Source organism: Halichoeres trimaculatus, unplaced genomic scaffold (genome assembly GCF_033239565.1).
Source record: "Halichoeres trimaculatus isolate MK-OKI-2021-1 unplaced genomic scaffold, fHalTri1.1 fHalTri1_scaffold_2, whole genome shotgun sequence".
Taxonomy (NCBI): Eukaryota; Metazoa; Chordata; class Actinopteri; order Labriformes; family Labridae; genus Halichoeres; species Halichoeres trimaculatus.
In genome coordinates this window covers 5,471,499-5,615,677 of record NW_027437180.1, presented here as the reverse complement: position 1 = coordinate 5,615,677, position 144,179 = coordinate 5,471,499, and the positions used below count along the sequence as shown (strand labels likewise).

Sequence of the window (144,179 nt, the reverse complement as noted above, 5' to 3'; positions counted from 1 at the left end):
CTATGCATTGCCATGCATTTTGCCTGCGGTTGGCCGCTGCTACCGTGTTCCCCCTTACCGAGTTATTGCTTCTCTCTTCCTTGTATTGCTGCATTTTCAGCCGCTGCTCTTCAGCGGTGGCGTACGGAGCTTTCTTAGTCGCTCTTGATTGTGATTGGTCAGCTGCCTCTGAGCCCTCCTCTTTTACGTGCACGTTCACGGCTCTTGATGAGACAATCCTGGGTTGAGTTACCGTGTTGATAACTCGCGTCGTGCTATTGATTATCCTGATTGCCATTGTTACGGTTACTCAATCCTGGATAGGTGTGAGTTACCGCGGATAAGTTGACTGCGCTTCGTGATATAGGCCTCTGGTGTCAGTTTTGTCAGTTTTGTCTGTTTTGCAAGGAAGAGCTAAAAAATCATGATGGAAGAAAACTGCAGATGGTAGCTTTCAATAAGTGTAAGTTTAATTTCTCACCTACTGAGGTTCACTTGTAAATTGTGATTCCTGTTGGTATTGGAGATTTTTACTCACCCATTCACACATTATTAGTCCCATAAAATAGAAAAACAGTCTGTTTATAAATCATCATTCATATTTTTTTCATTTTGGTTCACAAAGTCAGAAAACACCTGAAGTTACAGAAACATAATTCTCTGTCTCACCCTTGGGATAAGAAATAGAGATTTATAGTCAAATTAATATTAGTATCGGTTTAGATTTGTATCGGTATCAGCCTATACCAAAGCCAGGGTATTAGATTTAGTACTTAGTCTTAAAAAGTTGGACCAGTGCACCCTACAGCTGGCATATCAAGTTTTACAAAAAAAAAAAAAAAAAAGTTTAGGAAGAGTTTTAGATCATGCTGAAATAGGGGGACAGTGAGAGGCTCCAAAAAATGAAAGGTGGAGAGATGCATTATTGTTATTCTGAAAACCAGTTCAAACACATTCAAGTCCTTGCATTACTCAAATTACTATCCCACTTTTTTATTTAATTACTGAATTTTCAGTGCATCACCTGCTGATTTTTATAACACAAAAAAAAAGAAAAAAGAAACATGAATTGTTTGACTTTTCCACAGCAATGTGAAAGTATATAATCACAAATACTGCTGTTATACTCTTCATCATAGAAATGATCATCTCAAGGTCATCACTAGGCTCATCATTAACACATCCTCTTCTGATTGGTGCTTGAACTGGAAAGGGAGATGACTACATGGGTTGGAGTAAACAATACACAAACACAAAAAACAAACAGTCGTACTGATGTTTGAAACTTCCATAGCTGGGCTGTTTTAAATTAATTTCATTTCTGTTTTGTTCAGAGCTCATCAGTATTAAATAAGGTTCTCTGGACCTCCGTGAGTTTGACATTAGAGAGGATATGGTATGTCTGTGTCTTGTTAAAACCATCCTTTCTACATGCCCTTGAGAAGCTTCCGGCACTTTCTTTACTTTAGCTCGTCATTATCTTCAAGTGACATCATCAGTACTCCTGCATACCTTTGTTGTGTTTTCCTCCACGCTTTAATTCCAAGCCACAAAAGATAAGAGGAGCCCGCAGCACCGCAGCCTGTGAGAGAAAGAGAGCCGAAGAAAGAGCATCGCAAAGGCAAAGTAAACAGATTTCAAAGCACTTTTATACCGAGACATCAAACGTCCCATGCGATGAAACAACACGCTGTGGCTTGTTTTAATTGACACATTGACAACCTCAAACTTATGATGAGAAGAGGAGAGAGGGGGCAAAGACGGAGGGAAGAAAGGAGGGAGAGAGGAGCTGAGGAATGAAAGAAAGATCAGCCTAAACCAACAACAATAATGAAATGATAGAAGGGCTTAATTTCGCCTGACAGACGGCGCTTTCATCAGATTATGAGCCTTGAACTGCACCTTGATTAATTATTAAATAACGCAGCCAGCACTCCAGCTCTGGACCTCATTTGATGCTCCCTCAAATGTGTTTGTGCTGACAGATAGAGGTCCACTACTGGCCCCTGTTTACACACCAGGAAAGAGCAGCAGGCGAGTCCTCACACTCTTTACAGCTGGGCTAAGGCTTTGATGCTAATGCAGATGACTTAGAGAGGCTTTAACTCTGCAAAGTTAAAATTGTGTAATTAATTTGTTAATTATTATTATTATTTTCTTTCTTTTTTATTATTTATATATATATATATATATATATATATATATATATATATATATATATATATATATATATATATATATATATATATATATATATATTCTTTCCTATATATATCCTTTCTATACTCTTTCTTAATTTTGTTTTCTGAAATGCTGCAGTGACTCCTGAATTTCCCCTTGGGGATAAAAAAAAGTATTTTCTATTCTATTCTATTCTATATATATATATATATATATATATATATATATATATATATATATATATATATATATATATATATATATATATATATAATTTTATTTTTTTTAGAAAAACTGAATAACGGAAGATCTGATTGGTTAAGTTGTTTCCAACATTAGCAGTGACTGCAGCAGTAACTCCATCTGGAAACAACTGGATGAGTTATACAAGCTCAGCTGAAAAAAAAAGAACACAAGAAGTAAAAAAGAAAAAAAAAAATCATGCTAACTATCAGGAACAGAGATTGCACAGTCAGTGAACACTCCTAATGGTTAAACAGATCCTGAAGCCCTAATTCTCTCTTCTGACAGGCGGCACATGCAAAGTCACCTTTTGACCACAGCTTGGACTATGACACAAATCAGGGTCAATCAAATCTGCTGCATGTCATGATCTCTTGTGCTGCAGCTCAGTGAATAACAAGTTAATTCAAAAACCTCTTCTACTACTGCTTCAAAGCAGCATTTCTTAAGGTCACTGGGCCTCAGTCACTAATAAATTCTTAAACATGTTCTTACTCTGCCCATTCTGACCACTTTGCTTAGATTAGCGAACCAGAATAATTCCAAACTGACAGGGGTGTGGTCAAAATGTGACATTTCATTCATGCTAAAGTTCAACCCATCCAACATTACCTTTTTCCATAGACTGTATAAAACATTAACATAGTCTCTGCAACATGACCTGTCTGTTCCTGATACAGAGAAACAAAGCCAATCCATGGACGCAGCCACATTGGATGTGACGCTGGCTTTCGTCAGCTTCCTTTCTTAAAGGCTGCTAATCAGTTATGTGAGCTGAGCTGTGTCTCTGATTAGGAAATCAAATGATCCTCATAACTTCTAATGCCGAGTTAGAAAAAAAATCACCGCACAGTGTGTCCAGATAGCGAAATTAGTGTTTAACACTCAAGCCATTTTTTGAACCAGGCTGTAAATATGCTTTTTAAAGGGCAACTCCAGTTTTTTTGACACCTGGACCTTATTCATAGGTGTGTGCATGCTCATATACTCACTCAGACAAACATCGTGCAGCTCGGAGTCCTTCAGAAGTTATTTAGATCCAGCTGATTTTAGCAGCACTTAGCGGGGGCCACGGCAAGGGAGCTTCAGCGCGGGACATAATCTCTGTAAAATCGCTCATTTCGGCTATATTTTTTCATCCATCGCTATCCATCGTTATCACAAACACAGTCCTCTTCTGTTGTCATAGGCGAACACTGTCCACAAGCGCACCACCAGTTCACATTGAGTCGTGGACATGCTCCTGTTTGTTGTTCTCGAGCCAGCTCTTCGTCTCTGTCCCTCTGCATCCTTCTTTCATGGAGCTCCTCGTCCGTGATCTCAGGCTCAAACCGGTAAGGACAACCGTCAAACTCGAAGTCATAGTCTGAAGACAGTAGACGAGCTGACTATATGATAACACTGGCGATGGATGAAAAAATATAGCCAAAATGAGCGATTTTGCAGAGATTATGTCCCGCGCTGAAGCTCCCTTGCTGTGGCCCCCGCTAGGTGCGGCTAAAATGGGTTGGATCTAAATAACTTCTGAAGGACTCGAGCACAATGTTTGTCTGAGTGAGTATATGAGCATGCACACACCTATAAATAAGGTCCAGGTGTCAAAAAACCGGAGTTGCCCTTTAATGCTGTAAAAGTCTGTTTTTTGGCTGGTTGTGTACGTGACGTCTGGACTTTCGGCTCCTCGATGAACAGCAACTTTTAGCTCTGTTGCATAGGCGTCAATTCCTGCAATCCGGATGCTGACCCTTGCTTTTTTTTCCATGTGCAGTTTCTTTTGCTTCTTTGGTCTCAATTTCATGCAAAAAAAATTCAGCAGAGGTTTTATTTCCTAAGAGGATCTTCTTTTTTGGCATTTTTGGACAAAGCCAGCTCTTTTCTGTGCTTTTTTCTTTATTCACGAGCTTCCTTGATATAAAATATGAATAATGACCACATGTTGGCTGAAAGAGAAACAGCTCTTTAGCCCATCTTTTTAAGGTGGCATATGGACTGGAAAGGTCAAGGGTTAAATGTGACTGTAACATGTCAGGTAATAACTGTACGTCCCAAACCTAACAGTAAAAAAAACCACACTGTAAACCCAAAAGTTCAAATGACTCAATTGCATTAAGCTATAAAAACTCAAAATGTGTCGGTAAGTTCAATTTGCTCAATGTTGAGTTTTCAGTGTTGAAACTTACAATTTCTGAATAGATTTACCTTTTGTTACTGTTTACGTAAGCACAACTTAAAATCATTAGTTTGTGACTGTGTTTTGTAACTGTGAGTGAGGAGGGGATGCAGTGGATATAAGACCCTGTTGTACATCTGGACATGCAGCAGTGACACAGGTTGTCTGTGCTCCACATGTCATGGACTGTTTTTCTGTGCGTCATAGCATGTTACAGCTGTCTGTGCTCTTCATGGCATTGATTAGCTGTCCATGCACTATGTGGTGTGGACTTGCTGTCTGTGTCAAAAATAAATATATCTTTTTACATTTTCAAAATGGGCCCAAATGGCATGATAGTCCAGTCAAAAGTTTAATTTATAGATATATTAACCATTAGACACACACTGCAAAAGTCAATAGGTGCAAGACCCTGTGCCATGGAGCACAGACCACCAGTCAGTGCTGTGGGGCTCAGACAACCTGTGCCCCATGAAGAACAATATTTTAATGTCCAGCAGGTTCTTATATCCACTGCCTTCCCGCCTCACTCATGGTTACTAAAGATATGAAATTAGAGCTGATTTTTGTTGTGCTGGCGTTTGTAACCATGAGTGAGGAGGGAACGCTGTGGATATGACACCCAGCTGTACTTTAAAATGTTATTTGATTTAGTTGTTTAGATCTGCTGCAATTTTTTATGATTACATTTACTTAATTCATAAGACAAATTTACTGTTATCACATCTTTCAGTTTTGAGTCAGGTTAACTTATTATGTTTTACAGTGATATAAAACATTTTTTTAACATTACTTAATGTTTTAATTTGTAACAAATAAGCATCAGGTTCATTTGATTAAAGACATTCAGTTGAATGATTTTCCATAATCATCACAACTGAAGATGTTGAGTTAAATCAACTATAGTTTTCATATTTCATTACTTAGTTTTTTTTTAAGGTGACCAGTTTACAAGCATTTTTTAGGTAAAATCAACTTGTCTGGATTTACTGTGCAAAAGTCTTATTTATGTTTTTAGTTTGTGTAGGAACGTATCAAACGTGGCAGTCCTCCATTTAGGAGGAGTAATTTGAACTAACTCTGTAGTTGTGTTGTTCAAAGTGACAGTTGTGAATCAGTAACATGTGTTGGATAAGAGTTTACAGTTTCTACTTTTCTGCTATAAACTCCCCTCGTCTGATTTAAACATTGCCAGCAGCAGCTGTCAGGACTGTCACACACTGAGACCAGATGCAGTAACGTATACATGCTGCCTTTAAATCAGCCCGCTTCAAACCCTGAGGTCGGGCTCTGCTGGACCATGTGCTGTACCACAGGCCTTTAAAAATGGAGCCAGAAGATGCCTGTTCATAAATAACATCCCACTGCTAACAGATACAACAGCTTTTTCCCGCAAGAAATCAATAAGATATGGGAAACAACAGCCCACCTCATCATTCAATAAGTCATAGCCTCATGACTTTCCCTGAAATGGTCACAGCTTTTTCAGCGCTCTGAAGCCTGTGCTGCTGGCCCTGATCTGACACCAGATTAGAGGAATAATGGGGAAATCTGCGTCTACCTTTCCTTTTCATCTTCCTCTGCTCTTTATTTGGGAGCTCTCTGTGTGCGGCCTGCACTTTTTCATCTCCTCTTGTTTGGTTTGGGCATATCTGGCATAGCTGTGGTCTTGTTAATGCTTCCACTAAACCCGTGCATCTGGAGAGCCTTCTGTACACCTCTGTGGCTGTACGGGTACACATATACCCACAAAAACTCTTATACTCTTCAAACATATTCAACAAAAGCTTGAGCTTCTGCAGGTTGTCCTCAGATACACTCTCAAGTTCCCAGTATCTTGCTCTTAATAACAGGTCTGGGGGGACACCTCCTGACAATACACTCACACTTCTTCTCAGAGGAAAGGAAAAGGGAGAAATTAGTGCACATAAACAAGTTTCCTCAGAGGGAGAAGGCGTAGTATTCAGTGAAGCCTTTGATCCAGCCTTAACTAGATCGTTTTGACATGTCCAACTTACAGCTGCCTCTCCTCACAATAGCTCATTGTGTGGAGCGCTGCAGATGATCTAATCACCACTGAGCTCTCAGAAGTCTCCAAGAGGAGATGAGGAGGAAACATAGTGGAAACATTGTCGTCCATCACTTTTGATGTGAAAACACATGATGGCTGTGCCTTATCTGATTCTTCTTCCAAATTAGCTGGACCAAATGAAATGGAGCAGATCAAACAAGATGAAGGAGTCATTTAATTGCATTACACACCCACACTGGGCTTAACGCGGTAAACTGTCCCCTTCATCTGCAGGAACGGACAATGCGAGGGAGAGACGGGGAACAATGCTGCTGCACATGACGGTTTTATTGAAAGATTCACGTGGTTTTATCGGTTCCTCACTCCTTCTTCACACAGCTACAGACAGACAGCCATTCACAAACACAAGATCTCAAACACACACACAGGCTTCAGATAAAACCTGGGTACCAAAAGACAATCAATGGTCCCTTATCGTCAGCAATCCTGCAAAAACTCCCTTCGCTCTGTTCCGAGTTCAGATGTCAGCTTCACACCCAAAGACAAAGACGAGCACAGATACCGACTCATGCCATCCACTATCTGTGGCAGCAAAAAAACGAGGCCGATTCTGAAATGTCACCTCGTGACTGTTCGGAGGAGCTAATCTATTCTATTTAATGTAGTTCAGAGGGGCCCCGGCTCTGCACTGAAGACACAAGGCAGGATTAGTCCTCATACAGCGGTGGCAAGATGAAAGGCGATAAACCACTTAGCCCGCTTCTTGGATGACTTTATATATTTATTTCCCTCAAGTCTCTTCCCAACGTTTGAACAGGGATTTAGCAGCGAAGACACTTAAGTCTCTGGAAGTTAATCTTTTCTCCTCTTTCAAATAAGTTGTGGATTTTTTTTTTGCTTTTTTGTGCGCTGTTGAGTTTTATGAACTTTCGACAGTAGTTCAGGGAGGGTTGAGGAACAGAATTCCCCGTGCTAACCACCGCCTTTGTAAGAATAAAAAAGATTTTAAAGAATTGCTTTAAAACTGTCATGAGAGCAAGTGTTTCCGCTGTTCAATCACAAACATTTCTTGATGCGCGCTGCTTTGACATTTGAATGTGTTTAATAGGTCACTGAGTGTGTTTTTCTCTCTGAATCACACTTCTAAATAAATTCCCTTGAATCTGCCTCAAAGTTTGGATACAGATTTCCCCTGACCCCGAAATATGTTGCACAGCCTTCATGTCTGGCTGAGAGTCTGACCCGTCTGCTCCTCAGTATCTTCCCACTCCTTTATTGACTCTGCAGACCCCGCGCTCCGAGCCCAGCCTGCTGAGGGGTGCCGACCCCGGGCTCTGGCCCCTGCACATCAAAGGCTCCTTATGGAGGATGTTAATATTTGCTCAGGTGCATCTCGTGGGTCTCCCTCTCCGAGCACAGACTGCTCCGAGCATATAAATATATCAGAGGCCAAAGGGACGTCTGGTCACGCTGTCCCTGTGTGTGTGAGAACAGGGGAGGGGGTGACAGTGTGTGCTGTCACAAAACACACACATACACACAGACTCCACCCCTCCTTCAGACTCCTTTGGTCTGTAGCCTGTATTTGAACCCCCTCTTCTTTCTCTTTCCTTTCTTCTCCATGACCTCCTGACCCGGGACTGCCCTTTGGTCAGGACCGACATGAGACAGGACAGCTGGGGACAACAAGAGTCCTGTCCCAACCAAATCCCCTCCTGCCTCCTGCCTCCTCCATCCCATGACCCCAGAATTGCCTTTGAACTTCTGCAGCCTGATGCGGACTCCCTCCTGAGAAACCAACTGTTTACCCAACAATGTCTCAAATAGGATAGTGGCAAGATAAAAAATAACTTTCTACAACCCTTTTGTTTTAAAGCGCAAGACCTCCATCTCACATCTGGACCGTCCCGTCCCAGTGTCAGTGATTACAGCATCTCACTGCGAGCCCGGCCCGTCTCCCACTCCTGTCCTTTGGATGTCGAGTTAACTTGGCTCACTGCAGCCAGCTTGTTTACGCTGAGCTCCGCAAATATGATCTAACCTTTGGCAGCCTCCGCCCTCAGCCAATACAGATAGGAAGACGTGGAATCTAGAAAACCCCGGCGTCACATCAAAGGAGCTGGAAGCCAGTCAGCCCCACATCTGTGGAACAATCTGATGCAAGACTGATGTGTTTCGTAAGCGGTTCACTGACAGACTGTGGAGAGTTTGCAGAACTCACAGTGCCACAACTTGTATAAACATTTAATGTCTGAATCATACCAATATATTTGTGGAGGTTAGGATCCTGGGCAGACATGGAGCAACAATAAATAACCTAAAGGCAGACTTCATTGATTGTTATTTTGACCAGTTGGCTCTGGCTCTTTGATCTGTAAACACTGATAATATTTTGTTAAAAAGCTTAAACTGTTCCAGGAGGGGCAGATTAAGGAGGTCAAAGGAAGTGAGGAATGAAACAATTTTTTAAGCTGTATAAATCAATCATCCAATCAACCAAACCATCTTTCAATGAAAATTTTTTGTCAACTTGCCCATTTAAGTTGTAGGTAGCAATATGGTACGGCGAGTGGGTGGATATGCATATCTGATTGAAAAAAAAAACAAAAAAAACAAAAAGAAACAGTACTGTGCTCCTTTCAAACTATGTTCTAGCTTTAGATGATTTACAGCTAAAAAAAAATCATAGTAATAAAAATAAAATGAAAAATATAAAACTAAAACAAACAAATCAAAATACATTTATGTACATACATATTAATCAGTTGATCAAAATGTATTTGTATAGCACTTTTCAAACAGGACTTTGTAATACAGAGTGCTTCACATGGGGAAAAAAAATCAAAATTATAAAAAATGAAATTAAAAAGTATATAAAATCAAATAAAAATGAATATATATAAATATATATATATATATATATATATATATATATATAAATATATATATATATATATATATATAAATATATATATATATATATATATATATATATATATATATATATATATATATATATATATATATATATATATAAACAAACCAAAATAAAATTTTGTTTATACATATAAATCAATTAATCAAACTTTATTTGTATAGCACTTTTCATACAGGACTTTGTAATACAAAGTGCTTCACATGAGGAAGAAAAAAAAAAAATTAAATGAAATAACAAAAAGTGGAATAAAAAGCAGAAAATTGCAATTTGCATAAAATGACAACATAAGACCCCGCATTCCCCCCCTTCCCCAAACCACATTCAATATACACACCCACTTACTTAAACACACAAAGACATAAAAGGAAATTCTGACAGAAAACAGAATAAGAGGACTGAGGAAACGCAATCTTGAATTTAATGAGTAAACACAGGAGCTAAACCTAAAACAATAATTATTTATAATCAAAAAAATACTTGAAAATACTTGAGGGTAAGTCAAGTAAATGTGTAAATACACAAATAAATAAAATAATATAACAATATAGAATAAAAGTTGGATAAATAATATGGTAAAATGAGAAAGTGTAACATCAGGTGCATAGTAAAACCAGTTAAAATATCTTTTATTTATTTTATTTAACCTTTATTTAACCAGAAGAGCCTCATTGAGATCAAAAATCTCTTTTTCAAGAGTGTCCTGGCCAAGATAGGCAGCAGCACATTTACAAAGTTACAGACATGAGACAATTTCAAACACAGATACAAACATTTCAATCAGAATATATGATAATTAAAGGAAAAGTATTAAATAAAGAATAAAATTCAAATAATAAAATCTGAACTGAAATGTAGGGAAAAAAAATAAAAGGGTTGAAATAAGTTAAAATAGAACATAAAATAATAATAAATACAATCAGCTAAAAGCCAGATTAAATAAATTATCACACTGGTCTTTTAGATAAAACTTATTTTATTCATAGCTGCTGTCTCTCCGCTCTACAAACCCCCTTCCCTCTCATGGTCAGCTCTCTGAGGCACTCTGGAGGCAGGTCCACCCAGTCAGCATGTCATTAACCAGTCAGGAGAGCCTCATGTGATGACCTCATCATTTCAGGAAGTCTCAAACAGATCTGTGCTATTGTAAGAACAGTCTTTTTTTGTCTAGTTTACCGACACATTGGGGTCTTCTCCAACATATGAATATGTCATTGTTCTCAATATCCAGTCTGAACATCCAGTATTGTTATTTTATGTCTGTGTTAAAAATTTAGGGATTCCTCCTCTTAAAGTTGAGACAATACCTTCAGACTTCTTGTTCGAGTCTTGCTCTGATCCTGTACTCAGAGTTCTGTTTTGCTGTAAATGTTCAGTCGAACAGAGGGATCATGATAACGTACCAGAGGATCAGATCAGACTGCACTTTTTTTAAATGAAACTAGCTAATCAGGTGTTAAACAGACTGAAAACTAGATAACCTGTGTTAAAAGTTTAGCTCAAACGAGGTCAATAAACATGTTCCAGGAGGAAATGACCTTTGAGCAGCTTTAGTATGGCAGATATGCTCTTCATATCGTTTCTCGATGCCAGTGGCAGAAAATCCATCAGACTGTCGCTTCATCGCTGATGAATACGCGTTAAAAAGTCTTTCACAATGACTTTGTCGACTACTTCAAACTCTGCGTCTGTACAAGGACGCGTGCAGGAAGAGATGTCATTCTTTGATGGCATTTTGCTGTCTTGCCTGCAAATGATGATAACATTTCTGAAGGATAATCAGCAGGAGAGTCATATTCTATAATATTGATCACCTGTCCTTATCAGACAAACCCAGGGCCCATTCCTCCTCACTTTGCCTGCTATGTTGGTTCTCATTATTACAGTCTCCTTGTTAAAGAATATGGAGAATATCTCAGACTGAAAGTTAACGTTCAGAAAAAATCAAAACAGCCAACAATGTCCTAAAACTGAAGGCTGTGTCTCAGAAAGGTTTTATAAATGACTCTGTGTTACCCTTGGTTGGCATCATTTTAAAGAATAATTTATGGTATCAATTCAAGTGACGAATAATTCATTTTCTCTCCATTGGAGTGAAGGATTTTTATAGGCTGATATAAATTGAAAAAATTGTTCATTATATCTTTAAAGTAGTTCTCTTCGATCTTAATCATCATGTTTTACCACACTGGGTTAAGAACATTCTGTGTTTAAACAAAGCTGCCCTGAAAATGTATCACTTTACTAAGTACTGTAAAACATTTTCATGGTGCTTCACTCACTTCACTCCCTTCAAACCATCATCACACATTCCCTTTTACAAACCAACTGGAGGAGTTTGGGGATTTCTTTGGATTTAACCCTTTACTCCCTGAGATACAGTCAATGAGAACATGATACTAGAATAAGATATCTAAATGGTGCTGCCTTGCTAAGCGCCGCCCTGTTGGTTATGGCTGCCTGTTGCAGTGGCTCTGTCTTTCTTGTCTGGTTCTTGTGTTTTTTTTTCGTCTCTTTTTCGTAATCTTTGTATTTGAAGTGGATCATTACCTTGTATGGTTCATTTGTTGGTCACGGACACCAAACCTTTTTCGGCTTCAGTGATATTTTTACTATTTTTGCTCCTGTGTTTGTCTGGAGATCCTACATGTAACCAAAGCTGCATTGTTTACATGTGAAATCAGCTTTTAGCAGCCTGTAGCATGTCAATGCTAACTGGTGCAAGGCCTGATGTTTCCCCACAAAGTGAGGAGAAGGAGGTGAGGACAATGTACTGGTTCTCAGGTGTGAGCTAAGAAGTGACGACATGGACCTGTCCTTCTATCAATCGTTATTGGGAACGCAAGATCTATCTCCAATAAGATGGGCAAGCTAACTGTGCTAACCCAGCAACAGAGGGTATACCAGAGGGCAGAGTAGCATCATGCTATTCACAGACATGGCTAACTCTAGCTGTCTGGCAGTCCTGCAATGAGCCAGTCTGAACATGTAACCATTGTGAGTAGACACAGAGTGGAGCTGTACTGTCGATGCATTTGTTGTATTCCTGGTGTTAAGCCACAGTTTAATGCATCCTGATGCACTGAGAGATCCACTGGGTAAATCAGTTTATTTAACTGTCATGCCACATCCACAGTAAATATCAAACATGTCCTTCTTACCCAAGTGCCTGATGTCTTTTAAATGTCCGAAAGTGTTTCAGTGCTTTCTCGACAGTAAGTAACAAACCGCAGCTTCTCCTGGTTCAGCACTGAAAGCATCCTGACGGACAGTAATGAATAAAGTGAGGATGAGGAAGTCAGTGTTGAAATCATTATGTGAAGGTGCAGTCTGACCTTGTCAGTGTGATGGGGCACCGTGTGAGGACAAACATATTGACTTGACTGGAATTAACACCAACTCCCAGAAGGAAATGAGTGAAGTCTGACCTCCATCTGTCCAGCAATATGGAGGCAATCGACCACGTAAATATGAAGCTGATAAATTTACAGCAGGACAATCTATACTCATTTATATAAACAGAGACACCTCAGGGTGTCACTTAAGTGTGTTTGTGACCTCAGTATTCAGATTGTTGTGCCCTCTGAGCAGAGTCCTGCACTGGGTTGGGTACCCAAAAACAGCTGATTTGCAGATGGTTTTTAAAAACTTTTTTTTTTTTAATAATAATAAATACAATAAAATAAAAACGTAAGTTGTAAGCTGGTTGTAAGGCTGTAACCATATAGACACGCTATCCAGTTCTTATAATACATCCATGGTTGTGACATGATCACGGCCCGAAACCTGCTGAGCGTCGCTTAAGTCTGGACACAAAGTAAGTCTACTACATGTAAGTGTCCTTTTAAGAGATTAAAAGTTTAAAAGTATTAAACGTAAAAAAACAAGTGATTTTACAGTTGTATGTGAGAAGCTCACATAGGGTTGATGATGGAGCTGAAGTCAGGCTTTTATTGGAAGAGTTGTTTCATTCAGGTGCGTTGTTTTCTCACTGGCATCTGAACTATGGCGATATACCGTTCAATTTTCAGACAATATGACCCAAAATGATTACTTTAAATAAGGTTAAGGGTTGGGCTGCGGGTCGTGTTTCAACGGGTCGGATCGGGTTGTGGAACTAATCGGGCTGATGCGCGGGTTTGCGGTTCGGGTGCGGGTTTGTACGTCCCCTGGTCGGGGCGGGGCGGATCTTAAAATTGGACCCGTGCAGGACTCTGCCTCTTAGCATGTGCATGAAATTCCCACAAAATTCTCATCTAACAGATTAGAGAAGCTGAGTAAAGAGTCATTTTTAATAAGCCAGATTAACTCAAAAGTATGTATTGTAAAAATATAAACAAAAAAGGGTCAAAATTTATTATATAACACCATGCAAAAACAATCAAATGTTTCATCTGTTTTCCATGCATTTGTTTCCTGAAGACCCCTGAGGTCTGGTACTGAAGACAGTATTAGTGGCAGCAGATTAAATCAGGAAACACAGCCACATGTGCACATTTGTAGTTAAATTTTCAACAGATCAGTTAAACAAAGTATCTTAGGCTTTTTGTTTGTTTGTTTGTTTTTTTCTGATTCTGGGCTGGTCTGTCAATGTTTTCCCATGGTAGTGGGTCGCTGGATTCCAGCAACTAGCTATTCTTGGGCCAAAAGCTAAAAAAAAGTTTGGTATAGAGTCCACATCAATGGACAATTAACACTGAACTAACCACTCTTTCTTGGGTTCTGGTGGAACAGTATGTTCATCTGTGTTTGATAGGTCTTGGTTGCTGGTTAGGTTTCACTCCGAAGAGGAGGAGGAAACAACTTTTAAAACATTTGTTAAATGGAAATTGATCATATCTGATGAACTCCAGAGAGTCAGGAAATCGAAAACTGATGGGCTGCTACAATGTAGCCTCAAAGCAGATTTCTGGTTTCAGATAAAATGTTCCTAAAAAATTTTCTTCTGACCTCTTTTTAAAACTTGGTGAGGAATGACTGAATGAGCTCTGTTTTGTTTTTGTTTTTGTTGTAAAGTAAATTATATCAATATATTACAGATGCAGACCTCAAAAAACCATCAGGGGCACTCCCTGACCTCTGACCTCTGTATGACTGTTCTTCATGTATGTACCAAAGATGATCATTGTCATGCAGTTTCATTCTTTCTGTGTACAGAAATTTCCTTATGACTCTTCTCATTACAATGGCACAGTCCGCCTTGAACTCATAATGTGTGGTATACATCCAATGCGTCTGGTTTGGCTCTGCTCTGTTGCATGTCGACTGTGTTCTCTGCATGTTGAGTCTGGCACAATGTAAGACTGCCAGACAGGTGGAGTCAGGAGGCTGAGGAGTTTCCTCTACACCCACCTGAATAATGATCTTCTCCTCATCCGTGTTGGGCTATAAAACCCTCAAACCTGTTGACTCCCGGCCTGGCTACGCTGATGATGTCAGTTAGTTGTAGTAGAGCTAAATGGGATCTGGTTTTGACACAGATTGTTTAACTTTGAAGGCCACTTTTTGTAAGTAGTTGCCATACACAACTTCCTGTGCCTTTAAATCTGTTTTTTTTTTCCTCATTGACATGTCACAGCTCCTGCACTGCAAATTTGAAAAGGTAAATTTAACTACCTAAGAGTTAAATTTAACACTGCTCTGGTGTTTCTATGGGAACCACTGAAAGTGTTAAATTAACACTTTTCAAATAGTTAAAAGTGTAACATTATGACAGTGTCACCCAGTAAACTCTCATAATGCAAAATAACATCACAATGATGTGAAATTAACTCTCAGTTGGTGTGCATTGTTCTTCCATTGATACCACCAGGGGCGTCACTAGGATTTAGGGACGGGGGGGCTTCAGCCCCAGGAGATGCAAATGATCAAATGTGTAACAAACGAAACACAACACATAGAGTTAATAACTGCTCAACATAGAGGCTAATGCCATGACTTTTGCAGATAACACAATTATAGTTTTGTATTTTGAAGTCAGATTGATAAAATTTTGGCACATAAGTAACTAGAAAAGATTTAGAATAGAATTTAAGGTTCTTTTATTAGTCTAAAAACCTTTTAATGGTCTTGCTCCTTTATATTTATCAGATTTGCTTTTATCATTTGAGCCAAGTAGGGCTCTCAGGTCATCAGGTAGTCGACTTTAATGGTACCTGAAGTTAGAATTAAAACACTTGGGGAAGCCTCTCTCTATTATTATGTCCCCCATATGTGGAACAGCCTAGCTCAAGACCTGAGGGTAGCTCCTACTGTTCATATTTTTAAAAGTAAACTCAAGACCTACCTTTTTAGTCTGGCTTTCAGCTGATTGTATTTAGTATAATTTATTGTTATTATTTTATTTATTTAAATCCTCTTAACCTGTTTTATTTCTCCTTTTTAGACCAGATCTATCACTTCTAATTTTATGACCTGCTCTGCTTTAGCTGTTTTTATTACCCACCGAGTTAGGCTATCTCATTTTTACCATATTACTTATTCAAATTTTATTTTATTTATTTTCAGTGTCCTACAGACAAATGACTCTATCTTTAGACTCACCTTTCCAGTGGAGGTCTCTCCCCTCTCATTCCCTGTGCTCCTCTGCCCTGACTCCTACAGATCAATAGGGATGGTGGAGTGATTATTGTTACTGTATTATTATTGTTATATTCATCACAATAATATAATGATAATAATAATCATAAACTACTGTTAGCGGGGGGCTGGAGTCAATTGTTAACTACCATCAGTGATAAATACTTACTTTTTGGAAAAACTTCCTGATATCCATTCTATATTGATGGCTTAAATAAAGACTTCTTGTGTCTTTCTTTACTCCTGAGTCCATGACAAGAAGACAGACTCCATCCTTTTGACTGTCCGTCCAGTAACAAGGAAGAAGAGACGGATAAAGCCTGCCCACCGCTCTTAGCTTAGCTCGAACGCTGTGAGTCAATATGAAAGTTTAGCCTGTCTCTGCCTCATCGGATAAACTCTTCAGCCCTCCAAACGGTCTTGTGTGCCCTTTGTGAGTCGTTTTTACCTCATTAGTTAAGCTAGCTTCTACTATCAAAGTGTTATCTCCTTCCACTACTAATAAAAGCCTTTGTTTCGTAACTTTTGTTGTCCTAGTACCGGGATGGTTTTCGCGAGAGATGGGACGTCCTCGAACTGGTCGACTCTTTTGAACAGCGCTTTTCAGTGAAAAAAAATAACTGATTCGCTGCTCTGTCTCAGCCCTTTGTTTGCAGGCCATTACTGAATACAAATTGGCTGCACGTTTCAGAACAAACAGCTCACTCACGACTGTCAATTGGTTTTCACCGTTCATTTGAAAAAGCTATACAAAATACTCAACTCGTTCGCGATTTCACATCTCCCGCGAAAACCACAGAGGGTGTGAGTAGTATGTTTAAATCACCTCAAATCATTTAGGGGGGCTTGATGATACTTTAGGGGGGCTTCAGCCCCTCAAATTAGGCCTAACGACACCACTGGATACCACTATGATAATCACCTCAAACAGATTGAAGTGATACTGAGAACATCTAATTTTTCTCTTCAACAATTTACAGAAGAAATGTGAAGGGACACACTGTCATCCAAAAACTTCTGTAACACAAGGTAATCTATGAAAGCAGTTCCCTCCTCACTCACGGTTCACTGCAAATTTGAAATGGCATAATTCAACTCCCTGGGAGTTCAATTTAACACTGCTCTGGTGTTAATGTGGGTACCTCTGAAAAAGTGTTACATTGACACTTTCAAAGTGTTAAAAGTTTAACACTATGACAGTGGTAACCAGTCAACTCTCACAATGTAAAGTATTAACACCACAATGGTGATAAATGGGCACTAAGCTGGTGTACATTGGTCTTCCATAAGTAACTCTATAGGAGTAAGAAAATTCCACCAAACCACTTGTTAACAGTTAACACTTGTTTTTGTCTTTTAATTTTAGCTGAAATTTTGTTAAAGACTTAATTAAAAATAGAGTTTAAGTGTGCAGTTTCTGAGTGTTAACACATACATGTGTGATAAACACCCCAAAACAGACTGAAGTGATAACGAGAACAATGTTTTCTTAAACAATTCCGTAAGATGAACTGACAAGAAACAGACCTTTTCATCAAAACACCCTTGAAACACAAGGGAGGCCATCAATGCTGGGCACCACTACCCCACCACTCACGGTCTCAGTGATTTTTTTTAATTTATTTTATTTCTTTTTTTTTTTATGTAATCTCAAAACAACACCAAGAATTTAACACTGAACTGGTTTAACACTGGAATTTTAACACTGGTGGATTTGCTGTGTGCACCCAACAAAATAATGTGGCTTGCTTGTCTGGTGTGTGCTGGACCAGAGCGACATGGATCCAGTGTTAGCTGACTCATTTTTTTTTACAGAGATGCATCTGGTGTATTTTGTTTGTAAAAGATACAAGCAGACACCACACAAACAGTTTCCCTGAACCACAGTCCTCCCTTTGTTGCCAAATATTGGAAGATCTTTTGTTATCTGAAATTTAAAGCCCTTGTATAAAAAAATCCAAAGTTTATTTTTGTGTCACTTAAGGTAAAAAAAGGTCTATTAGTAGGATGAAAAATGTCATACAGGGTGTTTTTACTGCTGTCATATGTCAGAAATGGATATGTTCAAGAGATAGTTCAGTTTTTTTGAAGTGGGGTTGTATGAGCTCTATGTGACCACTAAGGACATTAGATACAGTAGAAAGGTGTCTCCTCTCCCTCAGTAAGACACAGACTGTAATCGCTGGTGACGAGGAAATAGGCGCTAACAGGGAGAGACCGTACCAGAAGGATACCTGTATGAACCGGAGTACACAGAAGAGGAGCTGCTACAGATGGGGACTGAAAGGAATACAGAGGAAACATCCACGGACACTGGACATCAAGACAGAGTCGGAAATACTCAGTGGTGTAAATGTCTGAGCTGTGACTCAATGCCCACAGATGCTGAGTGTTACTGCTGTCACGAGTGGAACTTGGTTACAGACACTCTTCAGGATTTGTCTGAGGACACTGCTGACTCTCAAGCCGTCTGTATAACTCATCACACAGATTTCCCTGCTCTTCTGAATTCTGGAGTGTCCTGTAACAGCAACAACAACAACAACAGTCGTGGCAGCAGTAACACTCAGCATCTTGATGTCCAGTGTCCGTGGATGTTTCTCCTGTATTCCTTTCAGTCGCTATCTGTAGCAGCTCCTTTTCTGTGTGCTCCGGTTCATACAGGTATCCTTTTGGTTCCAAAGTGAATAAAACTTCATCGTCGCTGTCATAGTCACTCATTTTGAATTTCCTACCCTGTCTCACAATCCTTAGAGTACAAACAAAAGAATTACGATACTTGTTCAAACTTACACGAGGCTAAAATCAGCGCCCGAAGCATAGCTTGTTTACATTCCCTACAGCTGAAAGAAGGAGGGAGGACGGGGCGCACTAGCGCTGCATGGAAGGATACATGACCAGTTAGTTAGGTCAGGATAAATGTTTATATTTACGAAGACTTAATGCACTTAAAAAATCGGGCAAATGTTTGTGTGAACAATTCCAGTTTGATCTGGAAAGGGAAATCAGAAAGAGTGGTTCTACAAAACTATGACAATAAAATCAACGGAATCAACATGCTGGTGGTTTGTATGAAGAGCTTGAAGATTAAGATTTGCACACATACCTTTATGATCAGTATGATTAAGGGCTAGAAAATTCCTCAATTTGTTTGTTTTAACTGCAAGTTGGGTTTGATTTTTTTTCACTTAGAAAAAAAAACTTAGTGTGAATACATAAAAGTGTGTGAAAGGTTTGATTGATGGAGTTGGGGTGGTCTGGGCATGTGTGAATTAAATATTGGAAAAAAGGATAATGATTGATGTTTCTCTCCATGGTGATCAAAGATGATTTGTCTTCCTAAAGAAGCCTCTCGACTGACCAGGAATCATAAAACATAAATGCAAATCAAATTTTTGAACAAGGCAGAGGTCACAGAAGAGCTGGTGAAGGGAAACAAGCCCAGCAGGATGAAACTGGCTGTCAGAAACCCTCACTGACATATTGCACGTCACAGACTCTCCTCGTCAAATATTCATCACATCCATTTTCGCTCCCTCTTTCATTCCAGCTTCAATGGTAATAAATACATTAGTGGATAAAAGAAGAATCAAACCAGCTCCCGGAGGGAGCGTGTGAAGTCTCACAATCTCCATGCTGTTTGTACTTGGGAAGAATCAATTAAAAATGTACAGCTGGCATAGATTTATTATTCATACACACATCCTTTTCAAGTTATCAATGGGCCGACATGAGTATTTGTCAGGCTGGTAAATACAGCAGCAGATGGGAGGATGCATGAAGTAATCTCAAATTCCCAATAAATTTGGAGATTTGGGAGTTTCTGTCCAAGTGTGTAGAGAATAATGAGTGTGTGTTTCATGTGTGTGCAGGAGTAAAACATCTTCCTGAGAGATGAGGTGAAGAACTGCTCCCATCACACACAGAGGAAACTACTGTGTTAGTGGATACTAAAGGAAGTGATTTTAATTCAGTCTGACACCAGATACAACTTTTGAAACTCACATACCACCTGATTCAGTTACGTGATGGTCACACCACAGTGAGTCAGCATTTTAATGGCTAGCTCTGTCAGACAAACATCACTGGAGGTATTCTGCTTCCCCATATAAAGGAACAATGCTCCATGTTAATACTGAACGTGTGCAACATTCAAACCTCTTTATGTTGTAGAAATCCTTGAATCTGTCTATAAACTGTTCAAAAAGGTCTCTTTGAAAAAATAGCACCAGATCTTCACAGGACTTGCTAAATGATGGGATCTAACTGTTTCATGACACGTTGTAGGCAGGGGCCTCAAACACTAAGGTGTACTCATAGCTAAGTCCCCTCCACAGACCACCACAGGGCTGACCAATCAGAGCAAAGTGGAGGAAAATTATCTTATTAAGGCTGTTTATTGTGTGACGTTACACTGAAAAAGAAAACAGTTGGTCCAACTTAAATTATTGCTTTAATTGGTCACACCTAAATAAATTAAGTTATTTGAAATAAAGTTAAGTTAATAAGTTCAATCAACACAATTTATTAAGTCAAATGAACTTAAAAATTGACTGTTTTCAAATCAACATTTTGCATCAGTCTAACTTGTGGTTTCAGTTGTTTCAACTCAATTTGCAAAACCTCAGAGTAAGATACTTACTTACTTAGGTGGAGTTTTTATACTCTATTGCACTGTAAAAATGTGACAAGTTGAGCTTACTTAAAAGAATCTAGAAAACAATTGCACTAAAAAGGTTAGTAAATATGACTAATAGTCTTAAGTTGAGTTTACTTTGTGTCTACTTGTAAAGTTTACTTTACAGCCTATTGAATTGACGCATTTCAAACCGTGAGTGAGAAGGGAATGCAGTGGATCTTAGACCCTGCTGTACATTAATATGGTAACCTGCCAAGAGCACAGGCTTTCTGTGCTTCACATGGCATGGACCTTGTACCTTTAAGCATGTTTAATGCTGTATATGTTAATAAATGAGATGTGTTAATAAGCTAAAACTATGATTAAAAATGAAACTGGGTTTCATCTTCAGTTATATTCAAATTACATTACTGGGAGAGTATGTTAATTGGAGCCCTCACTGCTGTGTAGCACAGTCAGGCAGGACAAGCAGCCTATGATTAGAGCACAGACAGCCAGCCAACCCGCCCAAGTTGATATGATCCGCAAAAATATATTGGAAACCTTAACTTAAAAATATTGAGTTGGATTGATAAAAAAAAAAAAATCACATCACTTCAACTGATTGAAGATTCCTTTTTTTACAGTCAACTACAGGGGCACTAGAGGGACAGAATCAAGCCTAGAAAAAGCATGTTGCCCCCTCTTTAAAAGCTATCAAGATCATATAAGGAAGCAATAGAAGGAGACAAAGCCAACCTGTGGATTGTGGGCATGTGTCTTTTCACAGTGGAAAATTGTGCAAACAAGAAAAATAACATGTTGAGGGAAGTATTCACTGGACAGCCTGAACCCTGCTCTGACATAAAAGGCTTCCTTGTACAGTATGCAGCAACCCTCACAGGGTGATGAGAGTTACTGTGCATCCAGCTATCATCTATACTGCTTTCCACTCAGGGTCAGGGGAGGGCTGGAGCCTAGCTGTCAGTGGGCTGTAAGGAAAAACATTATTTCCTCCATCAATTAACATAAATTATTCTACAACAATAGAATTAATCTTTCTGAATTCCTAATGCTGAATATTCAAGAGATGGGGACTGAATGAAAAGACCTCCATCACACAGGATCTCATTTTTCTGCTTAACAGAGATCATTAGCTCAAAATATTCCATCATCTTGCTTCTGATGGGTTAAAACTCCATAATAACATAAATAATTTGCAAAATAATGAGAGTTATCAGAAAGAGATGTGAGAACAGCCTGAGGAGCTTCTGCACCCCAAACATCTCTGAGAGAAGAAAGTGGAGAAACATCTGGTCCTGCAATCCAGACACCAGCAATACAACTGGTGAGGTGTGATTTCATCTAAGCAACATTATGGATGAAATTCTTACATTTTCCCTTGAACCTGGATTAAAACATTCACCCATACATGTATCTATCAGCTTCCACTTATTCAGGATGCGGCAGCTAGATAATCAAGGTTCAGCAATGCTTTCCAGCTCAACCCCAGGCGCCCCATGGCAAAAACTGGTAAAACACATGACAGATTGGAAAAAGTTTACCTTTTTTTGCCTCCAAATATGATCATGTAACATGCAGATGTCTGCTCTGAACACAACAAATATCAGAGTCCTAATTTTTTTCAATCTGCTTTTAACTTAAATATTTGGTTTGTCCACCTTTTGCTGCAACTACAGCAGCACATGTAAGGAAAATAGCCTAAATCTCTGTATGACGGCTCTATTTTGTGTTATTGAAGGCATTATGATGACTTTGTAGATATTTCGTTTGTTTTACAGGTATTTTAGTGGCTAATTCAACATTAACAACTGAAATCTCTTAAATATGCTAAGTGCTATAATAATACTGACCACCACTGGAAGCTGATGTTTTGAGTATTTCAACTGCAAATCTCCAAGGTTATGTGAACTTAATTATCTCTACAGAAATACAGTCACCTTGTTTAACCTGCAATGGAAATGTTTGGTTTAATGTGAAGAAAGGGTAAGATTTTAACTTGACCCAGAATAAAATGTCATCCCTTGTTTTCCATTTTTCCAGGGTCGGGCAACAGTGTAAGCAGAGTTTGTGAACACTGTACAGCTCATCTCAGGGCGACCCAAAAACCAGGTGGGATATACAACCCCTCTAACGGGGTCTGGGTTTACCCCTGGGCCTCCTCTTGGTTGGAGGTCCCTGAAATACCTCTAGAGGGAGGTTTGCAGGATGCATCCTTATCAAGTGTACAAACCACCTCAACTGACACCTTTTGTGAAAAGCCAGCAGCTCCACGCCAAGCTCCCTCCTGATGTCCAAGTTTTTAACCTGGTCCCTAAGGTGGATCCCTGCCACCCATCACTCATTCCAACAGCTTATCTGTGAGACCTCTTTCTTTCTATCAGCCAAACGGTAAATTGAGAGTTTCCTTCTAGCTTTGCTCGTTCCTCATCGCGATCTTCGGGTACAGCATCACACTACACACCACTGCTGATTCAGCACTCATCCACCTGTCAATCTCACGTTCCATGAATGCCATAAATTTTAAATGTCATAAGAATCTTTGTAAGTTATACAAAAAAAAAAACATGGATTAGACAACAGTCATCTTAAAATCAATAATATGAAAAGGATTATGTGAAGAGAACAGGAAGTTATGCATATCAGAGTACCTCAACCAGAAGCAAAGGGGTCCAGTCTCACCCTGAAGCGATGATGTTCCATATTTTCAGTTATTCGATCAATATCAGAGTTGATTGTTTTGCTTTGAAGCAATGTATTTAGCTTCCAGCTGTATTCATTGACTCATTTTCCATACCACTCATTGTGTTCAGGGTCATGGGTGGCTGGAGCCTATTCCAGCTGTCATTGTGCGAGAGGCAGGGTACACCCTGGACCAATCATTGAGCCAACAAGCAGCCTGCTTCCAGCTGTATAAAGATTCAGATTCAGATTCAGAATTTGTTTTAAAGTGAGTAAGTGTTCTTGTATTGTCACACACACAAGACAGGACAATGTGGCACAGTGCTTAGGCTAACAGAAACAAAAAGGGCAGAGAATAAAAATGTGCCATTCATAAAAAAAAAAAAAAAAAAAAAAAAGAGAGAGAAACAGTGCAAATGATAAAAAAAATATTAGTTGTGTTGCAGCTTCTTGTCGGTTGGTACAAAGCTGTTTTTGTACCAAGCAGGAACCATGAACCTCCGACCTGATGGGAGCAGCTGAAACTCACCACTGAGAGGGTGGGAGTCATCACAATAGAGTAATCTATCCTCTGTAACTGCTTGGTGTACAGGGACTCTGGGTGGAGCTGAGATTGTCCGATCAGCTTGCTGAACCAGTTCACGATTTGGTTTAAATGTTTTTTTAAGGACACGTTTTAAAACCATGAAAAAAGACAGAAAGATAAAAACGATTCGCTAAAAGCATGATAACACAAGGTCAGCATGGTCCTGTCAAAATCAAAAGGAGATAGTTTTCTCAAACAGAACAGGCGCTGGCGTCCTTTTTTGTACACAGCTTCGCAGTTTGCCTCAAAGTTCAGCTTGTTGTCAATTAGAATCAAATATATAGAAACCAATCAGGAAAAAGATATACACCTACAAAGCAGAAAATAAGATCAGCTGAAGTACTCTTTTGTAGAGCTGATTTAGGTTATCATCCTCCAAGGAACATTTTTACTTAATTATGGGACATTGGAAAGTGGATTGGATTCTTATTACACTTTCTGAAATCTTTAGACCTCTAAAAGTTTTCACTTTGTCACATTCACACACTGTTAGCAGTGGCTATTACATAAAAAGTCCACCGGTATTAACTAGGGATGCAACTTATTGAGTAGTTCATTAATTGATAATAGTTTCATAATTGATAAGTGGCAATTTTTCTGAGAAGATATTCCCTTCTGAATCAACAGGCTCCTCTCTACAAAAATGCTATCCTTCTAATAAAAGAGAAAATGCAAATCATATTCCTGAATAAAAAAATTATTGTTAGCACCAGGGAACAACACATTCACAGATGGAACAATGCAACAACAAGGCTTCTTTAAGGCTACTTGAAACGTGAATATAAATAAGTGCACTGTCAGGAGAGCAAGTGTTGCATCTATACTTGTCTGTGTGTGTAAATGTGCGCACGTGCTTGTCTGTGAACGCGATGGGGCGGAACCTTGCCATGTGTGAAACAGCGAGAGGAGAAATGTGAACGGGACGATGTACAAATGACATCATGTCATGTAAATTACATGGATATGGCCATTTAGTCTGTCAAATAAAAAAAACAAGGTACAGACCTGATTTTTGAGAAAGGTAACTCTGAATCACTTCTGCTGTGATCTGGTGCTATATGGAAAGTAAAATTAACTCCACTTTCAGGGGGGGGCGGGTGCCTCCGTTGGGAGGGCAGGATGCCCCCCCAATACAGTGGTAGTGGAAACACTGGTCAGGAGTGAGCCTTGTGCACAGCCTGTTCACAGTTAGGCCAACTGCTGAAAACACTTGTTTAGCAGAGACAGACATGCCAGGTATGGCTAGGTATTTCCATGCAAGGTTTGCCACTCGTGGAAACCTGCCTTCATTTACCTTCCACTATGCTGCAGGACTTGAGTCAAGGGCTGTTTCCCAAAGCCCAGGTGCCTTGCCTTGCCTAGGTCTGATGTGGGCGTAGGGTGGGCGTGGGCAGGCATCCACATCATCAGTCGCTGCCCAAGTGCTGTTCCAATATTCATGTCCTTCGTTTGGTTAGCATGTGGCTAATTCACCAAAGATACACAGGTGTATCCTTTGTTGCCTTGCCATGGCTATAAATACCCAACATGCATCGTGTGAATCTTCGAAAAAGGTAAAAAATGGAAGGAAAAGACACACTAGAGAGAGACGCACCAGCAGAGGCCCGTGGCAAATTCCAATTCAAATGTAAGTAACAAAATACACCTCTGAAAATAACAACTTATACCATGTCCACCACTTAACTCTTTTGTGTGTCACTCATGTAACTATAATTACAGAGAAGCCGCACCTGCAGAGTGTCTATGATGTGACAAAAAAAAAAGTGTACAAAAGTGGCAAGCCATGACAGTATTTGTAGCCACTTGAGCTCCTCCCATGTTTGTATAAACTTTCCAAGCACTGTCCACAGTGCAACACATGTTATGTGAGACAATGTAACTCCAATTACATATACATTTATGACAGTAATCTGATGGTAAAAAATATGCCTTTGTAGGCTGTTCCATTAGCATCTCTTTTTGAGCAGAGGCAGGACACTTGCCTTGGATTGGGAGGAAGTGGCTTCGGAGGCACTGCCTTCCAAAGCAAGGCAAGGCAAGGTACCTGGGCTTTGGGAAACAGCCACGGTGTGGTGGTGGATCTTTAAGATAGTAGTCCCCTTTTGTTTGTCTGGCGCAAAGTGGGCCCTCATGTGGGCTGGCGGGGAATTACGGGTTAAAAACGAGATTATGTCTTACTGACAATGAATTGACAATCGATTCATTGTTTGTATCCCTGGTATATAAATCTACTCACATACTGAAGAGATGACTGACCAACTCTACCACTGAGTCACAACCGCCCCAATATCTGTCAAACACCCAAGGCTGTCTCCCCTCTTTGACATCATGACCTGTCGGTGTCACTTCTAACACTGTCGTAAATATAAATGTTAATTCATTTCATTGTCGTGCCCAAAAAGCAGATTGAGCTGAGTAGAACTGAATGTAGCTTTTATAACACAGCTCTGTCTCTCTCCCTCTCCGTACTGCTCTTTTAACTCCCTCACTCCTCCCCTCTTTCTTACACTCAGTTGATCTCTGCCTCTGTTCCTCCTCTGTCTGTCTGTCTCTCACACTCAGAGTGCTTGTTCAGGTGCCTGGGTAAAAACATGGATTATTGACCGGTGCAGTTTTGAATTTTTGACAGATTCTTATCTGATATTTTATCATTTCATCCTCACCCATCTGCCTGCCAGTCAGGTTGCTGGAGCTATAGATCCCTTATGGCTCAGCCAAAGAAACCATTGAAGCTCTGCTATGCAACCTCTCCCCCTGTGCTTTGCTTATAGGATCCACAAGCAGACCTACAAAGATGCGATTGAAGTGAAAGAGTCAGTCAAGTCAATCTGAGCTCACTCACAGGCACACACACACACTCACGCTCACACACACACACGAACACATGTGGGTGTTTCGTCTTGTAACATCTGAGATTCTTCAAATGTGCTTTTAAAAAAGTTTTCTCGCCAACCACATCAGAGGAGGCGAAACTTGTGAAAAGAGCTGCCAAGAAAGACAAACACACAAACACATGCACTAACACACCTACCTCCAGGTTTCTCCTCCATGAGAAGAGTGTCCTTTCTTCCTCATCCTCCTCCTCCTCCTCCTTCTCCTCTTCTTCTTCCTTCCTTGCATTTTTTATTAAAAACATCAATCTGTGTGACGCTCACCTGACATCTGTTCAGGGGGAACGCTGTGGAGCGTTAATGGGGGATCAATAGGAGGAGGATTACTCACGCTCAGGTGGAGGGGTGAAGAGTAGAGTTTAGCAGATGTTCCCCACAAAGATAAGTGAGGTGTGTGAACTGTGTGTGCCTTCGTATGAGCATGAGTTTGAGCATGTGTGTGTTGAGGTATGTATGAGATAACGGATGGAGATGATCCCTGAGGGAACCCTCTTCCTGAGAGCTTCATCCTTCAGGCAGCAAAGCGTTGGAGGAAGCGTTTCTTGCCTTAAATATAACACGCTTTGACTGATAGACAGCAGCGCTCAGGGTGAACTAACACCTTGGTTTGGACTAAATGTGCTGCCCTTGTGAGGCCGGCTCTGTCTATCATGTCTTTGACTGCACTGTCTGGTGAAGTGTACGCTCAGCTCTGCCCTTCTGCTGCGATAATGTGCCTTTTATCTCAGAGATGTGTTGCTGCGAAGATAAGATGAGCTCTAAGATGAATAAGCTGAAATCCTGAGCCAAACACATCAGGATGAGAAATCTGAGGTCCTGACTGTTGTGAATACGCTCTCCTCCTCTGTGACTACTGCTGCTCTACCAGCTCTCCACCTCTAGAGGGCGTGTTCAGTCAGAGAGCCTCTCTTTGCTGAGGATGTGCTAGGTTCACAGACTCTTTTCCTGCAGGCTGAGACCAGCAGAGGATCAGGTGTTAGGGTTTAACTGTGGCATAACATGAAATATAAATGTAGAATAAGTCATCCCTTTCCCAAACAGAGCTGGAAGACGTGACTTGGCTGGTGATAATCTCTCTCATAAATCTCTCCATCTCCTCACATGCCATAAAGTGAACGGCGCTTTTGAAAATTTCCACCGTAGTAAAATAATCACGAGTCAGACAAAAGAAGAAGAGAGTGAACACACACAATGACCTGCTAAAGCTGCTTTCTGACACAACTCCTTCTGGCTCCGCGCCACAATTTCTCGCTGCTTCTTTCCACATCTGGTTGTGGAACATAAAGGGCTTTTTGAAGGCTGGAGATACTGTAGGTTACTGGATGTTCCTCCACCTGCAGGTTGCTTCAATCACACACACACACATGCACACACACACACACACACACACACACACACACACACACACACACACACACACACACACACACACACACACACAGTAAAAGCAGCTTTATCTGGTATGTTAAAAGCAGCACATCCCAGACACAGGAGGAGCTGCTTGGATGTTTCCAAAGGCGGTGTTTTAGAAAGACAGAAGAAAAGGTGTGAGGAGGAAAAAATATGTGGCCTTTGACCTCAGAGGAAGTGATTTATACAGGACTATAAAGCGAGCCCCCAGGATCAGTGCTGGGTTGTGATTTGGGAGTGGTGGCCTCAGCCAGAATCAAGGCCAAGACACTTCCAGAGGCGCAAAAGCACTTTTTTCCAACAACACAAATTATCTTCTCTTTGTATCATAACGGTGTAAGCATCCAGCAAACACTAAATAGTCCTAAAACACAGGAGACGTCCACTGTTTCCATGCTATTCAGATAAGCTGAACATTGTGCATAACCAAAACTGAGGCCTGATGAAAGAATAGCTTTACATTATTTACTGCTCAAAAAAAAAAAACTGGTGTTTTAGAAAACTCTTATTTCAGCCTCCATCTGAAACACTTTGTTTTAGCCCCTGTCTCTTTGATGACATATAGTCCATGCTGTTGAATCGCTACTGCTGCTCCTCTCAACAATTGTTCTAAACAATGGCATGGTTTCATTCACTCTGGATCTGTCCCTGAAGTGACAAGGTTTTGATACGCAAAATAATGAGATTTAGAATCGGAAGTCTGAACATGATGCTTTATTTTGAAATAGACACTTGGTTTGTTTTCCTGTTTGGTACCATCTGCTCTGCAGGGATTGACGTGTGCCTCCAGCTTACGCTGGCAAAAATAGACTCAACTGTGAGTAGATTGGTAGTGCCGTTGGTGATATGCCCCAGAGACAGACCACAGTGAGCTCAGTATGAACACAATGATTGACTAGATTGGCAGCTGAGCACGGCATAGTGTGTGGTGCCGACGGACCCTGGTGCGCACACAATACGTGTTAATGGGGGTGAGAGAGCTGTGCCAGACAAAAGTGACTTACTATCAGCCAAAAAGTGACCAAAGACATGGCCATTTTCTTTTTTTTCTCTGTTGTGTTGTCTCTGAGATCATGCTTCTTGTAAACAGATGCTATGATGACCTGATGATGTCGGTACAAGAGGCATTGTGCGTATGTCTGGTGCATATTGGAGTAGAGTGACCATACCTGGTCATACCAGCTGTTGAGGGAATGGCGCTGCTGGAGGCTAACTGAGCATGAGTACAGCTGGCCTGTGGATCCACACCCTAGGTCTGTCTCTCCCTGCTCCACAAATCCCCTTTCCTTCTGATCAGCCAGCCCTCTGGTGGCCTGTCAGAGGCAGAACAATCGGCAGACCTTGGTGTTTGAGCAAGTACCTCTGGTCTAAAAATATGAGACAATGTGGAAGTGCTAAAATCTGTTGTTTCTCGAGTGTCCGCTTAAGTTCTGGAAGTACTGGAAATCACATACACACCAAGCCAGCATACACTGTACAGGGGGTGAATTTTTTTCTAACTTGGCCGTTTAGAGGATATTAAGATTGCAACCTCGCCAAATCAGAGGCAAAGCTCAGGGTCACATGACCGACAGGCGCCCATAGGTGTACGCAAAGCCCTTGCCACTACCCAAATGGCCGCAATAGCTGATGTGATTCATTTCCTGTTTCAGAAACAGACGGGTGACTTTGAGGAGACATTATATGTCTATGTTTTATACAGTCTGTTTAAGACCAGCTCCTCCAATTAGGACCAATTAGGAAAGATCCTTATGTGACGATCTCTTCATTTCAGCAAGTCTCATGAAGATCTTGTGATATTTTCTAATGTGAATTTCTTCAACACATAAATATGTAGCAGTTGGACAATCTGCAAACATTAAAAATGAACATCTCAGATTGCTGATCTATATCTATGTTTATAATAAAGTAAAGAATAAAACCCCCACTTTAAGCCTATTTGTGTATTATAAGTGCTCATATTGTTTAATAAAAATTCCTTGCAGCAGAATGAAGGACAATTTCAGCACATATTGAGCATTTTCTCAAGGTGACAGAAGGCTCACATCTTCAAACATCAAACAATTCTAAAATTCCTTGGCAGAGAAGACTCCTGGAGATATTCTTTAATAAACACTAATGTGCAGTGTGATCCAAAGTGCACATGTGCAGAACATTTCTCAGAGCTCATCAGGATCCCCTGTGGGTAATGATCTAACTATGCATAAGAACCTCATAGAACCCTGCTTCAAAAAAAAAAAAAGAACTGTCTTTTTAATGAAATTTAGCTATTGTGCTAATTCAGGCATATTTACAATAACGTGTTTATCCAAATTGTTGATTGATGTGCACTGTCCTGATCAAATAAATGAATAAATAAATTAATAAACTATGGACATGCATCTCTGCAGTGAGCGATGGATGGTGTGTGTGTATGTGTGTGTGTGTGTGTGTGTGTGTGTGTGTGTGTGTGTGTGTGTGTGTGTGTGTGTGTGTGTGTGTTCTGTTTTCTTATAAAACAACAAAATGCTAGTAGATTTACAGATATTTTCAGTAATTTTACACAACCAAAAAGAAAAATCTGAATTTCACAGTTATTAACCCTTGATTTTTAAGTATTTTTTTCTTTTTTTCGAGAACATTATACAGAACTGTAAAATTACAGAAATTCTCTGTAAATTACATCCTGGATGTTTTTTTTAGGTATTATGCCAGCTGAAACCTGTACCCTCCTCACTCATGGTTGCAATTCACTGATTAAAAAAAAATAATGATAATAAAAAAAATAAAAAATAAAAAATAAAAAAACACAGTAAAAGCAGCGGCAGCAAAGTTTCCAGACAGATACCATAAATTTACAGTCAAACACTGTAAAAATGCAAAACTCCCTAAAATAACAGTAAAAATACAGGTCTACAGTGTAGAAAAGAAAAAGAACTGTAAAAAAAAAAAAAAAAAAAAAAAGGGGGGGGGGGGGGGGTGTTAAAAGCACTGTTAGCAAAGTTTTCAGAAAAATACAGTAAAATTACAGTCAAATGCTGTAATAACATGGAACTAAATTAAATAACTGTAAAAATACAGGACTTTACCGTAAAAAAGTAAAAATCTGTTTATATTTTTTATAACAATGTTATTTGAATTACAGTCAGTCCATGCAGTGTTGTACAGGCAAAATGCCCCCCAATGCAATACTTTAATGTTCAGCAGAGTTTTATATCCTCTGTGTGCTCTCCTCACTCACGGTTACAAAACACCATCACAACAAAAAATATTTTGCTGTAAAATAACGATATTTTTCTGCTGAACTCTGCATTGTCACTACATTAAAGGTGTTTGACCATCATGATTTAGGAAAAATCTGTTAAATAATGGTATTTTTCTCAAAAATTACATATTAATACTGTAAATCTGCAGATATTAATCTTTAGTTTTAAGCACAGTTTGTTTTTATACATTACAAATTTGTTATTGTACATGGGAAAAATAGTATTTTCACAGTAAATTACTGCAGATTAATTTGACTGTTTCCTAGAATAAATCATTTATACCATAAAATTAAAGGGATTGACTTCAAAGAAATCTTATTTGAATGTGTTTTGACTAAACTAAACTATGAAATACTGTGTTTTAATTTGTTTTGACTGTAAGATCTAGTCCTGTATTTTTACAGTTATTTCATGTAGTTTCATGTTTTTACAGCGTCTGACTGTAATTGTACGGTATTTTTCTGGAAACTTTGCTGCCAGTGCTTTTACCGTTTTTAATTTAAAGATTCTTTCTTTTTACAGTGCAGCCAATCTTTTTCCTTGACTGAGAGCAACAGGGGCACATACGCACCATAAATATTCAGAGGTATTTAGATGTATTCAGGAAAAATGCTTCCTTTGAGCTTCATCAGCCAAACACTGTAAATCTGGGAGAGCCTGTCTGTCTCTCCTCTGCTCCTGTCTGTCTCTCTGTGCATGTCCTGCCCTTGAAAAGAGTCAGGCTCAGACAGCCTGGGAACGGCTAACTACCAGAGGATCCGAGCAGCGCTCGCACATCAAAGGCCACCCCATTTGCACAGCAGCTTACACACACCCACACATCCACAAACAGCGGCTTACATATTTGGGGTTGCTTTCTCTGAAGTTCATTACGAGTGGCAGAACTATTACCCTGTTTGACAGCATGTGTGTGTGAGTCAGCGACGAGAGGGGAGAGTTCAGCTTATAAACACTTGGTCTGAAAGTTGAAAAGTTCTGGAGCAGCTTCTGCTGTATGATTTATTTTCACGTTTCCAGTTTATGAGAATGAGTCAACTGTAAGTATGTTTTATCCCCAAATGCTACCAAAAAATCTTCCTGTACAGTAAATAGCTTTCAGAATCATCTCCTATGGCGAGGAACAAAAACAGCAAAGCTCCTCAGTAGAAGAATAAGAAAACATCTCCCACATCCACTCATGTTTTACTGCAGCTTCATGAGGAGGAAGCCTCTTTTTACACTCATCTAGTACACTTAATCTGAAGTGGCAATATTAGAAGCCTGAGCTGGTGCCAAGACAAATGCAGCTCACACACACACACATTAATGCCGCTCTCAATGGTTCCTGGCGTACCATGTCGAAGAAAAAGGAGAAGAAGGGCTCCACGAAGAGGAGAGTGGAAACGAATGCAGATTAACGTGAGAACAGAGGAGGAGTGTATGTGTGTGTGGGAGGGACAGATGATGGATACAAGATGTGTGAAGATCCTCAGGCAGGATGAAAGAGTTGGAGGAGTCATATTGAGTTTTTGGACTAAGACTTTGAGCAATATGAGAATAACAGCAGAGAGGGTGAGAGCGGAGGTCACGGTGACATCATTAGGAAGAGGATTAATGTGCAGTTTCACCTTAAAAGTTAACGTGGAGAGGACTCTGATTTCCCCGTGGCTCATTGTCACTTAAGCAGGCTGCGCAGGCTTCATTTCAGGGCCGATCTGTTTAAAAAGATGAAACTGAAGTCTAGATGAATAGAAACTCAATCAGGAGCGGCGCTGCAGAGGTTTAGATGGACAGATGAACTGACTTAGTTATGAAACTGAGCGTACATTCCTGCATCTTCAGGCGGCTGGATACGACTCGTCTCCTCACCACATGTTGGAACCATTACATGATGTCATGGTGGTACAATTTCCCACCAGCGCCTGCTTGAGCAAGAGGATGTGATGTCACAGGCTCAGGATCTGCAGATGGCACTCTGATAGACCAGGGGAGATACTATCTTCACTTGTTGTGTGTGTGTGTGTGTGTGTGTGTGTGTGTGTGTGTGTGTGTGTGTGTGTGTGTGTGTGTGTGTGTGTGTGTGTGTGTGTGTGTGTGTGTGGGAAGAGGGTTAATGAGACGCAACAACAGATGCACAGATCACTTGGTTTATTTCCAAAACAGCGCCCCCTTTATCACAAGGTCTTTACCCGTAGGTTTTTAATCTTCTGTCGACCAAAGTCAGTTTGACAAGAAAATCTCTACACGTATTCTTTTCTCTAATTCACATTGAAATTAGATAACATGAAAGAGTAAAATAGGGGGGAAAGGATCAGTTAACAAGTTGTGACCTGACTCTTATTTCCTCTCAGGTCTTAAGCTGTACCTTCACTGTGAAAACTGAACAAAGATTCTGATTTTTGTTTGAGTTGCTATGCAGCATACAGAGTGCACAAAAATTGATCACAGCCTGATCAGCTGCCCCTGACCAGTCCAATCAGTTTCTGGTGTGTCTGAATTTCATCTGGCAAGTGGTGCACACTGAAGGTTGCCCTCCTGGGAGCCTAAACATGCGCTGAAATACTTTCCTGGTTGGCAACACTAAACTCCCCCTTTGACTGGTTGAAAAATTATTTTTTTTAAAAGTCTGTAGCATTTTTAAGACAGTGATTTAAAGGCTAATACAAACGTTTATCATACAAGGTCCATTATTCTTCATCCAAGTCTTTTAAAGAGATCTTACAGTAGCATTATGTTTCATTCTCAGGGCCAGATCCACTAAACCAGTGGTTCCCAACCTTTTCCAACTCAGGGCCCACTCAGCCCACCTCTGACTCCACCTCTGACTCCACACAATGTACAGTGGGGAAAATAAGTATTGAACGCGTCAACTTTTTTCTCATCACATTTATTTCCAAAGATGCAATTCAAACTAAATTTCTACCAGACATTGGAATTAACTCAAGTAATCCACTCATGAAAAGAAATCACAACGTTCAGGTCCATAAATAATGATTATGTAGAATTAAGTACGATAACACAGGAAAAAAGTATTGAACACGCTAACTGAGACTCATCTAATACTTAGTGGAGAAGCCTTTGTTTGCAATGACAGCTTCCAGAAGCTTCTTGTATGTTTTAACTAATCGCCCACACTGTTCAGGTGTAATTTTGGCCCATTCCTCTGCACAGTTTGTCTTTAAATCTGGAATATTCTTTGGTGCCCTCTGGTGAACCCTTTTCTTTAGTTCTTTCCACAAATGTTCAGTTGGATTTAAGTCAGGTGATTGACTAGGCCATTCTAACAGATAGATTTTCTTTTTTGAAACCATGTGAGAGTCAACTTTGCCGTGTGCTTTGGATCGTTGTCCTGCTGGAAGGTCCAGCTACGTCTCATCTTCATCATCCTGGTGGATGGCAGCAGATTCATATCAAGAATGTCCCCATACATGGCTCCATTCATTGCTCCGTCAGTGATATGAAGTTTGCCAACACCATGAGATGAGAAACAACCCCATGCCATGATGCTTCCATCTCCAAACTTCACTGTTGGTATAGGGATTTTTGGGTGATGTGCAGTGACATTTCTCCTCCAAACATGGTATGTAGTATGACAGCCCAAAAGTTCAATTTTGGTCTCATCTGACCAGACAACATTCTCCCAGTATTCTACAGGCTTGTCAAAATGCTGTTTAGCAAACTTTAAACCAGCTTCAACATGTCTTTTCTTGAGGAATGGAGACTTGCGGGCTGAGCATCCATAGAGGCCATGGTGGTGGAGTGCATTGCCTATTGTTTTCTCTGTAACAATTGTACCTGCTGCCTCCAAGTCTTTCTGGAGCACTTAGGGTGGTCCTTGGCTTGTTGAGTATTCTTCTGGCTATCTTCCTGACTCCCTGGTCAGAAATCTTGCTCTTGAGGAGCTCCTGAGCGTGGCCTGTTGATAAGGTGGTGCTTCTTCCACTTGTGAATAATGTTCAATAGGTTGGGAATCATTTTACTACGGTTTGAGTGCAAACTGTTATTATTATCATACAAACTAAGTATCATTTAACGTCTGCCAAGTGATTCATCAAACCTGAAATTGATTGTGGTCAATGTTTGGTGTTTCTTTAGTATATATTTGAAAGGCAGGGGCAAATTGGCACAGAGTTACGCACAAATAGCTGTGGTCATTGTGGCGAGAAGGAGGCGTTGACAGAATGGTTTGGCTCACATTTCCACCTTTTCACGAGTCACATGTCTTCTGCCCGAGTTCAACTTTGTTTTTTCTTTACGGTCAAACATTGCACCACTAATGCACCTGTTATCAAATACACACACAATCATAGTAGATCACCAGCACCACACCCACTAATAGCACATATGATTATTTCTTTGCACATACAAATTAGTGCTTGCTATTTAGTAGATGGGACTCTGAAACTCTATTTCAAATTAATGAAAGGTTTTATGTTGTCAAATAATTTCACTGCCTCACATGAAAACTAACATTTACCTCGCCGACAAACATTTACGCGACCATGAAGTAAATGTATCTAAACACCTCGACAAAAACCCATAAAGCAGAGCACACAACCTCCAAAGTCCCAGGTGTTTATTTGTTTGCATTTCAAACACCTCTCTCACTCTTTATGTGTAAACTGGTTAAGCGCTTAATCACCAGTTCCAGGGGAAGGCAGAGAGGAAATGGAGCGGGACGGTTAAAGTGGATTATTTTACAAGAGGGGGAAATTGGGGGTAGAGAAGAAGGCGAAAAAGAGAAGGAGGCTGAGGAGCAATCAATGTTTTTTTTTTCCCCCGCAGCTCCACGGGGATTTGCACTGAGTGATCTGAAGTGGCACCCTGCTGTGCAAACCTGAGTGCTTTGACTCCACATAAAACCGTTCAATCACAGAGCACCATGTTCTACTAAAAAGCCCCTTATGAGATCATTACCAAGGATGAACAAACAGGCGCTAATGAAAAAGACGGAGCACTTTCTTCTGTGAGCAGTAGGGTAAACAAAGCAGAAGTTGGAATCACAGCACATAGATGCAGAAGGGCTCATTGCACACCAAAGTCCTGCTTCAAATTAATTCAACTGGAGGAATATTAAAAATCCCTTTATTATTTTTATTTTTTCACTTTAAATGACTTCCATTTGGGGTTATTGGTCTTGAGATGCAAATCTAAGAATATGAGTTTGGGACTGTATTACCAGGATAAATAAGTTATACCAGCTGTGGATAATACAGACAGCAAAGGTTGAAAACACTGAGATATAATGAAGTTGCATAATATCAACTTAACTAAACCAATATTGCTGGGACAAAAAAACAGAATGTGTCAACAATTCCTTTTCTTTTTGGACTCACATTACTCAAAAAGTGATGTGCCACTTTTTAATATTTACAAGATTAGATGTATTTAGGAGTTTACACATGTTGTTCTGATGTTCTCCTGATTTAAGGACTGATTCTCAGTTCTCGAGAGCAGATGTTCTGGCTACAGCCACACCCTGTCCCTGTTAGTAATAAAGACCATTTCATGTAGAGTTTGGAGTGTGTGGGAGTGTGTGTGGTGGATCTGTGAGTGAGGTGTGCCTCAGGTTGGGTATATCCAAAGATTGTATAAGATACATAGTGTTAGTGACGTAACCCATCTGGTTCTGATTCAGAGTTTTGAGCCAGTCGTACACAGGGCTTCAGACTGAACTCATCTTAACTTTGTTTGAGTTAGGCTGAGATGTAGTGGCAGGACTTCAGCCTCTTTGCAGACAGCTGCTGGGTGCTCACCTGTCAGTCAGGTCAGGCACACCTGTACATTGACAAAACTCATAAGTTTGATAACTCCCATGATCTTTTAAAAATCACCCCAGCACAGTGTGTGAAGATAAAGAAACAAGCTATGTAGACCCATATGGTTTCTTGAACTCAGATCCATCAGAAGCTTTTCTATATCTGTGCTTCATGGGTTAAGTGACGCTAGAATGTTAAGACGCCCTGGTTCTGTCTCTGACTGGGTGATTCACACACATTCATGAAGCAGTGCTTCTGGTTTTCAGACTGAGGGGGCTGTGCTATCGTCATTTCACTTATGAGTCCGGGTCGTTTAGTAGGGTTTAGTTTCTCTTTTGAAGTTTGACCTCTGAATGAAACGTGGCTTTTTATCAACTCTAATTTAGAGTCCATTTTTTTCTTTTCCTCACTTAACATTTTTAAAACTGTCCCTTTGGAGTGGCCATACCTTATTCAGTTTAGAATTTTACCTTTTTTTTTTTTTTGTTTGTTTGTTTATAAATAACTTTAACTTAACTGGTATTTATGTAATACCTAATGAGCCCAATGAGCCCAATCATAACCTTAAACTTATTGATAAATATATAAATAAACAAATGAACAGACAGAAAATGAACAAGCAAAATAAATAGATTGATAAATAAATGATCAATAAATAAATAAACACATACATGGATAGACACACAAACCAACACAGAAATGCATGAAGGAATTTATTTAAAGTAAATGATAAAATAAACAGTTTATTTATAGACTGGGGATACAATCTTTCAAAAGCTTTTCCTTGCATTGTTCTTTATATATACGTATATCACAATAAATGACATAGCAATCTTTCAAGGGATATAATTTCCTAACATTGAAAACTGACTTATTTTATCTAAAGCATTTAAAATTAATACTGCATTATAATATTCATGAAATGAGGTTGTGATTATCCAATAAATAAATAAATAAAAGTAAAAAAATAAATAGAAATTCAGGTTAGATTTTTTTGATGTACTACACACCAAGTACTTGTGGTAAGAAGTGGACACTTCTGTATCTGGAGTATTTTGGGCATATTGTGGGCTTAAACATTGATTCAGTGACTCTCAAGCTGAAGCCTTACACCTATAAACAGAGACTGCCCATCCACTGCTGAGAACCTGTCACATTCATCAAATTCATTAGTGCCTCAGACGCAGGCTGAACATCAAACAAACCAAAGGACCTGCTACAAAGGAGCCTCAACAACTGTCGACCAAAACAAAAATCTTCGTCTTTCTCCTCGGAGGCACTCAGGACCTGAGAAACTGAAACCTGAAACGGTCGTATTGACAGTTGGTCATGTTTGCATACAGACAAACAGAGTCAGGATCATGATGCAATCCATCAAGTAAAAACAGAAACAACGAAGAGCCCTCATGCAAAGTGATACTGCGGTGTTCAAAGGCCCTCATGCTTGTGTTGACAACACAGGACAGCTCCCATTTGTGAGCCCATTGCTCTTTTTTACATTTTGACCCTAATGACCCCACCTCTGACTCTGTGGTTGACCTTAACTGGAACAGAAGAGTGCTATAAATCATAAAACCAGACATGAACAGAAAGGAGGTGGAGGTGTCTGAACAATCTGTTCTCTTTTGTGTCTCCTCTTTGGAAAAATATGAGGAAAAACATATCACCAGCCACCCGCCAGTTGTCATTGACAGGTGACAACGGCCGTCTTAACAACATGACATGGCTGTGATGCACATGTCACTGACGGATTAAGCGGCCCCGCCATGCACAAAGTCCTCTGACTGCAGATGTTAGCAGAGTGGAACCACATGAAACGACCTCGACAGCAGCAGAAACTATATCACAGGTCTGCCAGTAAAGAGCTGCTGGTCAGTGTACAGTGCGCCCTGTTTTAGAGCCACATGCGCACATGAAAAGCCTTGAGACATTAAAGGGGTTGACCACCTGTCCCAGTCCTCTCTCAGGCCTGAATGAGACCACAGGGAGATCCTCTTCCTCCAGCACGCCACCTGCTACCACTACCTCCCCTTTAATGTCGGGCAACTCTTTAAAGATCCCACAATGGCACTTTGTAAGAGTGCCCAGCTCAGCAATGGATCCTACTTGCCAAAATCACACCACACTGTGCTGTGACTTGCCTCATAATGCAAAGCCATAAAGAGTCAAAAATTTCTAATTATGATTAACTCAGAAAAAATGGGTTCCTGGGATTTCTAAACCGTTTTAAACTGCACTGGCAAATCACAAGAAATACAATTGATAGAAAGAAATCTGTTACACAGTTATGAAGGGTTTGCACCTTTTTATTCTGTAATTAAATTAGAAATAGCAGAGTTTAAAGAGGGGGCACTGTGCTCTTTTCACAGCTTTATACTTTCCCTTTGGTACACCTGTAGAAGCTTTTCATGACTTACAGCCCCAAATTTTTTTCTCCCTCTGGTATTTTAGAAAAAACCTCATTTCAGTCTGTCTGAAACTGCTACCCTGCTCCACAAACCCCCTGCTTTCTGATTGGCCACTCCTATGGGGGCCCCTGTGCCGCAACATTTAAGGCCCACCTCTCCACATGACCTAATCATTCCACCTTTCTCGTGAAATACTACAATATATGAATATCTTTGAAATTCTGCACATGTTTAGAGCGAACATCCAGCTTTTTTTTTTTATTATATCACATAAAACACAATACTCGTTGCCCGTTGATGGCAGCTGATGATGCTTTTTCCATCTCCTGTCATCCTCCTTCACCTTGTGACTGATCTCTGATCATGACACTCACCTGAATCACTTACCCCGCATGATTTGTGAAAAATATATAGATATTTCAACTCTTGGTATCGATATTTTTGTTAAAATAAAAATTCACATATTAAGTGAGTTAAAAGTACAATACATCTTCAACACCTCCACTGCAGTAGGTGGCGCTGAAGAGCTACGCCGCTGTACGTTTCCCTTAAACCTTATGATCAATATAATCTCAAAGTAAATGAAAAATATCTTATTCCTAAACCTGATGATGTGGGTTTTGATAGCGTAAAAATCAATGTTTTCTCTCTATTCTTGGGTCAGTCAGTTTAGGATCATTTAAAGTTTGATTTTTACAGTGTAGTAGACTGGTTGGTTACACCAAGTGACATTTATCAGTTTCACCAACTGACCATGTCTTTCAACAAAAATTTGTTTGCACCATTCGTTTAATGTCACAGTAGTTTAAGTCACAAACTTCATACACTTTTTTGTTTTCAGGTTAAGTGTTTGCGTGAAACTTTGCATCTGACCTGAATTTAATAGTTACCTGTGTAGAGTATCACAATATATCACAATATTGTGCGATTGTGGTATTATCATATCGTGACCCAAGTATCGTGATGCATATCCAGGGCTTGACATTGACTTTTTTGCTCACCAGCCACTGTGGCAAGTTGTTTCCCAGTGTTACTGGCCACTCAGCATTTTCACCAGCCAAAATTTTGTTGTTGGATAATTATGTTTATTATAGTTAAAGCTGACCAGACATGCTTTAATTTACTGGAACTAGATTTACAACCTTTTAAAACGAAAATGACCCCTGTGCACACTCAAATCAAGACTGCCTCAATGTTTAACATCACAGGTCATTATCAGGTATGCCATTTTGAAACTGTTGCGCTCCTTTAATATAAAAGTATGCAGACTATTGAAACAAAGTTATAAAACGAAGAGTTTATTATTGCATTCAATGAAAGTAGTAGAGGTTGAAAATTAATTGAAAAGACAAAAACTAAACTGAGTTTGCTTGAATATTTATTTACAACAGTAATTTTTGGCTGTAATAAACTAAGTACCATACCGTCTTGAGAGACAGCATAAGTTACTCTGGGCTGTAAGTCACATTTATTTAGAATTATTTAGTTTGTTTACAGTATGTCCAGAGTGATAGTGCAGTATGAGCTATAATGAGCTCCATGGTGAACATCCTCACTTTTAAAAAGTTACGAGAGTTTTGGCACTAGTTTGTTAGAATCTGTTTGCAATAGAGAGCAAAAAAAGACGCAAGTGAACTTTAAAATCATGTTATCAGGTGCTAAACACCGGGGAACAGTGTCCAAGACAGAGGATTATTAATATTATTAATAGGAGTACAAAATGAAGAGACAGTTACACAGCTGGCTTATCCATTCAGAATCCTTTTGATCCACCTGCACTCCTGGTTTGTCATCGCCAAATAGCAGAACCTTTGGTGATATACTGTAAACTCTCCCAGTGTCTCCACCTCATCCTCCTTACAATAATGTGCTCCATCTTTTTAGATCACGTTAAAAATAAAGACTAAAACAGAGAAATATGGGAAATCACGGGTAAATCCTGAGTGACATACATTTATTTTGTCTCTTTTTTCTTCGTCTTTTCTCTCCCTCTTTTCTTTGAATTAAATGAAATGAGAGAACCAGATATATACTCAGTATCAGATGTTAAGGCTGTTTATTGTTTATTGTAAGATGTGCATCAAACTTCCAGCTGCCGTCAGGTTAACTTTCCATTATGACAAACGGCTTTAATCTGACATCAGATGTGACGGGACAGTTAATATAGATATAAATGTATATGCTGGTTCAGACAGTTACATTAAATAGTGATTGCTGTGATTGTTTATTGCATCAAAATGTGCCTGACACTCTGGAAACCTGCCTCTGAGGCTTTGTTGACCTGTGCGCACATGTGCACCTGTCACCAAATTACAGCTGCGCTGGGTGCGCTCCGCTTTGCACCGAGGATAGACCAGGTTGGAGCTGGCGAGCTTTCAGCGCACTTTTTTGGCACGAAATTGTCACTGCGCCAACATGAACCTGCTGACAACTCCCCCTGGTGCGCAGTCACCCCATCTCTGCGCAGACGATCAACCAAATTGTCAAATTGGCAGCACACGGTGGTGCGCCGCACGAAATTAGCACTGCGCGGGGTGCGCCAGGCTTGCGCCCTCTGCGCTGCACCACGAAATTAGAGCCCCTAATCTCACCACGTGTGGGGTCTCATAAGGGTTGGTCTTCAGAGCTGGAGCCTTTCACATTGTGCACACTCGCCCTCAGCCACATCATCTACAGGATTTCATCCCACTGATATGCTGATGACACGCATCCATACCTGAAAACAGACCCTACCCCCTCTGCCTCCTCACCGTCTTCCTCCACACTCACAGCAGGAGAGGAAGGATGAATCACAATTTCCTGCACCTTCACAGCTTTAAACCAGAGGCTATTTAAGTTGGCTCTTCACATCCGGTCCTCTCATCCCACATAAGCAGTTTATCCTTCTCGAGCCAAAACATTTACCTTTCATCACTGATCAACAAACCAGGCATAAAATGTGACCTTCACCTGACCTTGGATGCTCATACCAAACACTTAGGTGAGAACTCCTCTTTTCCAGACTGGATTATAGCAGTGCTCTAATATGTAGGATCCTGATAAACACCCAACCTTCTTTCACTACTTTTAACTTGCATACATCGTAGACTTAGTAAGAAAATCTCCCTCCTCAAAACCAGTACATCAATGGCAACACCCCATCTTAAACAAAAACCATACCAAAATGTCACAACCAAACCAAAATCAAAAACCAATAAAAAACTCAGACCGTCTCCATACCTCTAAAACCAAGCTCCAGAATAGGAGGGACAGGAACGTCTGCTGTACTCCAAACCTGTTGAATGCTCTCAGAAACACCTGAGGGTCCCACAGACTGATGATTCTCAAATCCTGTTTCTTTTAAAAGCTCCAAATGGTAGAAACTGGTCAAGATACATGGCAAAGGGGGGCATGCATCTGTTTCCACATTTATAGGACTTTTTCAAAATCTGGTTTTGTTTGTCTGACTTGGGAAAATAAGATCAAAGGCTCTGAATCTATAAGGTCTGCTTCAGTGGAAACCCTTTTCAATCAGCTTACTTATTTTTTCTTGTGGGCCATGGAAAAACACCAAACTTGAAATTTCAGAAAGAGGTCATCCATAAGAAAGGATCACAGCAGTGACATCCACTTTCTTTTACAGTTTATTGTATTTAATGGACTTGTAACTTTATATACAGTGAAAAGATATTAAGTCTCCATGAAGGCCACAATCTTGTTGTAAATAAAATCTGCCTGACAGTTTTCTTTTGTTTCCGTTAGAAAACAGCGGCCTACTCCGATGTGACTGACACTGACACCATGAAATGATGGGTCTAAATCTAAGTGATGGTGCGTAAGAAACACCAACTTTGTCTTATAATCTATGCTCTTCCTCATAAAACTGTTTAAAGTGTTTTTGTCTTTTACTTTTTACCAGATAGTGCCTTAAATTAAGAGAGTTAATAAATAATTATTACTGTATATATAAAGATAAAGTACTGTTACTGTGTATGTTTTACCACTGTTTTATTTTGAAAGTCACTGGGTGTTTCAAGGTAGTTTCTGGTCATGACTTTCTGTCCCACTGGATCTTCACTACGCTGAATTTATGCATCACAGCTCTGCGTCTGTCAAAAAAAGGATGGCTGTGTATTACCTGCAACATGACGGACCAGCCACGCAGACGTACTGAAACAGAACAGATCCAGTGTGAGTTGACAGACTGATTTGAATTAAACCTATTTGATCTGTTTGCTGGAACAGAACGGAGACACACTGCAGACACATCTGGTGTATTTTAGCCGTTACAGCAGATATGGTCGCTTTCTGATCCTTTTAATATTTGGTGAAATTTTGGTACATCAGACAGCCATGGCTCTTGATGGTATCAGCCAAAGAATAGTGATCCAACATACCAATGGGCTGGGCCACCTCAACTTTCCATGTATGATAGGCTGCAACAGCCGCAACATTAACCATGGTTAAATGAAAGACAAAAATCTACTGTCTTTCCCCGAAATCATTATCTAGTCCCAGTCTTACTGGTATAACATAAATCTGAATGAGTCATAACTTTTAACTAACAGGCTAAAAATTGCCAAACTAGGCTCATTTTAAAAGAAAGGCTGTCTAACAATAACAAAATGAGCAATGAGTGACACAATTTTATAATATTCCTCCTTATGCCACTACCACACCAGACGCGACTTTGCAAAGACGTGCGTTGAGATTACATGCAAAGTCAATGCAAAGATGTGTTTGGACGCAGATTTGCCCCGGGCGGCGCGTACGGAGCATCCGGTGCTTTTGGGGTGTTTAACGCCTCTATGCTCAAGTTGAAAATATTGAACTTTATACGCAAATTCGTGTGAGGCTGTGCCGCAGCAGCTAATCAGCGATGTGTGGCTTGTCATCATCCAGTGTTACTTCCAGCTGGATTTCCTGCACAGGTCATCACTAAGTCCAACTGTGTTTTTCTCAGTGGAGTTTTGTTGCAAAAGATGGAAGAGCCTCAGAGACACCTACCTGAAAGAGAGAAGGAAGGAGCAGGAAAAAAAGGAGCGGGCAGCGGCAGAGCCAGTGAAAAGATGGGAGTTCTCTGCAGTCCTCACTTTCCTCCTTCATTATCCCCAGGGAGACCTCCAACAACATGGGTCGGGGGGTCGAGGAGTCGCCCCACAGCTTGTCAAAATAGTCCAGTGTCCACCCTCGGGCATGACGCACGTTTAAATTCGTCAATTCGCATCCAGTGTGGCCACAGCATTATAAATTATTCAAAAATAGATAATTAAATAGATAAATAAAAAAGAAAAAATTAGAAAACTTTTTTTTTCAAAGAAAAGTTTGAGGTGGGCCTTCCAGAAAGTGGGTGGGCCTGAGACCATTGGGCCCACCCATGATGCCGCCCCTGCAGCTGAGTACTTTGTCCTCAGAAATTTGCTATGTGTGTTGAATCTTTTTTACATGTTCTGTATAAAATGAGGTGAACATAAAGTGCTGGTGGTGTAACTGCAGCACACATCTGAAGTCATCTGATTGGTAGAAAAGAAGAAACAAATAGTATGACGAAGAAAAGCCTGCTCCCTCTCTGACACTCTCTGACACTCTCTTCCTCTCGTTGCTAAAGGCAAACCTTTTCATCTCTAAGTGCTCACCCAAACAGCCATCCACGACACCGAGGAGTCCATTTAACTCTAATGAAGTGCTAAAGACCAGCAGTCTGCTGATCTCTCCCGTGGAAGTAAATTACAGTAATGACGAGCGGTGTGGATTATATAAGATGTCTGAGGGATCGGCGTGTGCCCTTTGATGGCAGTTAATCAAACTGAACAGAGCAGAGAGCAAACAGGAAAAGAAAGAGAAAGAAAGGAGTTTCCATGCCAAGTTGTTCTCAGCGATATATTTAATGGAGAAAGTCAGAAAGACCGAGTCACATCAAAAGCAGCTTGTTTTTTTCTCTGCTCTAATAAAAGACAAACTGCCATCATCATTAAACTTGGCCACATCTTCTTTTTTTCTTTGTTTTGGAAACAGAAAAAAGATCTGTCCATTCCTCCTTTCCTCCCACTGCCATGTAGGTCAGTGTCAGTGAATCAGATGTAACATATATTAGCAGGAAAATGCTGCGCAGCAGCCAGACCCAGACTGACCATCTGTTAAATTTGGCACACGTCTGAAGGGACAGTCCTCGGAGCTATGGAGGGGTTTAATGATAGATATTTACAAAGCACTGCTGTGTGAATGTGACAGAGTCTTTCACTGAGAACATCTGCATCAGTTTATTGTGAATTTAAAAAAAAAAAACTGGGGTGATTACTATTTCCTTTAGAGAAAATTTTGATTTGGCAAAGAGATCATATGTGTTGCAGAGAGTTTTCTTTCACTGAATTTACTCATGTTTATGAACAGATGTTGATATTAACATCCAGTGTCTCCTGTCCACTGTGGGGAGCACCTGACTTTAGAAATTCAATGGACAAAATAATTTCTGGAAGGAGGCAGACGGGCGAGGGCAGAAAATTAACCCAGAGACAAACTGAAGGGATTTTACTGTAAAGAAAACAAAACTGATGCAACTTTCTTCTTCTTTGACTACTTCCACATGCTAACTCTTTTTACGCCTTCTTTCTCTTTCTATACAGCCGCTGTCCTTGCCTCTTAGTGTCACTCTTTGTTGTGTGATGAAAGTGGAGTCAACTTGTTTTCATCTGCTCTGAGGTCGAGCTCTCCAGTGAAGGCCTTATATGACCCCCGCATGTGTGGATCTTTACAATAAATATACGTAGTGAAAACTTGTTTTATCTACAGACATCTTTATTTCTTTCTTTCTTTCTCTCTCTTTCTTTCTTTCTTTTTCTTCTTCTTTTTTTTTCAAATTTTGAATGAACATAAGTTTTCCTAAACAACCTTAGCATAGGCCCCCTAAAGCCTTTCTCATGACAAAGACATGCACAGTTTGGGAACATGAGCAGCGTTTGGCTCACTTCATGCTAGTTAAACTAACTAATTATATGGAGTAAACTTCTGTCCAGTTGTGAAAGTTACAGAGAAACAGACGTTTTGGAGTTAAAGGTAACCATGCTAGTTAATAAAAAAGTTGGTTTCAGAACAAGGTTACTACCAAATACAACTCTTTGGACTCAATTTGTAGAAATGTATGTAGAAAGAACAAGGGACACTTTGGGCTCTAATTTCGTGGCGCAGCGCAGGGGGCGCAAGCCTGGCGCAGCCTGCGCAGTGTTAATTTCATGCGGCGCACCGCCGTGCGCTGCCAATTTGGTAGACCATCGGCGCAGACATGGGTGTAACGGCGCAGCAGGAGGAGGTGTCAGCATATTCATGTTGGCGCAGTGACAATTTCGTGCCAAAAAAGTGCGCTGAAAGCTCGCCAGCTCCAACCTGGTCTATCCTCGGTGCAAGGCGGAGCGCACCCCACGCAGCTGTAATTTGGTGACAGGCGCACATGTGCGCACATGTCAACAAAGCCTCAGAGGCAGGTTTCCAGAGTGTCAGGCACATTTTGATGCAATAAACAATCACAGTAATCACTATTTAATGTAACCGTCTGAACCAGCATATACATTTATATCTATATTAACTGTCCCGTCACATCTGATGTCGGATTAAAGCTGTTTGTCATAATGGAAAGTTAATCTGACGGCAGCTGGAAGTTTGATGCACATCTTACAATTAAACAATAAACAGCCTTAACATCAGATACTGAGTATATATCTGGTTCTCTCATTTTATTTAATTCAAAGAAAAGAGGGAGAGAAAAGACAAAGAAAAAAGAGACAAAATAAATGTATGTCACTCAGGATTTACCCGTGATTTCCCATATTTCTCTGTTTTAGTCTTTATTTTTAACGTGATCTAAAAAGATGGAGTACATTATTGTAAGGAGGATGAGGTGGAGACACTGGGAGAGTATACAGTGTATCACCAGAGGCTCTGCTTGGTGATGACAAACCAGGAGTGCAGGTGGATCAAAAGTATTCTGAATGGATAAGCCAGCTGTGTAACTGCCTCTTGATTTTTTACTCCAAATAAAGACAAAGGAACGGATTAAATCTGTCCCGGGAGCTGGCCCACAAGGTGACGTGCTTCGTGTCCTCCGATGTGCCCTGCTGTCCATTGTCCTGCTGCAGGCACAGCGGCTCTGACCGTCTCCGCTACCAACACTCTCTCCGCGGTGCTGTAGATCAGTCAGACCAATCAGACGCTGCGCCTCAGTCGCAGGGCATTTAAAGGCGAGGAGAGGCGCTCATTTGATTGGTGAAAACAGCACTCGGCTGTGTGAAACCCACTCACGGCTTTTCTCCTCCCTCTCTGCCATTTGCGCGGAGGGAGGCGTGGACGCGCAGCTCTGCGTTCATCTGCGCCTGGACTGCGCCTCTCTTGGCACTGCAGGAAACTTGCAAAGTGCGCCGGTCATGCCCTGCGCGCACGGCAAAGGCCTGCGCAGGGCAGGTGCGCCTGCACTTGCGCCTGGTCTACGAAATTAGAGCCCGCAATCTTAAGATAACCAGAAACAGATCTTGTATTCACAGTAAAACTAGGGTGTGCTACTAGATTTTACTATGATAATGATCAATCCTAGTTTTCTTGGTCGTTTAACATGACCTAGGTCTCAGACTCAGTGGTTTGTGTGCTCCTCTTTGGTTTGGGACAGTTTCTTTGGTGCTCTCTGGTGAACATGTTGAATTGCTGATGTGTTTCATCCACTCACTGATTTCTCATATAGCTTAGTCGCTTATCATCCATCAAAACTATGTTGTTGAGCCTCATGTAGCTTTACCATAGACTGTATAATATATAAGCGTGATGTCTGTGACATCACCCATCTGCTCCTAATGCAGAGTAATGAAGCAGATTGTCGGCAAGGGCGTCGTTGGGCTTTGAGGCCGCTTGCTAGCTACAGGGAACTAGACCTGTCAGTTATGAGAGCTGTTCCTCTGACTGGACAAACTTGTGATGTTAAAGGGATAGTTCAGTTTTTTTGAAGTGGGGTTGTATGAGCTCTATATGACCACTAAGGACATTAGATACAGTAGAAAGTTGTCTCCTCTCCCTCAGTAAGACCCAAACTTTAATCAATGGTGATGAGGAAATAGACGCTAACAGGGACAGACGGTACCAAATTCAAAGGCTATTTTCTCTGCCTACAAGAACTAAAATCAAAAAGTAATACCACAGTTTAAGAGTACGCTACATAAAATATTTTTTAAGTGCATTAAGTCTTCGGAAATATAAACATTTATGCGGACCTAACTAACTGGTCATGTGTCCTTCCGCTCAGTGCTACTATGCTCCGTCCCCCCTCCTCCTTTCAGCTGTAGGGAATGTAAACAAGCTATGCTTCGGGCGCCGGTTGTAGCCTTGTGGAAGTTTGATCAAGTATCATAATTCTTTTGTTTGTACTCTAAGGATTGTGAGGCAGTGTAGGAAATTCAAAATGAGTGACTATGAGAGCGACGACAAACTTCCATTGCACTTTAAAACCAAAAGGATACCTGCATGAACCGAAGTAGCTACACAGAAGAGGAGCTGCTACAGATGGAGACTGAAAGGAATACAGAGGAGACATCCACGGACACTACAGCTGTGTCTTATATGTCTTATAAACTGCTGAGTCTGAAAACATACACCCAATGTACAGTATGTTCTGATAGTGAAATTAGCTTTTTTTTCAACCAGGCTGTATATTTTTTATTTTCATTTTTTTTAATGGCTCAATGTGTTTGTGGGTTTTGGTATTTTCGCAGCCAGCCTCAAGCAGAAACTCCATAAACTACGTGTCTTCGCACTTTTACAAAGGCTTTAATGTGTTAAACCAGGTTTTCCCCCATAAGCCTGACAAAGCATTTTTCTCTTTAACACTCCTAAATGAAAAAAATCCCATGCAGCTGTAACTGTTTACAAACTGTTAAAGGATAAATGAGGCCTGGGTTTTGGAGGTAGCCTCAAGTGGACACTTAGAGAACTGCAGTTAATTGTATTCTGTGCTGGTCTCAGCGTTGGACGTTGCTGCTTGGTTCTGAGTGTCTGAAAGCACCTTTGTGCCTTTGGCTTTATGCAACAATAGCAGGTCTTTCTTTTGGTGATGTAATCAATCACTAAGTTAAGATCTCCTTGGCAGTAATAATTCCAGACTGATGTGCCATGAAGGATTCAGGTGACGCGTCCTTGTCAGTTTTTTAGCGACCTCTCATATTACACGTCACACACACATTACATCCAATTCTCATTTAAAAAAAAAGAATCCCTGATTTATCTTAAAGAGGGTTTCTAAAGATCTGTGTTTTAATTGAGCTAACTGCAGTGGAGATCTGTGAATTTGTGGAAACATGTTGACAGAGAGTCACATACTGTCTTTGACTGATGTCATTACTCTCTTTCCACGGCTGGAGGTGCACATGTGAGCCGGGTTCACATCATCAAAGGAGAAGTAGTCTGTTCCCATGCTTGTTCCTTGGATCCTGCTATTAAATATAAGAAGATCAGGTTAAATGATCAAAGACCCTTGGTTTCTGGGGCTTAAGTGTTGCTCTAATTCATCAAAGGCCAGCAGTCTTTTTAACCTCCACTACCTCAAGGTAACATTAAACTAGCGGGTAATGGAGCTTTGAATTTCCTGTAAATACAGTACAGGCCTCTCTCTATGGGAACCAATATGAAAGAGGATATAATGACACAAATGGCAGCTTCTTTTCTCACATTCCTCCAGCCCCCAACAACAAAGACACCTGTCTCTTTTATCTGCTGACAAAAAAACAATACAAACAGACTTCAAAAGCATATCCAGCCGACACTTGCTTTTCCTCTGGCCAAAGTGTTTATCAGACAGGCATATATCAAGCCAGTCAGGAGCATTGTGTAGCAAGAAACCCACTTCCTCCAGCCCCTGGTTAATTGTCGCGACATGTGTCCTTCCAAACCTCGACTTGGGAGTCATTAGTATCAGCTTCCTGTTGATGACTAATGCATTCACATGGAGCTGTGTGCTGCTCGTTTCCAAAGAGCAGCAGTTTAACACATTTGTTTTGTTTTTTCTCAGCTGGTTAATGCATCAGATACAGGAGAACCAGCTGAGTCTTTGGGGCAGAAACCTTGTCTTTATTTTCCACACAATGAGCTATGTTTACAGCCAAAGCAAAACAGAAAGACAAAGAAAGATACAGAAAGATGGAGATAAAAATAAGTTCTCCAATGAATGTCCAGCAGTTATAACTTTGTTGTAACTTTTTGTTTTGAAGAAAAGTTGTTCATGTGAAATAACCTGACGAAGGTCAAAGCAAGGTCTTGCTGCAGCATGTCCTCAAAAACCGCTGAGCGTCAGGAAAACAAATTTCAACATCTTCCTGCTTCAGCCAAGTGTCTGATGGTTCGTATCAGATTTGTCTTCTTAAGGGCTCAGTGTTTTCTGAACAGAAACAGATGCTTTCAAAACACGCAGCTTTGAGTTCTGTACCCCGTTGGACACATCTTTACACGGCAGCTTTTAGGCATTTTCGGTTTTTGGCTAACAGATGTAAGCAGCAAGAGACCCTTCCTCTATCTCTATGGAAAGACCTGAGCTGACAGCCAGATCGTCAGGTGCTGTTTTCCCTCTCCAGCTCAAGCTGTTTGATAGTATAGAAACATATTTTCTCACAGCCGTAGCTCTGGTTTATTGTATCCATCTGCACGCCAGCTCGATCTCCACCAGATGGGAGAAAAAATGAAGGTTTCCCCCTCTTTGTCCATCCCTCACTCCTCTGTGTGTGAAAGAGAGAGGTTGTAGGAATGTGTGCTGAGGGCAGACAGTCTCCTAAACATAAGGCCTGCATGTGTTGCTTGGCTTCACATACTACAGACTGCTTTTTGTCCACATCATCAGCTTGATGATCCCACTGATTTCTACACACAGCTTCACTTCTTTCGACCTCATCCTCATCATTCTCATCCGTTAAAAGTCTTTGCATACAGCTGATGCTGATGAATAACAACGTGACGTGTTTCCCATCCACAAAGATGCAACAAACATTTTCAGCCATGCTCCAGGCTGCAGTACGATCAGATATTACAGTTACATAACATAGGCTTTTTTAAGTTCTCTCTAAAACAGTTTCTTTCCGTCAGAGCTGGAAGGCCCTTGGACACGTTTGTTGGGGTCAGCATGTTTGGTGTCAAAGTTCAGTTGAGTTGAACTTGGCTGCAAAATCAGCCAGAAAATAACAGCAGAGCACAACACCGCGACTCTAATACAACTATCTTTGGCAGCCCTACACACTCAACTGCCAGGAGCAATTTTTCACTTGCACATTTAATGTTAAAGTCAGCTAAAGGAGGGTCAGCTGATTTCTAACAGAAAATGCACATCAGATAGTCAAACTGGTTAAAACCCTCATACCTAGAAGTAAGAAGTATGGTTTCTTGGTGGCACAAAGGCCTTGTGAGGAATATCTGTTCAGTGTTGATTGTGAAGACTCCCTTTCATATGATCCCACTGTAAAAAGGGAATCTTCAATCAGTTGAAGTGATGTAATTTTTTTAATCAATCCAACTCAATATTTTTAAGTTAGTGATGTATTTTTGTGGATCATATCAACTTGAAATTCTGTGTTGCTACAACTAAAAAAAAGAAGTAGTTGGACCAATTTAAATTAAATGCTTCAATTGGTCACACCTAAATAAATTAAGTTCTTTTAAATGAAATTAACAAGTTAAATTAGCACAGCTTAATAGATCAAAGAAACTAAATATTTTAATTCTTCTCAAATCAACATTTTGCATCAATCCAACTTAAAGTTTTCAGTTGTTTCAACTTAATAATCTGCAAAACCCAAAAGGAAAAACCATGGATGAGGAGGGAAAGCTGTGGATATGAGACCCTGATGCACTTTAAGTTACCACAAGGGGCCAGTGTGTCTGTGCTCCACAGCATAGGCTGCTTGTCTTGGTTGCCTACTTGTGCTCCGCGGCAGTGAGGGCTTCAAATAAAATACTCTCTCAGCAATGGTGATCTAATTATAACTGAAGACAAAACCCAGGTGGTCATTTCTGATCACAAGTTTAGCCCATCAACACATCTCATTTATTAATATATAAAATATTAAACAGGCTTAAAGGTACACGGTCCATGCCACAGGGCACAGACAGCAGGTCCATGCCATGTGGAGCACAGAAAGCCTGTGCCCTTGGCAGGTTAACATCTTAATGTACAGCGGGGTCTAATATCCACTGCATTCCCTCCTCACTCACGGTTTGAAATGAGTCAATACAATAGGTTGTAAAGTAAACTTTACAAGTAGACATAAAGTAAACTCAACTTAAGACTATGAGTTATGTTTACTAACCTTTTTAGTGCAATTGTTTTCCTAGATTCTTTTCAAGTAAAATCAACTTGTCACATTTTTACAGTGCAATTCAGGATAAAAACACCTTGTCAGATTTGACTTTAAAATTTAATCAAGGGTTTTGCAAATTACTGAGTTGAAACAACTGAAAATCTTAAGTTGGACTGATGCAAAATTTGATTTGAGAACAAACAAATTTTTAAGCTCATTTGACTTAATCAGTTGTGTTGATTGAACTTATTCACTTCATTTCAAATAGCTTCATTTATTTAAGTGTGACCAATTGAAGCAATAATTTAAGTTGGTCCAACTGTTTTCTTTTTTTAGCGTATCTTCATCCACTTTGGTAAAGACGTGACTCTTGTTAAGGCCTGCGTTTGTTTTGAAGCAAATAAATGGAGAGTAAATCTTCTTTTTAACACTACTTTTCTTTGTGAAGACATCTTTTCTCAGGATGCAGAGCCATGAGGTGAAGTATTTATTTGTAGTTAAGTAGAGCTATTGTTTAAAACATGACAACAATCAAACTTTGTAGTGTAGTTTAGTGCCCAGAAGGTGATTAGACAGATTCACAGCCTGGTGCTCTAAGATGTGTCTGTGAACCCTGGTTATGTCCTACCAGTGCTTGTCTACCAACTTCAACCTCGCCAAATCAGAGCTAACGTAACCTCACTCTTCATTTTATTGACAGACTCTCAAGTTCAGCTCTTGTGTCGGTTACCACAAATTAATCAAAGAAATCCTTTTCAGTAGAGTAAAACACAGATCTTATTTCTGACTTGGCTGGCTCACTATTGACTGCTACACTTCACTGGCTGATGTGGAGTCATCAAAAGGACTTAAAGTCTATGAGCTGCTAAGTGATTCATATTTTCCTGGGAAAATCAGACCTGGCCACAGATACAGAGGAATATTATTTAGAAATGACAAATATACAATTCTCTGTCCTTGTCTGAAAGACTGAAGAAAGGACATGGCTGTCTGAGTACAGAGTTTAATAAACAAGGAGCAGGAATATTTATTTGGCTGAGTTGGACTTGATTACGACCAACTGTATAAGGGCATGTTATATATTATTACTAGGCTCTTTAACTTATTATCTTGTTAAATACTTGATTCTGATTTGTCAAAATACAAGAAACACTTGTTAAATCTGATTAGCATGAGTGAAGCCAGGATCAGAAGACTAAGGACAAAACAAAAAACAATATAGGGAAAAAGAGTTTTGGTGGATTTCATCTTTTCCTGTTTATGTGCAGGTTACTCCCCTCCACTGTCTTTATTTTTTTCCAAGGTAACAGGTGACATGACAGGTTACTTCCTGGAAAGGTCAACACCCAATCACAAGCGATGAAAGAGTTCTATTTCAACGTGGTCGGCAAAACAATACAGATGATATCCTCAGTGTTACCTTTAACTTACCTGGAAGACACAAAACTTCTGATTTATAGTTCATGGCTGACCAATTGCCACCGAAGAAAAGAAGATGAGAAGTGGAGAATGACAGTTGGAGTAAACAAGGAGCTGAATCAAAGAAACATAGATGAAAAAAAAGAAGAAAACATGACTGAACATAACCACAAAACCAACAGGAAATGCGTTCTGATCTTGTGGCAGGAGCGGAGAAAATGTCAGCAACAAAGTTATGGGGAAGAGTACCTGCTGAGGAACAGGTGCTGCTGTTATTTTCCAAATCTTTCCAGGACGCCAACACATGAACTCTGGTGTTTGGAATTTACCCTGGAAGAAGTGCGAAGTTAAATACCCCAACAAACTGCCAAAAAGGACCAACTAACGAATGAGAGGGAGGGATAAAACCAACTTTCATATGATACTTAGCCTGCTTTTTGTATCTTTCCCTGGTGGCCAGATTATAAGTAGAATAATGTAAAGTGGGATTATTTGTTTACTAACAATGCTGGATGTGCGCGCAACTTGGGTGCAGAAGCACTGCAGAGTCTAATGTTTTGTCAACTGACTTGAAGCAGTTAACCACGCAAAAACACATTTTTTAACTAAATATCATCACTTATACGGATGGGAAACAGCTCCCAGGTTTGTGAAATAGCAGTGAGTGAACAGAAGAGATATTAAACAGATACAGATATTAGATGGACAGACGTTTTTAGAGGAGAAATCCGGCGTGTACCCAGAGGAATTTTAACACACAACTGTCACTCGATGCTCATGTTTGCATTATCCGTGGACACTTACCAGACTGTGACAGACCAGGACATAAACATGTGTCAATAGATCAGAAACCCTCCCAGACCAAAAAGAGCACACAGACTGCTGAGTCTGAGACCCAGTTCATAATGAAAGAACCAGAAAACTATGTCCAGAGAACTGCACCAAATCAGATAGAGAATAGAATAGAATAGAATAGAATAGAATAGAATAGAATAGAATAGAATAGAATAGAATAGAATATAACTTTATTGTCATTGTAACAAGTTCAATGAAAATGAAGTCCAACTTATTGGAGGTAGATTTTATGTTCCAATAGCAATGGATTGAAGGACAGGTCACTTCTTAGCACACAACCTGAGAACCAGCACATTGTCCTGACCTCCTTCTCCTCACCTTGTGGGAAGACATCAGGCCTTGCACCAGTTAGCACTGACACACTACAAGCTGCTAACAGCTGAGTTTACATGTAAACAATGCAGCCATGGTTACATGTAGGATCTCCAGACAAACACAGGAGAAAAAGTAGTAAAAATATCACTGAAGCCACAAAAAGTTTGGTGTCCATAACCAACAAATGAGCCATACAAAGTAATGACCCACTCTAAATACAAAGATTAAGAAAAAGAGACGAAAAAAATTATAAGAAACACACAAAGAAGAGAGAGCTGCTGCAAAAGGAAGCCATAGCCAACAGGGAGGGCCCTAGAAACCCAAAGAGAAAAAAGGCGGCACATTTAATTATTTACCCGCCGACGTCACTGGTGTTTCAGTGTTAAGTGTGACCCGGTTAACTGATAACTCTCAGCTGTTAATCACTGATACTGTTGGCTGAGAGTCACCTGTTAGCATGGTCGCTATTAACTCCACTAGACCGGCTGCTCTGTGACGGTCAAAACTTGATAGTCGTTGCCTCTGTTGTATAGTATCGTTTCAAAAAACTAACCACAGAACAACTGTACATTTTTATGCTGATAGCAGGTTGAATTAAGTGTTTCAAAAACGCCAATGAATGGAGCTAAACGCTGCTTCTACGGTCAAGATGCGTGCGCATCTTTATGATAATGTAGACCAGGGGTAGGCAACCTAGGGCACGGGTGCCAGAGCTGGCACGTAAGGCTACTTATGTTGGTACTTAAAGAATAATTGCAATGAGACAGAGGACAAAATAAATAAAGTAAATGAAAAATATTGTGTTGTATTCTATTTAATACTTTACAAGAATTTGAGCACACTATAAATGTTCTTAAGTAAAATGTTAACAAATAATTTTAAATAATAAATTTAAATCATTGGTGCAACCAGTGTGCGAATGTATCTTGCAAGTGCGTCACAGCAAATCTCTTGGGACGTCGGTCTAGCTCGCAATCGCATTTACTTGGCGGCAAAACAGTGTTAGCAAAATATGCGAAACAAAGCAACACATTCAAAAGTTTATTTACTGTGAAAATCCAGGCAATGGAAGGAGGTTTTACCATTTCTCACTGCACAGCTACGCATGGAAAACCATTCGAGGAGACTTTCTTATCAACTGTCAATTATTGTATGAAAGAAATAAGTCTTGGCACTTTGGGGATGAGTGTATTTTGAAGTGGCACGAGGCATAGAAAAGGTTGCCTACCCTTGATGTAGACTGATAATCTGTCTACAGTGAAAGGGTGGGTATGAGAAACAGAATCCGGACAGGGACAGTAAAGACACCCTTCATGGTGGTTAAGATCCTGATGATCTGCTCCTGACTTGTAGAATGTAAGAGATCAGGTGACAGATTCAGTAATCAGCCAAAAGGTCAACCAAAGTTTAAACTCCAAACTCTGCGTATGTTTCCTCCACACTAATGAGCACCTAGCTCCTAATATCTCAGCAAGCATGTGTAATACTTTACATAAAACGCACCTCTTCTTTTTTTTTTTGCTTCATGGTCTTTGCTGGCCTCCTCTACGCTTTTCCGTCTACTCCTCAGTATCTGCTGCCAGCTGGCTGGATACCCAAACTCTGCTCTGTGTCCCTCTAAATATCTATACAGCTCTTTGACCTGACAGTATATCTCACCACTAAACAGCACCAGTCAGAAAGCTTTGAAGCTCCACTGATCGCACTTTGTAGCCAACAACAAATAACACGCACTTTTATTACTTGCTAGACATTTTGTATTTTTTGCCTGATCCTTCCAAGTTTTTACTCAGTAGCAGTGTGTGTGTGTGTGTGTGTGTGTGTGTGTGTGTGTGTGTGTGTGTGTGTGTGTGTGTGTACTCTGATCCGTCTTTCACTCCCTCCCCATTTCTCATCCCTCTCTCTTTCTATCTAATCCCAGACGAAAGGGAGTTGGACTCTCCAGAAGTTGGATTTGTAAATAGTCTGAACCAACGCATCTAAGAGGGAGATGGAATTAGCAGGAAAACACAAAGTCAAAGCTAGAAAGAGAGACAAATATTTAATTGTTTAATATTCAGCCCAATAAAAAATACTGTATCAGCTCTTTCCAGGAGGTTACAAAAAACAGAGCAACACTTTTTCATTTTTTAAGTAAACCCAGGAGCCATGCACATTTTTTGTGCTCACTAAAAAAAAAAAATAAAAAAAGGTAGATTTGTTTTTCTTTCTTTCTGTGAAGAAATGATCTGAGTGTGTGTGATCCCATTTAGCCCGATGAGGTCCGATCGGTGACATGAACAGAAGTGATAAACAAGACGGGAACAGGTATTCATTGTGTTGAACTCTGACAACAAAGTGACACACTCTGAGCTGCAGCCCTTTCATGTGGGTGACGTGTCCTGTCCGCCTCTCCAGGAGACGCCAGCAGGACACCATGGTCCGATTAGGGAGCTGCTGGCAAACAATACCAGGGCCCAGTGCCATCTCCAGCTGCTTCCTCTCCACAAAGGCCTCTTCTGGAAGTGGATACACTTATTTATTCCTCCTATATTAGGCTGACATAAAAGACAAAGCTGTTTATTTGTATTTATTATGACTCGGATCCCTTACGGGAACATCAAGGAAGACTACTCAGTCCAAACTCTGGATGCAAGTGGTTTTTAAATGTCAAGATCAGCTGGTTACCCTCTGTTCATTCTGCTTACTCCTTTGAAGAGGAACTGAGTCAAACCTCTACCTCCTGCTCTAATGAGTTACTCTTGACTGCACTGTGAAAAAAAAAATGTAATTTTACAGGAAAGGGCCTGTAATTTTTATCATATCTTTCCTGTTTTCTTATAAAACAACAAAATGCAAGTAGATTTACAGATATTTTCAGTAAATTTACACAGTCAATAAGTAAAAAATAAAATCCGAAATATACAGTTATCAGCCCTTAATTTTTAAAGAATTTTTTCTGTTTTTCAAAAACACTGTACTAAAATTGGAAAATTCCAGAAATTATATGTAAAATGACATCCTGGATATCTAAGGTATTATGCCAGCTTAACCCTATACCCCCTTACTCATAGTTGCAATTCACTGTTGATATATGTGTGTGTGTATATAAATATATATATATATATATATATATATATATATATATATATATATATATATATATATATATATGTGTGTGTGTGTGTGTGTGTGTGTGTGTGTGTGTGTGTGTGTGTGTGTGTGTGTGTGTATCTATATCCATCTCTCTCTCTCTCTCTCTCTCTCTCTCTCTCTCTCTCTATATATATATATATATATATATATATATATATATATATATATATATATATATATATATATATATATATATATATATATATACGCCAGTTTTACACTGGAAAAAGCCTAATCTTATCAAGTGCTTTTCTCTAATTTTCTGTAAAAAATGTATTTTTGGACTTAACATAAGCCACATTCACCTGTCCAGTCCAGAAAGAATATCTTGTTTCAAGTTTTATAAAGGACAAAAATGAGGTCTGAATGGCTTGTGATAAGTTTAAAAGAAATTTTCCAATGGAACAAGAGAAAACCTACTTGTGTCAAGACATTTTTCTGGTGTCAAGCAAATTATCTAGTTTCAATGGCAGATTTTTTTTTACCTGTTACAAGCAAATCAGACTTCATTTTTGTCTTTAAATAACTTGAAACAAGACATTTTTCTTGACTGATCAGTTGACTCATATCAAGTATACCAAGACAATTTTTACTTAATACAGACAAAAAACTTGTTTTTTTGCAGTGCAAAGTCTGCCCCTCAACCCAGAATACATCTGCATTTTACAGTGGTTCTGTTTTCTATGGTAATTTTTCCTTTACTTTCTTTTATATATTGCTGCAGTTGCCCTTTAGTGTAGATTCCCTGTGGAAGCGTAGTTTAGGTGGGAATTACAGTAAAATGAAGGTTCATTTGTTTAACCTTAAATCTTTAGCTTGAAGAAATGAGACTATTGATTCATATCCAGCCGTCAGATTCCAGACTAAAACAATCACTTGCTCACCTCTACTGCTGATAAATTCCTGAAAGTGACCTTCGAGTACTAGAAACTGTGGTGGGCTGGCATAGATGTGGGAACACAGAGTGTATCATCAGTAATCCTGAATCCTGAACTCACCGAACTGTGGCCAAGGAAGTGTGAGGTAAAGAGGAGGTGTTAGAGGATTTTATATGGTGGCTCTGGAGTGCAAAACGTGGGGAAAAAAATAAATGTTGTTGCAGTCTTTTTCTTTCTTTCTTTCTTTCTTTTTTTCTTTCTTTCTTTCTTTCTTTCTTTCTTTCTTTCTTTCTTTCTTTCTTTCTTTCTTTCTTTCTTTCTTTCTGTCGTTTTTGTTGTTGTTTTTGTATTTTGGACTTCAGGCCTGCAGAGCTAAAAAAAAAAAGCACTTAAATATTGAAGTGATTAAAAGCTAAAATGAAAATTATATTTCATTTCCACCAATCCTCTTCTGGAAGCCGTGGTGGAATCAGTTGTCCCTCTTTTGACAGGATGGGGATTAAATCTCAGGTCTCACTGTAGACATGCATAGTGACTGTGGGGGAAAACTACTGACAGCAGAGTTCTCCTGGTGGCCGTGCCATTTGTACATAGCAGTCTGCATCATCAGTGTTTCAATCTGGTGTGAACTATGTCACCAAAATAAACTCTATGTGGTCAGAGGACTGGAGAAAATACTCTATAAACTGTCCATTTGTCATTCACCCCGAAAGGAAGGTGTCTGTTTCTTCATCACGACTCTTCTTCGCCTCCTCTGTGGCATAGGCTCCAGCTCATCTCAGCCTTTGAAATATTTACAATCCAAAGACTGTGGACACATGGATTTCTTTAACCTGTAAGAGACAACACTTCAGCCGTGCTTGCACTGGCTCTGAGAACTTGGCCGGATCCCATGCACAGCCCTGTGGGGAATGGCAAAGCCTCACGTCTGCAGTCGATTAGGGAGAGAGATTAAGGCCTGCCAGGAGAAACCGGGCCATTGTGGAGGTGTGGGTACTGGGATAGATGGAATGAATAAAAGACAAGTTCAAACCAAATCAGGCCTGCTGGGCTTATCAACCATCAGCTGCAGAGTGGTTGGAGCTTCCTGATAAAGATGCAAAGAATCAAGGAAAGAAAAAAAAAAGCTGAACCATTAAGTTTACAGGGGTTTCAACCCCCACCACCAACTGCTCACATGCTATCCAAAATCTGCCCCTGCTTTTCTTCTTTTACCTTCATCCCAGCCCTCACCCAGTGTGATGGCCTCTTTGATTCCTGAGGCATGCTGGCATTTGAAGCTTCTCTCCAGCAAACGGAGACTTCTGTGCCCATATGGTAATCTGGAGTTTAATAATTCTCTGCATACCTTTATGCACCAAAAACAGAATTCTGTCTACTTTAATTCACTCACTGGACAAGCTCACTATTGATCTGGCAACATTCTTATTTACAGCCCCATTCAAATTTGCACCAAATATTACATTTTTCCTGTTGTTAAGTGTTTCTTGCTAGCTTAACGCAGGGGTGTGCCCAGAGGTGTTGTAGAGATGCCATGGGCCCCTGTTGAAACCTAAACTATGACTGGCTACATTAACTACAGCTATTTATTTATTTTTAAAATGTACATATTATGCCATATTATGCATTGGAGAGATTTATCCCTTTGAAATCTGTGCTCTTTTACTCACAGTCTGTTCGACCTCACATTTGGTAAACGGACTATGTATACGGCGCTTTTACAAAAGTCACATTCACCTAGTCGCACACTGTTTGCAAAAGCTTTTAAAGGTTTTAACCAATCCCACTCACATACTGGTGTTGTCAAAGGGCACTCTGATATGTTGAAAGCAAAACTTGGACTCAATCTCCCAATGACTAATTAAGAGATGACCACTAATGTGCTGCAAAAACTGAAATTCAAGCAAGTGTTTGTCTTATTTCAAGTTTAAAAAACAAGCTACATTACCTGACAGATACAGAAAATGTCTTATTTTAAGATTTCAAAAGAAAAAAATGACACCTGAGATGCTAGAAGATGGTAAAACGGGATCTGCCAATAAGACAAATGTACCTGTACGTTTTTTTTTGTGTGTGTGTGTGTTAAGACATTCTTGGTTCAAGAAACTTGATGAGCACATTTTTCTTGCAATTCTGGCATCATTTTTTTCATCTCATTTTAAATTGAGACATTTTTTAAAGGTAAATGTGGCTCATATGTAGTCTGATAGGATTGCTTTTCTGAAAAGCAGACATAAATACTTGCTTAGATTTCAGCTTCTGTGGTTTAACCACTCAGCGGCAGTCTCTCCCACATTTCACTGTTTAGAGACTGACGCTTGCAGTTGGTTTTAAAGAACTTTCAGTAGACATCTTTCAAGACATCAACTCATACTATTTATGATATTGCCATTAAATTGTAACATTTTTTTTAAGTTTAGAAAAAATAATGATTCTTAAAAGTTAGTAGGCCAAATAGATATCAGTAAGAGCAGATACGGTGTAAATGCATGCTATGCATTTGTGTGCACATGTACGCACACACCTGTTCTTCATGCCACTCCTACATATGTATTTTCCTAAATTATGCCACCCCACTATAAAAAAAAAGGTATGGATCCACCCCCTGACTGGATGGCTTTTATTGTGCACTAACTGGATTTTTTTTTTTTTTTCACAAATGAAGATAAACTTACAGATGTGTTAGCATGGTAGAAATTAACGGACTGAATTCAGATTTTGCATGCAATTTTAGTCAAAGCCACTGAGATCAGGGAAATATCCTTCATGAGAAGCCAGGATGGAAACAAAGCCATTCTTTGTGGCTTTGGGCACACTTACTTCAAGGATTATGCTGATGACCGAATCTTTAATATCTAAGAGGTTAATTTTATTTATTTAGATGTACTGGGATATTTCAGAGGCTGTTTTTAAGCTCATGCTGCTTGTTAATACCAGAGTCAAACAGTTCTGTGTAACATTATGGTAATGTAGTTTCATCCCTAAATCCCTAATTTCTTCCAGTAATTCCATTTTCACTCATCTGAACCAGGAGTAGCTCCACCATCTAGTGGCTGTCTCTGAAACATGTCAGCTTTCTTCTCAGCGCTCCCACCTCTCTCACAGTCTCCAACACAGAACATGAAACAGTTCTCATGTTGCTTCTGTGGTAACACAAATAACTCCAAGCCAGCCATTTGAAGTTCATCCATACCACGCTAATGATGCTAATAAGGCTAATGACAAAGAGGATCTTCTGTTCTTCTTTCATGTCAGCCACCAAACAAGAACACCAGCTCCTTTCCTTAGGACAGTATTGAATGGATTTGGGCTTCACAGGGTGGCTCAATCCGCTTTGAAAATCTGGAGAGGGGGGTTATCATGAGAGAGGAAGCTATCGGAGCAAGTGAGAGAAAGCGGGGAGAGGATTGTTTGGAGTCAGAAACACATTTCAAAGGCTTCTCCAAAAACAGCCTGCGAAATCTGAGATGAAGCCAGCTAATAAAGCGCCACACGGCAATAAATAATGCAGCAAGAGGAAACAACATGAAAGATCTTTTCATCTCCATATAGAGAGGCAAAGAAAGGGAAGCAATGAAAATGTGTAGACGCTTCGTTCTGTAGTCAGTACAACAGTTTGTTGGACTTGCCTTTGAAACTTCCAGAACATTGGGTCAACAGGAGAGATGCTTCCTTGTTTACTGACTTGGTGATGAGATTGATTAAAAAAAAGGAAAAGATATTTTCAAAAAATAAAAAAATAAAAAGACAAGGAAAGAAGTGTTTATAAAGCTGCTGACATGAAGAACATATAATGGACTTTGACTATTGCCTTTTAACTTCCCTTCGGCATTTCCTCTTGTGTGGTTTCTTCTTTTGTTTCCATTTTCCATTAACTCCCGTGATTGAACATCACGTTTTTCATCATTTTCAAAGAACAATTCACTCCGCACTAACCGCAGCCTGTCTCTCAAGCCAAATCTTATGACTCAGTACAAACAACAGGCCAAAAAATCCCCCAGCACCCAACCAAAATAGTTCTGTCCACCAGCTGACGGCCAAGGACAGAGATCAAACCGACCACAAGACAGGGGGGTTGAAACAAGGGCAACAAAGGGGTTTCCTCTCCTAATCTCTGCTAAATTAGACTGGACGTGTGTGGCTGTGTGGGCTTCCTGGAGAGGATAAAAAGAGCTTGAGCTGTGACTGGAAGTAGACCGTGTGGTTATGATATTACTAATAAAGGCAGCATGAAGGCTGGACAAGTGCTAAAGCTGAATTTTACACAGAGAAAGAGTGTGTGTGGGGGGGGTAAAGTGAGACAGAGAGAGAGGAAGACAGAGCTGCAGCTGTGTTACACTGCCATCTTGTGGCCAAAAATAGTACTTAGCACAACTGACATCAAACACCCAATGAGTGTTTAACATAGCACTTCACAGTAACTGTCAAAAAATTACACAGCATGCATTTCCAACTGCCATGCTGTGTAATTCCCACTCTGTCAATGATAAGAATAACAATAATATGCTATTACTTTTTAATAATTAAAAAAATGAATTGAATTGAATTGAAAATTGATATCTTACTTTGATACATTTCTAGCACTTTTATAAACCAGTCACCAGTGGTGACAGAGGGTTTATAGAATGCGTAGTGGTGACTGCAGTGTTCAGCTGTTTAAAAGTCATTTTCTCCCTAATACATTGGTCTCTATGGTGGAACTGGACACCAGCCTCTAAAGTGCTCGCTGCTGCTCTTGGGATTCATCAGTGGTCAGTTGTCGTAACTGCAGGTAAATGTTCTCTGACTCCAAACTGATCTCCATACAGCCACATACATGTTGACCCCTTGCACTACATTTCAAAAGTGGATTGAATTTACTTACTTTTACTTACTATCTCTCTAATGTCTCATGTCTTCCCCAGGTGATTATCCTTACGGTGCTGAGGAACATCCAAGACGTGAACCACAGAGGACCAGAGCACACCTGTCCTTGTTCAGGAGCCGAGCAAGCCCAGCGGTCAGCAGCCTGCCGTCCATCAGATTCATGGTTCTTTCACAGCTGCTGCGCCTAGCTCTGGTCCTTACCTTTAAAGGGTACACGGGAACAAGGGGGCTAGCAGGTAAGTATACATCATTTTACTAATTAATTTCATAGTTTCTGTTTAACAGAAGGGGGAGAGGAGAGAGATAAAAACAAACAAAAAAGGGAAAGGTGCCCACCCAGAAAGAGCCGTCGTGTCAGCACCTCTCCCCAAACTAAGCTATCACAAAACCTAGGTTGAACAAAAAGAGTGAAAACTGGATAACAGGAGGTCTCCAGCCCAAACTAAAATAACAAAAACCAACGAGAAAATACATTGGTTAAAACACAGAACCAGAAAAGTTGAATGGAGTTCAAATATCTGTCTACTTGCAAATAGTGTGTGCGCTTGTCTGTGTGCCTTCCTTCTCTACCCCTTTTTCTGCACCTTGAACTCAGGTGTGCAGCAGGCAGAAGGAGGAGGGGGACCAGAGAGGGGGAGAAAAGAGCAGATCAGCAATACCTGGCCACACATAACATAGAGAGCAAGAAAGGAAGAGAGAGTGGAGGCGGCTGTGTCCAATTTTGAAATTCATTTATGTGTTGGAGCACTTTAGATAAGGTGGACCAGGAAAGGAGGAGGTTGAGGACAGAGCCTGATTTCTCACACAAAAAGGTTAATATCAGTTTTTTAAATGTTTACATATTGCATGAAGGTAAGGCTCTTTCATTTGTTACAATGTGAGGATTCATGTTTCCTGACCTTGTCCATTAAAATACTGATAGCATCCGTCTTTTGTTTATTTCAGAGAGAAAAACGGAGAGGGCATGAGGAGAGGTGAACCTGACTTTAGGATTAAACCAACTAGAGAGAAGAGAGGGGTGTCTTTTTCCTCTCTGAGTTAAACAAAAGAAGAAAAAAAAAACCTTTCACAACCTCACAAAAAAAAATAATAAAAAAATAAAAAAATTACAGAATGTTATAACAATGCATGTCTAACAAATATTGAAATAATAAAGGGTCTGAATTAAATACATGCAGTATCACGTTTACTGTAAACTGTCACATGACCAGATCTGTTTACATTATCTATCTATCTATCTATCTATCTATCTATCTATCTATCTATCTATCTATCTATATATATATATATATATATATATATATATATATATATATATATAGCTCCAAAACAAAACGGTGCAAAGTTGTGAACATAAATACAGAGGAAGGAATTTTGATACAAATCACCTCTAAGGTGTCCTTTATTGATGATTCCTTTATTTGCAACTTTGTGCAGTGTTTTTGTGAGTGGCACAAACATTGAGGCAAAATCCTTTGTTTCATGTCTCATTGAAGTCTGAGAAGGACTTCTGAAAGTTACTTCGGAGAACCTCTGAGATTCAAGAAGACAAACTGCTTGTCCATTTTAACGACAATAAAGTAATAATAACAAGATGTTACTCAATATCTGTACATGGATATACAATATTTTCGTAAATATAAAATACATATATGTGATTTGGGTCAGCAGCATGGTATCTCAAGAGTCAAAATGATCAAAAATCTTATGCTCTACAATGGGTCTATCAACGCCGTAGTACAAAAGTGCCGTTAGAGGGCGACAGAGGACAGTACACGGTCAGTCTAACCAATTTATCCAAGCTTAAATTTATATTTGTATGAATTTAAATACATTTATATCAAAAATAAAAATAGATAAATATAGATTGTAAAATATAGGCCAAATTAAGTTGAGCTACAAATTGTGTTATATTTCAGTTGATCCAAAAATAAATAAATAAATAAAAACGGGTCACCTCATGTGTCCTATCGTTGTCTGCTTGTCCGGGCTGTTTAGCTGTTTACGGGAGCGAACATTAGCACGCGCTCAATCACACACGCTGACACCAACAGAGAAAAGATGCAGGTGTGTAAACAATAGTGTGCTCCATTCGACTGTCACCAGTATTAAAATAGTGTGTGTGTGTGTGTGTGTGTGTGTGTGTGTAGGTGTGTGTGTGTGTGTGTGTGTGTGTGTGTTACACACAGAGGAATAGAGGGAGCGAAAGAGTGAGAGAGAGAGTTGAGTGAGAGAAGATTACTGTCGCTTAAGCCGCGTGCGCCTCCCTCGTCTACCGACGCCTCGCGCGCTCACCTGCTCTGGGACTTACTCAAACGCAGCCTTTTTGATGTAAACCTCGAGCCGTCCTGATCACGCTGCCTTCACTCCAACTGATATGGATTAACTGATTCCCCCGTGTCTGTGGAAGGTGCGGCTTTTTGCGGCGCTTTTCGAAGTTGTTCCTCATCCAGGACGGTCGGGACGGCTTGCCCTGCGCTCAGGAGAGGATTAGAGAGGAGAAACCTGCCACTCGGTAAGGTCTTTAAACGATATTAGCCTACTATTCAGCCAAACAGACTCTGATACAACTAGCTATAACGTGCCAAAAATAGATTTCTGTCTACAGAAACAAACAGTGTGCGTTCCCATCCCGTGCCTCCTCATTGCAAGCTAGCGTTTTCTTGGGTGATGCCTTAACGGAACAAACGCCTGGTCTGATCACCTTATGTTCAAACCACGTTTCAAAAGCCCTACCATGTAACAAGAAGTCGTTTGAGAAATAACAGAAAGACTTTTCTTTCTTGAAGTGTTTTATCCCGGGAGGAGGAAGCAAGGTGAAAGTTAGCCCTGACTCAGGACTTAACCTTTTTAAATCCACTAAGACGTCTGATAAAGAAGGGCGCACATGGAGGAGAGGAGACAGAATGGTGACTTTTAAGCTTACTGAAGAGATGTGGGGAGGAGGGGGTTCATAGGCAGGACTGGGCGGTACCAGGAGTGTGGTCCTCATGCTCTAAATGTTTCACTTAAGTCAGTGTAGATACAAACAGACTGAGGCATTCCCTGCCCCCCTTTTAGAGCAAATGACTCAGTCATTTTCCATATCCAACCACTGCTTAAGAATTGATGAACAGACTAACAGAGTGTTGTCTGTTTGAAATCAAAATGTGTTTTACAAATGCATCGCTGCAGCCAGAAACATGCACATACACACAGCAGTGTATGTGTGCACACAGACACAGCACAAACTCTACTGTATGCATAGATGATGCTCCAGATATTCTGCTGCATCATGCATCATCTTCCTGACTCCACTCCACTGTAACATGTTAATAAGTGCCTCACTCTTCCTCTGTGCATGTGACTTCACTCCGTCTGCTTGTTGGCTGTCCTGCTTGTTGTGTTCAGTGCACACATGTATCTTTGTATACTGAAAAAGACATGAATACAAAGACACTCTGCATGACAGTCAGTGCAAAATTGAAACAGAGGAAGAATATGAGGCCGACTGAGCTCTGAAGGCCTTCCCTGGCTTTACTAATTTATGATGTTATTTTTAGGCTCAGCTACATTTTTGATGCTTCGTATTTGTCAAGTTTAATACTGAGCGAAAACTTGGGGTGTGTCTGTCATCCTCTTAGTGGGGAAGCTGCACACAAACACACAGCTCTGCACACACACACAGATCCATGTGGGGACCAGAATTATTTATAATGACAATAAGACTACATGGTATGGTACATTTTATAGCACATAAACTTTTTTGGTATTTTATTTTATGTCTGGTTGCTTCTAAAACCTGTATACTGTTGAAAGTTAATCCTCTTTACAAGGCTTCTTGAAACATTCCAGAATCTGATGTTTCAAAGCTTCTCTTACTGTGTTATATGTGGCGCTAAGGTCATTCAGAACCTCAAAAGGTTAGGAAGCATGGCTCTGATAAGGTCTAAAAGGTTTTAGTTAGACCGTATTGACTGGACTTTTTGGCTGTTTGGCTCCAATCTGTACCTCCTGATTAAAGAGTTTCCACCACCAGCAGAAATAGTTCAATAAGCGCTTTTAGGGCAGTAGACCCATCAGAGGCAATCCATCATTTTTTAATGGATAGAGACAGACGATCCTCTGAGCCCAGCATACCTCAAGACAATGAATTCTGATTCTCTGTGTATGTAAACTTAACCTGTTCATCCCTAAGCCCGTTTAGAGTCTCCTGTCCTGATAATGACATGTTCAGAATGAATAGAGTGTATTTTTGAAATTATAACCTCTGTGTGAATTATCCTGGTACAGAGATGTTCACAAGCCTTTTTTTTGCATGTCCAAGTCAAGTCCCAAGTCTTAGGTCACAAGTCTGAGTCAAGTCTCAAGTCTCAGAAATAACTCTCATGAGCTTTAGTCATCCGCTGCTATTTGGTCTACTAAGAATGCTGCACAGCTATATCTATGAAAAGTAATCAAAGCATTAACTGTACTATTATCACTCCTATCTGTTAGCATACAGTGTTAGTGGTGATTAGTTGTTAATTTTATGACCCTATTCAGGTGAGTTTTCAGGTGTCTGATAAAATTTGATGTGGTGGATCCAGGATCTTTGGTCCTGATACTGCAGACTTTGCAGTAGGGATGGGTTCCGAAAAAAGGTACTGTTATAGGTACCGACCTAATTCTGTCAATAGTACCGGGTACTGATTCACATAGAATCAAAAGGTACCATGTTTAGGTACCTAAATACATCTTTGTTAGGGAATGGAAGAGTAGGGTAATTTTCATGCTGGACATGAACACATATACTGAAGAACAAATATGTTAAACAGAAAAAAACAATATATATATATATATATATTAGGGCTGGGCAACGATTAAAACTTTTAATTGAAATTAATCGCATGATTTCCCTGATTAATTGTAATTAATCGCATTGTGAAACTGCCATAACATCTGTCATGCAAACACTAAATCAGTACTTGTTATACAGTAATAGTTAAATCACATATTTAGTGCAAATCAAATTTACAAAATGTAAATACAAAATTAAAGCTTATTGCCACTGTCAGGGCATTAAAGTGATACTCTGGGATGGAACAAGTTAGGTCCTATCACAAGGTTCAGGGCAGAAATCCCCTACAGCAGTGATTTTGTGCAGCAGAAGCCCAGAGCGCTCGCACCAAACACCCGGGGCCATATTTTACTTGACTAAAAACACAAATAAACGAAACCCCTCCGAAAAACTCTGATATGGGTCTGCATTCACGCTTTATTTAGAGAATTTTCAGCTTGTTGCTTTCACACGAAAACACCGCTAAATAAGGCTCTAGTTCTCATCGTGACTCTTCGTCCTGGCAGACTACCTGCGTTTGTTTATATCTGGCACGCCGTGCGCGCGGACTGATACACAAAGCGGCGAGCGCCTTTAAAAGGCAACTCCGTTTTTTTGACACCTGGACCTTATTTATAGGTGTGTGCATGCTCATATACTCACCCAGACAAACATCGTGCAGCTCGGAGTCCTTCAGAAGTTATTTAGATCCAGCTGATTTTAGCCGCACTTAGCGGGGGCCACGGCAAGGGAGCTTCAGCGCGGGACATAATCTCTGCAAAATCGCTCATTTCGGCTATATTTTTTCATCCATCGCTATCTATCGTTATCACAAACACACTCCTCTTCTGTTGCCATAGGCAAACACTGTCCACAAGCGCACCACCAGTTCGCGTTGAGTCGTGGACGTGCTCCTGTTTGTTGTTCTCGAGCCAGCTCTTTGTCTCTCTCCCTCTGCATCCTTCTTTCATGGAGCTCCTCGTCCGTGTACTCAGGCTCAAACCGTTAAGGACAACCGTCAAACTCGAAGTCGTAGTCTGAAGATGGTAGACGAGCTGACTTTATGATAACACTGGCGATGGATGAAAAAATATAGCTGAAATGCCCCTCTTCTCCACGCTTGTTTTGGTTACTCATCGTGTTTTTCCGCCAATTTCACTTCCGCTCAGCGACATTTACAAAATAAAAGCATGTGAGCAACATGCACTAACGTGCCATGAAATATTTAACGGCGTTAATAGATTGACGGGTTAACGCGAATTAACGCGTTAACTTGCCCAGCACTAATATATATATATATATATATATATATATATATATATATATATATATATATATATATATATATATATATATATATATATATGTATATATATATGTATATATATCTGTATTGCCTCTGTCTACCATTATGTAATGTAAGACTACAGAACGGCATTTAAACGTCGTGTTAGTTGCTTTTTTGAGAGATAAACAGAGATAAATGGTACTGTTAATTCACATATCCACCATTATCTAATGTAAGACTATAATGCAGCGTCTTAACGCTGTGTAAGTTGCTCATTGTGTGTTAACAGTTTGACTTTTTTTTCTTCTTACTGTGTTTAAAGTTTGACTTCTTTAATTTAACAGTCTTCTGTCTCTGTCTTGAATCATATTGGTATTATAATAATTTGTTTTCATAAACAGTAAATATTCTGTGTATATCAATGAATCTTTTATTTATATCAGCCAACATATTGGATATTAGTCGATATCTATCGGAAATCGGCTGATATATTGGATATCTTCTTTTTTTTGCCCCCAGTATCAGTATCAGCATTGCCCCCAAAAATCTCATATCGGTCGGGCTCTAGTTCTGTTTGAAGTTTTTAGTAACCAGATGAAATGAAGAATGGTACAGCAGCTGCTGCAGGTCTGCTGCTCATCGACATTTTTGTAATCTGGTGTACAAGTGATACAGCTTTATGCCGCACACACCCGATGCATACAGTAGGGATACAGATTTTTTGACTCCTGATCGGATCTGTTTTTTTCACAATATGTTTCACCGATACCAATCCAATACCAATTAGGGGCTGCACGATTATCGCAATCGCAATCGCAATGTCAGCACACGCAATTACGTAATTGCAAAAGAGGTTATTGCAATCGCAATCACAATGTCAGCACATGCAATTCAGATTTTTCTCCATGATAACCAAGCAAGTCTGTAGACTCATCATGACACAACTTTTTTTATTAAATCGCAAGCACAATCGCAATCGCAATATTGTCCACCTAATCGCAAATCGCACCTTTTCCCCAAATCGTGCAGCACTAATACCAATCCATTACCCTTTCCCGATAAATCCCATTGGGTGATTCCATTATAAATAAGAAACTATATTTGTTGTATTGAAGTGATTGAAATGTATCTGATCAGGACATCCCTAGCATAAAGTGGTTACCATGGTTACCATGAAAAAACAGAAGGAATCACATTCAGCTCGACTGCGTTTCCCCAATCTTAATTTGCCCCCCAAAAAACATAATTATTGTTCACGAGTCCCAAAACACAAGTCAGGGTCAAGTCTGGAGTCCATTTAGCATGAGTCCAAGTAAAGTCTTAAGTGTCCTTGTGCCTGACCTGAGTGTGACTAAAGTTAGAGTTGCAAACTAGAATCCCCATCTCTGTCTTGGTATCACAGTAAAGAAAACACTTTGTGATTTCACCAGAAGAGTAGGCATCACTATAGATGGCACAATTTGGTACAGTTGTGCCATGTAGGGTATCCTAAATAACAAGTTGCACATTCACTATATTTTATTTATAAATTTCCATGGGTCTAAAAAACATAATCTTATTTTTGAGAGAGAAAATAGAAAAGAAAAGAATACCCCAAGATTTGTTCATCATCTGCATCATAGATATCCACACAGAGGGATTATGCTTGACTCCAACGGATACAGTCACTTCAGTGGTGACATATTTAAAAACCTTCTTTGGAATAGAAACCTACATTGACACTAGCATTTGAGTCTCTCTTCCTCAAAATTAACTAAATAAACTAACAAAGTAAAACAGACTCTGTCAGCAGAAACTAATGGCCCAGCATCTCTGCTTTTTCTCTGTTAATGTTAGTAGGAATACATGATTGACTGTATAATAAAACCTGTGTTTCCACTTTGGGTTGGGGTGAAACTAAAACTTCTGCACAGACACGTAGACAAACAGGAGCTCCTGGTGTCCAAATTACAAAAATACTGACAATTATGTGATTTATCACATATAGAGCACTATGATAACTGCGTGAACAACATGTTGCATGCAGAAATCATAACCCGGCGGGCTTTAATAGACCTAACCAACAACTCTAGGATGCCCACCCTTCAGTCACATGACCTGTGGCTCTGATTGGGCAAACTTGTGATCTTTATATCTTCTTAGCGGAGTTGTGTAAAAACTTAACCCTTATACAATGTGTGCAGGTAGACACATGGGCACTATAGACCAAAGTAATATTTTGTAAGAGGCTGTTAACTTATTAAATTTGTGTGTTTGTAGTTTCTGGTACTTCTGGAGCCAGCCTCAAACTGAAACTTCATGAACTGCAGATGAGTTTTTTGTGCATGGGCTTGTGGCTGTATTGCTGCAGAAGTATAGGTCATAAACCTCACCTCACTCATTATTCCACAAGGAAAATAGGTTGTACTATAAATTTTCATGTTTCACTAAACATGTTTTTACTGGGAGACATAGTTCTTGTCATGCTGATTTTTGACACCTTATTTTTCTGACTGTTCAAATTAGTTATTTCATTAAAAAAGCATTCACAAGACCCTCAATTCATTCAGCTGTGGGACAAATCTTTGTTCCAAGAATTGACAAATGTAAATTAATATGAAAGTAGCCATTATTTGAATTTTAACTCCAGCTAGTGACAGATTGTGGTATTTACAGCTGAAATACATCAGATGTATCTCCAGTCCGTCTCCGTCATGGATCAGACAGGTTTCCTTTCAAGTCACTGTGTCAACTCACACTGGAGCCACTGTCTGATGCTGAAGCTGTGACATGTCAGTTCACTGTAGGAAAGACTGAGCGGGACAGGAAGTGGAGCATGGTAGCTCCCTAAAAACACCTAGTGACTTACAAAATAAAACAAACCGTGTCAAAACCAGATCTTATTTAGCTTGAGTACAACAAAAAAACAAACATGATGAGCGAAGTCAGACCAGGAGTCAACAGGTTCGAGGTTTTACAGCCCAACAGGAATGTGGAGAAAGTTATCAATGGAGTGACGAGCGTTTTGCCAGATGACCGGTGTCTTCATACAACGGAGTGGAGCTGGACTGCAGACGTATCTTGTTGTATTTGAGCTGTTAGACTCAACCAAGAGGCAACCTCCGGTCTAAGAACATCAGACAATGCTGAATTGCTGAAATCTGCTGTTTCTTGAGTGTCCCTTTGAGGCTTCTCCAGAAGTACCAGAAGTCACATACACACTATGCCAAAAACAGACGTTTTCAATGCAGAAATTTACCTATATACAGCCTGGTATATAGGGGGGTGAATTTTTTCTAAGTTGGCCGCTCAGAGGATATTAAGATAGCAAGCTTGCCCAATCAGGGGCACAGCTCAGCTCACATGACTGATGAGCACCCTATAGCTGTACTCTAAGCCCTTGCCACTTCTAATATGGCCGCGATAGCCGATTTGCTTCAAAAATCTGCTTCAGAAACAGACTGGTGATGTCGGGAGACCATGTCCATTAATTTTACTGTCTATAAACTCAACATATGAGTAGTGTTTTGAGCAGTGGCAGCTGCTTGTCAGTCAAGGAAGGGAAGCTCATTTTTTCCAGCCTACATCATAAATTTGTTTACTTATTTAAACGTAAATTCTACCCTCCGTGCCAGCTTGCTAGCAGCTGGAGCTGATATGTGAGACTATGACAGGCTGTAGAGAAGCTCCACAGCTGTAGCTGTAGCTGCTTATTGGTGAAAAGAGAGAGAATCTTTAAACACAACGCTTGTTATTTAAAAAAAAAGTAAACTCACTGGGGATCGATAAAGCCCCCGGATCAGTTCAGAACAGCTGAATGTACAACTCAGAGGATGCTCCGGTGGAAGGTTGTTGACTGGCTCATTTCACTGTCAGTCAAAAAGGGATTGGACCTCAGACAGATCATCCAATCATCCTGCAGAAGCCCAGTGTCCAGGCTAGCCCACTGCCTCATAGACCCCCAGAGATGCTGAGCGTCCGATAGGCGGGACAAAGCCCAGCGTTTATCCAATGACCGTCCAGTTTCCACAGTGGAACAACACACTATACGCTTCCCCGCTGAAGTCAGAAAATGCCCAGTGCCCCCCCAGAGCCCGACTGATATGGGATATTTGGGGGTGATGCCGACACTGATACTGTGGGCAAAAAAAAGCCGATATCCGATATATCGGCTGATATCCGATATATCGGCTGATATCCGATATATCGGCTGATATCCGATATATCGGCTGATATCCGATATATCGGCTGATATCCGATATATCGGCTGATATCCGATATATCGGCTGATATATATAACAGATTCCTTGATATACACAGGATATATACTGTTTATGAACACAAATTATTATAACACCCATATGATTCAAGACAGAGACAGAACACTATCAAATTAAATCAGTCAAACTTTGAACACAGTAAGTAGAAAAAAAAGTCAAACTGTAAACACACAATGAGCAACTTACACAACGTTAAGACGCCGTATCACAGTCTCACATTAGATAATGGTGGACGTGTGAAATAACAGTAGCATTTATCTCAGTTTAAACAACGTTAAAACGCCATTCTGTAGTCTTACATTACATAATGGTGGACGGAGGGGGAGGGGACTGGGGCAGTGTGCAGCCCAACACACAGACACACAGGAACAGGAGCGACAGAATCTCACAGGAGCAAAAATTTTTATAATTGGCTACATTTTGACCAATGTTGATTAATCGGTGACAGGCATAATCGGGCTCTACCCCACACACACACACTCTAAATTCTCCATAGGTGTGAGTGTGCATGTGAATGGTTGTCTGTCCATGTGTGTCAGCCCTGTGATTGGTTCAGGGTGTACCTTGCCTCTCGCCCAATAACAGCTGGGATAGGCTCCAGCCACCTGCAACCCTGAACAGGATAAGCGGTTCAGTAAATGAATGAATGAATGAATGAATGAATGAATGAATGAATCATATCATATCATATCATATCATTTCATATCATATCATATCATATCATATCATATCATATCATATCATTTCATATCAGACAGTTGAATAAATCTGAATGAATTATTGTACTGGAACTGAAAATATGTAACTACATAAAGTTTGGTATAAAATGGAAGGTTTGCTAAACTTAACCTGTTTGAGATTTGCCCCTTTGTCTTGCAAATTTAAAAATACAACTGAAAGATCTGCTTAAATCATTATACTGATGTCATTTTATGCACCAAATGGTTGAATCCAACACTTATAGTGATTTCGAAGAGAAATCAGAATATCAAGATATTTATTGTGTATCATGATACAGCCAAAAAAATTCAGAGAAATTAGTTTTTGGCCATATCGTGCAGTCCCAGCTTAATGTAATGAAAATATCACTTATTTGCCTAATAAATTCATGTAACATGGCTTTGGCTGTTGACATATCTCAAATCATGCTGAATTATCCAAATCCAAATCCAAATCCACTTTATTTATATAGCACATTTTAAAAACAGACAAACGTCTCCAAAGTGCTGTACAAAAGCAAAAACCATAAAATAAATAAAACATTAAAAAAAATAAAAACATGAATTAAAATGATAAATAAGATAAAATAAATTAAAAGACACAGAGGACCACACAACTCACGCGGTGTTAAAAGCCAGAGAATAAAAGTGGGCCTTGAGACGAGACTTAAAACAGTTCACTGTGGGGGCCATTCGGATGTGGAGGGGCAAAGCGTTCCAGAGTTATGACCTTCAATTATGAATTATGACCTTCAATATGTAATTCATGTGACGACCAGCAGGGGTGATTAAATTTAATCATTTATTCAACTTAACACCTGCACTGTTAGTAGTTTCCAACGGCAACCTAAGTATCTGATGTCACATCTGTATGAACAACCTGACAGCTAGCAAAACGGCTTAAGGTCCACAGGATGACATGGACTGATTATACTTGTGTTATTTTCAGTGATGCTATGATTGTCCTCAAAACATTTATTACTATATGAACTATATACAGGAACACCTTGGTATTACCTTGTATCTTGTTTTCGTATTTGCTGTAAACACTCATCAGTGAAGTCAAGGTGAAAGATAAATGTGCTCTCTGAACCGGAGCCAGAGTTCTGTTATGAACCAAATCGCTCATTAGACTCTGCAACATAATGTGAAATATATGAGCAGTAAATATTAAACAAACACTTGTGCTATTCTCTGCTGTTGTTGTTCTGAGTTAACAGAATACCTTTAAGTTAATTCCATGCAGGATTAATCCCGCCAACATGCGTGTTGAAACAGACACACACCTGTAAACTTACACAGCCAGTCTCTCATAGCCTGTGTTGATTAGATCAGAAGTGTTTACCTGAAGAGGTCTGTGGGTTACCAGGACAGTTTGTGTGAGGGCTTGTATGTCGATGCCTGGCAGCGATGTGAGCCTCTAATTGGATCTGGTCCCCTCTCAGCTCCCTACAGGGTGTGAACGTATACAGTTACATTCAGGTGAAGAGAAGAACGGACAGGAGGGAAATATAACGAACATCACAGAGTTAAAGATGCATGCTGTGAAAAACAGGCTGATTTGGTTTCACCCTTACATTGATTGTTTTGCACTGTGTTGTTGTCAGCAGCAGAGCCAGGGGTGGACATAAAATCTAATTCACCAGTTACTGTGGCCACTCTGAAATGCTGAAACCTTTTTTGCTATTTGCCCTCTCAGAAGAGGCATATTTGTTAATCTACTGCTAAGGTTTTGTTTTAGTGACAATCACTTCTTTGTAAATTTAGGTGAAGATAGGCCTGTCACGATAACAACTTTTGCTTGACGATAATTTTCCAAAATATTATTGCCGATAAACAATATTATTGTCGATATTATTTGTTTGTTTTTTTTTTCCATTTTTTCATTGATGTAATTATGATAAATGGGATAATAAAGTGAGTACACCATATCAAAAGCAAGAAACTTTAATTTATTTAGAGTATTTAACTACAAGTAAAAGGTCAGGATCTGTTAAATTAAATAAATTAAACAAAAAATATAATACATTTAACAAACAAGAAAGAGAAAAAATACAATGAAAATGAAATGGACTCTCTTTCAGAAAAAAATACATGTCAATGAAAATAATTAATACTAATCAAAAACAATAAAACATAGACCCTGTCTCTAAAGAAAAAAACAAAACTCCAAAAAAATAAAAAAACAACAATAAAAACCTTAGCCTAAATAAAAGGGAGTTTATACAGTTCCTGAATTGTTTGTAACATGTACTTTTTCCCAGTCAATCTGTACTGTCTGTCAAACATTTTGAACATTTCTGGCTTTCAACCGTATTGAAGGGCTGCATTTCTTTGGCAATGTAGCTGTCTTTGAGCGTCCACCATTTGGCGCTTTTATTTCTGTTTACTTTGCCGACCAAAAGCCTCAGTAAAAGCAGATTGTCAAAGAACAAGGCTCCGTTGCACCTCCCCTTCTTCTTCTTCGTCGCCACTATTTTCAAACAAATGCGACATATCAGCTCGTTGGTGTTCATGAGCTCACACTTTGTTCATTCTGATAAAAAAACAAAATATTCCCACACTGGGACTGTGGCAGGCGGCTTAAGAACCGTATCTTTCGTGCCATCACTCATATTAGCGTGCGTTTCCTCCTTACCCCTCAGGACGCTCGCTTCAGCTCTCTGAGTGTAGGCGCAAGCAGCCCCGTCTTCACCCCAAAGATCGCATTTTTGACAGATGCTCACTCCCCTATAAATCTGCTAAATCCGCTTTAGAACCTTTGCACCCCGATGTTAGGAAAGCTAGACCTAGTGAGCCATCTTCTCATTCAGCCTCTTTGGTGGAAAGAGAGGAGGAAAACAAACATGCATGCACGTGTCAGTTTATCAAGGCTGGCAAACTTACCGAGGACATTCTTATTTATTGTTCGGTTAATTGATTTATTGATTATCGTGACAGGTCTAGGTGTAGAATTTTATTTTCTTGGTACCTTCAATAATTATTTTGAACAGAAATCTGTTTGACACATTAAAAGGTGGATTCAAATCTGCTGCTCTGTTGAGTCACCTTTTTTTGAAAATGTTACATTTTTGGGCTTTTACATTTTTTTCTGAGTGGACCGCTTCAGCCATGAGAAAAAAAAAAAAGCTTTAGTGTCGTAAAACGGTGCTACCTCCGCTGCAGAGCCACAGCTCGCCACTTAGTGTATCAGTCCGCGCACGCGGCTTACCAGATATAAACAAATGGAGGTAGTCTGCCAGGACGAAGAGACACGATGAGAACTAGAGCCTTATTTAGCGGTGTTTTTGTGTGAAAGTAACGCGCTGAAAATTCTCTAGATAAAGCGTAAATGCAGACCAATATCAGATTTTTTTGGTGGGAGTCCGTTTATTTGTGTTTTTGGTCAAGTAAAATATGGCCCCGTCTGAGTGCAGAGGAAACCTGCAGAGGAGCAGGGAGGGGGTGTTTGGTGTGAGCTCTCTGGGCTTCTGCTGCACAAAAACACTGCTGTAGGGGTAATTTCTGCCCTAAACCTTGTGATAGGACCCAACCTGTTCCATCCTGGAGTATCACTTTAAGAGTTAAGAGCTATAAACAAGACTATATCTATCAAAGCAATCAATATATCAGTCAATTAATGTTCAAATTTCAAGGAGATGTGATCAGTGGCAACAGCCTCAAAATAATACCACAATATTTTAAGCAAATTTGTGGGAACAATATTTATGACGATATGGGAGGAAAGAAATGACCAACCTATTATTAGTGGTTGCTGCTTCTAAATAATAGCATTTTTATTGCACACACAGTATGGAAGCCACTTTTCCAGTCATTAACTACTACTACACAAGCTTGAAATGAAGGTCAGATCCAGGGGAAATATAACATTTTGGAGGAGTAAAAGTTAATCTTGCAGGAGAAAAACTTAATAATTCTATACGACACAACACATTCTTTCTATAAGGACACCAACAGAAAGGAGAAGGCATGGACTGAAGGAGCTGAAGTTTTGGGAGGAGATGAGCTTAACATGCTAATTAATTACCATGGAAGTACGTTGTCATGGTGGGATTCATGCAGGAACATGTGGTTCTCCTGTGATCTTATGATCTCGGGTATCCAGCTTCTATGGGTGCTGACCTGGGCTGTGCAACATGGTGCTCCAGAGACGCATCCAGTATGAATCGGCACCCGGCAAATATCCTTGTAAGTGTGCTGCACGGCGCTCACGCTTTATGTCTGAGTTACGGGTAATACGTACTAGGGGTTTAACAGAATAATCGAATATTCACATATTCGACTACCAAAACCACTATTCGACGCTTGGCGTGATAGTCGAGTATTCGTCTTTCTTTCTTTTTTTTCTTCTAAAAGCCGGGTGCTGTAATGAAGCAGTGAAACAGCATCTACAGTAATGATCCACCGTAGATATGCAGCTGGGGGCGCTGTGTTAACATGTAAGGCACGCCAAGCAGCAGACAGGAGACGAAAACAAAGAGGAGAAGACTAAAAGTAACATGCTTACACAGTCTATGGTAACATGGCAGAGGCGGCTGTCACGACTCAATTGCAAGTATCCAAGGTTTGTAAATACTTCACCAAAACAGATAAGACCGTTGGCTGCAATATATGCAAGGCTACCCTAAAGTACCATGGCAGTACAACTTCAATGCATAACCATTTGAAGCTACACCCAGTTATGGCTAGCAGCTCCAGCAGCAGCGACGTGGATGCCCTTGTTTTCTTGAACGCAAATCAGTTGCGCAAGAATAGGATTATTAAAGAGGAGGACTTTGACGAGAGTGAATAATTGTTAAGCAGGCACAGGCTGATAGCCCACTGGATTAAACTAGCCTATGTTTGTTTGTTTTTTTGCATTTTTGGTTATGACGTTGTACTGTGGTGAGTTTCTGTTCAGTTCTGCCTAAACAACAATGTGGGTAAAATGTGTCATTACAATTAACAGCGTCTCTAAACTTTATACACCCTTGGCTTTATGGTTATTAATGGAGGCAACACCATGTTGCCATGAGCATGGGGGGGGGTGATTCGACTATAGTCGACTTTTGGGAAGTACTAATACTAATACTAAAATGCAGTATTCGTCAATGCCCTAATACGTACGACTAGGGCTGACCGATTTTAAGAAAAGATTGAATTGCGATTTTTCTGGCAGATATTGTGATTTCAATTCGATTCACGACTTTCTTCAAATCAAGCTTTGGGATATTCACATGTAGGGCTGAACGATTTTAGGAAAAGATCTAATTTTTCTGGCAGATATTGCAATTCACTATTTTTTAATCATCAGTAGTGATGATAAATAATCTGTTTTCATCAACTTCTACTCCTAAACAGAGGCTTTGTGTTGTTGACCTGCTTACCAGCACTTTTAACATATAGATTGTCTACAAATTTGTAAAACAGAATGTGTATAATACTTGACACAACAGATCCTGAGTCAGTCAGGAGCGCTGCAAAAAATTGCTGCTTTGGCGATCTCAAAATTGCATTGTCTGAAATTGCGATTTCGATCTGAAAACGATAAATTGTTCAGCCCTACGTACGACTTGACCTCATGTTCGTCATAGAGGCAAAAAATCCACTGATAATAATGTAGCTTTCACGACCTCCTCATGTGTCTTCATAGCCTGGTTGTATTTGGCCGTGTGTTTTAGCTTTAGGTGGAGGAACATGCCACCCTTCGCAGTAATAGTTCTCCTGCACATTTTGCATTAAATGTGTTTTGCTGCGTGTCTGATCTTTGGTCAGCTTAACCACCTCCACATCACTGAGGGAGCTCCTCTTTCAGGTACTAAATCCTCATGTAAGTACAAAGTTGATGCTGCCGTGCTACTTTTGCTCTCGTGTCAGACTTCATTGTGCACTGTAATTATCACAAAATGACTCATTTTTATTGTCAAAAAAATATTCCAATATTATGGTAGAGAATATGATATGGCATACCCCTGGTACCCTTTGTAAGTTTAACGATTTAAACAAAGTCAGGCCAAAATTTGCACCAATAAGAAAGTTAGCACTGGGAGGGAGAAATTTACATCAGAAAAGCAGATTAAACAATAGGCCTCGGCTTTGGTTTACCTAGCTTTTTTTGAGGGGGTATATCATTTGGAAAGCTCTATAGTCAAATCCATACCAAGTGTTGCATAATGTCTTCAGAAAGCCAAGCACTGTAATGTGTGTTCAGGGTGTGTAATATACAGATGCTTCAACAAAACCTGGCTTTGTTTGCATTTTCAACCTTCCAAGCAAGCTTTTGGGGAAACTGAAGCATTTGGAGGGATCCTGTGAGGGCCTTCAAAAGTCAGACAAACTCCAATCCTTGTGCAGGTGGCTGGTTAGTTCAGGTCATTGACTTTATTCAAAAGATTAAAGGTTTGCCCCCAATTTCCTCCTTTTAAAAAAAATATGAAGCTTAATTACAGCCACAGTAGGTGCTGTCACAATGTGGCATATTTTGGTGCCTGGGTGTAGGATGACTGATGGTCTTAACAGTGAAGAAAGCAGACATTAAACCCCCGTGAAATGCCAAAGATCCTGGAGACTTCCACAGTTATTGAGATTTCATTTAATCTTATTTAATGTGTCTGTTTGTGTCATTTACTGTTCCCCCTCTACTTTGCTAACTCCATTTATCAGTGGAGCTATAAATCTCAGTCACGGTGTCACAACCAAGGGGCAGCATCTGGTTTAGAAAAATGAAGCCTATGTGGAAGTTAAGTTTTTGACCAATCAGAAGGGGTCTGTTATGTTTTTTCCTTCCTCCATTGTGCTGATGGTTTGCAATGAGATACTTTGAGAAGTAATATGAGTCGTATCAAAGAGGGGTAAGTAAGGACATGGGCTGGAGCGGGGCTAAAGTTCCCTCACAGACATTTCTCTAATGTTGCTCGTGAAACAGCAGCTCCCTGTTACAGTGGACTCAAAAGGGTAAACATGACCTCAGATACAAAATCTGTCTTTCACATTAAAAACAAGAATAATTTATCCCTTGTTCCAACACTAACCAATTCACTTCCACTGGACAAGAGGTTGAATTAACCATAGAGAACACTTTCTAGGCTTTGAACCCTGAAATGGGATCTTGCTCGAGTCTTGCAGAGTCATTGGTTTTTTGGTTTCTCAAACAGTGTTTGTGTCTTCCTTCATCTGGAAGGCTGTGCCTGAAGACATGATTCTGTATTAGAGAGGCAAATAAAGGTAAAAAAAGAGAGACCAAGGCCAGGCTTTGCTCTGCTCTGCTCTGTGAGTAACAACATTTTAAATTAAACTTGAGCTCCTCTTCTGTTTAGGTATCAGCAAATGACTTCTGCTTGTGCTGCAAATAAATGAAGATCAATAGGAAGGGGGGCTGTATGGAACGATGACCAATCTTCATTTTAGCTTGAAGTATTGGCATGAAAAAATAACAGCCTTTGGATTTTGACAGAAGGTTCATGTAAGAAAGCTGCTGGGTAAATCTAGACACTGTTAACAATGACCTGTCAGCTAGGTCTGGAGCACCAAATGAAAGGATTTTTACTGTATTATTATTACATTATTTATTTAAATGGCTTTTTGAGGGTCTGAGTATGCGCCCAGCTCCTGAAACTTTGTAGGGACACCTGTTGAAATAAAAGACTTTAAAATAGGAATGCACTGATACTGATCGGTGGTATTAGTGTATTAGTTGGTGCCCCTCAAAGCTGGATCGGTATCAGTGGGAAGGGGCCAATACATGGTGCCTATTCAGGCTACCAGCTCTATGCTTTTTTTTCATCAGTGCTCTCGGCTACTTGATTTAAAAAATTAACTCTGATGCACTTTCTTTGTTTTTTGCTGCATTACCAGTCCACAGTAGTGCTGCACGATTTGGGGAAAAGGTGCGATTTGCGATTAGGTGGACAATATTGCGATTGCGATTGTGCTTGCGATTTAATAAAAAAAGTTGTGTCATAATGAAACTACAGACTTGCTTGGTTATCATGGAGAAAAATCTGAATTGCATGTGCTGACATTGCAATTGCGATTGCAATATCCCCTTTTGCGATTACATAATTGCATGTGCTGACATTGCGATTGCGATTGCGATTGCGATTGCGATAATTGTGCAGCCCTAGTCCACAGGGTATAAAAGTTTGCAATTGAAGAGAACTTATTTTCATTCTGGTTGTGGAAAAGATGTTTGTCTATTTGAGAAGGGTCAAATATAATTGTTGTGAATCAAGCAGAGAAAACATCTAGGGAGATTGCAGAAACTACTAAAATTGGGTTAAGAACTATTCAAAACGGACCTATCGTCTTTGAGGACCAATGGAACTATGCTATGGGGTATACACATTGGACTCTGGAGCAGTGGAGGAAGGCCTTGTGGTCCGATGAGTCCAGATTGACCCTGTTCCAGAGTGATGGGCCATCAGGGTAAGAAGAGAGGCAGATGAAGTGATCACTCATCATGCCGAGTGCCTTCTGTCCAAGCCTGAGGGGGCAGTCTTATGATCTGGGGTTGCTGCAGTTGGTCAGGTCTAGGTTCAGCAACAGTCTGTGCTCAAAGAATGAGGTCAGCTGACTACCTGAATATACTGAATGACCAGGTTATTCCATCAATGGGTTTTTCTTCACTGATGGCACGGCCATATTCCAATATAACAATGCCAGGATTCATCAGGCTCAGATTGTGAAAGAGTGGTTCAGGGAGCATGAGACATAATTTCTACACATAGATTGGCCCCCACAGAGTCCAGACCTTAACCCCATTGAGAATCTTTGGGATGTGCTGGAGAAGGCTTTTTGACCCTTTTTTGGTGGTGACTTTTTCTTTGGCCAGGCACTGTATATATTAACTTCAGAAATTCATTATACTTATTTTTGACTTTTACCCAAAACATTATCAGTTTTGTTCTACAGTAGGGCATGCAGGTTTTATTTAACACTGGTATCAGATATCGGTATCGGTATTGGTATTGGTCGATATCCAAAGCCCAGGTATCAGTACCAGTATTAGAACTAGAAAAGTTGGATCGATGCATCCCTATTTAAAAGGTTTGGGACATGACCTTGTTAAATTTTCTCAAGTTGGAGCATGCTTTAGGGGCAGGATCCCTTAAAATGATTTCAGTTACAAAGATGATCTCTTGTACACACATTCAGGTCCTTGAGACCAAAGGAAGAAATCTCTGTTAGATAAAGACTGGAAGTGGAAAAACTGGTGTTTATGTTTTCAGTAGCCTCAAGCTCATCCTCCAGGACTGATGCTGTGACATTGGTGACATTGGTGACAGCTGGCATGGAGTCAGGCCCTGAGACAATCATGGTTTGAACAACAACAGTAGCTTGGCATACTCTGAGAGAGAGCAGGACCTTCATAGCCAGGGTTTCAGGAGCGTCTTCATCACAGGATGAGGTTTGTTGTAAACTGTGAACAACTCCGCCCTCCAGGGCTGACACTGTGACATTAGAGACAGCTGGCAGGGTAGCATGAGGACATGGAGTTAGACCCTCAGCAGGGTCTGGATCCATGGTTGAAGGGGTCTTGAGAAGTTAGATCTGGAGAAGGTACCTTATGAAGAGTTTTGACTCCAGGAGCCATGTGGAGCATGTCATGTTGTTTTAAGGTTTCCAGAAGCTCAGCAGGAGTCTAGAAACTCAGTGACTATCTTTGGAGGGCTCAGCTGTGCAGACAGAAGCCGTCTGCTTCCCTGGTGTACTCCTGAGCTTTGCTGTGGAGCTGAAGAGTTTTGAAGGCAGCATCATGTTATCTGGAGAGACGAGCAGTCTTCTTTCCTCAGACTCAGCATCTCTCTACAGCATGCTGGGGTTTGCTTACCAAAACAAGCTTGGTCCTTATCAGGACCCTCCAGCTAGGACTCCCACAGCTGCACTTGGATGTCTTCTCATCCCGTGTCTCTTAAGTTTAATCTGTGCATCCTCTTCTCATGTTTTCACCTCCATCCTAGTTTTTAAGGTTATATTTATGGGCTTTTACACTTTTATTTGTAGAGGGAGTGGATCATGAAGAAACAAGATGAGAGAGTGAGAGAATGACATGTAGGAAAGTGGCTTCAGGCCAAGCTGGCACCCTTTTATTATTGATCTTACCACCAGAGATGTGTGATAAGGTACAAATTAAAAGACAGAAAAACAGAACTAAAACTTGTTTTAAAAGACACAGGGCGTCCTGTCCTTTGAGCATCATGTGAAGCCATATCTTGTTATGTTGAAGTATCAGGAGATCAGCTGTCAGCCAGCTTTGACAGATCGACATGTCAGCACAGTAATCCTACTTTCAAAATCTAAAGTCACAGTATTTGTGTTACAACAAACACCTACACACAAGAAAAAATACTTTCCATCTATTCTTTTTATTTTTTACTGTATTGTTAAATTACTGTTAATGTTACTGGAAAAGTTTATTGTTTGTATCTAGAAGATTTCAGTTGCCCCAGTTATGACAAACTTTAATGTCTCTCAATGAGAATGGACTCTTCGCATAAGTAGATTTACAAAGGTAGATTTACTTGCTAAACACATTTGTTTAAGCATTTTAAACAACTGATAATAACATTACTCCATGTTGTATACAAGAAGTTATGGTAAGATTAATGTCTGAATTAAAATAACATATTTATCAAAAACTTTGCAAATAAAATAGTTTTTTTTTTTTTTTTTAGCAATTTTGAGAGTTTTTGATAAAAGGGTAAATAAACATCTCAATTTCAAAAATAATGTACTGGCTATTTCTTTTGGTGGGTCAGGTTTTAAAGGGTTAACGTTTTGAGGATATTGGCAGAGCCCCTTATTTATTTATTTATTGGTTTATTTTTTGCACTGGTTCATGTGATGATAATGCTGCCCTCAGGGTCAACTCGCACACCAGGTATTTCTGCCTTGGTCCCAACAGTGGACCGGGCCATGAGTGCAGCAAGCAATAGTAGTGGGCTGTATGAAATGACTTCACAGGCCCCTTATCTGGCCCACGGGCTGTGTTTGAAACCCTTGCTATATATATACACAATATATACATATATATATATATATATATATATATATATATATATATATATATATATATATATATATATATATATATATATATATATATATATATATATAAATATATATATATATATATATATACATATATATATACATATATATATATATATATATATATATATATATATATATATATATATATATATATATATTGTGTATATGTGTGTGTGTGTGTGTGTGTGTGTGTGTGTGTGTGTCTTAACTCCTGTGTAATTGTGGTGATTGGGTTGTTCTGCATTTATGTTTTTGAGAATTGATATTTGTACCAATGGGTTTCGACCAATCAGAATGAAGCAAACTTAGCCCAAGTGATCTGTGAAAAAGCAGTCAACACTCAGGTGTGTCACATGTAGGGATGGGTACCTTTCATATTTGAAATGATGCAGTACTAAAATCTTAAAGCTTTACAATTTAACACATCTATTTTACAGCAGTCCTGCACGGGTCCAATTTTCAAGATCCGCCCCGCCCCGACCCGGGGATGTACAAACCCACACCCAAACTGCAAACCCGCGCATCAGCCCGATTAGTACTGCAACCCGATCCGACTCATTGAAACACAACCTGCAGCGCGACCTTTAACCTTATTTAAAGTAATCATTTTGGGTCATATTGTCTGAAAATTGAACGGTATATCGCCATAGTTCAGATGCCAGTGAGAAAACAACGCACCTGAATGAAACAACTCTTCCAATAAAAGCCTGACTTCAGCTCCATCATCAACCCTCTGTGATTTTCTCACATATAACTGTAAAATCACTTGTTTTTTACATTTAATGCTTTTAAACTTTTAATCTCTTAAAAGGACATTTACATGTAGTAGACTTACTTTCTGTCCAGACTTAAGCGACGCTCAGCAGGTACGAGCCGTGATCATGTCACAACCATGGATGTATTATAAGTTCTGGATAGCGTGGCTATATGGTCACAGCCTTACAACCAGCTTACAACTTACATTTTTATTTTATTGTATTTATTATTATTTTATATTAATTTTGATGTGTCAAACTAAAACCCGGGACCCGACCCGCATGTTTTTTTTTCCACCCAGATCCAAACCCGGGAAAAAAAAGTTTTTAAAAACCACCAGCAAATCAGCTGTTTTCTGTGGGTACCCGACCCAGTGCAGGACTCTGTTTTACAGTGAGTAACCTTCCAATGCTGTGTTCATATCCAGCATGGTTAATTGCATACTCTTCTACTCTCTCACAGTCACAAAGACGTGTTCAGGTACCTAAATATGATACCTTTTGATTTTAAGCGAATCAGTACTTGGTACTACAGACAAAACTCAAGGGGTGCCTACAAGTACCTAATTGGATACCCATCCCTAGTCATTATTCCTGAGTCTTTCTGCCTAAGTTTAGCATGTTCACATTTTACTTTTTATCTTTGCCCATGTTTTTCCTTGGGTTTCCTCTCTCTATCTTTGCCCAAATGTCTCTCTCCCCTCATTCTCTGTCTTTCTCTGTGCTTCAGGACGCCTGTTAGTTGTTCCTGATAGAGTGAAGCAGCTGCATTATCTAAATACATTATTGATGCACGCAGCACTCTGACTAACGCGCACAAAGACATGCACACATTCACACAAACTCCAACCGCCTGCTCACATAATAAAAACATAGGCCTACATACACTCATGGAGGCAGACACAGTGTTGCACAAAGACTCACACACACACTGCCACAAAGAGCATGTGCCTCAATTTGTTTTCCAATGCGAGTGGTTGCAAAAGGGGAAGAGAGAACTGCTGCACATGTGTGCACTGTTTCTTTATGACTGAGGGAGCACAGCTGATTCTCCTTTTTTTTTTTCAAACAGGAGTTAGAGCAGCTCTCCTGTTTGAAATTCACATGATTAAAACTAGGCAAAGCCTCTATGGGCGTCCACATGCAAATATTTTAGTCTGTGCTCCTGCTTGGCACCCAGAGGTACTTTAGGAGGAGCTGGAGCACACAGAGGAGCTGCAGGAAACATCAATCTTTAAAAAACCAAAGAGCCATCCAAAAAGAGTTATAGAATATGAAGCCATGGAGGAGTGTGAGGAGGGAAAATTATGAAAGAAAAGGTGGAGAGAGGTGACCATTGGAGGGCAGGGGAGGGGAGTGGTAGAAGGGGAGGGACTAAAGAGTTCTCAGCATCTCTTTTCCCAGGGCTTTGTAAGGGTCTCATTAAATATGGATGGTGTTTGGAGCAGAGCAGGGGCAAGTGGGACTCCACAAACAGCACAAGCTGCCTGGGCAGGCCCATCCTGCTGCAACCAAGCCCTGCTGTCTGTTTTCCCTCTTCTGTCCCTCCGTCATCCTCTCCTCCTCTCCTCAACTTCCTCTGCTGTCACCACTTTTTGTTTCCCTCATTCATTTCATTTTTCAGCCCCTCTGGCTCTGCTGTTGTCCCTCTGTGTAAACTCTGATGACAGAGTGCATCTTTTTTTATCATTTGGCCTGCTGGTAACTGTCCCACTCATTTCTCTCCCTTTTCCTTCCTCTCATCTTCTCATCCTCTCCTCTTTGTGTTTCTCACTCGGAGCGATGAATGCCGAGTTGTTTGATCAGCACGTGCAGATAAAAAGAAACGCTCCGCTGTATTGTTCACTGTGTTTTTCTTTCATATGAAAATTGCATGCAGCCCAGGACGGTCATCGTCAGCACTGTCATCATTTTATCTATTCTGTCTGTGCACTTGTCCATCGATCAACCTGTCTGGCTTTTTTTGGATAGAGACCATTTTGACTCAGTGCCTCAGCCTACAGTGAGTCTTTATTCTGACGTTATGTTTCCCTCCAGGAGATGAAGGCACGACACGCCGCTCCTCTTCAGCAGAGCTATGGACGGAGGAAAAGCAGAGCGGGGCTGTAACTGGCGCTTTCATGGAGCCCTGATACGCAGGGCAGAGAGCAGGTGTGTGCGTATGTGTGTCACTGTTTCTGAGTCAGTAAACACAAATGTGAAACAGAGTTTGTGTGTGTGTGTGTGTGTGTGTGTACACAAATAGAAGGATGACAAGATTAGAGGATTAAAGGCGTGTGTGAGACAGGCAGACAGTGGGGAAGAGGTGAGCTGTGAACCAGATATAGATACAGTAGAGAGTGCAGGTGCTGTAGTTTTAAGTGTGTCTGTCGGTCTAACACAAACCTGTGAGGTTTCAGTGAAGCTCAGTCTAATCTGGCTCAGCAGGAGTGACGCACAGAGTCCCTGTCACAGCCTGCAGACACACTCTGTAATCCCATTTGTCTGTAAGTCTATGGATGAGTGTGTGTATTCACAGTATTATGAGAAAGTTCTCCCCAAGTGTCTGAAGTCGAAGTCCAAGGAAGAACCATGATAATACCAATAACAATAATCACAATTCCAGATTCATCTTTAGTTTGCCATTTTTTCCAGAGGCAGCTGGACCTTAAAGTTTAATGGATCTGACATTAAACTTTGTAAAGGAAAAGATTATATAAATTGCTCCCTTTTCTATGTCATTTATTTCGACTACATAGCCTATTATTTATCAACCGTTTTACACTTGTACGTGGTACACCTGATGCCAGCACATACAGCGGTTATCATTAGTTGAATTTAGGGCTGCATGATATTGGAAAAAACTGACATATTCCTATAATACCGTTAAATCCAGGCTCAGGGGGTTTATCTGTGAATGATGAAGATTGCTGTATATGAAAGGGATCCAGGAGGCCATTTCTCTGTACAAGATAGAATAGGTTTCCATTTCAGTTGCTTTTTTTCCATTTCTCCAATAAACATGGGAAATATGACAGTCACATCACATGTGCGATGTGACTATTGCGCATGCGCTTGTTGCGATGGCGATGTTCAAACGATATATCGTGCAGACCTAGTAGAATTGACTCTGTTTTAGCGTATTTCCTGTAATGGTTTTAAAGTAATAACAGAACAAAAATTAAACATTGAGGGTCCATATATATGTCCAGCCATTAGCCCAGAAATTAGACCATTTGTACTAATGGTAAAAAAAATAGATTAGTGGTATGCATGAGCCAGGTTACCAGCCAAGTGAGCATTACGTCTAAAGGAGGCGCCATTACAGGCGCTGAGGCAGATGTTGTGCAACCCGTTAGTGTTTCAGAAAAAATATACAGAGAAAGTTGATAATCCTTTGGAAAAGCAGCGATGTGTAGCCGTACAGCAAATTTTGATTTGAGAGACAAACATTTTTGTTTTGAACAGATGAGATAAGGGAGACAAACCAGCAAGGCTTGCTACCTTCAGTTTTATAAGTTTTAATCGCTCTTTGCTTTTTACGTCTGGGTCCTTCAAGATGTGTGTGGTGAAATGTTGGAGTTCATTAACTGCTTTAAGAGTTATTTCTGGAGTTACTAGTGCATTGCTGCAGTGCCTGTTCTGCAAAGCAGATTTCATATTACTGATTTTATTATTGAGGTTTTCCACTGTGGGCTTGGGAACATCGCACACATCTACTCTATTCAAGATCTCCAAACTTTCACTTTCTCTTTGTTTACCCGATTGACTCACTGCTAACAGCTGTTTATCCATGTGTATATTTTCAATAAAATGTCCATTTTCATTTCATGGTCTTCTCTCAGTCACACCGTTACAGCTCGCCAGGTTTATTGCTGTTCATGAGTGGTAGACATGCAAAACTGACTGCTATGCTAGCACATCTTGAAAATATATACTGTGTTTTTTTTTTCTTTACCAGCCCCTGGTTATAAAAAGATATAACCATCAATGGTGTTTGAGGTTTTTGTTTTGCCATCAAATAACAAAGCCCTCCAATAAAAATAAGTCATGGGACTTGATCGAATATTGATCTAGAGAACTTGAGGCTTTTAATCAATCAACAGCAATCTGATCTCATATCAATATGTGACACAAGAAGCAATGTTTTTTAATCCAAATGGATTTTGATAGATGACAAAATCAATCAACAGACATGAACATAAGCTTGAACAACAAAGTCAAGTTCATTTTCATTCAAATGCACTTTTTTAAACACTATTAGCAGTTTAAGGAACATTACTCTTTGAACAGGCAATGTTTACAAGGCCCAACTAATAAATCTAAGTTTTCAAGACTTTTTTTTAACTAAATTGTTGTTTGACAACACTACGTGCTTGTACCTAGACTACCACTGCCACCCATGCTCGTATCTACCATATTTGCAGTGAACGTCAGCTGGAGGCCCGCAGCCATATCTGCCAGAGCTGAAAAAGCCCTTGTGAGGAGAAAAAACTCAGTTGCTTTATTCATTTAATTTTTCAATCAGCCTTCTGATTGTCACCCTCTCTGGTTCAGTTCAAGTTGGGTTAATAACGCCTCTTCATGGGAGTTTTGAGATTTCAAAGTAGAAATGTTTCTCTGAGTGGAGGACCTCTGACTGTTGAGGATCTGACTCCTTGAAGCTTGCATGCTTTGTGTTGTAGTGTCACCTCAGATTACTTCTTTCGCAGCAGAGACAGTTTCGATTACTGATTAGATATGTGGAAACACTGAATAACTAAATGCTTTCTCTTTTGAAAAGTATCGCTACTTTGTGTGCAGCTGTGTGCTAAAATCAATGCTCCCTGCTCAGTGAGTGTGGAATGCAGACACACATAGAGAGGATTTGGATAGAGTGAGAAAAGGTGTCAAAAGGGAAGGAATGAATTTACAAGCCAGAGCTCAAGTGTGGGCTGCAGGGGATAATCTATAAGTGGTGCTGCAGCCCCATCAGTCAATTTGTGAGTGTTTGTGTATTTCTCTGCGGCACTTGTTACCCTGCCCATTCCCGGCCTCAGCATCAGAGGAAAAATCCATCCCCAAAACACCTCTTTGCCACAAGATTTACATCAGAGTTTCCTGAAGCATCTATCTCAGAGAAATACCGCCTCACGTAATGAGAGACCTTTAACCATTCTTGGGCTGGCTCAGATGGGGTTTCATACTCTTCAATGATTGCCATAAGTTCTTCATTTTAAGACTTGAAGTAAAACATTTAATGAGTTGGCATTTTCAAGAGCAGTTGCTGAAATAAAATCTAAGGTCAAAAATTTAAATGCATTTTATTTGGTCAATCAAAACTTTACCACAGCCCATTACAGGCTGCATGAAAGAAGTGGCATTGAACACTTCACACAGAGAAAGATAAGACAGTTCATGCTCAAGGCTCGGATTGTGCAGCTCAGAGTTGGAAGGCAGAAGTCTCTTTGGCTGATATGTAGTGGTGGAAGAAGTATTTGGACACCCTCAAATTTTTACACAGCCCTAAATATAATCATAAAATTCGAGGAGAAATATTTTTTTGTTGTTGTTTTTCAAAGGTGTGGCTTCATAAGAGACACAAACAAATACAAATTATTTTTTTTGTTTATTTAAAAAAAATAGTAAAACTCAATTCTTGACGGTTTCAATATGTCCGATCTCAACATTGTTTATATCAAACTCAACAAATAACAGAAAGTGTGTTCAAAACTCAGCAAAAAATCAATAAACCATCACATCATCCAATTAATATTTAGTAGTTCTGCCATTAGCACTCAGTAGAGCTCTAATCCCTGTTGGCATGTTCCCTACCAGCCTTTCTCTCTGTTGAAGGGGTAAACAGACCTTTTTGGTAATCCACCTCTGATTTTCACTGGGCTCATATCTGAAGATACATTTGAAAACTGGACAGACTCTTTTCCAATTCCTGGCTGTCCACTTCTTCTGTGCTTGGGCCCAACAATGCTAGGCTAACCTCTGTCTCTCATTGATCAGGTGCTTCTTGACTGCCTTGTAGGACCTTATGCCATGATGTAAAAGTTGGCCATTTACAGTGTGGGGGGAACACTGGACACCAATTTGGTTTGACCACTGATGCTGAAGCTACTGTGATGTCATTTGGTGGTTTTCCCTTCACATGGATCAGGATGTGGTCAATTCTTACTGAAGAAACCATTGAACACCCAGATCTTGGTTTATCTCCAAGTGGTTGGTTAGCTTGCATTTCTGCAGAGTGGATCCAACTAATGAAGGACTGCATATGCATTTCCTGGATATCTGGTGGCAGCTGTCCCCTTCCTGCACTCAAAAAAATTGCATAGGTGTTTGTTCAATCAGCATAAGTTGAACATGTAGCTTCTACCATATTATTTCATTTTTAGTAAATTAACATGATTAAATCATGTTGTTTTAGCCTGATGTGCAAAATCCTTAAAACTACAAGATTGATTTATGTTAACTCAACCTAATTGGTTTAGGTAGGAATACCATCTGCAAGACCTCTCAAGAGCAGGAGGTGGCAGTAATGTGCAATTGGTCCTATTCATCAGAGGATAATTTGGGTTAGGGCTGAACAATTAATCGTTTTCAGATCGAAATCGCAATTTTAGACAATGCAATTTTGAGATCGCCAAAGCAGCAATTTTTTGCAACGCTCCTGACTGACTCAGGATCTGTTGTGTCAAGTATTATACACAATCTGTTTTACAAATTTGTAGACAATCTATATGTTAAAAGTGCTGGTAAGCAGGTCAACAACACAAAGCCTCTGTTTAGGAGTAGAAGTTGATGAAAACAGATTATTTATCATCACTATTGATGATTAAAAAATCGTGAATTGCAATATCTGCCAGAAAACTTAGATCTTTTCCTAAAATTGTTCAGCCCTACATGTAAATATCCCAAAGCTTGATTTGAAGAAAGTCGTGAATCGCATTGAAATCACAATATCTGCCAGAAAAATCGCAATTCAATCTTTTCTCAGCCCTAATTTGGGCATCATTTTGAAGGGTGCAAGTTCCCAAGGAGCTGGCCAACAATCCACAGGGGTGCATCTGGACATAACTTTGTAAACTTTTTTTTGTATAAGTGGTACAAACTAACAAAGTAATTTTTGTTGTGACAGCTCATTGAAACCATGAGTGAGGGGGAAAGCCAATGCATGTGAGACCCTACTGTGCACTGGGATGGTATTTGACGGGCACAGACCAACTGTCTGTGCTCATTGGGCGCAGGCGGCTGTTTGTGCTTGATTGGTGGTTGTTAATATTAATAAAACAAAATGTCTTAATGGGCTGTGCTTTGTTTGCCAATTTCAAACTGGAGTGTTTTAAGATTACACAGCTGGTGCATGCAGTGGTGCTCAAAAAGCCTATGTCGTTTTTGTCCAATATACAACAAAGCGCAATGTACAGCAAGGTCTTATCTTAACTGTGTACCCTCCTCACTCACGGTTCACATGTCTTACCTTAGTGGATATGTTGAAACAACCTTTACAAATTAAGTTGGACCCACACATTGCAAAGACGTAATATTAACACAAAAAAAGTTCACACAACACATTTACAATTAGTTGGTTTAACAAATTTAGGTCTTGCTTAATGAAAGCAATTAAATTAGATAGAAACAACACAATCAAGATACATTAAATTTACTTGGTTACTTTTGATGGAGAATAGTTGGCATTAAAAAATCGTGTTCATTCAATGAATTATTTTTTGAGTGTGGCTGAGATTCTGAATCTTGAGGTGTGTTTTCTGTGTGGGGTTTCTTGTTTTAACCAGTTTTGTCTCTGAACAATTTTAAGTTGTGCTGGTTCAGATAGGCACAAAAGACGGCAAGAAAAATGGTATCTTAAAGTTTGACCTTCAGTTCGTGGATCACCACGTGGTTCCAAAATGACCCAATACTCAAAATTTCTCATAGTTTTTATGGAGCCAATCAATTTGAAGTTTTTAATGGCTTTTTAGGATTTGTTTAGTAACACCATGGTTGAAGCTGTTCTCAGAGAAATTTAACTTAAAAAAAAATAAGAGTGATTCTTAATGCAATATTAAACAAATGCCTGGAATGTCCAAAAACTTTTTTTCCACCACTGGAGATGAGCTGACTGGATCAAGCTGGTGAAAGGTGTTCAACCCCGGTCTGTGCATATCTTTCAGTGGAGACCTGTGCTGCACTGCACACTTTAAAATCATATCAGCTTCTACACATTTATGAGATATGACCTCAAACTCACAGTAACATGTAAATTATCAAAGAATCTTGTAAATGAAACAGACATATTACCTGAAATCTGCTGTAACAAACTTGGAAAACAAACAAAAAAAAACAATTTCAAAACTTCCTTTGACATGCCTTCCCCTTCTCGATTGCTTCAGATACTGTTCGTTTAAAAAAGAAAATCAATAGGGCAGCAAAATGACATGAATTTCAACTTTACACACAGAGTTGACTGGATTGCCACTGATGCATCAGGAGTATTCACCAAAAGCATCAGGAGGAGAAATGTGATGTGATGTGCGTGTCTCGTTGTGAAAGCAGAGCACAGTGTGATATTCAGCAGCCTCTAATGTTACACCTTTAAAAAAAATCTGCCGACATTTCCTTTTTTTGGTCTCTTATCTTAAAACGCTGTGAGTGCAAAACCCGAACAGCTATGCAACCTCGACACTATTTTACCCAAAGAGACTGACTGATTGGACCTCACTGCTTGTACCTCATCAGTGTATCGATCAAAGATGCTTGTTTGTGCGATTAGATAAGATTAGGTGTGTGTAAATACTTTTTCCAGCATTTGACAAACTCTGAAACAACTTTAGGAGAGAATGAACACCTGTGGAAATCCAGGAAGAAGCTTTTGTGCTTTCATGACGTGAGCATGCTGGTGAGCCTGCTGGATTGTTCTGACCCATAAGACGTGGGTACGCCCCGTCTTTGTGTGTCTGTAACCTGAGAAGAGAGACACTGAGAGCAAGGCAAACAGGAAGAGTGAGCAGACAGAGAGGAGAAGGAGAGGGGTTTTCACCGACAGATGGATGGATAATGTGCTCATGGGTCAGGATCCCTCAGGAGACATTTCTGTGTGTCTGTGTCATCGTCTCACCTTTTCACACCTCTCTGTTTTCAATCAGCCTTTTATTCACTTTCTGTCTCACTCTGTAACTGAAAACTCTCTGAGCATCCTTTTCTGCTCACATACCAAACTCCTCCTCTCCTCCCTATCCTCACTTCCTCCCTCTCCACCCTCTTGTTTTCACTAATGGACGGTGCTAATGCCCATCATCAGCAGCGTCCGTCTGGGGGTGATTCCTTCCTGCATCTGCTCGCTGAGGGAGAAAACAGGCCTGCTGAGATCATTCACTCAGTCACTCATACATCCGTGAATTCACTCAATTACCCACCATCCATCTGTTCGCTCTTTTGGATTTGCACCTGATCGATTCATTGCTGGAAATGATTCATTCATCCAGAGTAACTACATGAAACCAAACATGGTCTCATGGATTCAACCTTGAATAATGGAAAGAGTATTCAGTAACAGTTAATGATCAAATCCTTGTCTGACTGCAAGGGAAGGCCTGTGTGAGTGTGTGTGAATGACTGTGTGTGTCTGTGTGTGTTTCTCCTGAGTCAGAGGGAGACATTAAAAGCAAATGCTTGTATTCCTCAGTAATGTTTGGGTCCTGTGACAAGCCTTCGCTACTTTAGTTAAAAACACAACTAAAACCTGAACAGTTAAACGCCCCATCACCACTGAGCACGGACCATTTTTCAAGGGGACATATCATGCTGATGCCTGATTTAATACTTACATATAATATAATAAATTTGAAAACAAGACCTTACACCCCCTGAATTAAAAAAAAAAAAAAAATGAGATATTGTATTTTTTCTGATATCCTAGAACGAGATTTGATGCCTCTGAAAATAGGTCATTGCCATTTGGCTGCAAGATTTCGACCTTCATGATGACCTGAGGATCCTTTCTTTTTATTGGAGTAATCTGATAAAGCAGCTCCTCCTCTGTGATGTCAGTTAGTCACACAACCGCCACTGAGGGATACACCCACCAAGAGCCGAGTATAAACGTATAAACTATACATGTTACAGTACCGCTTTGACTCACCACACTGAAGCGTCCTGAGATGATCTGTGTCGAGGTGGATTTTCTTCCTCCTGAGCTGCAGAACCATCCGGGTCTGACTCGGGGTCCAATACAAAAGGACGTATCCTACACTCTGCCATTTTATTAGTGCTATCAATGCCTTACGGTGAAGTTTTGGCAAACAGCAAATTCGCTCAGTCTGCTCCATCCAGTATGGCGATTTTGTAAATACTGCCATGCTGCAAAAACTGCCCCCTGGCTCTACCCCCTCCGCCCCTCTGATAGAACTGACCAATCAGAGCACAAAGGGCTGTGACGTTGCGAGGTTACTGGAGGTCACTCTGGAAACGGAGCGTTTCAACAAGATCTTCAGAATGGCCTAAACTGAGGATATTGAGAACGCTTTTGTGGGGCAATGAATGAACTAAATGACTTGTACTGAGGGCAGAAATGCTTTACAGGCATCCTAGTCTGGCATAGTGAAAAGGAGAAACAAGCATGATATGTACTCTTTAAGAGCAGCTCTCATCCTTATTTCAAAAATACAAGCCAAATTTGCTCATCTTAATTTTATCAAACGTATTTAGACTTCCTGTAGATTAAATTTACAAAAATACAACCAGAGCTGAAAGACTGCAAGCAGTAGTTGAATTAATTATCCTGCTATAAAAAGGGACGTCCCAAAGTGACTAGTTTCCTGGTCTGAACAGAATTTTAATTATGAATGACCGACTTGTCTGAAACACCACGTGAACACTTGAAATTGAGCACACGTTAGTGAACATGGCTGACCACAGGATCACGGAGTTTGTGGGTAAACAAGAGCTGTGTCCCAAACCACCCACTATGTCAGCAATACTCACTGAATTGGCAAAAATTTAGTATGTAGTGTGAGGAGGGAAATCTGCAGTGTGCCAAAAAATATGAGGGGCTCAGTTTAATGTGCATAACTGCCAACTACTGGGAATGGAGTGAACATTAGAACTATAACACTAATATTTGACAGCCTGTTAGGATAACAGAATAGTGATGTGAAAAAAAGCTCAATAAATCCTGTCATTTCTAGTTATAAAAAAGGGAATCCCATCTCACAGGTTAATAGTAATTTATTCAAAGTTTGTTGAGGACCACATGATCAATTTTTTTAACCATATGTTGAATTTACAGAAGCAGTCATGCTGTTATTCCTCGCCAGGGTTATTGTTGTTTATGTTTAGTTGTGCAATTTGACTTTGATGGATGGGGTTTTCCAGGAGGTTCCCTATAAATATTATGTAATCTGCACCTGCGTCACTTTTATGATGTAATAAGTTAACTGGCAGGTTATTTGCAGTCATACATGCGGCTAATGCTGCAGCCAAACGGCTCATTTCACAACGGTACATTGCGAGTAATGATCCCTTTAGGGCGGGAAATCTGGTGTTAAATATCTAGAATAACAATGCATATCTTTTTTAGTCAAATACATCCAGAGCTGTATCTTTTCAAACTATCATGAAATTATGGTTCCTTATTATTTTACCAGGCCAAAACACCAAACATCTGTTTAGTTCCTCAGATATTTAAAAATATTTGCTTTCAGATGTGTGAAATGTTTTTTTTATAATATCTTTATATATTTGGGTTTGTAACTGTTGTAACTGAGATTTTCTTCATGTTTACCAAAAAATATATATATTTATGCCTCATGTCACTAGAATGAAAGAGGGCTGATTCATGGTAGAAAAAACGGTTTGTGGCAGTTCTAGATTCAGCCACGTCCTCTGTTTCTGCTGGAAAAGCCTTAATGAGAGAAACATGATACGGTGTTAGCTCACATAGGTTTCTCAAAGGCCCATTAGCTCGCAGCTCCATGTTCATATAACAGCCTGACCAAACCCCACAAACACCAGAGGTTACCCATGTCCATTACATGCTGCTCCCCGGCCCACAACAGCCAGTCGATAAACATTTAGAACAACCACCTGCCTCACAGCCAACACATCAGGGACCCATTTACAGGAGGGACCATTTTTTCATGACTCCTGAGAACTAATAATGTCGGTGTGTATGGAGGCTTGAACCCACCATGGCTCATAACCTGGGCTAAGAGCTTGTTAGGCCACACAATCCCACAAGTGAAATTGAAGCACATTTCAAAACACTTTGATCAAGTTGTTGTAAAACCTGGGAGGTCTCAAATAATTGATATCCTGACAACACATGCTCCAGGCTTTAGGAGACAACCTAAAACCCAAACCTAAACTCTGTCTGCTCCGGCTGGACAATATCTGTAATCTAGGGTTAGATGACTCTGGGTATCTGTTTTGGCAATGTTAGCTTCTCTGCCGGTTTCCTATGCATTCAGACGGGGCCATATTTTACTTGACCAAAAACACAAATAAACAGACTCCCACCAAAAAAATCTGGTATCGGTCTGCATTCACACTTTATTTAGAGAATTTTCAGCGCGTTACTTTCACACAAAAACACCGCTAAATAAGGCTCTAGTTCTCATCGTGTCGCAAAACGGCGCTACCTCCGCTGCAGAGCCACAGCTGGCTACGAGGCTCTCGCCGCTTAGTGTATCAGTCCATGCGCTATATAGATATAAACAAACGCAGGTAGTCTGCCAGGACGAATTATGCAATAAGTGTGCAATAACAACGTAAAGATGAGGGATTATGAGAGCGAGGACAACCTGCTACTCACTTTGAATAAAGCGTGAATGCAGACCGATATCAGATTTTTTTGGTGGGAGTCTGTTTATTTGTGTTTTTGGTCAAGTAAAATATGGCCCCGTCTGAGTGCAGAGGAAACTGGCGGACAAGCAGGGAGGGGGTGTTTGGTGCGAGCGCTCTGGGCTTCTGCTGCACAAAAACACTGCTGTAGGGGTAATTTCTGCCCTAAACCTTGTGATAGGACCCAACTTGTTCTATCCCAGAGTATCACTTTAAACAGCTTATAGTTCAGGGCTCTCTTAAAAGGCTCTGTGAGGACTTTTTAAGTTATGATCAAATTGTCTCACTTGTATATACGTTCCTGCTCATAATCCACAATTAAAAATGAGATTATCAACACCAAAGCTGGTTGTTTCTAAACTATATTTCACATTATCCATGATCCGGTCTTAAATGCAAATCTATTAATGAGTAAAAGTCCCTTTGACAGTGCTACTCTGACAATGATAAGAAGTGTTAATCGATCTGCTCCCAATTGATTTGCTTACAAAAGTAATCTCGCCTTTATGACAACAGATGATGGAGCTTATGGGAAATGGTGTCTTCGTGCAGTCAGTGAAAGCTCAAGCTAGCTGTCAGCTACCTCTCGAGTAGCAAGCATCAATTCAGTGATGAAACAAATGTTTTATGGATTTATTTTTGAGGCCCAGGAGAAGCAAAGCAGTTGCAAAGGTGAAGATCAGCAGGTAGAAAATCCTGATCCACTGTTGCAGATATTTCTTACATCATGCAGGCTTCTTTCCTCAGCTCTTACAAGCCTAAAACAATGTTCCAGACTATAGAAGAACTAGTCGTTGATCATCATGGTCTATGTAGTTTTACAACATTCTACCCCCCAAATAATTGAGAATTGCCATATTCACAACAATGAATGTTGATGAAGTGGTTTGTGACAGTCTTTCATGTGGAAGTGTGCATGAATTGGAAATAATTGACCCAGTTACTGAACTTTGGTGTGCACAGAAGTTGTGATGCAAAAATCAATGTAGCAAGTAATACACAGAGCAAAACCAACGCAATGTCTTTATTTTGCACCCTGTAGGTAAATGGAGGTGCAGGACAGGAGCCGCTCCCCGTCCCGTAGGACCAGCCGGGTGGAACAGGTGGTTGGACGATGGCTGAGACGGTCTCGGGACTTGGGCAGCAGGTCTCACTCTCTGACCAGGTCAAATAATGTTTTCTTCCAACAAGTGAAGCACAACTGATGGATCATTTTATCCATGTTAAATTTCTCCTGTGTCTATAGTGTGCACAAATAGGTTGTTGTTTAAAATAGGGCCTTGTCCTTTTCTAACTTCTGTCTGTGTGATCCACCATAGGGACCGGGCTGCAGTGGAAGGGAAGTCAGCAGAGTCGAGTGGCTCTGATCAGAGGAATTACCCCTTTCGCTTCAATGTTCAGATCCAACGGGACCCAGACCTCAACTCTCATGGCCTCGTTCTCTCCTCCCAGACCCCCATCTTGGTGCAGGAGGTCACTCCAGGTATGAATCAATGAACACAAGGAGCATTATAACATAAAAAGCTAGTACATTGGGAAGATGTCACACTTCTTACTCTGACACCCCTCTTCCTTAAGTCTGAGGAATGAATTTTGAAGATGGTGACCAAATCTTGATAAAGAGCTGTTTGAACCTTTAAGTATATTTACTACATTCTTCTGTCAGCAGAGATGTAACCTACTTATCTTTAAAACTCCTGCAGCATTTCTCAAACCTTACTTGATGTCCCGCCCTGCTCCATATGAGGGAGTTTATTTTCATTTCTGACACAGCAGGTTTAGGTGAGCCCAGCTACGCCTGGTTGCTATCTCTCAGTTTCCACAACACCATCATGTGGTGATGGCAGCCAATGTGCCACCTTTTGTCGTCAAGGTCTGAGTAATTTGGTCTGGTCTGTCTTTGTGTCATAAAAAAGTGTAGCTGCTCTCTGTCCCCTGGCGCTTATGAGTTATTGGGATATGACCTGTTCCACAAACTGGAGAGTCTAGGCAATAAAAGACCAGCATGGTGTAAGGAAAACAAGTGCAAAGCCATAACATTGTTCACTGTTGGGATTATAACATGATGTGGGATAACTTTTTGACTCCTGATGTCTGTGCTGCTTACACAGAAGAAAACAAAAGGATTTAAATATGTGTAAATGTTAAAACAAAGCTTGTTTGTCCATCCTGTTCTTTTTGTTGTCTCTTGTTTTGCATCGAGCAGATCTCAACAAGAGTAATTCTGGAACTCAGCCAAAACACAGCAGGCCCCTGGCTATGAGACAAAACAATCTGTAAGAGCTGAAAACTCAAAGGGAGCTGATGTTTGTTTCCCTTCAGCTGAAAACATGCACAAAATTTGAAATGAGCCTGAAATGAGCCTAAAATGAGCAAATATGAAGTGATGCTGAGCCTTTCCACTGGAAACTGGTTATATGACTGCAAACCAGATTTAGGGCCTGATTCGCCTGCTTTGGCGTCTGGAGTCGTGCTTGATTTTAGGCTTGCCGTCACTTGCTTGCAAGTGTGTGGTATCGATCCAACTATTTGAGTACTAAACATGACCATGTCAGAGCTGTGTGAGAGGACTGGGAAGTGTCATCTACCAGAAGTCACAGCTTATAAGAATAGCAGCTAACATTAGGGGTGGGTAAAAATATGAATAAATCGTTGCATCGAAATATTGCCTCGCCCAATTCAATATTGATTCAGCAAATCCTCTGAATTGATTCAACTCCTGGCAATGGGGGGATTGTGCATGTTATTCACTTTGTGTGGACCAGGGCCACTAGAGACCAAACAACCAAAAAAATGGCAGCCAAAGCAGTAGCAGAAGCACAAAGCCAGATCCTTCAGCTTTAAAGTCTGACGGGTTGTTTTATTGCTCCAAAAGGTGAGGTGACATTATGGATGGGTACCCAATCAGTTACTTTTATAGGTACCAACCAGGGGTGGGCTGGCCACCTGGAAATTTGGGAATTTTCTCGAACAGCCGATCTATTCCACACCCTAACTGGCTGGTGGTATACCAGAACGGCCAGTGCTGCCAATGGGGGTGGGTGTCCCGTTTTTGTGGGCCAGGCTGAGTCAAAGTCCAGGGCTGTTTTTCAGTCCCAGTCCGCCACAAAAAATTGGTACCGTTGGGTTCCCATAACAATTGCCAGGTACCAGGAATCTGTACCATGTGAAAGGTACCCATCCTTAAGTGACATACCACATATGTTCACATGGGGCATGAAAATTGATTATTGAAGCATTTAAATCAATATTGAATCGAATCAATATTGAATTGAATCACAACCCTAAGAATCAAAATCAAATTGAATTATGAGATTCTCAGCAATACCCAGCCCCGGCTAACATTAAAAAAACTTAACCCAGTTTAGAGGAGAACTGAAAAGCAGAGCAGCTTGTGGCATTGCTTACCCGGATTCTTTTCCTTGTTGCCAAGTGTTTTCTGTGGTGTATGGTGGCCTGTCAGACGTGAGACAGCATGCTGCTGTTACACCATTATCAGGACAAACAAATACCAAATGGCAGTCTCACAGTTCTTCAGATCTGAGGCCTTTACAGATACAGTAATGTTAAAATAACTAATAGATGATTAATTTAGAAAAGTTTATCCTGCAACTTTAAATCATCAGTATTAGATTTAACAAAGGCATTTTTGATTTAAGAGAAAACAACAACAACAACAACAAAACACACAAACAACAGACCGGGCTAAATAAATAAATATAAAATCTAAAATTTCTAACTGATAGACATGAAAAAGTCATGTTAGCACAATTTACAACACAAAACTTTCACTAATACATTACCACAACTGGTGCCCCACCCTACACTCAAAAAAATAATTCATAGGATGAACATGGTTTTATCATGCCACCTATATTCCACCAAAAGTAACCAATTAAATTAAATTAATCTTGACTGTGTTGTTTCCACCTAATTAAACTGCTTTTATTTAGCCAGACCTAAATTTGTTAAACGAACTAGTGATGAGTTTGTTGTTTCCACGTATCCACTAAGGTAAGACAAGTGAACCGTGAGTGAGGAGGGTACACAGTGGATATAAGAGCTTGCTGTACATTGAGCTGTGTTGTAAGTTGCTATGGTCAAAAGCAACATAGGCTTTCTGAGCACCACTGCATGGACCAGCTGTGTAATTTTAAAATACTTCAGTTTAAAATTGGCCAACAGATTTTGTTTCATTAAAATATACGACCACCAGTCAAGCACAAACAGCCAGTCTGCGCCCAACAAGTACAGCCAGTCAGTCTGCGCCCATAGAGCACTGACAGTTTGTCTGCGCCCTTTAGATTATAGACAGCCAGTCTGTGCCCGTCAAGTACCATCCCAATGCACAGTAGGGTCTCATTGCACTGGCTTCCCTCCTCACTCATGGTTTCAATGAGCTGTCACAGCAAAAAATTACTTAGTTTGTACCAATTATACAAACAAAACATTACAAAGTTATGCCCAGATGTACCCTTGGCGACTGCAACAGTGAGTGGATTGTTCGCCAGCTCCTTGGGAACTTGCACCCTTCACCCTTCAAAATGATGCCCAAATTGTCCTCTGATGAATAGGGCCTATTGCACATTACTGCCACCCCCTGCTCTGGAGAGGTGTTGCAGATGGGATTCCTACCTAAACAATTTGGTGGAGTTAACATAAAGCAATCTTGTAGTTTTAAGGGTTTTGCACATCACGCTAAAACAACATGATTTTATCATGTTTAACCACTAAAAATAAAATAATCTGGTAGAAGCCACATGTTTTACTTATGCTGATTTTAAAAAACACCTATGTTGATTTTTTGGGGTGCACTGTTGGGCAGTTGGTGGTAAGACCACCCTCCACCTCACTCCTGGGGGTGTCCTTTATTGTTCTTCCTCAAAGGTGGCAACTGAGCCTAAGCTTCTAGCTAAGCTAGAATTAAGTTGCTATGCTTTCTCACTATATTTCATAGGTTGCTTATACAGATGGAGGACCCTACTTGGCAAACAAATACATGACAAAGCTCATTTTTAAGGACACAGTGCTGTGTCAGTTACTGTAAGGGTATATGTCAGCTCTCCTGGATCTCTTCACAGAACTGTAGTCTCAATACATGATAATGGTCTAAAATCTTGTTGTTTGTTGTGCTGAGTGATTCATTTTGTAGATGCTTACTTTGCATATATAGAAAGCTGGAACTGTATGAAGAGTGCGGCACTTACTTTTTACCATCACTGCATGATTAATTTTAAGGACTGCTTAAAATGTTGTCACATCTAAAGCAGAGCTGGAGTCTCACAGTCCCTCAATATCTGTCCTAAAATAGAACCAATTATCATCCCATACAAAAGCTTCTCTTACAATCTAGTTGTAGCTCTCCTAATTCTCATTTAATCAGGCAGTGAAGAGCGGCAGCCAAACTGTGTGCATCATTAATCCTTTAAACATTAATGAAACAGTTGTGAACCAAATAGCTGTCTCTGCAGATAGTGTTTGCCCATACGATGAATTTACAACACTCATTCTCTCTTTTTAACAATGGAGCTGGGAGATATGTTTCCTGACTCATTATTTTGTTGAGAACAGATGAAGAAATCAGTTTAGCAGAGGAAATGAAATAATCAAACGCACATCATCTTCAGTAAAATCAGTGATATCTGCACATTCTTAACACTCATACAGCCTCCCTTCACCTCTACAACAGTTAAAAGAAAAGAAGTAACCAGATAAAAGTACAGTATGTTACATTTTGCTCGTATTTCTACACTTAAAGAGTGTCAGTTTGATCAGTAGCAGCAGGGTCTCGAGGATCTGAAGTCCCCTGAGGTCTGGGGACAGAATACCTCTCTTTCTTTCTCTAGTCTGGCTCAAGTCTGCTCTGTCAATATCTGATTCTGCCTGGCCCCAAACACACACACACACACACACACACACACACACACACACACACACACACACACCCACACACCCACCCACCCACACACACACACACACACACACACACACACACACACACACACACACACACACACACACACACACACACACACTCCTGCTTGTGTCCCCAGTGGCTCCGCTGAGTCTTAGCTCAGTTTTCTTCCCCTCTGTCTCTGCAGCACGTGCTGCAGCATCTTGACAGTGAAATATGATTCCTTTCTTTTAAAGCATTTTCAGAGCCTCTTGTGTCCCCTACATATGTCTTTGTTGGGTGTATTAGCAGAAATGCAGCACCATTTACCTGGTACTGTGCAGATGTTACAGTAAAACTATAACAATGATATTACAGGGGGTTAAATGTGCATGTGCATCAGAGGCTGCCACAGTCTCTACCAATATTTATACAATACAGTACATACATACATACATACATAAGTACTTGGAAATACCTAAAGATTAAGTCATAGTGTTATATTTTGAATCAGGCTGTTTAGAAACAAATGAAGTCTAAGGACTCAGACTAACTAAAGACTTTACTTAACAGAATCCAAAACAGTAAAGCTGAGTACATTGGAGCACAAAACGCGACATGGCATGGGACAAGACGAGACAAACTGGCAGAGACCAGAAGAAACACAGAGGCTAAATAGTCAGGAGGTAAATTAACACAGGTGTGAACTAAGACATGTGTAAAACTCCTGAGTAAAAAATAAAATATGAGGGAAACACACGGACAGGAGGTAAAACTAAACCAGACACACGGGGAGCAGGACCTACATTGTACAAAGTTGGTGAAAACAAAGAAAAAAACAAAACTCATGGATCACGAAGAGGACATAAAGTAGCTTTACAAAGCTGGTGACAAAAAATTATATGAGCAAAAAATCATTCCTTAATATCAGAATGTTTGAATAAATTTCCTCTTTATGGCTAAAATATTGCAAAACTCACCTTTGCCTTTCATGTCTCACCATCAACTGTCTGGGTATTGGCTACATAGGGGAAGGGGTGGGGATGGAATAAATGATGGATGATAGTTCTGATTAATGAATAACAAAACAATACCAGTGAAGAGTTGTGAGATAGAATTGTCATTATGAGTTATCAGCCAGTAATCATTATCATCCACAATGTTTAGAGGAGTTTGCCCAATCATAGGCACAGCTCATCTGATCAGGAGGCTCAGAGCTCACCTCTTTATCTTGTACTGCGTCAGAAGTTTGGTTGAGTTTGGCATTTTAAAATAGGGCTGTGGTGACTTTAGGCTTCAAAACTCTATATCAGAAACAGATGGGTGACATCATGGAGACCATGTCCATTTTCCAGTCTATGATTTCAGGACATTTATCATACATTACAGATATATGAAATATTCAGACATGTCCCTGTGCTGTAACCCAAACTATATGGACTCTGTATTTTAGCTGCAGTTTGAACAGATGTGGCATATTTTCATTTTTTGTCCCTGAAATAAAAAAATCAAGCTGACATTACGAATGCAAAGTGTGGGGCTTGAAGAACAGCCTCAGACATTTCTTAGATTAACTTGACTACTTAACCCCTTACTGCCTGAATTAATTAACAATTATGGGAAAAAAGACGTGTTTTTGCATTCTTACAGATGTTAAATTCAGTGGAGATTGTAAATTTGATTATAGTATGGTTATAACTAAGTTATATTATATCTATAGGCATAAGAAGTTCATCCCCTGACCAATATACACTCACCGGCCACTTTATTATGCACACCTGTCCAACTACTCATTAATGCAAATTTCTAATCAGCCAATCAAATGGCAACAACTCAATGCATTTAGGCATGTAGACATGGTCAAGACAATCTGCTGCAGTTCAAACCGAGCATCAGACTGGGGAAGAAAGGTGATTTCAGTAACTTTGAACGAGGCATGGTTGTTGGTCTAAGTATTTCAGAAACTGCTGATCTACCGGGATTTTAACCCACAACCATCTCTAGGGTTTACAGAGAATGGTCCCAAAAAGAGAAAATATCCAGTGAGCAGCAGTTCTGTGGGCCAAAATGCCTTGTTGATGCCAGAGGTCAGAGGAGAATGGACAGACTTTTTGGTGCTGATAGAAAGGCAACAGTAACTGAAATAACCACTGGTTACAACCGAGGTCTGCAGAAGAGCATCTCTGAACACACAACACGTCCAACCTTGAGGCAGATGGGCTACAGCAGCAGAAGACCACACCAGGTGACCCTCCTGTCAGCTAAGAACAGGAAACTGAGGCTACAATTCACACAGCAACACCAAAACTGGACAATAGAAGATTGGAAAAACGTTGTCTGGTCTGATGAGTCTGGATTTCTGCTCCACATTCAGATGGTAGGGTCAGAATTTGGCCTCAACAACATGAAAGCATGGATCCATCCTGCCTTGTATCAACGGTTCAGGCTGCTGCTGCTGGTGTGATGGTGTGGGGGATATTTTCTTGGCTCACTTTGGGCCCCTTAGTACCAACTGAGCATGGTTTAAAGTCCACAGTTTACCCTGAGTATTGTTGCTGACCATGTTCATCCCTTTATGAGCACAGTGTACCCATCTTCTGATGGCTACTTCCAGCAGGATAACGCTCCATGTCATAAAGCTGGAATCATCTCAGACTGCTTTCTTCAACATAACAATGAGTTCCCTGTACTCAAATGACCTCCACAGTCCCCAGATCTCAATCCAATAGAGCACCTTTGGGGTGTGGTGGAACGGGAGATTCTCATCATGGATGTTCAGCCGACAAATCTGCAGCAACTGTGTGATGCTATCATGTCAATATGAAACTCTCTGAGGAATGTTTCCAGTACCTTGTTGAATCTATGCCACCAAGGGTTAAGGCAGTTCTGAAAGCAAGGTCCAAGGTGTACCTAACTAAGTGGCCGGTGAGTGTATTGTGACATAGTGTATCTGATACAATCTTTGGTATTTGTAGAATATGCACAACAGGTAATAATCAGCTACTAAGTTCATTTCAGCTGCATCAAGACCTGACAGGGCATGTCACAAATTTGCGACAACAGGCATCAAGTGGTTAAGAACACCGTGAAGGACTTACATCCAGTACATCATGTAAGGGGTGTACTTCTAGGCAAATGTCTGTCTGAATCAGTAGGTATGTGTAATTATTAGGGGTGTAACGGTACATAAAAATCACGGTTCGGTAGGTACCTTGGTTTTAGGGTCACGGTTCAGTACATTTTACAGTATGGAACAACGCAAAAACCAAAAACTTGCCATTATACAGCGAGGGGGGAGGCTCTTAAAGCTCCGGTTGGTCGTTAGCAGCAGCCATGATGCACAATTCAGACACAAGCTCCTGTGGCTACGGAAGGTCTTTGATATCCATCTTCTGCTTGGCTCACCGTGAGACGTCACATCCACATGATATGCACATGATCACAAAGCACGAATCACAGACCACTTTCCTCATGAATATTAAAACGCCTTCCCTGCTCAGCCAATCATACACGAGTACTCACGTGAATATTAAAGAGCCATGTGCAGCGGCTAACGTAAACTTAATGTGCCCGTTCGAATATAGCACTGTACCGAACTGAACAGCCTTATGGAGCGGTTCGGCACGGATACATGTACCGTTATACCCCTAGTAATTATCAAAGTGTATGTGTAAATGAGAGTTTTTTTTATAGAAAAAGTAAAGCTAACAGTGGAAAGAAAACATCTGAAGACCTGTCCTCATACACCTGGCAGCTACTGTCGATTTGAGACTGCTTGTTTCACATGTTCAGAAAAGCAAAAGGTAGGATAGAAGAAATCAGCTCCTGCTGTAAACATCTTAAATCTATTGTGTTCATTATGTAGTGGTGGGAGAACTTGAAGCAAACACTTCAAACACAGCTGAAGCAAATGTTACGAGAAAGGATGACCACAGATGAACTCTTTGACCCTCTGCCCTCTGGCAGGCCGCCATGGAGCATCCAGAGCAAGACCACTAGGCCCAGGAACAGCTCTACCCAAAAGCTGTCAGACTGTTGAACTGGAGCAGTGCTCTGTATTTCCAGTCAACCCCTCCATCCACCCCATACACGTTTGCACTTTGACCACTTTACACTTGAATACAAATCATAATTTTATATTTTATGTTCAGCCCATGTTTATACGTTTTACTTGCTCCTAAGATCTCTCCTTTATCCTATTCTTATATAATAATCTTCTTTGATATATAAATCAGTCTTTAAAAAAAGACATTGAGAGTTAAACATTTTGCTTCCAATGTGTAAATGAGTGATAATGAAGCTTCTTAAAATTTTGTGGATGTTTTCAACAAGAATTCCTGTCAAGGCAGTTACATATTAGAAAAATAAAAGGATGACTTTGCTTCCAGTCTGAGAAAATGCTGTCTTCACAGTGTTCAGGGAAAGGTGAAGAACTCTGAAAACTATGTGGCCCATAGAGAAGGTGAAGGGATAAACAGATGTTTAATGCAAACAACAACTGAACAGCTTTAGAAGGATGCTCTTTCTGTATTTGGAGAGTTTGGTTTGGATCACCTGATGAGGAATTATGCAAAGGTGTGAGATGAAAGAGCATCAGTGGAATGAAAGCTGCTGCCTGTCGTTACTGTGGTTTACTAAATGAATGCAAACACCCCCGGGCTTGACAACACAAGGACATTTTGTGTGTCCAGGTGGTCCTGCAGATGGCCGGCTCGTCCCTGGCGACCAGCTTGTGAAGATCAATAACGTCGCTGCCGATGACCTGACCCCTGAGCAAGCTGCTGAAATAATCAGGTCTGCACTGACAGCTGCACACTCACACACACTCACACACACTGGTAGCATGTATTGAATTACAAACTCTTTAAACCCCATTGATACGAGCATTCATCATTTTATTTTTTTCAGGGAGTGTCAAGATTCATTGACAATGACGGTCCTCAGAACAATGCTGGTAAGTCCACTGTAACCACACACACACACACACACAAACATCTGTGTCAAAGTTAAACAGCTGGACACTTGCTTCAGCTGCCTTGAGATGAGCATTTCTTGTAACCTTTTCAGAACACAGATGTAGTCATGTGTATTCATGATGGCGGATTATGGATGAAGTGTCTCTGTACACACGGGATTTCACTCGCTGTTGTCAACAAAGCCATTAATCAGTATGTCGATGAGACCTGGGGTCGAGCTAAGGTTGCTAACAAGCTTCTCCTTGCCAAGGTCTTCCCACTACATCAGTGTTAACAGCGACAACATGTAACACCCTCTGACATGACCCCCGCACATACACACACACTTTTTCTGCTATCACTCACTCAACCACAGGTGTGTCTGTGTGTGTACTGCTGCTTTAAGTTACAACTTTAATCTGTGAGGGCGGTGGGTGTGTTTGCACTAAGGTGGAGAGGATCGGTAAATAAATGGCTCCTGTGTGATTCTCATCATCGGCTCTGCTGATGGAGGCACCTTTCAGTTTGATTCATTACCTGCAGCTCCTCCAAAAATCATTACAGAGCATTTAAGGAGTTATTACCTTTTCTCAGAAAAGACTGAGCCTGTTTGTCTCTTTGGGGTTAGAGAAGTTCAGAATTAAAGCTGGAGTTAGTCATGAACAGTTTGATAAAAATCAGAAGTAGTGATGTTGGAATGGGATTGTTTTTTAATACTCTGAATCCATTAACTGCGTTTGCATTAATAAGAGCAACACTGCACTTACCTTTGTTTATAGGCATCTGTAAATCACATTAATATTAATGCACCATGGATATCTTCTTCATATAAGTCACTTGATTGAACTGCACCTATTTCAGTATTCATGTTGACCTGGAGTGTAAAGGATTGCTTCCATTGTAACACTGCACTTTTTTAAATTAATGCGCTGATGTGTGTCCAGGAAGAACTTGACCAGTATTTCAAAATGAATGAATAATTTATTTTTCAAGTTCAGAAGAAAATAAAGATGAACAGTTTTTCATATTTTCATTCAAGTTTGGAAAATAAAAGAGATTTGCAGTGACTGGGGATGAGGCTCTGTGGTGTTATCTGTGTGTGCTTGAAGGGTCATTGAGGCTGAGAGCAGGATAGAAAACCATCTGTTGGATCAGGCACTGATGGTGCTTGTTGTGGTGAAGGAAGGAAGCAGGATGAGCTGGAAATGGACACTGATGATTTTTGAAGTGACTGGTGAAGGAGGGTTACACTGTTCAAACTGACAGCAGGATGATTGGTTGATGAAGGCTGAGGTGAATCCTGTGTGCACTGAAAACCCTGAAAAGTTGAGTTCACTTAAAAATGCTTGTAAATCGTTTACCTTAAAAAAGTAATTAAATATGTTAAGTTAATTTAATTTAACTCAACATCTTAAGTAGTTACAATTGTAAGGAAAAATCATTCTACCAAATGTCTATAATGGAATAAACCTGATGCTTATTTGTTACAGATTAAAATATTGAGTAATGTTTTAAAAAAAAAAGTTGCATTACTGTAAAACATTAAAAGTTGACCTTACTCAAAACTGAAAGATGTTATATCAATAAATGACCTCTTTCACAATACATGTAATTTTGCCCAAAGCCCTTTTTTTGTTTGTTTATTGTGTGGTATTTGTAGTACACCCAGAAACTCTCAAGAATATACCTTTAGAAAATCCAAAAGTCATCCAGGGCCTGTACTATGACCTATTTTATGATCATTGCCATAGGGGTGAGCCAGGGTGCACACTTTACCCCAAAACTCAGTTTTTTTTTCCATGATTTTTTTCAACAAATTCAATTCTTTAGAGAGGTGTCTGACCAACTTACAGTTGCTGTAGACCTAAAATACTTAAAATACAAATTATTTGGCCACATATATATTCTCAAAGTGGGAAAAAATCATCAAATTCTGAGACCGGTAAAGTTGTTCAATTAACAGGTTGGTTTACTGTGGTAGAATCAGGATACATATCTTGTATATCAGGGAACCTTTAAAGATTTGTTCAGAATTCATCCTTTAAGTATGATTTCTATTAGAATTTGAATGCTAGATTCAAAACAAACATTTCACATGAAATGTTATTCATTTTAATATTGAACAGCCACAAAGGGCCTGTATATTATGGCTTTGTGATGAGATAATAATGAGCCATTGATACAAGTAAAAACCGATGCATTTTAGGATTGTTGTAATCAGATTGTATATATCTACAATGACAGCAATACATAAACATTACCTCTGTCAATTTCTGTTTCTAGTACTTATAAATACATGTAATCTGTTTTATGGCCTTCGTGTCTTTTTGCATAGCAATGGCTTGGACAATTTTAATTTGTAGACTGGAACTATAATAAGGGAAAGGGAAGCTGAGAAATCCATGATGTATGATTGGCTGGTTATTTCATAGAATTTAGTCTAAATACAAGATATGTAACCTGATTCTACCACAGTAACCCAATCTGTTAATTGAACAACTTTATCAGTCTCATTTTTTGATGATTTTTTTCCCACTTTGAGAATATATATGTGGCAAAATAATTTGTAAGTATTTTAGGTTTACACCAACTGTAAGTTGGTCAGACACATCTCTAAAGAATTGAATTTGTTGAAAAAAATCATGGGGAAAAAAAAATCCAGTTAAAATTCAATAACTTCTTTCAGTTTAAATACTTAGCTTTACATTTGATTTCAAAAGATGCACCAGACTTCAGTGAAGGTGATTTGACCCAATTGGATGATTTATTATTTGTGTTTGAGTAAGTTTTGGGGTTAAGTGTGCACCCTGGCTCACACCTATGGCAATGATCATAAAATAGGTCATAGTACAGGCCCTGGATGACTTTTGGATTTTCTAAAGGTATATTCTTGGGAGTCTCTGGGTGTACTACAAATACCACACATCCATCCATCCATTTTCTTCCGCTTATCCGGGGTCGGGTCGTGGGGGCAACAGTCTAAGCAGGGAAGCCCAGACTTCTTTCTCCCTAGCCACTTCGTCCAGCTCTTCCAGGGGGATCCCAAGACGTTCCCAGGCCAGCCGAGAGATGTAGTCTCTCCAGCGTGTCCTGGGTCTACCCCAAGGTCTCCTCCTGGTGGGACGTGCCCTGAACACCTCATCAGGGAGGCGTCCAGGAGGCATCCTTATCAGATGCCCGAGCCACCTCATCTGGCTCTTCTCAACACGGAGGAGTAGCGGCTCTACTCCGAGCTCCTCCCGGATAGCCAAGCTTCTCACCCTATCTCTAAGGGAGAGCCCGGCCACTTGTACCCGCGATCTTGTTCTTTCGGTCACTACCCAAAGCTCATGGCCATAGGTGAGGGTGGGAACGAAGATCGACAGGTAAACATAGAGCTTCGCCTTCTGGCTCAGCTCCCTCTTCACCACGACAGACCTGTGCAGAGTCTGCATTACTGCAGACGCTGCACCGATCCGCCTGCCGATCTCTCGTTCCATCCTTCCCTCACTCGTGAACAAGACCCCGAGATACTTAAACTCCTCGACTTGGGGCAGGATCTCATCCCCGACCTGGAGAGGGCAGTCCACCCTTTTCCGGCCGAGGACCATGGACTTGGATTTGGAGGTGCTGATTCTCATCCCAGCCGCTTCACACTGGGCTGCGAACCGCTCCAGAGAGAGTTGAAGGTCACGGCTTGATGAAGCCAACAGGACCACATCATCTGCAAAAAGCAGCGATCCAATCCTGAGGTCACCAAACCGGACCCCCTCGACACCCTGGCTGCGCCTAGAAATTCTGTCCATAAAAGTTATGAACAGAATCGGTGACAAAGGGCAGCCTTGGCGGAGTCCAATCCTCACTGGAAACGAGTCCGACTTACTGCCAGCAATGTGGACCAAGCTCTGGCACCGGTCGTACAGGGAACGGACGGCTTGTAACAAGCAGCCTGACACCCCATACTCCCGGAGAACCCCCCACAGTATTCCTCGAGGGACACGGTCGAATGCCTTCTCCAAGTCCACAAAACACATGTGGACAGGTTTGGCAAACTCCCATGCACCCTCGAGGACCCTGCTGAGGGTATAGAGCTGGTCCACAGTTCCACGGCCAGGACGAAAACCACATTGCTCCTCCTGGATCCGAGATTTTACTATCCTTCGAACCCTCCTCTCCAGTACCCCCGAATAGACCTTACCAGGGAGGGACCACACAATAAACAAAAAATTGGGCTGTGGGCAAAATTACATGTATTGTGAAAGAGGTCATTTGCCTTATAAATTAAATAAATGTAATAATAAAAAAATTGAAGCAGATCTGAACAACTAAATTAAATAACATTCCAAAGTACAGCTGGGTCTCATATCCACAGCGTTCCCTCCTCACTCATGGTTACAAAAGCTGTCACAACAAAAATCAGCTCTAATTTCATAACTTTAGTAACCACGAGTGAGGAGGGAAGGCAGTAGATATGAGACCCTACTGTACATTGAAACATTGTTCTTCAGGGGCCCCACAGCACTGTCTGAGCCCCACAACACTGACTGGTGGTCTGTGCTCCATGGCATAGGGTCTTATACCCATTTACTTTTGCTCTGTGTGCTTGATGGTTAATATATCGATAAATGAAACTGACTGGACTATCATGCTATTTGGGTCAATTTTATAAAGGTTAAAAGATATACTTATTTTGGACTCAGACAGCCAGTTCACACTATGTAGAGCAAGACATCTGATGGATGCCACAAGGCGCACAGACAGCTGATCCATGCTGTGATGCACAATGCCAGTGGTCTCAGTGGTCTCTATCAGATAGTTCTTGTGATTTGGGAGACTTTTGAAATGAACATTTTGGTTCAGTAAAGCTGTTTCTGCAAAGTTTTTTAGTGTGTGAGATGTTCTGAATCTGTGTGAATTTCTGGGTGTTACTACTGTTGAAACTTTGTGCTGCTGCCGATCTTGGACAGTTCCTTTTTGGAAAAGATCTTTGATCTCAACACATTAAAATGTAAATCTATCTGTGATTTCTCATTATCAGTGGTCCTTCTGAAAGCAGGCCTGAATAAAAAGCTTCCTGCAGGCTGTGTATCTTTCCTCTTTCTCCTGGCTTCCCTTTGCTCCCAGTAAACACAGCTGCACCGATGGTTTAATTATAAAAAGTCTTTTGACAACCATATCTATTGGTCTGTATTCCTCCCAGGGTCCCAAGTCATCGTTCATCACTCCAGAGAAGAGGGCCAAGCTCAGGTCCAACCCAGTGAAAGTTCACTTTGCAGAGGAAGTGGAAGTCAACGGACACTCTCAGGTGAGTAATGGATGACATATGAGAAGTTATTTTGAACCTTTTATGGTCTTAACTTACACAAGCTTACTCTAGACTATCCTTTACCCTCTTAACTGCTTATTCTTTCAGAACAAAATTGTGCTTGTACAGTTCAAAATGTGTGAGCTTTCTGCAATTTGTGGATCCTCTATTGTTTCCCGTCTTCAGTTCCAAGACCTCTTTTATTCTCTTTTTGGATTAGCATATGTTTTACCATGTTTAGCAGACATATGAACGATGTGTGCTAACGCAGTGGTTTCCAAAGGTGTGGTTGTAAAACACTGATAGAAGGGGCGTGAAATGCCTTCCAAAATCAACAACTATTTTCAACTGTACATTTTCATCATTTTAAATATAAAACTACAAGTGAGTTTAATTTCATATAAAACAATGCAAAAAAAAGGTCTACAACCCCACTACTTCACAGGATTGGGCTGAAAAGTTCGGGAACCCACTAGCACAATAGAAAAACCACCAAAAACTCCCATTGAAAACACACTTCCATTCGGCTGTAAACTGTGGTTCTTATAGGTGTCCTCTTTCACTGCTGTCAGAATGACTGATTCTCTTGTTTTGTTATATTTATTTTCCTCTTTGAAGCACACAGACTGAAACAGCTGATCCCTGAGCTGCAGACACAGAAACATGTATTCATTGCATCTGCAAATAGAGCTACAACAAAGTGACTTTCTGACAGCAAAGTGCTAGAAGCTCTGAAAATAGAGCACACACATTTACTGACATGAGTGTTTGGGTTTCCTGGAATTAGCTGAAATAAGACTTTATTTATGCATGCACCTGGGACCTGTGCAGTAATAACTGCCACTAAAAGGTTTCCATATATGTTATTCTGCTGGTGCTGCCTCAAGTATTTTTCCTGCCCCCCTGACCTTGGATAATGTAAGAAGGATCGTAGGATGCAAGCAGCTAAGGGTCATAACAAAGGGTCAAAACAGTGAAGTGTTGCACCAAGGACGACAGGTCCTCAGCATTCCAGTGTGCATATGTGAAAATCTGCAGCATCTCCTAGATCAAGAGAAATGTGAGCCTGATTGGGGCTGTTTGGATGTTTTACTGGAGATCAACTAATTTTTCATTGATGTGCAGAGAAACTGCAATATTTCAAACGTGATTTGGTAATTAGTTGATTAGTTAAACCAAAAAAGGTGAAGAACTAAAACTAGTGAAGGTGCACAACCAAACAAAGGTTAAAAAAGTCAAGACACAAAATTTTGCTTTCTCCTCTTTTTATCATGGTAACGTACAGCAGAGCAACAGATGCCTTCGTTGATGTTGAGGGTAAAGACCCATTTGCTTGTATGCTCGTCTAGACATCACACAAACAGGACTAATAGTCACAGCGATCTGTTATGGAACGGCACATTTGGCCATACTGTTAGCCTGCATGCATGCAAAACTTAATAAAATTGGTCAACAAACTATTTTCACCATGAAACAGAGGCAGGTGCAGAATTTTGTATGTTGGGGGAACTTTCTGGAAAACCCCTGTCCAAAAAAGTCGAATTGCACATATAAACTCCATGCCTCCTAAATCAAAATTTACTGTATATCTCCCTTTGCACAATTTGTCCTAAACTTTAACGCGTAAGCATGACTACCACCATTAAATCTAATGATCTGTTGGAGCATTAACCTGGCTCATGCATACCAGCTGAAAAAGTAAACATGCCCAGACAAGCCTCTTAAAAAGCAGAGGTAGACTGTTCATTTTCAAAATATACCTTTCACATTTTTAATTTTCTTTTTTTCCCTGCTGACCTTTTTGTAATCTCAGTTGGTTGCACACTTATTAAACTTGCTATAAAAACTTTTGTTTTTCCACACTTCAATTTCTAGACTTAAAAAATGTATTTTATCCCCCCAAAAAAACCATGAAACATTTGTTTTCCATTTTATGATTCTTGAAGCACCGTCCAACTTGTGGTTTTTAATTGTTTGTCTGAAAAGGTTGGCAACTTCTATTGGTTATAACCGATAACATGACACAATGTATGTTTGAAAGTTCCATGTCAGGAAAGAAACAGTATTTAATTTTCTTTTGGTCCCGGTGTTCAGGGCTCAGTGTCAGAATGCTGTAGAGTGATGTTTCTAATTGCTCGCTATGATTCCACGCATTGTGCAGTTTTTCTCTCATAATCTTGGCTCTGGTTGGTTCCCATCCTGCCAGCGGAAGTGAAATTAGCTGCATGAGGAAACCACAGAGGCTGAAGTGCCCATTACTGATCACGGAGAAAACAAAGATCGATGTCTCCCTCATCCTCTGGTTCTAATGTCTGTGATTACAGGCCAATGAGCGTACGATCAAGGAGAGGGGTAGAGATGGAGGGAGATAGGAGCGTGTGTGTGTGTGTGTGTGTCTGTGTCTGTGTCTGTGTGTGTGTGTGTTTGTGTGGGGGTGGGGGTGGGTGGAGGGGGAATTAGCCTTTGTCAATTGATAGAGAAGCTGGAGTGATGGAGCTCTCATAAGAACTGTAAAACATCCTGATATCAGTGCTGTATTGGATCTCAGTGTAGATATAGAACAACACTCTGCAGTTATAAAGAAAAGGTGGGAAAAGCTGTCTGATTTAGTTTGTTTGGATTTTTGAACATTAAATGTGAAGCAAATACTTTGGTTTCTAGGCAATATGTCTTGAATTACTTAAAATAATTTCCTAAAAGAGTCCCTTGAATTATGTACATTTCCAGCAGCATAAGCATCTCAAACTGTAAAAACTCTTCATATTTGTCAGATCTTGTTTTAATTTATACGCCAACACTTCCATCTCAGCCAGAGTGCAATGGAAAGAGACTTGATAAATAAGTCATGGCATACATTAGGTTTGTGACTAGACACTGAGGCAGTGAAGAATTACTGCAGACAGAAACATCAGATCTGTGTGGAGCTCAGAGCAGACTGTGACTCTCCTCACATTAACAGGACAGACCTTTCAAAACCAGTTAATGTCATATGTCAATGTCATGTCACACATCTGCATCAACAACCACTTAGTGACACAAAAGTAAACAATAAGCTCAAACATACCCAACTTTACAGGAAGCCTTCATCGTTTCTGTCATTTGACAAATACTTCCAATACCTGCTCACCTCTGAGCTTCAGAGAGGCTCATGGCTGGCACACATTACAGGATTCTCCGAAACTTCGCACATTTAGAGAGAACACTCTTGATGATAACAAAAGACAGATCGCACAGATTTCTGTCTCCTGATCTTACAGTGTGTGGTCTGTAGTGATGTTCCGATCCGATACCAGGCATCGGTATCGGGCCCGATGCTGCATGTGCGTACTCGTACTCGGACTCGCTGAAATTACTCCAGATATAGCAACCGATGCCACAGCAACACGCGCTGTTTGATATCCCAGCATGCACTGCAACAACAACCACACGCCCACTCTTCGATGAAAGAAAACAAACCAGCATGTCGGCAGTTTGGAACTACTTTCAGGTCACAGAAGACGAAAGATTGGCAAAATGCAAGCTATGCTCTGCAAAAATATCGAGAGGAGGCGCGAAACGAAGCGCATACAATACCAGCAACTTGATAAAACATCTCGAAAAGAAACACCCGGAAAAACATGCCGAGTTTAAAGCTGCTTCTGCTAGCAGCACGACGTTGACACAGCCAACTTTGGAACAGACGCTTAAGAAGAAGGAGAAAATGTCAATAGACCATCCAAGGGCCCAACAACTATCGCGGGCACTTACCGAAATGATTGCCCTAGACGACCAGCCGCTGTCAATCGTGGAGATGGTGGGGTTCCGAAGGTTTATGAACATAGTGGAGCCAAAGTATGAGCTGCCAAGCCGCAGTTTCATCATAACAAAGATGCTGCCGAAGGTACACGACGCCGTGAATAAACATGTCCACGGCTTGATGTCTGTCTCGTCGGCGATCAGCTTCACCACGGATATTTGGAGCAGTAGCGTGAGTCCATTATCTCTCATCAGCCTTACCGCCCAGTGGGTCGATAGTGAGTTCACGCTTAACAGAGTCACGCTGCAGGCTAAAGAGTGTCGTGGCTCACACACAGGCAGCGCAGTAGCCGAGACGTTTGTCGGAATGCTTGAAGATTGGAATATTTCAAAAGAAGCCGTGCATGTAGTGGTCCGAGACAACGGAGCAAACATCATTAAAGCCATGGCAGCTGCTCAACTCCCAAGTATTAGCTGCGCCGCTCACACGCTCCAGCTGGCCGTTAAGGAGGGCCTTCTTTCCCAGAGAAGTGTTCAAGACGCAGTCGCTGTTGGAAGAAAAATTGTCGGGCACTTCAAACATTCCCCGTTAGCTTGTTCTCAACTAGAAGACATCCAGATAGAAATCAACCAAGACGTAAAACGTCTCCAACAAGACGTACAGACCCGTTGGAATAGTACGTTTTATATGCTGCAGTCCCTTATCGAGCAAAAACGAGCCCTGGTGTTATACGGATCACAACACCAACTCCCTGACACCCTCAATGCAAACCAGTGGAATCTACTTGAAAAGTGCATCACCGTTTTGGCTCCCTTTGAAGAGTTGACCCGAAAGGTTGGTACATTTTTATTTTCGTTTTCAACTCGTTTATATTGACATGTATTAAATTGTACTTCCTTTGTTGGATGCTCTTTTTTTCCAAATGTTTATTTGGAGAGCAAAACCTGCAGTTCAGCAAATCAGACAGCATACAAACAACAAATTCCAGTATAGTATATCCAATTTAGAAAAAAAAGGCATCTGTTGACTTTTTTATATTAAAGAGAAATATGTCTTGACATAAATTTGATCACTGGTTTAAGTTATTATGTAATAAAATGTGCATCCACAGTCAATGGACATGACATGTACCCCTAATTATGGACTAACCCTATTATTCTGTCAAAGGTGAGCCACGCAGATGCAACAGCGTCAGATGTGATTCCTGGTGTGACTGTCCTGCTGCAGTTTCTGGCCGAAGAGACAGAGGATGATCGCGGGATAAGGACAATGAAAGAAACCTTGCTGCAGGCTGTGAAACGACGATTCAGGGACACGGAGGACAACCCGCTCTTCTGCATTGCAACCATATTGGATCCGAGGTAACAACAACAGCCATATCTAATTGAGAAGTTGCCACTCCCAATTCATAGGCTACACTTTTATTATTCTTAATTTGTTTTTTTATTTTGCAGGTTTAAAGATCAGTATTTCTCAGACACTAACAATGCCAGGATGGCTAAGCAGATGGTCATCCAGGAGCTCCAGAAAATGTCCAGTGTGGGTGCAGAACAGAGGGAGGCGCAGACCCAGGAGGACACAGGGGAGCCTCCTGCCAGCCGATCACGGAAGGACAAGCCTCCAAGCAGTCTGGATCGTTTCTATGACAAAATAGCTGAAGAGGCCCGTGCATCACAATCATCACATGGCAGCACTCCTCCATTGACTGATGCCACCCAGCTAGATACATACATTAGAGAGGTCCCCATGAAACGAGAAAGCAGTCCACTCCAGTACTGGCTAAGGAACAGAGAGCGATTTCCTAAGCTTGCACAATTGGCACAAAGATACCTTTCGGCACCATGTAGCAGTGTAGAAAGTGAACGCCTTTTTAGTGCAGCTGCAAACATCCTTGATGAAAAGAGGAATAGGCTCAGTGCTGAGCACACAGAGATGCTTCTTTTTGTAAAAAAGAACCTGCCACTCACCTTTCCAGAAGTTCCTCCCTGAACAAGAGAGTGAGACTTAGATAGCATAGACTGTTTAATGTCATATGTGCACACTAAGAGAGTCACAGTGGGCTATGTTTATTTTATATTTTTATTTATTCATTGGTAGCTTTTAAAAGCAAATTGATACTGTTTGTACATTTATTTATTTTGCTCATTTGTAAATTTATTTATTTTAATGTTAATGTGAAGTACCTTTAATGGGAGTTTTTATTTTTACGTTTTATATTCCATTGCTGTGCTGTGCTTGTTGAAGTTCAAGTTTTCTAAAAAATAAAGTTGAATTCTCATAAGAATCAGCAGGGTTGATTATTGTGGTAATTGAACATTGCAATATCATGACAAGTACAAGGCATAACAATTAAATTAACTTTGCGATCAAATAAGTGGTTACTCAAAGATAAAAAAAAAAAGTACTTGTATCGGTACTCGGTATCGGCAAATACTCAAAATTAAGTACTCGTACTCGTACTCGGTGGGGAAAAAACCATATCGGAACATCACTAGTGGTCTGCACTCTGAGGACCCCACACGCTAACACATTCTTCAGCAGAGCTTCAGCTTCTTCACGCTCAATGTCCCAAATCTTGCGTAGTTAAACGTGACTTTGGTGTAAACAAACATGATGGACGTAAAGCAAAGATGTTTGTTTTCGGACTCTAGAATTGAAAAAATAAAACCACACAAAAGAAAAGGGCTTAAGGAAAAGATTGTGGAGACAGTGGTGATATGGGCTGTCGTTTTAAGTATTACAGATAGATTTCTTACTTCCTCTTCAGTCAGTCAGCTGAGTCAGCTCTGGTATTGGCTTTGCTCCAGTACATGTGACATTGCACGCTGTACCTGCTCAGCTCCTCTAGGAGCGCCCCACACACTACAGGATTTTTAGTGGCAAATATTGGACATGTTTGTTATCTAAGATCTCTGAATCGGAGGCCTTCTGAGCAGCTACGACCAGAGGAAATGACTCTTAACAAAATCACACGATGTCATCAGACAATTGGGCCTTTGCTGGCTTGGATCGTAAGGGTGAGAGTGGGATAAAAATCAGACCAATTATCCTGTAGTGTGTACCCGCCTTTAGGTAACTCTAATACTCCTTCATATACAGCTTAGTAAGTAGCACTGCCAGTCCCAGGTTGACCCTAAAGATGGCACCAAGGGCGCTCTGTGGCTTTGTGAAACCCATAAATATATAAAGACTGATTGATTGATATTTAAGATGTAATTCTCAAAAAAAGAGTAATTACACATAAATCAACATGGAAACAAACAGAAAACGTGTTTGAAAAGACTGTTCAGTGACCATAATACAGGTTTTGGGATCCATACTGCAGCGAGGCACCAGGGGCAGCTCAAAATGTTTGGCTTCACTTCAGGGGAACTATTATACCATCCATGTTGTTATGTCTCTGTATATGATTTTTATGCGTGTATCATTTTGCTTCCCCTGACTGATTTTTGCCTCATTCATAAATATAATCAATAACATCTATTCTCGGACGTAAACTTCATCAGACACACATTCTGCTTCCTATCATCCTCTGGATGTCTCCTCCACCTGACAGAACTGACATTTTTATGATGCTTACACTTCATTTGACATGCTCCCTGACCTCTGAACTCCTGTTTGATTCTCAGGGCAACTCGCTGCTCTTCCTGCCCAACGTTCTGAAGGTGTATCTGGAGAACGGGCAAACCAAGGCCTTCAAGTTTGAACCCAGCACCACAGTCAAGGTAATCAGCAAAGATAGTCATGATTATTTTTATTCCTCCTTGTAACCACCTTCACGTCTTGTAGGTACTTTATACCAAACAACCACAGTGGGATTTTGTTTAGTAACTGAACAGTTCTGTTTGTGATGTTTTCATGTTGGCATTATTATATTTGATCCTTAAACATCATACTTCCTCGATGGTTTGTTGGTCAGAAAACTTTGAGAACAATCCTGTTGGTGCTTTCAGTTAGCTTCATATTTAATCATTTGCATAAAACTGAGGCCCTGATGTTTATTTATAACATTATGTTCCTTAATACGATGGGGTTTTTTTTGGTGGATCAGGACATAGTGATGACGCTGAAGGAAAAGCTTTCTCTGAGTCGGATTGAATACTTCTCCTTGGTGCTGGAGCAGCAGCACAGCATCACCAAACTACTGCTGCTCCATGATGAGGAGAGGATACAGCAGGTACACACACACACACACACACACACACAGACAAACAAAACAGTATTTAGAAGTGCGTTTAATCCATCAGTACAGCGTTTGAAAGAACTCACTGTGTGTTTGTGTCCAGGTGGTCCAGAAAAAAGAGGCCCATGACTACAGGTGTCTGTTCCGTGTGTGTTTCCTGCCTAAATTCCTGCAGACGCTGCTTCAGGAGGATTCTACAGCCTTTGAGTACCTCTACCTGCAGGTATTACTGAGAGCTGACACTAAGAATGCACTCCAAGGTGCAATGTGCAACTCTTCAAACTATTGAAGTTTTTTTTGTTTATAAGTTATTATTTGGGTTAAAAATGTTGTTTGTAGGGCAAAATAGTCTTAAAATATAACATTAATCCTGATAAAGTCCAGGTTCTGACCATGACATAAAAAAAATCCTGACATAATTTCCCCATATTGCCCTTATATGGAGATTCCTTTGGTCAGAACCAGAGTTTGCTGATGTTTACGCAGCAGGCAACACTGCAGAAAACTGAGCACTTACAGCGCCTTGCAAAAGTATTCACCCCTCTAGGGATTTTTCACGTTTTAATACCTCACAATCTGGAACTAAAATGTATTTTTTGAGCATTTTCATCATTTCATGTGCAGAACATGTACAACAACTTTGAAGATGTGAATTTTTATTTATTATGAAGCAAACAAAAAAGGCCAAAAAACAATCTTTTCAATGTGCATAATTATTCAACCCCCTAAAGTCAGTACTTTCTAGAGCCACCTTTAACAGCAATTACAGCTGTAAGTCTCTTCTGTTAAGTCTCTATGAGCTTGCCACTTCTTGCAACTGGGTTTTTTTTTTTTTTTTTTTTTGCCCATTCCTCATGGCAAAACTTCTCCAGCTTCTCCAAGTTGGATGGTTTCTGTTTGTGAACACAGTCTTCAAGTCAAACCAGAGATTTTCAATTGGATCGAGGTCCAGGCTTTGTCTAGGCCATTCTAACACTTTTAATTTCTTCTCCTTAAACCAACCAAGCGTAGCTTTAGCAGTATGCTTCGAGTCATTGTCCTGCTGGAGGGTGAACCTCCGCCCCAGTCGCAAATCACAGGCAGACTGAAACAGGTTTTGCCCTGTATTTAGCACCATCTATCTTTTCCTCTATGTAGACCAGTTCCCCAATTCCTGCTGCTGCAAAACATCCCCACAGCATGATGCTGCCACCACCATGTTTCACTGTGGGGATGGTGTTCTTGGGGTGATGGGATGTGGGTTTCCCTTTATTTCCCTTTGTGGCCAAAAAGTTCAATTTTAGTCTCCTCTGGCCAGATCACCTTCTGCCATACACGTAGGGGGTCGGCCAAATTTGGCAAACTCGAAACGTGCCTTCTTATTTTTAACACTAAGTAAAGCCTTTTTTCTGGCCACTCTTCCATAAAGCCCAGCTCTATGGAGTGTACGGATTATTGTAGCTCTATGGACAGACACACCTGTGTCTGCTGTGCTCTGCAGCTCCTTCAGAGTTACCTTTGGTTTCTCTGTTGCCTCTCTGATCAATGCCCTCTTTGCCCCGTCTGTGGGTTTTGGTGGTCAGCCCTGTCTTGGCAGGTTTGTTGTGGTCCCGTGTTGTTTCCATTTGGCGATTAAGGATTTGATGGTGCTCCAAGGGATGAATACTTTTGCAAGGCGCTGTATGACCTTGTATTAAGAAACAACTGAGGGACAGGTGAGGTTTGGTTTTAGTCTGTAATGATGGCACAAGCATGTTTGACCACACATGGAGACTGATTTTTACAGAAATCACCTACAGAAATAGTTAACAAATAGAGCATTCATAGGTTACTTTCACAGTTGATGAATATGTCAGTAAGTTTTTAAAAAGTTCCTTTGCCCCTCTTATCCTCTGGATTTAGTCAATCCACTATTTCTAAATCAAACAGCAGACCATGAATGTGCCAGCTAGCCAAAGTTACTGGCTCCTCTCACTCCATATTGTCTTTTTTCTGTGAAGAGACTGTTTCATAACACATGATAAAATCCATCAAGGAGGAGGACAAAAGTTTCCATCCGCTCCGAAGGCCTTGAGTCATTTCATTGTCACATTACTGTGCACGACATGATTTCTGATGTGCCATCTGGCATCAATAGTAAGGTTAAAGCATTTTACAGATTTTTCTCCTACTCAAGAAGCAGGGTCAAGAAAGAGAGGTGATTCTGATTCTGAAAGGCAATCAGCAGATTGAGGGGTCAGCAATCATATTCAGATTGCTCCTGCACTGAAGTCTTCTGGTTTTAACTTTAAAGGTCCCATATTCTGCTCCTTTTCTGCAGTTTAATATGGATCATTGATGTCTTCATGAAATGGTAGTAACATGTTTTGGTCCAAAAAGCCAATAAATCAAGCACAGCAGCATTGTTTCCAGGCTCTCATAGCCCCTCTGTTCAGAACGCTCTGATTTAGTGGGCGTGACCTTCGTATGTAAATGAGCCACCCCGCTCTTCAGCGTCACTGAGAGCGGCGCCACGAGCTCCGAGAGCACAATGTTTAGAACATAGCGAAGCTCATTTACCGTAACATTACAGGCTAAAACAACAGACTAACTGCAGCTACAGTTAGCATCCTGAAGCTAACACAGAGACAGGGGGGACACTGAGGGAAAGCTCTTCCATCTGCTCCACAGCACACAGCATTTAAAATACTCACATTTCCAGGGTCCCAGGTTTGTTGGTGGATGGTTGGTAATGCGCCTGGATTCAGGACCAGTCTATTCACTAGCCCTCTGTTGGACTGTCCAAAGTTGGAAAAGCAGTCGGCCGTGAAGTGACAAGCTCAGCTACAAGTGTAGCTGGCACATTTCCCGTCCTGAACGCCCCGACGTTCGACCAAAATTATCTTCTAGTTTGAGCGGTTGACAGATGAATCTTTAGCCCCACGATCGTCTCACAGACTCGTTGGAGCCGCCCCAATAATTTTCAAACATGTTTGATATTTAGGCTCAGAGTGCAACTGAAGGGCTCTGGGTCAGCTGACTGCGCGCTCCACTGGCCCACTCGAGCCAGTTCAATAATGCCTTTAAAAATAACACATAACCACGCCATTTTCATACTGTAGCAAACTGTTTTTTATCAGTGATCGGTGTGAGATCATGCCATTATTGGCTGATACAGCAACAGTTTCACCTCTGTCCCTCTGCATGCGCGTAATGGATGAAAGGCACAGCTGCAGACAGCTCCGCTTCTCTCTCCTCCTGTCCCACCAGTGCACTAAAAACCTCAGATCAAACAACTGAGCACATGTGGTCCATCACTCTCTTTGGTCAAATAATCTTGGTGAAATCCTGTAGTGTGTGCTGGTCAGTATTTTCAAATCTTGTTGTTAGAGTGTGCTTAAGATTTAAGAGAAGATGATCTGTAAAGATTCTCCTTATGTGTGAGATACAACCCAATTTTAGAATCTTTTAAGATTTTTAAAATCCTGTAGTGTGAGCAAGGCTTTGGTCTTGTCTTCTTCCGAGATGAGAAGCTTGTGCATGTAACTATGTGGCTGTTTACAGCCAAAAACAGACACACTCCTCTTCCCGTTGCTGGAGAGATTTCTCTCCGGATGCAGGGAGAGGAGTGGGCGGGGAGGGGGTTCGGGGATATTTGCTTCGGTGGACCAATCAGGTCCAGGATTGTTCGAAGAAGGGACTCGCTAACGTCAGCAAACTCCGGAAATTCCAAAAAGCTCGTTTTAGGTCAGGATTTTACATTGACAAGCACTACTAAGTACAGTTTTTATTATTAAATATCACATTTTGTGGGCTGGGAGGAAAGCCAAAGACCCACAAATTTCACCAAAAGACTTGATAAAGTGATTTTTGCATAATATGGGACCTTTAATCAAGCATTTTGTCAAGACTAACCAAGCACTTTCATGTTGGATTGAGAAATAAAGCCCTGGTTTCAGATGGAATTTGAGCTCTTGATCATAATGCAAAGAAATAAACACCCCACTGAATTCTTTATAGAGTAAAACACAAAGTGACCCTCTGTTGTTAATGATACCATTATTCTGCTTAGTATCAAAAATTAACGAGAGTGGTGATGAAATGTGTGAGAGCTGGGAGTCTCCTAACAGTTATATTTTTATAGCATGATGTCATTTGAGCTGTTCTGATTCCTACTCTGATAACTGTGCTTGTCAGGGCGTGAATGATGTGCTGCAGGAGCGCTTTGCAATAGAGATGAGGTGTAACACCGCCTTGAGACTCGCTGCACTTCACATCCAGGAGAGACTGGCCAGCTGTGGGCAGTCACAGAAGACCAACTTGAAGATTATCACGTGAGACATGCACACATTTAAAATGAGAGTCATATTTATTTTTGAGCTGAAGATTAGCCTGGAGAGCAAAGGAAGACTCTGTGCTGGACTTACCTTTAAGGGGGTCAGCAATTCATTTAAAGCTGCAGCCCCCCTCAACACAGTTAACCCGCTTCATTGTAAAACTGTCACGCCCACTTCTTTGGGTGAGCTTCAAGGATCCATTTTGAAATTAAGATTGAGTTTGTTGGCTCAGGGGAAACACTGTGCTTTCAGACATCCAAAGTGCAGTTTCAGCTCTTTACAAGTCCTGTTTCTGTTTGTTATCCAGAAAGACTTGGGGCATAGAGAACTTTGTGTCATCCACCTTATTGAGGAACATGAGAGAGAAAGACCTGAGGAAGGCCATCAGCTACCACATGAAGAAGAGCCAGTCACTGCACGATCCCAAGCAGAAGGGCCTGTCTGCCGATCAGGCTCGCATGAACTACCTGGAGGAGCTGAGTGATCTCAAGTCATTTGGAGGGAAATCCTTCAGTGCCACAATGATGGTAGGTTTATCTGAATGTGTCTTTATGAGTATACATGAAACACCTTCAGCTTCTCATTCTCATCACGCCCCTCTTTTCTTTCTCCACCTGTTTCATGACCCCTCCACTGGTCCACCACCCTGCAGCTCCAGGACAGGGAGTCCATGGTGACCCTGTTGGTAGGAGCACGTTATGGAGTGAGTCAGGTGGTGAACCACAAACTGAGCATCCTCTCCAACCTCACAGAGTTCACGAGCATCACACGCATCGAGCTGCTGCCTGAGTCGGAAAAGGTCAGCCTGGTCAAAATCTACCTGCAGGACATCAAGGTAAGCACAGGGGGATGATAAAATGCTAAAGACCTGGTCAGAAAGAAAACTGAAAAAACTGAATCAGCTCTTCAAATAGTTGCTTTAATTGCTCCAGCTCTGCTATCCCAGCTGTTCTGAATATCCTGCTTAAGCTTTAAACAGTGGACATTTTTCTACATTCAGTATCTAAGGCCTTTTTGTGTTTGTTTATGTCAGTTTCTTGATTGGCTTAGTGTTTTCCCACAGTAGGGGGTCACTGGTCCCTAGCTCTGCTTTTTGGGTGTGATGGGATGAATAGTTTGGAGGCTCCTGGTTTAAAATATGAATTATACATAACTTAAATATGTTAGTGAGGTTACAATAAAATGAATCTCTGATACAGAACATTTGTATGCTTTTCAAATTTCCAAAAAATTGTATTGTCAGGTGTTTTTTTTCTTGATGAACTTGCAGGTGGACACAGTAGATTTAAAAAAAATAAAATAAATAAATAAATAAATAAATATGTTTTGAACTGTAACTTTGTTTGAAAGGTACTATACAAATAAAACTTGGATGACCTGGAAAAAAAAAAGTCAACGATTAAGCAGTGAAATGTTAAGACCTGAACAAGAGGTAAAACCCTCAAAAATTACAGCAAATACTTAAAAGAAAATAACGAACAGCACATTAGACGGATTCAAACAACAAGAATAATAAATTAGTATAAATAAAAGAAGATAAGAGGTCTGATAGTAACAGTAAGGGCTCTAATTTCATAGACCAGGCGCAAGCGCAGGCGCACCTGCCCTGTGCCAGCCTTCGCCACGCGAACAGGGCGTGACCGGTGCACTTTGTAAGTTTCCTGCAGTGCCAAGAGAGGCACAGTCAAGGCGCAGAGAGGCGCAGTCAAAGCGCAGAGGAGCGCAGAGGAGCGCAGAGCTGCACGTCCACACCTCCCTCTGCGCAAATGGCAGAGAGGGAGGAGAAAAGCCGTGAGTGGGTTAAACACAGCCGAGCGCTGTTTTCACCAATCAAATGAGCGCCTCTCCTCACCTTTAAATGCCCTGCGCCGAGGCATAGAGTCTGATTGGTCTGAGTGATCCCCAGCACCGCGGGGGATATACTGTATACTCTTCTGGTGTCTCCGCCTAATCCTCCTTACAATAATGTACTCCATCTTTTTAGATCACTTTGAAAATAAAGACTCAAACAGATAAATATGGGAAATCACGGGTAAATCCTGAGTGACAAACATTTATTGTGTCTCTTTTTTCTTCGGTCTACAAAGTTGTCAAATTGGCACTGCACAGGGTGCGCCAGGCTTGCGCCCCCTGCGCTGCACCACGAAATTAGAGCCAAATAAGTCAAATATAAGAGTTGCTAATTAATGCTTACTTTAATAGAATTACGGTAAATACAAGACCAACAACAACAGAATGAAAGAAAATGCAACACTTGAAATAAATAACATAGTAAAAGGTAAATGCCAGGTAAAAGACAGTAAAGGCAATAAGAAAAATTGAGGTTTAAATCAAAACTGTGTGTAAAAGTCTCAGGTTCTTAACCTAACAGTGCTAGACTACTGACAGGACACATTTTTTTCGACACATTCATTATAACAAATGTCTTTTCAGAAGATTCTCATTTGTGTCATCACTGCCATTTAAAGACATATTAGGCCAGTTAGGTTTATTTTTAAACCTATTTGCACAGCCGAGGGGCTGAGGAGAAAACCTTAGTACAGTCAGGATTGTCCACTGTGTGTCCTTATATGGCTTTTGGAGTCTTGTGACAAATATATTTTAATCCAATGTTTCACCTTAAGAAGTCATTGTTAAAAAGAAAAAGAGCTTTGAAGTCATCAGACAGAATGGAGAATTATAACTTTCTCCTCTGAGGTTTGTAACGTCAGTGATGGGAGGACTGATGACTTCAGAATAACTGCTGAGTAGCATCTTTACATGACCTACTTTTAAAGAGTGGTTCCTAAATTTCTCTTTCTATCCTATCTCTTTTTTTGTGTCTTGCCTCCTTCTTCATGTGAAGCCCATCACGTTGCTGTTGGAGTCAGTGTCAGCCAAAGATATGTCCTGTCTAATAGCAGGCTACTGTCGGGTCTTTGTTGACCCAAACCTCAACATCTTTCCCTGGATCGATGACTCCAGGAAGCACAAAGTGTCTGCTGAGGAAGGTAAAGGAAATACTAACAACACATTCATCTAAAAGTAACAGAAACCAGCGTCGTCGTATTTGTAACTGTCGTCGTATTCCTCTCTGTTCTCAGGTTATGTGTCCCGGTGTGGCAGTGACTCAGATGACTCCTCAGACCTGGACATGGACCCACTTATTGCCCCTGTTTCTCAGGATGACAAGCCCTGCCCTCGTTTGAGATCCTCATCAGACCCGGATGGAAGAAAAAGAAAAGACAGAGACAAAAGAAAAAACAAAGACGGAAATGAAAAGGGAGATAAACCTTTGGGGGATAGAAAGGAGAAGGCAGAAAAGGATGCTGACACAGAAAAGGAAATGCTCCCGCTGAAAACAAGCAGAGTGGATGAAAAGGCAGATACAGAGCACAAAGATGAGGCGGAGGGAGCGAGGGATACATGGCAAATACAGATCGAGATGATTAATGATTTGGAGGAGCAGCAGAAAGAAACGGGTCAACAAGGTAAAATGGGAGGTGAAGGAGAGAGGAGAGCAGCTCAGGAGCAACCTCCTGTGTCAGAGGCTTCTGATTCTTGTCACTCTGACTCCCGTGTCCTCACCAGCCCCTCCAGCGACTCCCTCGACGCTTTAGAGGAAGATGACTTACTCTCATGTTCGTCTGCCATCCATCCGAGTACTCACGGCCATCTCCAGCATCCCTTTCAGTTACATCACTACTCTCATGGGAGTGCTCATTCCCATTACCTCGCCCCTCCACCAGCCCACTCCCACCCGCTCATCCAGCTCACTCCTCCCGACAGAGGAGGAGGCAGGAAGTCAGGAGATGGAGCCGACCCCCAACTCCTTGTACCCGTCTCCCCAAACCCTGTCCTCCAGCATGTCCAGAAATGTCCAGATAACCTGTGCTCTAGTGACAGCTCCCTGTGTTTCGCTGAGCTCTCCCGCCTTGTGGACTTCTTGCCAAGTCCTCCAGAGGCCAGCGAGGAGGAGGATGAAGAAGAGGAGCTGAGGAGGAGGAGGATAAAGGTGTTGAAAGAGCTGAATGAATCTGTGAGGAGAGAAGGTGAAGGTGGAAGTGTGAGTGGAGAAGGATGTTTCAAAGAGCACCCCCTGCCTATGTCCCCATCCTCCCCCTCCTCCAACATGGAGTTTGTCTTTAACTTTGACCAGAGCGATGCCCGCTGCTACTACAACCTGTGCTCAAACATCACGCCTGACAGCGCCCGCAGCCTCCTCCACCCCAGCAGCCAGAACGAGGGAGAGGAGGCTGAGGTGGTTGAGGAAGATCCAGCTAAGACAGTGGATTTAGAGTCAGTTCCCATTCTTCAGCCTCCTCCTGGCTTTGGGGACAGCAGCTCTGACGAGGAGTTCTTTGATGCCAGAGACGGCTTCATGTCCCCTGAAGACCCCACTGCAGGGGCGTTACCAAGAGGTGATTTCCTTTTTGATACCAAGGCTGATCATATGTTTCTACTGTCATCTCTCAGAGACACAGTGTTAATCCAACATTTACTGCCATCTAGTGTTGAAAGTTTGTAGGTGTTACTCCTTTGAATCCGAGAGCACAGTCAGTTTACAGCCTGACGAGCAGCAGAGAAACTTCTGACCACACCTACTGGAACAGGATTAAAACAAATCATATTTAATAACCTACAGAGCTCAGTGCTTCACGCTTCAGTGGCAGATCAAAAAGAAGCTTCATCATCAGCTGTGCAAAGACACTTATCAACTCAGGGCTGAAAACAAGCTCAGGCATACACTGATGCTAAGTTCTGAGGCCAGTTAGTGATGTAAACATTGACGACATAGGTCATCCTGTGATGTTCTCCTTGAAACAGTTATTTATCAGGTGAAATACACTGTAAGATAAAAATGTTGATGTTAGACTAACCCATCATAAATACCTTGAAAACGCACATATATTAGTTGGATTGCTCGGATTTATTAAAAACAATGTGACAGAGAAATCATATGAGCCCAACCACAACTTGTCTCACAGTTAAATATAAAGACGATCTATTTTTGACACAAAATTACAGCCTTGGCTTCTATTCAGTATTTTTCACTTTTTATTGTTCTTAATAAAAGTTGTTTTCAAGTCTTTAAATTTAGAAATTAGCTTTCCCATTTTTTTAACTCTCAGGTATGTGTTTGGTTATTTAAAGATTTTAGTGACGTGAAATGAACCTTCTGCATGGATAGCTGATTTGACTAGTTTTAAGAAATTTTACCATCATTTTTTTTCCGTGAGTGAGGAGGGAACGCAGTCCATGTGAGACCCTGTTGAACTTCTAGACATACAGCAGTGGCACAGGCTGTCTGTACTCCACATGACATGGACTGTTTGTCTGTGCGTCACAGCATAGACCAGCTGTCTGTGCTTCAGGTGGCATCGATCAGCTGTCCATGCTGTACGTGGTGTGGACAAATAAATCTTTTTACATTTTCAAAGTTGGCCTAAATAGCATGACAGTCCAGTCAAACGTTTCAATTAACGAATATTTTAACCATTAGGCGCACACTGCAAAAGTCAAAAGGTACCCCATGCCATGGAGCACAGACCATCAGTCAGTGCCGTGGGGCTCAGACAACCTGTGCTCCCTGAAGTACAATATTTCAATGTACAGCAGGGTCTCATATCTACTGCCTTCCCTCCTCACTCACAGTTACTAAAGTTATGAAATTAGAGCTGATTTTTGTTGTGACGGCATTTGTAACCATGAGTGAGGAGGGAGCGCTGTGGATATGAGACCCAGCTGAACTTTAGAATGTTATTTAATTTAGTTGTTCAGATCTGCTTCATTTTTTTATTATTACATTTACTAAATTAGATAAAAAAACACGAAAGTAAAATGTATTATTAATGCATTACTGTTATATTTTACAGTGATATGCAACATTTTTCAACATTACTTGATATTTTTATTTGTAACAAATAAGCATCAGGTTTATTTCATTGTGAATGTTGATGAGAATGATTTAACTACTAATAATTGTAACTACTCAAGATGTTGAGTTAAATTAACTTAAGTTTCATATTTCATCACCAAGTTTTTTTTAAGGCTACCGGTGTACAAGCATTTTTCAAGTAAACTCAACTTACCTGGGCTCACAGTGCAAGTGGTTAAAATCTTTCACCTGATGTATTTTGTCCGAACCAAGCAACTCGTAGATGTTCTGGATTTTAAAACAGCTTTTATTTTGGTTGGGGAATCAATTTAGCTTCTTTTAACATTTTTGGACAGCTTTGCTGTGATAAATACTATTAGCAAGAAGGTCTCAAACTCAGTGAGTGAACTGCCTAGACTTGGACTTCAGTTCTTCTTTGGTGACTTGAGTCTGGACTTACTGTATGTGATGAAGTGTGGTTTCTCCGCTGTAACTGTTATTAACAATGCTAATGTAAGTCAGTCCACAACAGTTATACAGCACTGCAATCACATTTACTTTTTAACCACACGGATCATCAGTAGAGTGATTTGTTATTTTACACTGAGTGTTTCAAACAAAAGTTTGTCTGATCTGTTTTTGCTCTCTTGCAGATATTTCCACAGAGATGAGACTGGACTTCCTCAGTACGCTCAGCCTCAGTGACATCGGGGTCTCTGTAACTGATGCAATTAAAGATGGAGGAGCAGAGGGAGAGGCAAAAGGAGAAGAGGATGAAGGAGGAGGCAGAGAGACATTGTTCCAGCTCAGAAAACGCTCACGTAAACGCCGTTCATTCATGGAAACTGATTACACCTCGACAGTGTCATATCCGGAGCAGAGTTCAGACTCAAAACAGGACCAGGTCTCCAGCAGGGGTCATAAAAACCTTTCAGGAGAGGTCAAAGAAGCACAGGTGCTGAATTCAGATCCTGAACCTGCTGAACAAACTCAGAACCCCAGTCTGACTGTTTCCTTCCTGACTCACTCTGAGGGGGAACCAGCCCAGCTTGAGTCAAAACCCATCCGGGCCAAACAACACTTGCATGGACCCAGCATGCCTTGTGGGTCTCATGACCGGACAAGAGAAGCCCAGTCCAGGACCAGGAAGCAGGACATGGAGATGGAACCGGATGCGATGGAATCCAAATCAGTCACAGATCTGGTGAAGCCAGTGTCTCAGAGCATCAACGTCGTCCGCTGCCGGGTGGATCCAGATGGGAAGGAGAGCGCTGATCGGATGGGAGACGGGAAGGAGGAGGGAGAGGGGCAGGGGGAGGTGGGGGCGGGGAAAGCAGAGGGGGAGAAAGAGGAAACATCCTGTGTTTCAGGAAAGGGTCCGTTCACTCATCACATGTTTTTACCAGAATCCCACAAGGAGGAAGGCAAGAAGGGGGAAGAGAAGAAAGACAAGCTGAGTGAGAGCTCGTCTGGTTCGTCTAGCTCAAAGAGGCCCCTGGTAGGCAGCGTCAGACAGCCAGGGGCCAACAGTCTGCCCAAATGTGTACAGAGCAGTAACGGCCATCTGATCACTCCAGAGCAGAATTCACATTCAGAGGAACACAAACTCAAAATCCTGCGAGAAAAGTCCAAACCTCCACCGTACTCACCACCACCTCCTCCACCCTCAACCCCTCTGCCTCCAATGCCAACTCGGCAAAACCTAACGAGTAACTTTTTCATCAAAGAAGAAGAGGGTGGGGAAATTCTGGAAGCTGCAACCAAAACATCTTTAGCTAATTCTGAAGAGACTGTAATCAGCAAACAAAATCACACAAATGAATCACAGTTATGTTTAGAAGTCACCAACAGTGTGACCGAGGAAGAGGCTGTCAGCGGGGTGAGCCCCTCTGTGACGTTCAGTGATGAAGTCACCGACAGCACCAATTCTGACAATGTTTTTGACGATGACGAGCTCAGTGTTTCCTTAAATTCAAGTGACCAAAAAGATGGCTGGGCCACAGCTAAGAAGCAAAGCATCACTGCTTCGAGTACAATCAAAGGCGAGTCCAAAAAGGCTGAACCTCATATGAGACTGAACTCGGCCAACTCTGATTATACTCGCACTATAAACTCCATCACTGCAAAGCTGGGGGCTGCCACAAGCGCCACATCTCCTGCGTTTACTCCAGGCACTAGGTTGAAAAGTGATAGCGCACAGGAAAGCGCAACAAGCTCGATTGAAGGAGCTGACAAACTTAAAGGTGGAGCCACTCTGCCGAGAACTAAAGCTAAAGGAAGTTTAGCCAGTCCTAGCTTAGCTCAGACTTACACAGCCACAGTTCAAGATCTGTCCAAAAAACCTCCTTCTCCCTCCAATTTCTTCTTCCAGACGTGCTCCCCAAACATCATGGGGCGCTTATCGGCCTCCACGCTCAGAGGGAAGATTCACCAGTTGCCCCTTTACCTATCACGCTCCCAGGAAACCCTCAACCAGGCGGGGGTCTCCAGTGCACCTCAGAGTCCTTCTGAGGACAAAATCAAGGAGGATGTTGAGATCACCATCAATGTTACAGACGTCAACAACGTCACACAAACAGTAGACCTTGACGGAGACTCAGGGGACTCAGATACCACGGTTACAGGATCAGAGGTGAACACAGAGCTTTTTGAGGAAACAGCCTCAGTGAAGGATTCTCTTTCAGGGTCAGAGGTGAAGGAACTAAGCTCTCCTTTGCCTGTCCAGACTGAGCCTAAAGCTCTGCACCGGAATCAGCTTCTGTTCACTGGATCATCACTCAAAAACACACCAGGTCCCATAACAGAGCCTCCGTCCTTCATCGTAAACAGCCTCCAAAGAGACTCTTCGGGGATACAGACGGACACGCCTGGCCCGATTAAGGACGCTGCACCTTCCGTCCTCCCTCCAATAGTTGTTACCACACAGACTCTGAACGGGCCAGGACTCTCTTTCCACAGTCAGCAGCAGAAAGTAAGACGGACCAGTAGTGACAGGCCTTTGATGGGTCTGTGTAGGCCTACAGGTCAGAGTCCAGACTCGTCCAAACCACTGGCCTCAGGCTGCAGGGTTTTCACAATCTGTGAGGACTCATCTCAGACAAACTCTCCAGTAGAGGCTGTGTACGCCCCGCCCTTAAAGCCTGAGTTTGGCTGCAGTTCTGTGCTAGCGTCTGGATGTGAGACGGTCATTGAAGGGGTGCAGGTGCCTCTGGACGCCTGTGGGTGCCCTCCGGTCTACACAAACTGTTTCAGCAGCGGGGACGGCTTTGACGAAGAGCTGACCGTCTACGAGTTCTCCTGCCGTTCACAGAGCAGCAGCGTGACTCAAACTTCAGGAGTGGGTCATCCTCTCATGACTTCACCACCTGCTCCATCCTTCCTCTCCACCTCCTCCACCATCTCCCCCTCCTTCCCACGCTCCATTCTTTTTTCCTCCTCCACCTCAGAGCTCAGCCCCCTCCTCTCGCCTCTGTCTGATGACTCTGATCGTTTCCTGTCTCAAACGCACAAAGACACCATCAGCCGGCTCGGCCAGCAGCGCTACCCAGATCCCCCGGCAGGTTTCCAGATGCTGCGTGTGGACGTGGACCAGCTCCTTTCCATACTGGAGAGTACTGGTGTTGACCGGGCAGGTCATGGAGGTCGCCACCTGAGGGACACCTGCCCCGCCCACTTTACAGAGAACAAGCGTGTGCTCCAGATAGAGGCCCGACGGCTGATGACGGGCTGCCAGAAGGTGGTAGGGATCGGACAGAGCCCGGAGGACATGCTGCGCTCTTTAGCTAACAGTTTCCGGACCCTGGTGGAGTTGGCAGGTATCTGCCTTTGGTTCTCAGGCTGTGACAGGTGTGACCGGAGAAACGCAGAGGCAGTGGCAGGTCTTGTGGATGTTGCTCGCTCGTTCAGAGATTTCTGTCTAGCAGCCGAGCGAGCCGGCAGCAAACGCAGCTGCCAAGACCTGAGCACCAAGCTGCTAGCCAAACAGTGCACCGCGCTCACCGCCTCTGTCTTCTGCCTCACTCAGCTGTTCCGCACCCTCACCGCTCTATGAGAGGACCACATCCTCTGGGGTCTTCAGAGTGACGTCCACGCAGCCTGTGGAAAGGGACCTCACCACGAGGTAGCCGGGTAGCCCACAGGAGCTGCACATGAGGGCAGAGTGTGTTGGTCATGTTCAGAAGGGGCGGTTGAGGTTACCTCAGAAACACACACTTGGTCACTGAGCGCGATGGAAGCTCAGCTGATTACAAAACTCTCAACGTCATAGAGCCAGTTAGAGATTGTGGAGGTGCATGTGGTTATTGACTATATGCTGTGCACGTACTGTAGCCCACAAACCAAACAGTCAGCCATCTACAGACTGCAGAGTGGTGCAAACTGCAGAAGCAGAACCTGCTTGCATTCCAGTATTGAGGAACTTGAATGTATTTTCTGTTTCTTTTTATTTATTTCTTAATTTATCTGACAGGTGAGTCATTACACTGAGCAAGAAAGGAATGTAAAAGTAAAGCTAAAGGAAGAAATGTGGTGTAGGCAAAAGCTACGTTTCCACCAAGCAGTGCGGGTCGGTTCAGTACGGTTCAGTACGGTTTGGGACAGTTAAGTCTGTTCCTGTTTGCGTTTCCACAGCAAACTGTGCCCTCTAGTGGTGGGCGGCGTGTTAGCCGGAAGCCGCAGCTGGTAAACAATAGCGCGACGCCGTAGCAGCTTACCCCGCTATTAAATCCAACAAAGAAGAAAAACGCGACAGTAAACAAAGAGCACGGATGGAGGACATGCAGCATTTCGTCCTCTCTGTGATTTTCATGCAACTCTCTGTTACAAAGAACAATCAAGCTTCGTTTCAGAGAAGACTGTGAGCCGCCAGGAGAAATGCAGCCACTGTCGGGTAAGTGACGATTCTTTTGACCAATCAACCGTCTGCAGTGTTGTTGCTTCACCCTCCGAGAGTGGATCGGTTCAGTCTGGCACCCATACGAAAGGGTCCCAAAAAAGTGGGACGGCTCATCTTGGTTTTTAGGGATCCGTCCCGGGATGAGTCAGTGGAAACGCCGCTAAAAGCGCACAGTACCGTACCGAGACGAACTGACCCGGACTGCTTCGTGGAAACGCGGCTAAAGCATCAGGCAGAGCAGTGGGCCGTTTACACACTAACACAAGCACACAACCTCATACACACAGAGCGAATCAGATTCAGACACCGGCCTTCCAGGACAGAGAGACGAGACACTCTGCAGCTTGCTGATGCTTTTATACCTTTACGTAGTCCAGGCTGATGGAGGCGAGCTCTTTGAATGTTGCTGTTTACAAACCAAAAACTGGAGTGAGGTATGACGGGATCAAATGGTACAAATGGAGTCTGAAGCTGTGTTTGCTGTTTTATAAATCTAGTAGCAGAATGCTGATCTTTGTGCATTATGTGACTTAATGAAACTGTTTGGATGAGGTACTGATCTTTGCACATTCAACTTTTTGTCATTTTGCACAGAAATTTGGTAAAAAAAAAATCAATATAAACGTCATACATTTGCTAGCTTTTCTCATTTGTTCATTAACACTGTATTTTTCCACCTCCAGTTGAGACAAAGAAGCCTCCGGTGCATGGTGATGTGGCTGTCAACACTGACACTAAGTGCATTATTACTTCCCAGTGTGACTACTAGTAGTGAAAAACCAGAGAGTGAACATGGGCACACACAGCCACACATAGCCAAAGCAGTGAACGTTTACAATTTGTAGCACTGCTGGCTGTCTGTGGGAGTATTATCAGCTCCTGGCTCGGTCATCAGTTGACAGCCGATCATTGGAGTTCGACACACTCGTCACCAAACCAACACAGATTCTGTAAAGCTTATCGTGAGTGAGCTGTGTGACGCGGCGTTTTCACTTTGAATGTTTCTTAAAACGAGAAGATTTGATGCACAGTGGAGCTGCATGTTCACTGGAGAGTTTAAAGCTACCAGAAATGATTTCACTAATGCTTAACTGGGAACACAATTTATGCAAACAGTGTTTCAGTATATATTTATAACGGCAATGAAACACTTTCTTTACCTGTCCTCTTCTGTTCTCCCTGTGGTTGCAACAAAGTATAATTTCTTGTATTTTAATCCCAATTTTAGCAAACAGCTCTTTTCTTTTTGAACTCTGTGAGAAACTTGCCCCAAATACATGATGCAAAACTTTTTAAAATCATCATATGTGCTCACAAAGCATGCGAATAAGCCATAAAATGCATTGTTGTATCATCAGGGATTTTATCTGTGAATGACTGAATGAAGACGTCTGCTCTTGCTTTGTAATGCTCAACTCCCACCATTAAAAAAAGAAAAGAAAACATGTGGAGATTTACTGTGCTGGATTCTTTTACTGCCCTATGATTAACCATGACAGCTGACAGGAGAAGTTCATTCATAAAAGTCAGCTCCAGAGAATCTTGATTCTACCAACAATTCAGTGTCACTGAATGATATAACTCAGTGGTAAAGGAAAAAAAAATATGCTGGCATAATTACAATCAGTTGTAATCATAATTTATCACAGAATTTCAGTAGGATTCATTTTTTTTCTCTTTTTTTGACAATTAAATTATTAAAAAAATTTAATTTTTTTTGTAAAACACATTTTAAATCTGTGCTTTGTAAAAAAAGAGGTTACCTAAGTTTTGATCTGGTTGAATCTTGAATTCTCAGCTAGATTTTATGATTTATTTTCCTGCACCTGGTCGTAGCTGAAACTTGAATTTAATTGATTTTATCATTATATTTGACACACAGTAGTGCAGATTAACAGTACTACTATTAAATTCCATCAGCAGAAAGCAGAAATATGAATAACAGCTCAAAACAGTATGGGATAAAGAAAAGTGTTAATTGTAACCTTGATCCAGTGCAGTAGCACAGGTTGTCTGTACTCCACGTGACACGGGCTGTTAGTCTGTGTGTCACAGCATGGACCAGTTGTCTGTGCTCCTTGTTGCATCCATTGGCTGTCTGTGCTCTACATGGTGTTGACTAATTGTGTCTAAAACAAATATATCTTGTTACATTTTTCTAAATTGGCCTAAATAGCATGATAGTCCAGTCAAAAGTTTTATTTCTAAATATATTAACCATCAGGCACACTGCAAAAGTCAATAGGTACAAGACCCCATGCCAGGGAACACACACTTCAGTAATATGACATCCTTCCATCATTATCACCCTCTAAGGGATACAGATAATAGTAAAACAGTGAAATATTGCTGAGGACAAATTAAAGTTTAAAAAAAAATGAAATAATTGCACAGGACTTACAGGTACTGCACTGATAAGAAATGCATCATTTGTTTTTTTGTATCGTTTACATAAAATGTCTGAAGGCCCCTCTGATACCGTAAACATATATTTATAAAAGTTTAAAAGGGTAAATAAGACTAAAGGGGCCTTCACTGACAAGCACACATGGCACATTGTCTGTGCATCACAACATGGACCAGCTGTCTGTACTCCATATGGGATTGATCAGCTGACTGTCTGTGTCAAAAATAAATATATCTTTTTACATTTTCAGAATTGATCAGAAAAGCATGATAGTCCATTCGAACATTTCATTTATAATAATATTAACCATTAGGCAAGCACTGCAAAAGTCAACAGATACAAGACCCCGTGCCATGGAGCACAGACCACCAGTCAGTGCTGTGGGGCTTAGACAATCTGTGCCCCCTGAGGAACAATGTTTCAATGTACAGCAGGGTCTCATATCTACTGCCTTCCCTCTTCACTCACGGTTAATAAAGTTATGGAATTAGAGCTGATTTTTGTTGTGACGGCGTTTGTAACCATAAGTGAGGAGGGAACGCTGTAGATATGAGACCCAGCTGTACTTTAAAATGTTATTTAATTTAGTTTTTCAGATCTGCTTCAGTTTTTAATTATAACATTTACTTAATCCATGAGGCAAATTTATTGATATCACATCTTTCAGTTTTGAGTAAGGTCAACTTTTTAAGTTTTGCAGTGATATTTAACATTTTTATTATTACTTAATATCTTAATTTGTAACAAATAAGCATCCGGTTTATCTCATTAAAGACATTGATTCTCCATTATATTCTTAACTACTTAGTTGAATTAGCACGTGAAATTAGATCTTAAGTTCAATTATTTCAAACCTTGAGTTGTTAACTCAACTCATCCGAGTTAGTTGGTTGGATCCAAAGCTGCATGAGGTCTTCTCTGACTGCAGGTCAAAGGCCTGATAGTGATCAGAATGATGTGGTTAATAACAGCTGTAAAATCAATAATATGTCAGGATGTTAAGTCAGATTTTGCCAGTTAACCTTGGTTGTAGTGATACAACATTATAAATTTATGTGACAGTTTTTTTACACACATATTGTAGTTTAGAGTCATCTGTTGACGGGGTTGCCGGCTGATTTTCGATACCCAAAAAAACCCCTTCACACTCTAATGTTGGCAGATATGTGACAAACCTATCAGTTACACACTAAACAACTCACTTTATTGTTTTCTACACACTAAACAAGCCTCTTCATCCATTTTATAGGAAAACAGTATAAAAAGAAACTAAATTTGCAACAAGTGAGTTTATACATTTCTGCTCCTGTGCCTCTAACCAGGTAAACTGTAAGTGCTTTGTAGGAACCTGGAAAGTTCTTTCAGCAGCAACTCAGCCACAAAGTGGAAGACCATGTTAAGTCACACAGCGTGGCTAAAGAGTGCTGAAGTGAGAAAAAATGCTACAATCTGTTGCATTGCCCATAGTGTGGTTTGAAATGGTGTGTGGAGGAAAAATGATGTCAGGAGCTTCATGAACAGGGTTCCAGTGCGGTGGCTGCTGTAAGCCTCATATCCCTGCAGTGAGAAGTCTTTGCTGGGGTTAGTAAAGGAGGTCAAGATTAGACCCTGAGACCTGCACGGTAAGTGAAAAGGGGACGATGATCATCAAATATTTAAAGCTAGGTCCCTTTGGTTTCAGTCAGGGGCTCTCCTGATACTACATTTCACATTTCATATTTTGTCATTTTGTGATGAAATTTTGAGGTTGGCCTTTTGTTGGTCCAGCATGAAGGTGCTGTGGGTGAGGTACAAAAACACAATGAGATATGTATCATGTGCTCTAACCCATCATTTAAGGGGAGCCATACAACCGCCAAACCCAAGACTTTCTTGACTGACATCTGTGCTTGACTTCACTTGTGCTTTCCAGAAGTCAAAGACCTGATCCAAGACCTCCTCAAAAAATTCTTCCTACAGGGTCACAGAAGTAGGCAGTGACACACAAGCAAACCATTAGTTGCCTTTCCATACCAACAGATTCCTTTTTGCAGTGCTTTGAGATCCAGTTTTCTGTCTTTGTTTTTTTTTTCTTTTTCTTTTTTCAGTTTCCATGCTATTTAAGTGAAGGGTTAAAGTTTGATCACAGGAGAAAGAGCTTGCTTTGGAAAATAAAAAAAAAGCTGGCTTCTCTGATACCAGCTGTAAGATGCTTGAAAGTCATAGTACATCTTTCCAAGAGCTTTTATGGAAATGTGAAGAAATGACAGCGAAGGGACACAAACAGTTTTCCCATTAATTTTTTTAAAGTATTTTTTTGACCTGCAAACATTTTTTTAAGCATCTGATATCTTTATCCTGCTTTCTGAAAAATTATGAACCACACTTTGCATTTTCTGCTTCATTGTATAACTTTATGTCTGGTCTTGTGTCTTATAAGTTCTTTGAATCCTGTTTTTTCATGAAGCAAATTTTCACATCATGATAAACACATTCATTAGAGCTGTCAGCTGTTAGAGTTCTTCCATGTGCAGAATGTACAGAGCTTTAGCTAGTTTGGTGTA

The 144,179-nt window shown here is 40.7% G+C and overlaps 1 protein-coding gene across 1 annotated transcript; it reads left to right on the top strand.

Moving 5' to 3' along the window:
* Nucleotides 1–66,709: 66,709 nt before the first annotated feature.
* On the top strand, nucleotides 66,710–140,706 carry frmpd1a (FERM and PDZ domain containing 1a). The gene is made up of 16 exons (XM_074665407.1): nucleotides 66,710–66,990; nucleotides 89,363–89,476; nucleotides 101,175–101,297; nucleotides 101,452–101,615; nucleotides 110,717–110,819; nucleotides 110,934–110,979; nucleotides 116,160–116,264; nucleotides 123,630–123,725; nucleotides 124,052–124,177; nucleotides 124,287–124,406; nucleotides 128,339–128,475; nucleotides 128,786–129,005; nucleotides 129,131–129,313; nucleotides 131,324–131,468; nucleotides 131,562–132,878; nucleotides 134,989–140,706. Exons 3-16 carry the CDS (start codon nucleotides 101,179–101,181, stop codon nucleotides 138,384–138,386), a joined length of 6,279 nt encoding a protein of 2,092 aa, XP_074521508.1. The 5' UTR covers nucleotides 66,710–66,990; nucleotides 89,363–89,476; nucleotides 101,175–101,178; the 3' UTR covers nucleotides 138,387–140,706.
* Nucleotides 140,707–144,179: the final 3,473 nt, after the last annotated feature.

Coding starts and splice junctions, on each gene's coding strand:
- frmpd1a (XM_074665407.1), top strand. CDS start 101,179: ATGGAGGTGCAGGACAGGAGCCGCTCCCCGTCCCGTAGGACCAGCCGG. Junction 129,006..129,130: donor CCTTCAGTGCCACAATGATG/GTAGGTTTATCT, acceptor ACCACCCTGCAG/CTCCAGGACAGGGAGTCCAT. Junction 129,314..131,323: donor TCTACCTGCAGGACATCAAG/GTAAGCACAGGG, acceptor CTTCATGTGAAG/CCCATCACGTTGCTGTTGGA.